The sequence below is a fragment of the Rhineura floridana genome, chromosome 1 (assembly GCF_030035675.1).
Source record: "Rhineura floridana isolate rRhiFlo1 chromosome 1, rRhiFlo1.hap2, whole genome shotgun sequence".
In the NCBI taxonomy this organism is placed as follows: Eukaryota; Metazoa; Chordata; class Lepidosauria; order Squamata; family Rhineuridae; genus Rhineura; species Rhineura floridana.
Window position 1 is genome coordinate 35528341 of NC_084480.1, and position 144179 is coordinate 35672519.

At 42.3% G+C, this 144179-nt stretch overlaps 5 protein-coding genes across 5 annotated transcripts in view; 2 read left to right on the forward strand and 3 right to left on the reverse strand.

Annotated features, from left to right (window-relative positions):
* ESM1 (endothelial cell specific molecule 1) overlaps positions 1-1383 on the reverse strand; it is a 12992-nt gene extending 11609 nt beyond the window's left edge. Inside the window, exon 1 of the mRNA XM_061607443.1 lies at positions 896-1383. Within this exon, the coding sequence (XP_061463427.1) occupies positions 896-1196 (301 nt within the window). The 5' untranslated portion in view covers positions 1197-1383. The remainder of the gene's footprint in view (positions 1-895) is intronic.
* A 15155-nt stretch (positions 1384-16538) lies between these two features.
* LOC133375676 (granzyme A-like) lies at positions 16539-27307 on the reverse strand. The gene is made up of 5 exons (XM_061607444.1): positions 27103-27307; positions 23729-23867; positions 23088-23229; positions 19726-19998; positions 16539-17526 (listed from the first exon to the last, which is right to left on the reverse strand). Exons 1-5 carry the CDS (start codon positions 27161-27163, stop codon positions 17365-17367), a joined length of 777 nt encoding a protein of 258 aa, XP_061463428.1. The 5' UTR covers positions 27164-27307; the 3' UTR covers positions 16539-17364.
* An 8915-nt stretch (positions 27308-36222) lies between these two features.
* On the forward strand, positions 36223-42600 carry LOC133376415 (granzyme A-like). The gene is made up of 5 exons (XM_061608507.1): positions 36223-36375; positions 37883-38046; positions 39971-40112; positions 40815-41078; positions 42445-42600. Exons 1-5 carry the CDS (start codon positions 36223-36225, stop codon positions 42598-42600), a joined length of 879 nt encoding a protein of 292 aa, XP_061464491.1.
* Positions 42601-54670: 12070 nt separating this feature from the next.
* On the reverse strand, positions 54671-106055 carry CDC20B (cell division cycle 20B). Its single transcript, XM_061608520.1, has 14 exons — positions 105993-106055; positions 105221-105292; positions 98125-98196; positions 97329-97403; positions 82938-83148; positions 80446-80534; positions 74581-74680; positions 69894-70013; positions 68266-68462; positions 65482-65576; positions 63832-64057; positions 63371-63496; positions 61323-61440; positions 54671-54774 (listed from the first exon to the last, which is right to left on the reverse strand). Exons 1-14 carry the CDS (start codon positions 106053-106055, stop codon positions 54671-54673), a joined length of 1668 nt encoding a protein of 555 aa, XP_061464504.1.
* Positions 89050-97117, forward strand: GPX8 (glutathione peroxidase 8 (putative)). Its single transcript, XM_061617929.1, has 3 exons — positions 89050-89356; positions 90424-90685; positions 93387-97117. Exons 1-3 carry the CDS (start codon positions 89144-89146, stop codon positions 93548-93550), a joined length of 639 nt encoding a protein of 212 aa, XP_061473913.1. The 5' UTR covers positions 89050-89143; the 3' UTR covers positions 93551-97117.
* Positions 106056-144179: the final 38124 nt, after the last annotated feature.

Sequence of the window (144179 nt, forward strand, 5' to 3'; positions counted from 1 at the left end):
AATATATATCTGACATCAGTTCCAAACATGTTAGGTGTTGGGAAAGGGAGAGGAGCAAGGAGGCACCAACAGGATATGAAGTCTCATAGCACTCATCTTGAGAGTATTGGGAAGGAATTTATTGATAATACATACCTGGTATAGCTTGCTTGGTGCAAGGACACAATGGATTGTGGCCAACTGATTTTTACTCAGAGTAGACCTATTGACATTAATAGACCTCAATCCATCATGCCCATTAATTTCAATGGACCTAATCTGAGCATGACTAACATTGGATGGGATCCCATATCTGCAATGCTGGACAAATCTTTTCCATAGCAGCTGTAGTTGTGGAGTGCAGATTGCATCCTCTTGATCAAAGTACATATCTATGGCAACATTATTATTCTCCGTTATGCTCCTGGTCAGAGATTATAGCCTAAGGCCATCCTGAACCTTCCAGTCAATAGCTAAATGTTATTTCTATACCAAATGCTCTTTTCCAAATGGATAAAGCCAAGGCAGTCTCCAGAAGATAAGGTGCAAGCATAAGGGTTTGTTAGATTTAAAACCTACCACAGCCATAGATTTGGCTGGCAGCCTCAGGCAACCCTATCTCAGCCTCCATTTGCAAAACAGAGAAATTACAACCTACTGTACCGAATTGTTTGAAATGAAGGCATTATGCATAAGAGTGGTTTCATAGAAATAACTATTTGTGCCTGTTTCCATCTCAGAGGTATTGTCATGCCTAGATTATTCATATGCTGAAGGATGGTGTTGTTGTTTTAAAAGTAAGTGTTCTAATTGTGTATTTCTGGAATCATTCCCCAACAATACTGAGCTAAATGGACCAACGGAGCATCATCACAATTGGCATGACAGGTAAATTTATCCAGTGACTGTTCTTTACCTTTGCAGATACCAAACTCATCACCAAAATCATCCTCTTCGGAAAAAAACTGGCACTTCAGTCCAGGGCCGCATTTCACACCGTCCATACCTGCAACAGTCCGGTAGCAAGTCTCCCCTAAGGCTGCAGCACAGACCCTGCAGCAGCCGCAGTCATCCAGCACCGTCCGCTTACAGTGCAGCGGGCTTTTGCATTCACTGCTGTCACAGGACTCTGGGCAATCTACTGCATATTTGGTGCTCCAAGTAGGTTCAGCATGTGTGGGTACCAGAAGTAGAGTGAAGACCAAAAAACAGTGCATGTCTTTCAGCAAGAAGTGCACAATGTCCACAGCAGAGCAGGTTAAAAAATTCTGTTCTGAGGTCTTCTGCTCTGGGATGTAGCAGTGAAGAACCAAAAGCAGTAGCTGAAGATCAGCTTGCAGATTTTTGAGCCTTTATACAGCCTACTACCCACCAGGCCTGCCGTCGTCAATTTCCTCAAGCTGTCCTCTTGCCAGCCTCCCTTGTTTTACTTTGCGAAATCCAGGATGAAGGTTGGATTAGCCCGCTGCTACCATCCAGGAATTGAAAAGCCTGAGCTGATGTAATCTGTTATGTTTAGTTGGGTTGTTGTTCCAATGAGAGCTGAAAATTCTCTCACATCCGTCTCAAATGCTCAAGGATGTCTGCCAGAAAAGTGCATGGGGGGTGGGGTGGGGGAGGAAGAGCAGCAGTAGGTTTCATACCTTCCTTCAGGACAACATTGGCTTGATCCCTTTACAAATCACCCTTTTCGCTCACAAAAGCAGCTCCTGAAGCCAAGAAGGGAGATCATATATCTAACTGTATAACTGCCATGATCAATCCCTTTTCTAAAGCCCTGCTAGCAACCTTGGCAATACTGCATTGCTCCTTTAAAGCAGCCTCCTCCAACCTAGTGCCCTCCAGATGTTTGGGACGACAACTTCCATCAATCCCTGCCAGCATCGTCAATGGTAAGGGATGATGGGAGTTGTCATCCAACACATCTGGGAGGCACTAGGTTGGGGAAGGCTGTTTTAAAGAAGCATGGAGGTACAACTGTTAAAAGTTAAAGGAAACTATTCTTTGAAACACAAAGAATAATCCTGCCAATATTTCGTTTAGGTAGATTACTAAGGTATTGCATTCAGAGGGAAATGCCAATGACAACAGAGTCAGATCGACATCAGGGCCTTGTGGTTTCGTCTTCAGATACCTCTGTCAGCTCAGTATCTTTCAGCTGATTTGGCGTTCCCAGAGGCAGAGGCCCAGTTCATGGATATTATTCCCTACCAAGGCTCGAAGATATTCCAAGGCTGCAGGGAAGGGCCATAGCTCAGTGACAAAGCAGAAGGTCCCAGGTTCAATCTCCAGCCTGTGGAGGGAGACACCCCAGTATGAAACTCTGGAGAGCCACTGCCAGTCAGTGTGAACAGTACTGAGCCAGATGGTCCAATAGTCTGACTCAGCATAAGAAAACTTCTTATGCTCCAAACGCAGGGGTAAGCAAAAAGTAGATCAGGATATACGGATAAATCTCTGGCTGATTTGCAGTAGATGGGCAAGGGTTTCTGGCTCCCAAGTGTTTAACAATGGTGAAAACAGCATTACTTTTGCTGTAACCGCCCAGAGAACTTCGGCTATGGGGTGGTATAACAACAACAACAACAACAACCTAAAATAGGCAACTGAAATGAAGAAAGATAACCAGGAGCGGACTTTTGTGTGTGATGACTGTGAACTTAGTTGACTTCTAGTACTGAAAACAAATTCCTAGACTCAAAATGTGCTCAGGGGTTTCCTGTCCTTTAATTCTAACTGCATGTCTTTTGAACCTTGCTCTCACTGATAGATGTTGGGGTTCTAGTAAAAGAATTAAGTAGATCCAACATGCCTGCAGTCTTCCCCTCCCTGTCCTAGGTGATCGCCTCACAACACAACTGACTGGGGCTGATGGGAGCTGTAGTCCAAACATTTAGAGGGTACCAAGTTGGGGAAAACTGCCTTAATAGCACAACCTTGCTGCTCTTCAGCTCCACTGACTCCAGTGAAGAAATTTCAAGCTCTCAAAGCCATTACACAGAAGAGCCAATAGAACAGCTGCTCAAACTCAACAGATAAGAAAGGGACAGAGATGTCCTATTCATGAGAACTGTTGCTTGGCAGAAATAAATCTCAGAAGGAGACGGACCTTTCTGACTTCCAATAAGGAATTTAAACCTTTTCATGTTCCTGATATTCAGTGCCACTCGCAGCAATTTTGAACATGACAACAGTGTGGAAAGAGCATGGAATGTAAGTGTGATGCACATCTTGCCTCCGTGATTCTCCCTTTCATTCCAGAGTTGACTTTTGCATGTCCCCATGCTGGGTGTTTGTGGATCTCCCCACAATTTTTATTCTTCTGCAATATGGGGAATTTCGCAAAAGGAAGCACAAGACCCTTAGAAATCTGCTTCTCCAGAGTCATCAGGCACCACCCTGAGGGCTCTCTTGGATGTTCTAGGAGAGGGACAAGAGAGGAGGTGCAATTGACGTCTTGTCCATGTCTTTCCAAATCTCATCCGAAGAGAGGCCACATATGTTTTCTCAGTGCGGAGACAGGATGGGGGGCCATGTGTCCTGCTTTACAGGGAACAGTCTTCTATGTAAAGGGCTGCCAGTCTTCTATTTTAAGGAACCCTCTGTTTGAAAGGCTGTTCAATCCAAGTCTTATCTGAAGATAAAGAACCATAAGAATGAAGGCCAGGAGCCTTGAAGTTGCTCATCAACAATCAGCACCCAGGCAGCAGACTGAGCAGGCACACTAGTCACCTGGCCATTCATTATGGTATGAGATATGTTGAACTTCTGTTTAAATTATAGTATTTCTAAATGTGCATGTAGATACATATAAATCAGAACATGCAAATTATATGCAAATCTTGTCTTCTTTTGATGATGCCCAAGAAGAAGCCACTCCAGGACCAAATGGGCCTTTTCCCAAAAGAAGTATTCCCACTTCTTGCTAGCTGCAGAGTAAATGGTAGATAATTTGGGTTAGCAAAGTCAATGTTATAGGATTCTGTTTAGATATATCATTTATATCATTTGTGGAAACATTGAATGGATGGTTATTCATATTTAGGGATGCTGAAAATTCCATCGGAACTGGGAAACTGAGCAGAAATTGCCACAAACCTCATGTTTGTCAGGCATAAAAATCATGAAAGAGTCAATGGGAGAGATTCTTCATTTTAAAATTCTGCATTGTAGAGGAATTTGGCAAAAGGAACAACTGGATTCTGGCATGATCCAGAGACACATCTGCAAAAATGACAGAAGGCTTAGGGGAGGAGGACCATTAAGAGTCAAAAACATATCCAAGGTTCTTTGGGGGGGCAAGATCAGGGCTGTGGGTATTTCAAGTGTCTGCAGTTTTGTTATGCACATTCAGGAGCTCGTAGCTCCTAAGAATGTGGCATACCCGGTGTGTTTTCTTTTCTTTAAAAAAGAAGTTATTGCTCAGTTATGGTTTCAAAGAAAGCACAAAGAAAGTTGGAAACATGTTGGAATGTTGGAATGTTGGTGATGATGACTCACAAAACACTAAGTCTCTTGTCACCTCCCTTTGCTACTTTCCCCTGGCAATCCTATTTGGCCACCCAGTCTCCACACCCTTCCTCTCCCTCTGTTCTTTTGGCCTTTCCTTGCCAAGAAATTCCAAAAATATTGAAAAACTGCAATCATGGAATAGATTGTGTCAACCCAAGCAACTATATAAAAAATAGCCTTTATTTCTCTTCTTTATTCTGATCCCAGAATGTGCATTTATGCAGGTCCTAGATTGTAGAGTCTGGCTTTCCTTGCTACAAAATGTATAAGGTTTGGAGTTTACTAGAATAATTCTTGAGTGTCAGAAAACTGATTTAAAGATCTCATATGAAAAGAGCATTTATAAGAACACTTCACATGGTAAAAATTGGTTCCACTTGATGCAGGACTATCCCAAGCCATAGGGAGATAGGAAGCTGCCCTTACTCAGACCATTGGTCCACCTAGCTCAGTAGAGGTTCTCCAGGGATTCAGACTATTGGAGTTTAGTATATATAGCAGTGGAGTACAGAAATGAGTAGTCGGGTGAGAATTATCATTGAAAGAATAACGAAGCTTAAGCTTTATTACTACTGGGAAAGTATGGACATGAATGTGGCCATTATGAGGTTAACACTAAGAACAAGAAAGGAAGGTAGGAAGGAATGAAGGCCTGAGAAAAACAATCTACATAACCACAAGAAGTTACTAAAGAAGGAATCAGCGAGGGAAGAATAGATTGCCTTTCTGTTTTGTGCTCTGCACTGGTTCAGATTACTTGTTACAAGTGTCTGTGCTTTACTCCCAACACAGAGAGAAGTCTCTCCCAGTCCTGCCTTGGGATGCTAGGGATTGAACCTGGGATCTTTTTCATGGAAAGCAGATGCTGTACCATTGAGCTACAGCCCTTCCCCATCTGTGGTCATGCATAATTTCACATCAAGTGAACAAAATGAGACAACATGGATACAGCCTCAGGGATTTCTGTGATCATGGTAGCAATTTTTAGCCATTATAGTTTGGTTTTCCATTCACTGTGACTATATCTGTGGACAGGCTGATTCGCTACCTACATTCTGAATGTGAATGATGTCCTTGGGACAGGCAGAACACTTTGTATGGAGGTGAGGGGGTTACAGTGCAGACCAGCCCTAAAGCAAGAGCAGAGGCGGAATACTACCAAGCATCCAATGCTTATTCCCCATTCAAAGGGCCTCCTGTCAAAAGGCTCTAAGTAGCACACATATTTTATCTATCTATCTATCTATCTATCTATCTATCTATCTATCTATCTATCTATCTATCTATCTATCTATCTATCTATCTATCTATCTATCTATCTATCCATCCATCCATGCATCCATGCATCCATGCATCCATGCATCCATCCATGCATCCATCCATCCATCCATCCATCCACCCACCCACCCACCCACCCACCCACACACACACACACACACACACACACCCATCCATCCATCCATCCATCCATCCATCCATCCATCCATCCATCCATCCATCCATCCATCTATCTATCTATCTATCTATCTATCTATCTATCTATCTATCTATCTATCTATCTATCTATCTATCTATCTATCTATCTATCTATCTATCTATCTATCTATCTATCTATCTATCTATCTATCTATCTATCTATCTATCTATATCCCACCCTTCCTCCCTGAAGGCACCCAGGGTGGCGAACAAAAACACTAAAAACACTCTAAAACATATTAAAAACATATTAAAACAAATCAGCTTTTAAAACATTTTTACAAAACAGCTTTTAAAAGATCTTAAAAATTAATTCCAACACAGACACAGACTGGGATAAGGTCTCTACTTGAAAGGCTTGTTGAAAGAGGAAGGTCTTCAGTAGGCGCCAAAAAGATAACAGAGATGGTGCCTGTCTAATATTGAAGGAGAAGGAATTCCAAAGGGTAGATGCCACTAGACTGAAGGTCCGCTTGCTATATTGTGTGGAACGGACCTACTGATAAGATGGTATCTGCAGGAGGCCCTCACCTGCAGAGCGTAGTGATATTTGTGGTGCCATTTTACAGATGTATGAATTATCTAGCAGCAAAGAACTGAGCATTGTATTCCTGTCCAGGGAAACCCTTAAACAATTTGACCAGGGAATCAATAAGCCATGTGGAAAAAGTCCATCAGACTGCGGCTTCTGAGACACTCCTTCTATTAGAGCCCACTAGTGAACAAAGCAGCATTCCTCTTTATCTCTGACACTGAAGGGAATACTTCTTCTAAGATGTTCCTGCTGCAAGTTTATCAGAGCCTTTTAAGTGGAATATTATTCATATAGGTCAAAAACAGAACCTTGTACTTGGCCTGGTAGCTAATGGGCAGCCAGTTTGGCACGTATTTGCTGGGGGCCTCAAGCACTTCAGGAATGAGAAGAACCATCACTTACAGTTGAGCGATGCTCACATGGGAAGTACCATTTGTGTGAACTATCACCTCCATGTCGGGTCTTTGTGCAAGTTGCTGTGAACGCAACCTCTTCATGGGGGCCATATGTAATGTGTGGCTGAAAAAAATGCCACCTAAATCAGGAAAATGGCAACTGATGCATTTACGGCCCCTGAGTGGAACATTGGAGGGTAGAAAGCTTCCTTACCCTGAGTCAGACCCATTGGTCCATCCAGCTCAGTATTGTCTAATACAGTATTGACTGGCAGCAGTTCTCCAGGGTTTCAGGCAGGATTCTCTTCCAGCCTTACCTGGAGATGCTGGAGATTGAACCTGGGACCTTCTGCATGCAAGGCAGATATTCTATTACTGAGCTATGGCCCTTCCCTAAGCACCAGTTTACCCAAATGTTGTGGTTGCTGTTACAAAATTTATTAATTGTTTGTTACCAGAAGATCTCCAAGCAACTTGTTGAAAACAAATGTAAATATACCATAAGAAATAATAAAACAACAACAACCCTCATGCAACCACAGAAACTTTGGCAGCACATTAATATAAACAACATCATCTCAGTCTATCAAATTTCTGGGGGGAAAGATAAGTCTTTACCTGGCACTGAAAAGACGTCAGTGAAGGAGTCAGGTGGACCGCACTGGAGAGTGTATTCCACAGATGGGGACCCACAACTGAAAAGGCTGTCTCCCTTCACCATACTCCAAGCCTCTCTCAGAGGAGAACCTGGTGAAGGGTCTCAGAAGAAGATCTAAGGGTCCTGGTATGTTGCCTCCATGAGGGCATGGCATGACTGCAAGGCCAGTGGAGCTCAAGGATGCTCCACTGGTGTTCACCTGAAGAGTGACAGCAACTACTGTAAACCAGCATTTAGAGAGAATAATGTATAGACAAAGAAGGGTATTAGGGCAGGATATAGAGTGGGATATAAATATATACACATATACATATTCATATATATGCAGGCACATCTTTCTGTTATGGACACACATGCTGCTCCGGGCATCTTCTGTAAATATATTTAGGAAGTACTCATTGTGCAAAATACCAAACAATATTGTGTAAAATACCAAACAATATCTGATGGGATGAAACAGATTGCTGGCACTTTTGAGTTTCCTTGAGGAAAATATCCTAATGAGGTGATAAAAATAGAAGTGTTAACACAGATGTGGCAAGACAAGAAAGAGGAGAAACACTTTTTTAAGAAAACAAATTCTGCCAAAAACTCTTTTCGGAACACATCCAACAGTATTTAAAAACTACCAATATTGCAGGCTTGCAGATCGACTGCAAAAGAAATATTATTATTCAGTACAAATGATGTTGATGAACAGCAGGGTAAAATAATGTAAGATGTCTAGTGAATTTTGCTAGGTGAAATAATAGGAGTGAGATAATAATAGTGAGATAGGAGGCACTAGTTAAAATATAAGGATGAGTGAATCTGTCAGTTTTGTTTTCTCTCAATTTCTCATTTTTCCAATCTTAAGTTCAGTTCTTCACATTTCCACATCAGTTTGCAATTATTATTTTTAAAAGCCCTCATGGAAAATCATCAGCATTTTAGTGTGAATTTCTCCTAATATATTTTTTTGTATGCAATTTTGCTTAAAATACACATTTTTGCAAATATAATATAATGCATTTTGTATGCACAATTGTACAAATTACTTGGCCAGAAAACTTCATTGCAAAATTCAGAGAAGTATGAATTTTGAAGGATGTCTGTGTTTTGGTTTGCTTTCAAAAGTGCAAATTAGGTGGGCTTGTCTTTAAATGCAAACTGCATTGAATTTCTCTCCATCTCTAATTGCAGCTCTGTTTTGCTTCAAACTTATATGATGTATTAACTTTCACCATTTTCATAATAGTCCAAATCTTAATGAAGTTCTGGAATTCTTGGCCTTATGTAGCCCTCTTCACACATGAATTGTGTGAAGGAGGCATCATGTGACTATCAAGAGCATGTTGCTAGTTTTGCCCTCAGGCATCCACTGTGTTGGTCTGGATTGCCTGCATAAAGAAAGCTTACACATGAACACACATAGCTTTTCCCTGTGCATGTCGCTCTGTGTCAATGCATAGACATTTGGGATCAGGGCCAGCAGTGTGCCCAGGCCAAGGTTAGCAGTTCAGTCCCACTCCCAGTAATCAAGTGATGCCCTCTTCATATGATTCGCATGTGAATGATGCCTTTGTAGCTTGGAAATCATGTATTCCTTATAAAGAGAGTCTCATATATTAGAATTATTTTTAAGGATGTACTGCTCACCTTGAAAATCAGTTGGGCTTTTCTGAGTGCTCATATTGAATATCTGAAAATCCTCAATGAGATTTGAAATAAACATCAAAGCACATAGTTTAGCCTCTCCACTTGTTGTCAAGCCCACAATCCCTGGCATCATTTGCAGCTAAGGAGAAGGTCTATGGAGATTCCCCTCTGTCCAAGAAATCCATCAGCTGCTACTCCAATGAACATTTCCTCGAAGTAAAGCTTTTTCTTATTATTTTGAGAGGGGGAAGGGGTGAAAAAAGTAAAGGCATGGCCAGAGTGAAGGTGGGATGTGAGTTGCAATTTGAGTCAAGCCCTGCTTGAGGGGGCTATGCCCGACTTGAACTAGAGCTACTCTAGTGGGTGAAAAGTCACTCCATCACACATGAGCATTGAAAGAAAGTTGATACAACCCATGGTCCTCCACATCTCCCAATCATACCTATTCTAGGAAAAGTAAAGATACACACCTTTTTTTAAGAAAGTGAATTCAGGTTCAGTTCATACCACTTTTTGGTGAGGTGGCAGTGATCATATAATCAGGCAAGTTTGAAATGAATTGTTTTGGCATGGAAAATAGTTACAAATGTGCTGATGTGTCTTAGACAAGTGTCATTACGAGCCCAGCTCAGCTACAAACACAGTGGAGACATAGTGCATGTCAAAAGCAATTACATGGGTAACTTTTTCATGTGCAATGTTCCTATATCACCGTACAAAAGACCACTTAAAACTGGAGTGAGGAACCTCTTTGAGCCTGAGGGCTGCAATCCCTTCTGGGCAACCTTCCATAAGGCCACATGCCAATGGTGGACAGGGCCTGAGGCAAAGGTTGGCAGAGCGATGACTGTAAATTTTCTAAATTTTACCTTTGTACACACACACGCACACACACAGAGAGAGAGAGAGAGAGAGAGCTCTATCATCCATCCAGTGAAGGAAAGGGCTTTATCAGAGTTCAAGGACATAATCCAGCCAGGCCAAAACACTCAAGGATGGTGTGAGGGATGTGGTCTGATGAGAGCGGGTGAGGTAGCTTGGGGAGAGTCCTAAGCGCTACATTCATCTCCCAGGCCTGAGGTTCTCCACCCCTGACTTAGCAGGTCCAGCTACTACAATATACAGCAGGTTACAACCTGAGATGGGAGGTTTTCAGTGTGTACACCAAATCCAATTCTATTGATGATGTTAAAACGTGTATAAAAACCAATGGGTCAGCAACCAAATTTTCTCTGCTTTCAGCAAAACTTTTGAAAGATTCTCAGTTTTGTTTATTTATTCAGTTTATATCCTGCACTTTCTCCCAAAGGAGCCCAGAACAGCAAAAAGAGGACCCATACTGATAAAGGACCTATCCCAAGATAAACTCTATTACCTTGGGCTAGATTAGACATCTGTATCATCCTGACAAATGGACAGGAGGATTTTACCCCACATCTGGTGCAGAGATGGTAGAATGTATGGAATGATGGTAGAATGTATTGGGAACAGCTGTCTGCATAGACTCACAGAAACATTTGGACAAGCTCCTTGGTCTGGAAAGGTACCCAACATGTTTGATAGTAGACCGTACCAAGATTTCAGTCGCTGAGGATCCATGAGTTTGAATAACCATGACTTTGAATAACCTATTTCAGCCCAAGGACTGCATTCCTCACGGGCAACCTTCCTGAGGCAGCACGCCAGTGGTGGACAGGGCCAGATGCAAAAGTGGGTAGAGCCACATATACAACACTTTCCTTTGTCAAGTAGGCTACATTCCAGCCATGCAAAAGTCTGATGTTTCTGCATGCATACACACATGCGCGCACACACACACACACACCTCTCCATCCAGACATCTAAAAGACAGTTCAAGGACACATTCCAGCTATGCAAAAGCACTCCAGGATGGTATGGAACAGGACTGGTGGAGGGTGGGACCTAGGAAGAAAGGGTGTGGCCTGGGGAAGGGCACTACCTGGGGAGAGTCCTGAGGGCCGAATACGAAGGCTTAGAGGCCCACATTTGGTTTCCCACCCCTGAGCTAACTGAATAAGCTCCACTCATTTCATCAAACCTGAAAAGATCACTTGTTATTTCTGATGCAATGAATTTCAAGTATGACTATATCACTGCTGTTTATTGTACAGTACCTGTTTAATATGCTCCCTGTGTGTTACGAGGAGTAAGACATCCATTTGGACATCTGAAAACTGTTATTAGCTGATTTCTAAGATATATTTGAAGAATCCATTCTTCACATTCCAGAACGAGCTGACCCTTCCTGTTGCTTTTTTTGCACAAAGCTATAAGTACAATACTACATGCAAGAAACAAGCGTCTGAGGAACACTGCAGTCGGAAGCCAAGCTGTGAATTCCAGAATAAGATGCCAGGAATAGAAAGCTTAAAAACCCAGGAAAGTTACAACAAACCCTCCCTCCTCTTTGGTATCATTTGTGTTCTTGTGACTTTTCAATGAGTTATTAATTGTGCTTTGTTTCATGTACATTGTGGCTCAAGATTATTCAGTGAAAACAGATGGAGGAGGTGAAGAGAGGTTTTAGATCTTAAAAGCCAACAGGACTTACTGATAATTGTGATTTATCAGTGGGACCATTTCAGGATGGGGGGGCTGGTGGGGAGGTGGAGAGAGAAGGAAGAGATTTCAGAAAAAAAGAATCCCGGGTGGATTCAAAGGCCTGGCTTCTGATATGCTCAAGATTAAATGCAAATATAGCTGTATTTTAAAGTTACTGTTGTCGCTGCTTCCAGACTGTTACTCTTTTTCAGGTGGGATTAAGCTGTACACTGGTAAATTCAGATTACGCTCTTGTGCAACAAATCCACTTCCAAATAAAAATCCAGACTTGTAGTACGGAAAATGTTGTGAAAAGGAACGGAAAACCGTGGGATATAACAGTTGTTTGATGTGATATCATATACCCTCCCCACAAACTTTACGGAAACAGATCAGAATGAATGCTCAATAAAGAGGTGATCTGGAAGCCACCTGGTTTACATTTTATGCCCCATAATAACCATATAGTTATAGATAGTCCTGAGGATAAATCACATGCTCTCTAGCAGTTCCTCTCCTGTGAAGCAATTGCACTTTTTGGCAGTATAATATACTGGTTTGTGTTATTAAAAGTATAGATTGGGTGAATAGGTTTGTTTGGGGATTATGGGGTTAACTTCTTGTAGTTTACCTGTCCAGGGCTCAAATTGGAAGGTGGGAAATTCATTGAAGATGTGGAGGTTGGCATGTAGGCACATGCGCTGTTGGGGGAAAGACCCCAGTACTTGCTTGAGGTTTTGTGTATTGGGAATTATGGCTGGGTCTCAGGATGGCAGAGTAACTGGACTGGAGAGCTTACAAACTGGCAAGCCTGATGTAGGTGTGCAACAGAAGAGATAGTGTTTTTCCCCCATCTCTCAACCCAATAAGTGCTGCAGCCTCCGTTCTCAGGATGTTTGCTGTGTCAGAACAAGATTTCTGTAGCCTACAAACGGAACGCAGACTACTCAAGAAAGGCCATCTCAGTAAGAATAGCTGGAGAAACAGATGCCCCATATTCCATCCATCTAAGGCAGGAGCAACTGGCCAACATATGCCCTCCAGATGATCTCCAGCTTCCATCAGCCCCAGCCAACATAGCCTATGGTCAGTGATAATAGGAGTTGCAGTTCAGTTCAGCAACATCTGGAGGACTCTAGGTTAGCCATCCCTGACAGACAATGACTTTATCCCTTAAACTTTCTAATTAAAGGCCTTTCAGGAATTTGTGAACTTAGGCAGCAGAAAAGAGAGTGAAAACTCAGCTAAACAGAAGATGATCTACTAGCAGTGACTGGAGGGAAAGACTGATGATGTCATAATCCTGGGAGAAGGAGAACTAAGCCTTATATTCCTCAAACATTCTGATATATGGGTGGAAGCATCTGCTTGTATCTGAAGCCTCTGCATGATTTTACATTTATCACAGAAATAAGATGCATTGGTTGTACTTGAGAAATCCTTGATATTTGCAGATGTTTATGTACTTTTAAATTATATTCCTATTAAGGGTAGGACAATGACAATGGATTTTGTGAGTCCTTATGGTTGCTATGAGACTTATCAAGCCTGGAAGGATAAATACCCACCATCTATGACACAATGGTCTGAGGACCTTACTGCCCTGGCAACATTTGACTATATTTCATAGAGAATCATACAATTGTACAATCATAGAGTTGGAAGGGGCCTATAAGGCCATTGAATACAACCCGCTGCAAGAATCCAAATTAAAAGTGGCTGTCCAGCTGCCTGTTGAATGCCTCCAGTGTTGGAGAGCCCACCACTTCCCTAGGTAATTGGCTCCACTGTCGTACATCTCTAACAGGAATTTTTTTCTGATATTCAGTCGAAATCTGGCTTCCTGCATAGGTGTCAATCACTGTGGATACCTATTTCGACATCTGGAAGGCTTATATTAAATGTTCAACTTCAGATGCATATACTGATGGTTACTGTATATGTAATGTAAACTGATGGTGGTTTATTGTTACTGTTAGTATTATTCACATATTATTTCTTTTTCTATATTTAATATTTGTTTGTTTTTCCCTTATTTTTCTCTCACTTTTTTTACATTTGCAAATAAAACATTAATTAAAAATATATTCAAGGCCACTTTATTTTCCTCTCAGTTTCACCTCTTTTCATTTTCTTGACCATAATGACAGATATAAAGATGCTTTCACAGAAAGGTAGTTCATTTTTGTCAAAGTAATGTCAATGACCATGATTCAAAGTACTATTGCATGACTGAGGCCCATCCTGTTTCCTGCTTTTTAAAAAAAAAAATCAGTATCAGTGAAAGCTGCTGATGTTTGTATGAAAGCCATCTATGCAAATGTGTAAATTGTGGCAGAATCCATGCTTTCTTTTGATTGGAATGGATTGAAAGGTTCTAGCTAAATCTAATGGGCAGCATGTTGTAGGGATTTTTGATGCACTGTAATGCGATCATAGCCATGCACAGAGCATGGAGAAGATTGTGGTTTTCTTGGGTTCTCTTTGTGGTTTTAATTCAAAGCAGGTAAAAAAAAAAAGAAGCTTTGATGATGAATTCAAAAATTACAAAGAAACCAATATCTATGAACAGGAAGTTCCTGATTTAGTTTCTGTTATGATCATGAAAGCTGCTGCTGCTGCTGTCTAAAGCCTTTTAAATGACCATTAAAATGCAGGTAGCGATCATGCCTCACACATGGCAGGGTTGGTCTGAGCACAAGATGAGGTCAGGCAACAGGTAGTAGATGGCTGGAGTGGAGGAGCCATGCAGCTTCTGCCCTCTCCGTGAGACAATTAGAGCTTCACTAGAAATCTAGGGTGGCCACCTATGCATTGCCAAAAAAGAGGAAATGTATCCCCCCCTCAAAAGGACAAAAGATTATACTGATTTGAATTAAAATACACACACACGAGCGCTAATGTCTATGTATAGATGTGGTTTTAGAAATGATTACTATAATTTAAACAGAAACGCAGTACACTTTGCTATAGTGGGGAAAGGCTGACCAGGTGACTGCTGTGTAGATGCTAACTATTGCTGGGCAATTTCAAGGCCCCTCATCTCCATTCTTATGGTTCTGTATCTTTAAACAGGGCTGGGAGAGAACAGCCCTTCAAACAGAGGGCTGTCCAAAGTAAGACACATGGTCACCCTACTAGAATCTTCTGCAGCCAAGTTCGCACACGCAGCCCAATGAGGTTGCATCTTGGAGTGGTAGATATACTCCTGAGATAGGTAAGAAGAGCGGGCGGTATCATTTCAAAACTGCAGGTGAGGAATACTATTTCTTTTAATGCTCCTCCATATAACACTCTTTCTTTCTCTCTGCAAGGAATCAAACACATCATGGAAGTTTCTAGCTAAACCTCTGATGTGCTAATTGTTCACTTGCAGGATATTTTTCATATAATTCTCCAGCTGCAGCCTGAAATGGTGTGATCTTCAGAATGCTACGGCCACACCCCCACCTCATTTGGTTGCATGTGCAGACTGGTCCTGTTAAATTCAGTAGAGAGAGGCAAGGTCTGATCCTCTCATGGAAAGAGTGTACACTGTAATCCCTTCCTTCCTTCCTTCCTTCCTTCCTTCCTTCCTTCCTTCCTTCTTAATTGGGTGGGCACTTTGAGAAGAAGTGTGAGTTCCCTTTCAGTCTCAGTTCTCACAAAGTGCTTGAGAAGAGGCTGGGCCACACCACTTCTCCTGTTCTATGGAGGACTGTATGGAGGGGAAAGATTGGATTTGCCAACCTCCCCCACTACGACAAGTTCACATATGCGTGTTTATCACTGAAGTGTAGCATCAGGAAATGATGTGTGTGTGTGTGTGTGTGTGTGTGTGTGTGTGTGTGAATGAGCCATCACAGATCAATAAACACAGATGGAATGTTGGTATTAGTTCACATCACACCGGACTAGGGCCCAGAGTGGTCAACTGGGTAATCAGATATGAGAGCTAGGGTGGGAACTGTGCTGTGATACTTGCAAGCTTCCATGACCAAAAGACATTTGATCCATAGCAATGCTTTAACTACTTTAGACGTCGCATTTCCGTTACCAGCAAAATTTTAGTAACATTGTCAAAGCTGGCCCAGCCATGCAGCAGGATGAAGTTAGCTGCTTCTGGTGGCATAGTGAAAGAGGATAGATGAAAGCAGAAACTGGTGTTTCAGTTGTGCAGACAGACTTTTCAAAGCATTGGCACTAGCACAGGACCATCATTGGGGCTCTGCTTCCATCAGCAAAAGGTCCTGGGCCATAATGAATGTTGTGTCCAATGAGAGAGTATTAACATCAGGGCTGGCCCAAGTCATTTTGCTGCCTGAGGTACATGACAACATGGTGCTCTCCTCCATGCCATGTAAAAGAGCCAATTGGAGTGACTGGCAACTGAATCTTTCAACACTGGTGATGGGATTCTCCACTGCACCTAAAGGCAAGAGGCTAGCTTAAGGGGTGGAGGGTAAGCTGTGTGGGACACAAAGTTCTGTCCTCCAACACTTTGCTACTTTTCCCCATCCCACAGCATCTGTCCTGAAGTGGCCACCTCACTCTGCCTGATGGTAGGGCCATCCCTGAAATCTGCCTAATATAAGCAATGGAAAGATCTTCAGTTGTCCATATTTATTAATTTAATTATTAAATTTATATCCTGTCCTTACTCCCAGTAGGAGCTCAGGGTGGCAAACAAAAACACTAAAAACACTCTAAAACATTATAAACAACTTTTAATGTTTTCACAAAACATCTTTAAAAACATATTTTTTTTTAAAAAAAAGCTTTAAAAACATCTTAAAAAGCAATTCCAACACAGACACAGACTGGGATACTTAAAAGGTTTGTTGAAAGAGGAAGGTCTTCAGTAGGCACCAAAAAGATAACGGAGATGGCACCTGTCTAATATTTAAAGGGAAGGAATAATGGACAACACTAAAGGCCTGCTTCCAATGTTGTGTGGAATGGACTTCCTAATAAGATGGCATCTGCAGGATAACAGAGATGGTGCCTGTCTAATATTTAAGGGGAGGGAATTCCAAAGGGTAGGTGCCACTAGACTAAAGGTCCGCTTGCTATATTGTGTGGAACGGACCTCCTGATAAGATGGTATCTGCAGGAGGCCCTCACCTGCAGAGCGTAGTGATATTTGTGGTGCCATTTTACAGACGTATGGATTATCTAGCAGCAAAGAATTGAGCATTGTATTCCTGTCCAGGGAAACCCTTAAACAATTTGACAAGGGAATCAATAAGCCATGTGGGAGAGTCCATCAGACTGGGGCTTCTGAGACTCTTCTCCTATAAGAGCCCACTAGTAAACAAAGGAGCATTCTATCTCTCACACTGGAGGAAATACCTCTTCTAAGATGATCCTGCTGCAAGTTTATAAGAGCCTTTTAATCGGAAGGTAATATTATTCATATACTAATCTACACACTTTAATTCATTAACTGATTAACATCCATCAAATTAATTGACATTTTGTTAATTGGGTGATAGTCTTGTACTAATTGATAGACCATTACAAGGTTGAATGACATAAGTATGAACTAAAGGAGCTAGCAAGTTATTTTATTTTATTAAAGCTAAATCACTGAGCATCTGGAGAGAGGATCACATAATCAAATGATCAGTCTATAAGTCACCCCGTATGGTTTCCTGTATCCAGGTCAAATGCTTCTTTGTGAGAAGAGTGTAGACACCAGGGTAGCGTTTATTGCCACATTCTGATTCTTTACCAAAGGAGACAATGGCTTTTTGTTTCCCATTGCACATCAGAGGACCACCAGAGTCACCCTGGTGAAAAAAGAGAGAGGGAGAAAGATGACATTGATCATTCACAGAAGCAAATTCATATCTTTCTTTGGTCACATTCTCAAAATGATAATATAAGGAGAATTTTGAAAAATTCAACACTTGCATTTGTTGATTTTTCTGTACTGCATGTTTACTCAGATGCAGAGGTTCGAAAAGTTACTTTTTTGAACTACAGCTCCCATCAGCCCAATCTAGTGGCCATGCTGGAAGGGGCTGATGGGAGCTCTAATTTTAAAAAGTAACTTTTCCAAGCTCTGCTCAGATGTCCCACTGTGTTCACTGGAGCTTTCAGTAAGTGTGCACGGGGTTTCAGCCTTAGGCTGCAATCCTTATACCGAACTACTTGGGAGTAAACTTCATTGAACTCAGTGGGACTTACTTCTGAGAAAACATGCACAGGGGTGCACTGTTATAGATTTTAAATATTTCAAAAGTCGCTTTTAGACATTTTGTAAAAAGCAATGAACAAAATTATTATTATTATTATTATTATAGAAACAGACCACAAATATATGCAATAAGCACACACATTTGGGTAGCCTGAAAAGAAGGCAGGAGATCCTATCTAAAATGGTTAAAAAGTCAGATTTTTAAAAATCTAGTAATAAATTCCAAGACTTCTATGTCAGTAGTAGGGAACAGTTTGAACTAAATGATTTCTGTTATTATAACACTGTTGGGACAATACGGGAAACAACAGAAATATAGTTAAGTATGAACATGGAATTTTTGAATTAATTTTTGAACATGGAAAAATGAAAAAGCTATGGATGGTATTCAGTGCTAAAGTAGACTCACTGAAGTTAATAGACATAACTAAATTAGGCCCATTAATTTCGGTGGGTCTACTCTGAGTAAGAGTCAACTACAACCCTACATATTTTGAAATCAGTAAGATAACGTACAGGATATCTGCCAGAGATGGTGTGTGAATTAGGCTGCAATCATATATGTCACAGGCAGGGAACTAGAATAGGCTCATAAATGGTACAGTGCAGAAGATCCTTTAAACCATGGATGGGGAACCTGTGGTCCTCCAGATAGTGCTGGACTACACTTCCCATCAGGCCTGACCATTAGCCAAGCTGGCTGAGGCTGATGGGAACTAGAGTTCAACAACATCTGGAGGGCCACAGGTTCTCCACCCCTGCTTTATTACTTAATCCTGCTGATTGCATAAATGAATGCTCATGCTGTCATAGTTACAGATGCATATGTACTGCGAGTGAGCCAGAGGGTGAGCTAAAGTTTAACTGGAAATCTTCCTGCTTATCAGTTTGTTTGTTTTTTCATAAAACCACTATGGAATATGCTGCAGATGTCAGACTGAAAGCCTATGTAATTCCAGACAGACAGGACATCTGATTCCAAAAAGTCTAGAGAGTCATAAATTCTGTAATGTCACCCTGTATGGCAGGGGTAGCCATTGTTGGACTACAACTGCCATCAGCCCCCACCAGCATGGCCAATGGTCAGAGATGATGAGAGTTGTAGTCCAACAACCATGTTGATGACCCCTGCTCTATGGTTTGGCAAAGGTAAATCTTTTGAGTCTGTAGATTTGTCTGAATCAAACACAACACCTTCTTGTCTTCCTATCACAGACTCTCACAGACTCATTCAAGAAATGAAAGTATGTAATATAAAGCAGTTCGTTCACAGCAGGTTTTTATTCAAGATGAGTTTTGTCCTTCATCTTATGTGGCAGACAAGCTGACTTTTTAAAAAGATGTACATGCGCGCATGCACATACAACACACACACACACACACAGAAATATACACATCCACTCATTCCTCACTTTGCCACACACCCCTCCCCAAATCAAAACATTGCTTCAAGGTTTGGTGTGTTTGTGTGTGATGATGATGTGATGATCCCTAGTCAGTAGATGCCTCATAGCCATAACACAGTCAGGTCAGAAGAAGAATCAGCTTTTCTTTAGTTTATATTGAAACTCTGCAGAACCATAAGGGCGGTAAAAACACTATCAAATAATTGTTCCTTCTCTCTAAAATGCTGTGTGTATTTTCACCCTCACTTTCATTGGGCTTTTGAATGCCCAATTAACTGTTGTAGGATTTCACCAAGGAAATGCCATATTTTAAAGTCTTAATAAAACAGAGTTACAAGGGTAGAACACATTTAAGGGTAGAACTGGTACATAAACAATCTTACCGTACACGAATCCTTCCCTCCTTTCTGGTCTCCAGCACACACCATATTCATTGTCACACGAGGCTGGCCATTATAGTGTGTCTTGTCATTGCAGATCTTTCTATCAATGATGGTGATGCCAACTTCACGCAGTGTATCAGATGGCTTCTTTGCTTGGTTCTGAGTAGTTCCCCAACCAGCGACTATACACCGGGTTCCTGCCTTGATATCAGTGAACTTCCGGGCAAGCTGCACGATGCCCACATTTTTATTAATCTTTGCTGTTCCATTAAGCTTAAGGAGAGGATTGAAGAGAGAGCGAGAGCAACAGTTATTAACAATTACGTAGTGTGGTGTAGTGGTTAGTGTGTCAGACTAGGACTATGGAGAGCCATGTCTAAAAGGACCATTCAGCCATGGAACTCTCTGAGTGGGCCAGTCACTATTTCTCAGCCTAACTTTCCTCACAGGGTTATTGTGAGCATAAATGTGGATGGAGAACCATAGATCATAGAATAGTAGAGTTGGACAGGGCTTATAAGGCCATCGAGTCTAACCCTCTGCTCAATGCAGGAATCCAACTTAAAGCATACCCGACATTTACACCACCTTGAGATCCTTGGAGGAAAGGTGGAATATACATTATAATGGGATAATAATAATAATAATAATAATGCAGATCTTCAGTTGGTTAGATTTTACACCACAGTATTAACTTCCTATAATGTTCCTTGTTATTTATCACTAAAAAACCCCAGGAAGATAGAGAAACTGGAGTTTATAACTGTAATGGTACAGTCTTCACCCACGTAAATCTCAAAGACTACCAAATGGTGTGTAAAACTGATATATTAACATTTTATCTTATAAAAATACCCATTTTTAAAGTTATTTTGGTGGTTAAATGATGTGTACCCTAACAGGCTTGCAATTCATGGACAATATTATGAGAAACAATGCCTTGCATCCAGAAGGGGATGGCCAGGGTCGGGGTGGCAGAACTGCTATGTTAGCTTCTTCTCAGCAGGTAGTTAGCTATTGCTTACCGAGAAGGAGAAGGGGCAGCAGTGTGGAGGTTGGAGTGTTGCAAATGCACTGTCAGGAGAGCCAACCTCCCAAATGGATCGCCCTTTCCCCTCTCCCTCCCGGTAGGCAGCAGCAGTGGAGTCTGGTGGCTCCAGTGTCAGTGGGGCAGGTAATCTGCTCTGGATTTTAGTCTAAACTTCCAAAGAGCTGTCCAAGGTGCTTACTGTCCAAGGTGAATTCACTGCCCCACTGACATCAGAGCCACCAGTCTTCATTAGGCAACAGCCAACCACCTGCTGGGGACTGAGTGCAGTGGTTCCATCTCACCCACCGAGCCACTTTGGGTTGGATCAGTTCAGTTTCATACATTTATAAGCCACTTTTAACAAAAACATTTCCCATTAAGTGGTGTTCAATAGCAAAAGCAACCAATCCAGAAACAATCATATGTCATTTTCGAAATAGTCCAGCCCAGGTTGGTTGGTTGTACTGCCTTCAAGTCGATCCTTACTTATGGGCAACCCTATGAATAGGGTTTTCATGGTAAGTGGTATTCAGAGGGGGTTTACCATTGCCTTCCTCTGAGGCTGAGAGGCAGTGACTGGCCCAAGGTCACCCAGTGAGCTTCATGGCTGTGTGGGGAGGACATAATCTCTGTAGCCCAATTTACATCAGGTACTGAAAGTTACAGAGAGAAGACAGTAAGTCTTCAAGGTCCACATAAAATATTGATTCTACTAAATCCCTGGCCCACAACAAATTTTATGGGAAGGCTACTTTGAAGGGGGAAAGGGAGGAGGAGGTGATAGTGGGCCAATTCCAACTCCCCCAAATTAGCCCTTAATCATACAGTCATAAATAAGCCACCACATCTTCCACATACCCTTCTCTCTTTTGCAATTGGAGAACCAGCTAATATTCCTCATTGGGGCAGATTTGTCTCCCAGTCTCCTATTACTGAATCCTACCATAAACCCTTCAGGGTCCTTCCAGATCCTCCTTCCCTTCCAAACACTCCTCTCCCTGGAGGCTAATTGGATCAGAGGAAAATAGCCATGCTTTAGCCCCATTAAATTCAATGGAATCCTCCCTAGCTTCTGCCTGCTGGGCATGCACAGAGATCTCAGTAGGCTTAGCAGCTCCCTCAAACCTCTCCCCATCTCTCAGGACATGTGTGCTTATGGCTGGGAGGGGGAGCATTTCCTGTCACCTTGACAATGGAGCTGCTATTCTTAATTCTTATTACTCTTTTTTCTACCCTGCTGACTCCTCTGCCTGTGTTGGCCCCATTCCCAAAGCAACTGGCATATTGCTGTCATAGAATTTCATAGAATTTAAGAAGGCCCTCAGAGGTCATCTAGTCCAACTCCTGGCTCAACACAGGAATCATGCTCAACCAAGTGTGCTCCTCTTATAGCAGCTGTGAGGAGTCCACTTGGGATGGTATCAGTGGAGTCTCCCGGGGTGTCACCATCAGCAAACTTCCGCACTCATAAAGGAAAAGAGAAAATGTAGTTGCTTCCCTTAAGTGCCTACATTTGTGGCGAGTTCGAAGAGGAGAAGGAAGAGGAGGAGGACGAAGAAGTGGACAACGAGTGGCTGGAGGTGAGGGAGAAGAAGTCTGCCACTGCCCCAGCTCTCTTCCTGGTGCCTGCCTCTGCTCTGCCTCTGGTGAACTTGGACAAGCAGCCCCCCAGGCCCTCGTCTGCCTTTCAGCTGGCCTGGACTAGCCACCCTACCGTCTCTTCCTCCTCCACCCCATCCTCCTCTCCCTTCACTCTGTCTGGCTTCAAGGTCTCCCTGTCCGAGGAGGAGTCCCTGCGCAGCGCCGCTGCTGCCCCCACTGGCACCTCAACACCAAGAGGAGCCCTGCACCTCCCCTGTCCCTCCGCCATCCCTCCCCACAGCTCCCCGCTGCTGCCCAAGAGAGAGGAGCCCGGATAGTCGGCCATTTGATGTTACTTGGCGCCACTGCCTGAGACTGGGCTGCCAGGAAGAACTAGGGTGGCGGCTGATGGAGACTGGTGGAGGCTAAGTTGAAGCTGCTTTAATTCTTTTTCTGCTTTTGCAGTACTGACTGGATGTGTCATGTGGCCTTCTATTATATGTTATATTATATTTATAGTGTGGTATTAATTGTTGTAATATTTGCTATTTATTATTATTATTATGGTTGCACTATTTTGTTTGAAATTGTTTTGCAATTGTTTGCTCTTGTTATGTTATTTCAATTATTGTGTTTTTTCTTGTTGTTAGTCGCTTTGAGTTCTACTGTTGGAAAAAAGCGACTAACAAATGCCAGTAAGAAATAATAATAATAATAATACATTAGACATATGCTCTGTTTAGAAATGTACCTGCAGAAGCATAAGATCGTTTTCGTGTGTCTTCTTATCATAGGATGGGTAATGAATGTATTTTGCAACTTCAAACTTCTGTTTTGTGTTCTCCTCTTTAGCAAATGAATGAGCTCCAAGAATAACTGTGCGGGGTTTCCCCCTACAAAGATAAAAAATACAGATAAGTTAGAAGATTACCAAAGTTTACTAGTTTGTATCAGTTTCACATATGTTCATTCCTAAATTTGTTCTGTTTCTGTATCAATTTGCATTATTTTAAAACCACATGAAAACTCATATGTATTTTTTCACAATGACACATTTTTGTATGCATTTGACCCCTATTTTTTCCTATGCATTTTATTCTAAAATATGCATTTTTGTTTTCCTTCAATACTCATTTTTAAAATATATTTTGGTAGTATGGGGGGGGAGAAGTTAGCCAAGTACTATCAGAGAAGTGCAAAATCTGAAGGACAGCTGTGCTCTGATCCGCATGTTAAGCCAGTAATTGCAAATCAAGTACTCAAAAGGGCACACCAAGCAACATCTTTGAGCATCCCCACGTGGGCAGAAGTAAGTTTGCAAAAAACAATGAAAAAGAAAAAGAAGAAAAAACCCACAACAAAACCAAACCAGAAATATTCCTCCCAACTTACCCTTCACAGTGCGCTGCTGTTAACACCCAGTTGGATTTGATCAATGTTCCTCCACAAAGTTTGGCCCCTTTGATTATGGCCATATAAGGTTTTGAGTGTGCAACTGATTCTTTCCCTCCAATTATATCTGCACATTGATCTAAAAAGACGAGGAGACAGTGGGTCATAGACACTGGGCTGTAGGTTAATCCATTAGTAATAGAGGAAAATAATGTAATTCTGTCCAGGAGGCCTGCACAACTTATGACCTCAAACTGAAAAGTGCTCCCTGGTTATCTTACTCTGGTGGCCCAGCCAGGTGCTTGACAGCAACTATTGTCTATTTTCCTGCATTTGCGTTCCAGGCAGTAGCGAAACAGGTTTTAGAGTCCCTCTGGAGTGCTGCTGTACATGTCTGTGGGTTTGATGGCTCACACATTGTGCAGACCTCCTGTAAAGGATACATCTAGTCACATACATAGAGGCAGAGATTACTGGATTTTCCCTTTGTGCTCAGCAGAAGCTCAATGTGGTCCTAGCAATTAGAACAAGGGTGGGGATGCTCAGGCCTGAGGGCCAAATGTGGCCCTCCACCCTCTCTATCTGGCCCCTGGGACTCTCTCCAGGCCGCATCCTCTACTCACTAGCTCTCCTTCACACCTGCCTAGAGTGTTTTGTGCCTGGCTGGAATGTGTCCCTGAACTCTGATCATGTATCTTGCTTCCCAGGATAGAGGATAGACAGGAGTGTCTGAAAAACTAGCCTACAGTACAAAAGTGAACTTAGTGAATGGACAGTAAAACGTACACTTTACATATGTAAAGTTATGTATACTGGAGCAAAAATTCTTAATTTCACATATACACTCATGAGGTCTGAACTGGTGGTGACTGACCAGGAATGAGGCCTTGGAGTTGTAGTGGATAATTCAATGAAGATGTCAACCCAGAGTACAGTGGCTGTGAAAAAGGGAAATGCTATGCTAGGGATCATTAGGAATAAAACTGCCAATATCATAATGCTATTATACAGATCTATGGTGTGGCTGCATTTGGAATACTGTGTACAGTTCTGGCTGCCTCTCCTCAAAAAGGATATTGTGGTGTAGTGGTTAAGGTGTTGGACTACAACCTGGGAGACCAGGGTTCGAATCCCCACACAGTCATAAAGCTCACTGGGTGACCTTGGGCCAGTCACTGCCTCTCAGCCTTAGAGGAAGGCAATGGTAAACCACCTCTGAATACTGCTTACCATGAAAACCCAATTCATAGGGTCACCATAAGTCGGAATCGACTTGAAGGCAGTCCATTTCCATTTTTCAGAGTGGGAAAAGGTTCAGAAAAGGGCAACCAAAATGATCAAGGGGATGAAGCAACTCCCCTATGAGGAAAGGTTTCAACATTTTGGGGCTTTTGGGTTTAGAGACAAGGAGAGTAAGAGGTGACATGACAGAAGTTTATAAAATTATGCATGGCATGGAGAAAGTGGATAGAGAAAGGTTTTTCTCCCTTTCTCATAACACTAGAATTCATGGACACCCAGTGAAGCTGAGTGTTGAAAGATTCAGGGCAGACAAAAGAAAGTACTTCTTCACATAGCGCATAGTTAAACTACAGAATTTGCTCCCACGAGAGGCAGTGATGGCCACCAACTTGGATGGCTTTAAGAGGATTAGATAAATTTACAGAGGATAAGGCTAACAATGGCTATTAGGCACCACCTAGCTGCAAGAGTGTTTTAAATGTGGAAATCACACAACGTTGTAACCAGGCCTGACAGTTCCATTTTAAAGTATTATAAATTCAAGGTGCCCTCCAGGGAAAGTTGGGCATGCTTGACTCCCACTGAAATTAAAGAAATTAAGCACCAGATAAGTGAGAAATGAGGTTTGTTTACTTGCTTATGCAATAAAATGTTTAGTAATAAATAAATAGATAAGATTTACGCATGTTTAATGTTACAAGAAGCTCACTTTTTTAAAAAAAATGAACTTGTGCTAAGGGAAGTGATGGGAAAATACACGAGAAAGTGTGAGATAACAATTGATTGACAGAAAGTTGATCAGCCACTAGCTGCCTTATTTTTTAAAAACCTACACATGCTCTTCCATTTGGGAGTTGTAATGCAAATGAGAATTCATGGAGGAGTTGGAGTGCTCAGCTAGGAAAAAAAGAAGAAGAAAGGAAAGGAAAAAAAGGGAGGAAGAGGAAAAGAATAAAGGATCCATAAATTTCCTGGTTGGAGTGAGGTGGATGGGGAGATGTGTTGCATTTCTGTTCATCATTCATGGGCAGTACAGTGGGAGCTGAATCCCTTTCCATAGCCATCATCCACTGTGCATTTGAAATGGGAGCTCCCTCTGGTAAAAGGATAGCATTTCCCAAGCAACTAAATATTGCCGACTGAATGCTGCTGTGATACAGCTCAGCTGACAAGTTATCAGGCTGTCTTTTGACTTCTTCTGGACCAGTCTCTTTCACTTTGCAAATACTAAGAGGAACCCATGTATCGATTGTAAACTGTTTTAAATGATTTTAACCTTGTATTTTATGTTGTTGTAACCTGCCATGAGACATTATGGTGAAGGGTGTATAAGAAATCAAATAAATAATATTATATGAATAATATTAATACTAAGACATTTGAAACAATTGAACAGACTAAAAACATAAGATTAAGATCCTAAGAAGAGCCTGCTGGATCAGGCCAATGGTCCATCTACTCTCACAGTGGCCAACCAGATGCCCCAATGGGAAGCCCACAAGGAGGACCTGAGTGCAAGAGCACCTGCGGTTTCCAGCAACTGGTATTCAGCAGAGCTTGGAAAAGTTACTTTTTTGAACTACAACTCCCATCAACCCAATCCAGTGGCCATGCTGGCTGGGGCTGATGGGAGTTGTAGTTCAAAAAAGTAACTTTTCCAAGCTCTGGTATTCAGAAGCATGCTGCCTCCAGCCATGGAGGCAGAGCATAACCATCCTGGCTAGTAGCCACTGATAGCCTTATCCTCCATGAATTTGTCTAATCTTCTTTTAAAGCCATCCAAGTTGGTGGCCATCACTGCCTCCTGTGGGAGTAAGTTCCATAGTTTTAACTACGCAATGCATGAAGAAGTACTTTCTTTTGTCTGTCCTGAATCTTCCAACATTCAGCTGCATTGAATGTCCACAAATTCTAGTGTTATGAGAGAGGGAGAAAACCTACTCTATCAACTTTCTCTGTGCCGTGCATAAATGTTATACATTTCTATCATGTTGCCTCTTGCTTGCTTTTTCTCTAAAGTAAAATGCCCCAAATGCTGCAACCTTTCCTCATAGGGGAGTTGGTTAACCATTTGATTGTGTAATGTTGCATTATCCTCTCTCACACACCCACAGATATACTGGAGCACTTACCTCTGGGGATCCCAAGAAGAAAAATGACCCAGCAGAACCACAAGCCAAAGAAAACACCCATCGCTGCTGCTTTGTGTTCCTCCACATCAAAGTATCTGGTATATATACCAATTGCAATAAAGGATGTGGGTTTTGCTTCCTTTCTCTCAGGGGCATTCTTTTAGAACCTGAAACACCCAGAAGATGACCTCAGAAAGGTATCTGTCATTTCTAGGCATGAAGGGTTTGTGCCATTTAATCAGCTAACTTGACCAATGAATTAAGGAGTGAAAGAGACAGAGGCTTGTCATGGGTTCCCAGGAGCGCTTCACCGAGTGTGTGGTCTGGTATACAGAAAATATTTCTTGTGGTATCTGAGGTTGTTGTGTAAAAAGTACGTGACAGCCACTATTATTGAGGCAAGTGGAACATTTTGGGTAGGTGATTGCTTCCTGCTGAGTCAGAAGGCGTGAGTTAACTTGAGAGATATGGTGAGGTAGATATAAGTCAATGGAAAGAACCCTAACCTTTATTAAAGAAATAAGTAGAACTGTTCATTCCATGCTTGTGAGAAATCAGTCTTTTAGTGAGGAAGCACCTATCCTCTGGAACTCGCTGCCTATGGATTTGGGGAGGGTTGCCTTAGTGTACCATTTGTGTTTTGTTTAGGTAAACCACTGAAGAAGTACTGAATTGTCAAAATGCGTTTTGTGTCTTGAAATGTTGTTCACAGCCTTTATACTTTAGACCATCATGGTGGGTTTATGGTGAATTATATGAAAGTTTGTTAGTAAAATGCCTGTAAATATTTAGAAATGGCTTTCATCTTTAAAACTCTGTGGTGTAACTTTTCACATAAAGCCTACTTTTTTTGTCCACTTGAGGACTCTCCAACTCACATATATGGTATATTCACTAACAGGCAAAAAAACCTTGCAGTTTAAGAACATACTTACAGCCAACAGATATTTCTATCAAACTTTAAAAAGCAGGGAAATTGGGCAGCTATAGTGAATGCACCAGGGGAGCAGAAGACCTGACCTCCTTTCTGCAGGGTTGCCAGGTTCATGGCCTGAGACTGATCCTGGATCTTTAGGAGAAGAAAAAATCAGCCAAGTGCAGGTGTTCTTGCAACCTTGTAATGGGAAAAACCACAAGGTGGAATTCTCCCTTCCCCCTGCACAACTTTTAAAGATACAGAAGACCTCTTGGTTGCCAGGCCCAGCCTCCAAGAGGTCTTCTGTATCTTTAAAAGTTGTGCAGAGGGAAGGGAGAATTCCATCTTGTAGTTAGTGAAGGGTGCTGAGAGTTGCTAGGAGATCCCTGTTCCCCTCATAGAGCTTCAGTCAGAGTGGCTGACTGTTAAACCACTCTGGCCACTGGAGCTCTATCAGGGAATAGGAGTCTCCTCTCAGCACCCTTCACCAACTACACTTCCCAGGATTCTTTGGGGGAAGCCATGACAGTCTAAAGTGAAATAAAGGTCTGGTGTGGGTGTGGTCCTCTGATTAGCCAAGCGGCTGTGACTCTGACTTTTAGAACACTGATAGTTGGTTCTTACTGAGCATGCCTGGCCTTATCATTGACTTTAATGCTAAATTTCTTAAATTAATTAAAAATTGGCCAGGCATTTTTTAAACATTTAAATTGCAGAAAATGAAGGTCAGAGTATGGGGCAAGGTCAGTAATAGGATTACAGGTACTCTGTGAACATGGAAGATTTTTAATGAATTTCAACAGTTTATGAGAATTCAGACAGAGAAAAGTCCAAAATGGGTCTGGTTTTTCTCTCCGTTTTTATACTTTTAACTCTCAGTTCTCTCTAACTGTTTTGTGTATTGCCATGGAAATTTAGAGGGTTTTTAAGCAAGCATTTCTGAGTTCAGGACTATAAGTTTTGGAAGGTTTCATTTTGAAATGAGCTTATGGGAAGCATCAGAATGGCATGGGGGTATTTTCAATTTAACATTGCGGAATGTGAAAAATCCATGCTGAATATAGTATACAGCCACTCTTGTAGCTGTATAGTATTTCATTATATTCAGTTCAGTAATTCATCTCTGGATGGATTTTCACTGTTTCTCTGTAGTAGGTCTCTAAAATCTGCATCTATGGTTATAATTAGGCTCCCAGTGAGTTCTGGTATTGCACCTACTGAAAACAGTTGCAGTTTTTATCCCCAGAATATGCATTATTGCCTGTAGCAACAAATGTTACCTTGGTAGTCTTTTCAATATGTAAGCCCTTTTAGGAGACTTTTTGGAGCTTGCAACAATGGATAATCTCTGAATAGGGAAGTCCGAGGGTTTAAGGATATGCAAAAGATAGGGTGGTCATGTGCCATTCTTTACAGAGGATGGTTTTCTGTCAGAGGACCCTCCTCTATTTGAAGGGCTTTCCCATCCATGTCTGGTTTAAAGATAAAGAACCGTAAGAAAGGAGAGCAGGAAGGGACCTTGAAGCTGCCCATCAGTAGTGAACTCCTGGAGAACTGACTGATGTCACCTAGTCATAGTCTTCCCCACTAGGGTGAGATGCAGTGTGTTTCCATTTTAAACATAGTAATTATTCTTAACACACACATATGCAAACATTAAGCAAATTTGTGTCCTCTTTTTGTCCTCTTTTATTGGCAATGAATAACGCAATTGTAGTGAAAGATCATGTCCTTTCCCTCTAAATCAGATGTGGGGAACCTTTGGCCCGCCAGATTTTGCTGAACTACAACTCCCATCAACCCTAGCAAGTGTAGGATGATGGGAATTGTGGTTCAGCAACATCTGGAAAGCCAAATGTTCCCCACACCTTCTCTAAATGCAGAGGTGTGGGGCCTGGCTATGGTAAGTCAGTATGAAAGGAACACACAATTATTATGAGTATGATTAGTAGTAGTAGTAGTAGTAGTAGATTCCAGGTTGAGTCCTATTGGGTATGAATTCTTTTGTCATTCTGAGCATTATTTGTGTAATATGTATGATATGTTCTTGCATAATAACAAAAAATGACAAAAATATCACATTTTATTTATTTATTTATTTTAAAGTGTTTCTAAACCACTTAATATTTAATATGAGTATGTCAAAGGAAATCCATCCCTTTATCCTTCTTTTACTCCCTTGGCTGCAAATCCTGCACAAGGCTGCTTAAATCCCATTAATTTCAGTGGGATTTAGGCAGCCTAATTGTACACTTTATTGAAGTTCCTTTTAAATAATCTTCTAATGACTTTACCAGTTCCAAGTAGAGTATGGGAATCAGGACACAAGACAGCTGACATTAAGTGTACAAGTACACATTATGTCCTGTACTTTATGAATAGGATGGTAATAAAATTCTTTTCTAACTCTCTGTCACTACATGAAAACCATTTCATTTCATGCAAGATTCACTTCCCTTTGTTGTTGACAAGTCCCTTCTGGCTCTCAACAGACAACGTAGAAATGACTGCAGATGTTATTTCCTGGAAGAGCAGAGCTTTGAGAATGGATCCTGTCCACTACAGCTGGAATCAGTTTTTGGTTTATCTTCTGAACAAAGGTCATTTATTCATGCAAAAGTGCTGTCAAAGGATGCTTCCTCTTTGTAACGTGATCTGATGGTAGTAAGAGATGTTTACAGAACAGAGATTCAAGAACAAACATTGCTGAGTTTTCTAGATAATTTTTCTAAAATTTACCAGAGGGAGTTTAAAAGACAGTTGCAAAGATCTTTTAACAGGCCAGAAAACAGACACAAATAAAACAGTAGAATTTTATTAGGACAGTTGTCTCTTTTCTATGTAAGATGACAACCCTATTTGATGGATTGTTTGGAAGTGTCCTCTGTTTGAAGGCTGTCTGGCCCAAGTCCAGTTGAAAAATAAATAGCACAGTAGGGAGGAGAGCCTAGCAGGGAGTCCAGAGTCTGTGAGTTCAAATCCCCGCTCATGTCTCCTGGGTGTCAAGGGCCAGCTAAAGATCACCCCCACAGTGAGTGGCTGAGGGTGTTACATGCCTTGCCACCTGTGCAGCTGTGGGAAAGCTGCATAGTCCCAAGGAGCCCAATTGCCCCCCAGCTGGCAGTTGCGGACAAGGAAGGGGCTGGCTTGTGCAGCTGTGGCAAGCTGAGCAGGCCCTAGCCAGCTGGGGAGGGCTAGCCTCAGAGGGAGGCAATAGTAAACCCCCTTTGAATATCACTTACCATGAAATCCCTATTCATAGGGTCGCCATAAGTTGGGATCGACTTGAAAGCAGTCCATTTCCATTTTCAAAATGGACAGCAGATGGAGCAGATGCATGAGTCACCTGGTCAGTCTTCCTCATTATGGTGAGATATTTAAATTGTATGAATATTTAAATTGTATGAATGATTTGCTTCTATGCATATAAGCATATGCAAATATGATGCAAATCTATGTTAACTTTTCTCCCTTTTTTTAAGTGATGCATTTCTTCTTTTTGGCAATGCATAAGTGGCTGTTCTGCGTCTTCCAGTTTGCTATGCTAGATCCAGGGCTAGCATAGGCCCATACTTGTTTTGGGGTGTGTGTCAGAGAAAAAAAGTGGTTTAGGGTCCTGTGGAGCTACATCTTTCCTGAAATGCTGTTGTGATCCTCTAAGATGCCCATTACTGAGTAGGGGTGATGGCCCAAGCAAGGGGCTGTTAGAAGTTTCTGGTTCCAAAGGCACAAGCACAGGCATCTTGGAAGGAGACCACTGTGCAGGTTCAGGACCATGGATAGTGCTCCTGCCATTGAAGCCAAACATCCAGGTTGTCTCAGCAAGGTTCTGGAGCAACCAGCTGAGATTTGTAGCAGGTCTATGTTCATTGACTGGAGGCCCCTCCCTCTGCGGGTGCCATCTGACTAGTTAAATGGCTAGTGCTGTCCTCTCCAGCTATTGGCACCTTTCAGGTAATGGGGTTTCCAGCAGTGGGGATCTCTCCTTTGATCTCCCTTGATCTCCCAAGGAGTCTATGGATTAGACAACAGAGTGAAAGAGAGGTTAGCAGCATCCTATGGCTTCTTAGGGTCCATACCAGGGAGGATAAGATTGCTACCTTATTTTTTTTAATTAAAGTTGAAAATTCCAAGATGGGCCTGGAATATCTCTGAGGATGCTAGGCTCTCACAGTTGCTTCTGTGGCTATAACTTTGTGCACTGTAAATTAATGATGTTGCCCAAACCCTTAAGTATATGGTTTAAATTAAAATATAAATTTGCATAGCTCATCATGCTCAGAAGTAACAAAAATCAAACATTATTTCTCTAAAATTTCTTCAACAGCTTAGAATGGAAAACCCAATTGTGCACACATACATAATGTTTAAACACACACACACACCTATTTTTAGTCTAAGTCTTGGATGACAACTGCTTCTCATACAGAACTAACCAAATGTCCTCAAGTGAAATGAAGGCTGCAATCTCACACACACCTATCTGAGGGTAAGGCCCATTGAATTCAATGGGGCTTAGTTCTGGCTAGACATGTATAGGATTGCACTGCTGGAATGTTAAGATTGTTATGTTCTACTTCAACTGTTCCTGGCAATCACAAGTGGGGAGAATGCTGTTGCACTCAGCTATTGCTTGCAGGCTTCCCATAGACATCTGTTTGGCCACTGTGAGAACAAAATGCTGGAATAGATGGCCCTTTGCTCGATCCAGCAGTGCTTTTTTTATGTAATCCTGTGCATGCTTACCTAGAAGTAAACCCTACTGACTTGCATCTGAATAAACATTCATAGGACTGCACTGTGAGAGACCCATTGCACAAGAAAAAACTTACACAGTTCACAAATTGCAACAATTTTATTGAGCAGTGAAACATCTAAGACAATGTCTTTTTCACTCTTTTTAATGTCTGAATGTAAGTTATAGAGGTCAAGAAAACATAGGTTGGGGGATAACTTGCAGTATCAGTAATAAAATCCTTTATGCTGTGGGCTAGGTTAGGAATTTCCCCAGAGCTTGGCTAAATAAACTTTGGGGTTACACAGCTTATTCCTCATCACTACCCACTGGCCCTGGCAATCACAAGTGGGGAGAATGCTGTTGCACTCAGCTATTGCTTGCAGGCTTCCCATAGACATCTGTTTGGCCACTGTGAGAACAAAATGCTGGAATAGATGGCCCTTTGCTCGATCCAGCAGTGCTTTTTTTATGTAATCCTGTGCATGCTTACCTAGAAGTAAACCCTACTGACTTGCATCTGAATAAACATTCATAGGACTGCACTGTGAGAGACCCATTGCAGAAGAAAAAACTTACACAGTTCACAAATTGCAACAATTTTATTGAGCAGTGAAACATCTAAGACACTGTCTTTTTCACTCTTTTTAATGTCTGAATGTAAGTTATAGAGGTCAAGAAAACATAGGTTGGGGTATAACTTGCAATATCAGTAATAAAATCCTTTATGCTGTGGGCTAGGTTAGGAATTTCCCCAGAGCTTGGCTAAATAAACTTTGGGGTTACACAGCTTATTCCTCATCACTACCCACTGGCCCTTAAAGCCTTAAAAAGTCCTCCTTGGCAATGTTTGCTTAGTGTGGGTGGCAATTTGGTATCTGGTGCATGAACTAAAAATAGATGAGATTTTAAGCCAATTCAATCTAGTGAGTACAACCAGCATTAAGTCAATTTAGAACTTATGGGGAAAGTGAGGTTTGCCTTCTGCATTCTCTAAAAATAGGCATAACTGGTGACCCATTCCAAATCAAACAGAGTATAGTTTGCCCATCCATGCCCAAGTAACTTCCCATTTAGATTACTGCAATGTGTGGTACATAGGCCTGCCTTTGAAGACAATCCAGAAACTTGTCTGCAGAATATGGCTGCAAGAATTTTAATTGGGACTGGATGTTGTGGACATATTAAATCAGTACTTATATTATGCTATTCTTTTTGGTTTCCAATCAGTTTCTAGACTCAGTTCAAAGGGAGGTCTTGACCTGAAAACCCTCCACAGCTTGGGACTTTGATATCTGGAGGAATGCCTCTTCCTTTATGTACCTACCTAAGCCCTGAGATCATCAACTGAAGCCCTTCTTCAAGTGCCGCTGCAATCAGAGATACAAAGGTTGGTTACTGGGAAGAGAGTCTTTTCAGTGGTGGCCTCCATCGCTCATTAATGCCTTCCCCAGAGAGACTTGCCTTGATGCCTGCTTACTGTCTTTTCATTACCATGCAAAGTCTTTAAAAAAAAAATACCCAGGTCTTTTAAAGTAATTGAATTTAGTTTTGTGATCTTGCCATTTCTCTACAGTTTTAGCATGGTGCTTTTTTTTTAGCCATGCAAAGATTATTCGTGTGGCTCATTGCATTATATGATCATTGCTGAAACTATAAGCTCATCCAAACGGAGCGGGATAATCCACTTTTTCCATATCTGGTTCGTCATCTGACAGTCCTCACTTTGCCTGTTTGTTCGCTCTTTCCCGATTAAAAAAAAATGCTTTTTTTGCGCCCGCACACGCAGCGGGAGGACTCATACCTCGCTTTTTCCCAGCTCCGCCCATAACACTCCCCCCTAGCAGCCGATTGGTCTGCAAAATGACATATGCTCCTCTCCCCCTTTGCAATGAAGCACAATAAGGCGCACAAGAGCGCGGAAGTTTGAATTTCCTGTGGCTGTAATGGAGGGAGACTATAAAATGTTCCTAGTCTGCTGTATGGGTTCTTGGTCTTGATAGTGTCTCCTCTTACAGAGGGAAAGCCCCTGGGAGTGGGCAAACAGTGGAGACTGGTGGCTCCAATGTCAGTGGGCCAGTGAATCTGCTCTGGATTTTAGTCTGAACTTTCAAGGAGCAGTCCAAGGTACTTTCAGCTCCTTGAAAATTTGGACTAAAACCTGGAGCGGATTCACTACCCTGCTGACACTGGAGCCATCAGTCTCCATTGGGCACAAAGGGAGAAGAGCAGGTTGTCTCTAAACTGTGGGAAGAGGTTGTAGTGGATGCACTGAAACATAACCAGGGTTCTAAATAGGATGTGGAATCTCCATGAGAAAAAGAGGCTCCCCACTCCAAACCTTCACCCTCCAACTAATGGAGTGCTGGAAACAGGATGACGGTGATTCCATAGGTAGGAAGAGGGCTTGGCAGTGCTCCCCAGTCTCCCCCACATGATTGTTTACACTTGAGTAATCTGAACACTAGGAAGGAGACAAAAATTCTCTTCAGACTGCATTTAAAGGTGAACCTGCTTCATTCACACTTTCCAAAACAATACAAGAACCAAAACAAAACAATCCTTTGACATTCACACTTCTTTGAATTTTGCAGTGCAATTCTCCAGCCAAGTCATACATACAAAAATGCATATACTGGGGTAAAGTGTCAAAAAAAATGTACATATTAGTGAAAATAATATATGTTATTTTAGGGGAAAACACATGAAGTTAAGGGAAATTGATTTGCAAAATAAAAGTTTATATTAGGCAAAATTGCATACAAACAGGGTAAGAAAAATTCACCTTTAAAATGCTGATGAATTTTCATGGGGACTTTTAATTTAAAAAAACCATAAACCCACAAACTAATGAGGATAAGTGGAAAACTGAGTTTTCTCAATGGAAAAAAAATAGAAATTCAGAAAAACCAAAATTGATAGATTCACCCTTCCTTGCTGAATACTCAAATAAGACTATGCACAGACATACCATACAATTATTATACTACAACTATTTCAGACTACCCTGCTAGAAATTAGCCATTTATTTTATTCATATGATATTCTAGAAGCCATTTGTCCCATTTTACAGCAAAGATCACTGAGGAGGATTAATTTTGGCTAGTTATCAGAGTATCTTTCTCCGAGAATGATGCACAATGATATCCCATCATACAACTCCAGCAGTCACTGAAGGAACAGAATGTTGATGTCACAATCATGCCAGCCAATAGTGGGTGTTCTCTTCCGTCTGTCCAGAATTGCAGTTTTCAGCCAATTTTAAAGTACATTTTTCTGAAAACTATAAGTATAGCAATGATTCTTTTCTCTTTTTCTGTACCTGTTAGCTGAATAACTGTTGATACACACTGAAATCTGAAAGTTAGGGGAAACCGGCAGACTTTCTTCAACGCGTATACATGATGCCTCTCTAGAAAGCCCAGGGGCCTCATTGTAGGTGTTTTATATTTCTGAGGACATAAAAGAAATGCCCTTAAAAGGACAAAATGAAATCCCACTTTTTTTATATGCTTCATATATATTAGGTAACTCATTGAGGGGGGACACAAAGCAGCAACAATGGGGGTTGTCTTTCTTTTGTGCTTTTCCACTGCCATTTTCCTCCTCAAAATTCAGAGAGGTAAGTGCTATGTTAAATCGGTAAACATTTCCTCAACCTCCTCCCTCCCACCCCATTTTGTCTCCTCTCCCCTATATACTGAGAATATTAGTTATACCTACAGAGATTTTTCCGTTTGGGGGGGGAATTCTTAGCCTTGGTAGAGGGCAGGGGAGGAGAGGCTGTGGTAATGGTTGGGAATTAAACCATTCTTACACCTGTGTAGACTCTGGACTGAAGGGCTGCAATGCCAAAGAAGCAGAACATATGAAGTATGACCAGGGAAGGGCGAATCTGTCCACTTTAGTGCCTCTCAGTTTCTCATTTTTCCGATCTTAGGCTGTAAACACACTAGTCGCCAGATCAAAGTGTTTCCATTAGTCACACCTGAAGGAGGAATGGGTTGATCTGCTGATCAGTTGTGAAATCTCCTTGAAGCTGTTTTTTTAATAAAAAAAATGCACTCAAGCTTCTCCCACTAGGTTTTACTGTAAAAAGGGGCGGGGTTTGACTAGCATCATGTGCCCCCATTTTCAGAAGAGGGTGGAGATGCACTGGAACCGGCAGAACAGTGAATGTGGGTCTATATGCGCATGTGTGCATTTTGATGCGTATTTCTCCTAATGTACAGTAGGGCCCCACTCATATGGCAGGTTATGTTCTGGACCCCCGACGAAAAGCGAAAACCGCTGAAAAGTGGAACATTGAATAGAATGGCGTGTGATGCCCGAAAACAGCCGTAAAAGCAGAACAAGCACCGTATGAGTGGGGCTTTAGTCTAATTGCGTCTAACTGAGACCGCCGCATTAGTGAAGCGCCGTAAAGCGGGGCCCTACTGTACACATTTTTGTATGCAATTGTGCCTAATATACACAAATTTGCGAGCAATTCCCCCCAATATGATGCATTTTTGGATGTTATTATCATTAATGTATGCAGTTTATGCACACTTTCCCCTAATGCACACATTTTTGTACACAATTTTTAATCGGAGAACTGCATTGCAACATTTGGGGAAGTGTGCATTTTGAAGAATAGCAGCATATGAGTTTGCATATTGTTTGGGGAAATGTGAAATAGGTAGGGCTGCATTACAATGCAAACCAAACTTAATTTCTTAATTTCTTTCCCATCCCTATGCAAGCCCTCATAAATATTCAATTTTTATTCAGCATTCCATTTAGCCAGAGAATATTAAAAATATTAAATGTTTACACAGCTGTACTATTCCCCCCCCCCGGAACACATGAACTGATGTGCAGCAGAGGCACACCACAAATTGAAAGCAAATTATTTCCCCAAGAATCTTGGGAAATATAGTTGTTGAGAGTTCCTGGGAATTGTAGCTCCATGAGTAGTAAATTCCCAGGATTCTCTGCAGGAAACTATTTCTTTCTTTCTTTAATACCTTTATATACCCATTAATTCTCATTTCTAAGCAGTGTACACAAAAACATCATCATCATACGATATGCTTTAAATGCATGGTGTACATACAACCACTGTATATATAAACCAGTCTGATTAGACTGACTTATGCCCTACAGGTCAACCTGCAAATGTAACTGGATGGATAGAAGAAGAACCATCTTTGGGATCATACATGGTTGCACTCATCAAAAGAAAACAAATGTCATGTGGCGGAACTTTGATCAAAGAGAACTGGGTGTTAACAGCAGCCCATTGTTTTCCGTAAGTTTTGGGAAATATTTGTGCTTTGTACAAAGGTTTTCCTGACATCAGTTCTCAAGGGCCCTTTTGGCAAGCCCATTAGGCATTCTTCAGTCAGGTAGCAGGATTTGCCTGTAATTGGATTCAAGAAGGTTAAGAGAATAAGGAAATCCCACTGTGGGTACTAAATGTAGGTAACAGCCAAATACTAGGTGTTGGAAATATATTTTGCCACCAGTAGCAAAAGATTTTCACTAACTTCCAGTTGGTTTCTAGCTACAATTCAGGTGCTGATTGTGACCTATAAAGCTCTTGGGTTGGGTTGGGATCAGAGTATCTGAATGAGTGACTACCTTCATACGAACCTCTCCAATCAGAGATCTCTGAGTGGTGGCTGAAATTAGCTGGGTGGTGACTACTGACATGGTGAAGAAGGTCATTAGTTATATCAGCACATGCAAAGTCAGGTTGTTGCTGTTCATATCCAATTAGGAGAGGTGATCACTAGTTCCACCATGGTTGTGTTCTCTCCAGTGATGCTCAGTTGGCATCAGTTCTGTTGTATATTTCCACAAACCTTTGACAGATAAATTTGGATGATTCCACACTAGGTGCTTAGTGTAGAATTACCACATTTTATTCACTCATTTCTCATTGGACAGCCAGACAACACTGTCCTCCAATCATGGGCAACATGTATTTCCCTTGCGATTCTTCCATCTTTTCTCAGATCACAGAAATTCAGTTTTTTTTCCAGAAGAATGAAATAGTGCAGTCTCCACAGGTCGTTAATGCTATTCTTCTGCCTTTTTGGAAGGATGGGGGTTTGATGTGGGCAGTGACCTGTTAAACAAGTGAACTTGTCACAGCTCAGCACACCTTTGCTAGTACCTGTGTGATAGGCGCCATTTTATAACCTGTTTATTATTTTTAAATCAGTCCTTTGAAACACTTTTCTGGCTATAAATGACTGTTCAAAAATAAGAATGAGCAGGGAAGGGGGATAAAATGGCACCCACTGCAAAGTCGAGCTTCAAATAACTGCTCACCTACAGCTAGAACTGGCCCAAGACATTTTGCTGTCTGAAGCAAAATGGGCCTGCCCCCAAGTCAAGGTGCATTGTATTCAAGGCTGGCCAAGTTATTTTGGCACCTGAGACAGAAACTCCCACAACTGTTTCTCTCTTGGAGTAAACAACAACAATAACAATTTACAATTTGCTGTCATTTCATGTTACTTAAAATCTCCTGCCTAAGGTAGCCACCTCACTCTGCTTAATGAAAGGGTAGGCCCTGCCCACAGCAGCTATATAGTATAGATGGAACATTGTGGAATGAACTTAGAAAGAAATGTGCAATATCCCTCTTAGTGCAGAACAATTGAATTTCTGCTTGTAGTTTACATTCAAAGAGCAATGTTTATTAGTGCTAGGAGCACAACAGTCTGAAAGCAGACTGTATTTTTGATGTTTAAGAACATAAGAAGAGCCTGCTGGATCAGGCCAGTGGCCCATCTAGTCCAGCATCCTGTTCTCACAGTGGCCAACCAGGTGCCTGGGGGAAGCCCACAAGCAGGAACCGAGTGCAAGAACATGTTTGTTCTTTGTGATGCTGGTTTTAACCTGCCTCAGTTAAAAGGTGACCTAAAGATCTTATAAATAAATAATAGTAAGATAAAGCAGCTCTTTTATTTAATAATATTTGAACTATTCAGTATCTGGAACTAGGAACTGGGCCAGCATGTCCGCACTTAATTGTGCAAGGTCCAACAAGAAAGAATGGAGTATCCATTCTAAAGTGTGGGTACAGTTCCAAATATATAACCAAAGATAATTGTATTTTTAAAAAACACAGGATGAAGAATGTGTAAAAATCCAAAAATTGCAAATGGTAGAAATGGTTGAAATATCAGTGTGACTAATTCATCAGTTGCTTATTGTTTCAGAGATGAAGAAACATCCATTATTTTTGGAGCTCATTCACGAACTAAAAAAGAGAAAGGAAAGCATATGGCTAGCATTACTAAAGCATTTCCTTACCCAGGATTTAATCTGAAGACATTTGAAAATGACATTATGCTTTTGCAGGTAATTTTTTTAAGTGGATTTTGGGAGCAAAATCTAATGTTGCAAGCAGCTCTCCAGGATTTCAGACAGAACTCTGAGGTGCTGGGGATTGAACCTGGGACCTTCTGCATGCAAAGAAGCTGCTCTGCCCCTGGGCTATGGCCCCTTCCCCAGTCTGGGAATCTGATCTGGTCCATTACATATGCAGTCCCTCGATGTGGGGCTGCCCTTGAGGGTGGTCCAAAAGCTGCAGCTGGTGCAAAATGCTGCGGCGCGACTGGTCACTGGGGCAGGATACTGGCCATTAGCTATGGGGCTAAATTCAATGTGCTGGTTTGGGTGTACAAAGCCCTATACAGCTTGGAACCAGAATACCTGAAAGATCATCTTACCACTTACAGTATATATCCAGAGGAGGCCCTCCTGCAGATACCATCTTATCAGGAGGTCCATTCTGCACAACTTAGGAAGCAGACCTTTAGGGTAGTGGCACCTGCCCTTTGGAATTCCCTCCCTTTAAATATTAGACAGGCACCATCTCTCTTATCTTTTCGGTGCCTATTGAAGACTTTCCTCTTTCAACAAGTCTTTTAAGTTGAGACCTTATCCCAGTCTGCGTCTGTGTTGGAATTGTTTTTTTAACGATGTCTTTATTCATCCGTGACTGCCTCTTGTTTATAAGTGCCAACTGTTTCTTTTTTTATCTTTTCCCCATTCCTTCAGTTTCAAACAGAGGAAAAGAAGGTTTCAGATGTAAAAACCATTCCACTTACCTCAACATCTGACGACATCAAGGCAGGAACCCCGTGTGTAGTATTTGGATGGGGAACTATTAATAAAAGAAAGGGATTTGATGCACTGCATGGAATTAACGTCACTGTCATTAACAGAAAGGTCTGCAATGACAAGCAACACTATAATTCTCAGCCTCCTGTGACAATGAATATGATGTGTGCTGGTGACAAGAAAGGAGCAGATATGTGTTTTGTAAGAGAGCTTTATTAAAAAAAGTAATTCTGCCCACATGCAAACTTAAAATTAGGACTGCTCGCTATCAAGTTAAAGAAATTTTAGCCGTTTAGCTGATTGACTGAGGAATCAATTACATTACAATATATTTGCTTTCCACCAAAAACTCAATAAGCATGTCCTTTTAACTTGAGAAGTGGAATGAAGAGTACAGTCACTTGCCATTTAACTAAGGCTGCAATCCTGTATCAATGGGAGTAAGCTCCATTGAACTCAATTGAATTTGCTTCTGGACTTGCTAGATGTAGGATTGCACCATACCTCTATGACTCATTGTTAGAAGGAACATTCACTTTCAAGACTTTATTTAAAAAATCTCTTTCATAGTAACATTCCAGAACCAAAACAACATTGAGAATCAAAAAGAATCAAAATGGCCTCAACTGGCAATTAAAACCAACTGATCGCCACTTAGAAACGTCAATAATTAAGCAATATATAAATAGCTTAAATAAAATGACCTTCACTTATTAAGAATTGAGCCTCTATTGATTTATGAACTAAAACCTTAGCTGGTTAATCAACTGATTACACTGATTAAGGCATGAAGAAGCCTTGGAAAATACGTTAGACCATAATCTGGACTGTCATGCTTTGGCATCTTATCCGGTACAACCAGTGCCAGTGCCAGGCTATTTTGTGCCCTAGGCAAGGCTAACTAATTGCGCACACACACCCCAAAAATTGCTAACTTCAATTTTCAAAAACAGATGTCTTGCATCTTGCAAAACTTGAAACTGCTACATTTATTTTAGTTGTATTTTTTCCAAGGGTTAAAAAAACAAATCTGTATAAAACTGTGCCCCTCAAAGGTCAGTGCTGCGCCCCTCTGAGGTCTGCACCCTAGGCAGCTGCCTAGTTGGCCTAATGATAGCACCGTCCCTGGTACAACTGAGAATTTAAGCTGTACCTGTGTAGCTTTGTTTCATTAATCCTGATTTGCTAGGCAAGATCCCTTCTCCATTAAAGTCTTCATTAATGTCTAGTGTAATGGCTAAGAGACTGAGGGCCAAATGGGATTAATGCTGCCTTGCCTAGCCCTTTCCCTGAAACCACAAGGCCCTGGGCTTAAAAATAATGGGGAGGAGGCTGGCATCAGTAGCAGTGGACCCTCTGGGGCCCATGGACTCTGCCTTCTGCCCCACCATGCCAGAGACTTTGTTGTGCAGGTTATGTTGTATTGCATTCATTGTTTTAATTTAAATGTTTTGCTAAAATCAGTAATTGCGGAACTGAATATGTGTTGCAACACTAAGACCACAGAGAGGCATGGATCAGCTTCTATGAACAGTAACATCCAGTCTCTTCCTTCCTTTTTTCCCAGGGTGATGCTGGTAGTCCTTTGATATGTCATGGGGAACAAAGTGGGATCCTCTCGCTTGTTAAAAAATGCAGTTATCACCAATTCCCTGGGATCTATACTCGACTCACGAAGGACCATCTCTCCTGGATAATGACAATCACAAATGACACTAATTGATCATTTGATTTTATGATACTCACTTTTTATACTCGTTGATGAAGCTTTTCTTTTTTAGCTTATGATTGAGTTTATGCTCATCTTATTCATCTCTGTAACTGCATTATGACATCCATTTGCACAAGACAGTGAGCTGGGACCTGAACACCAGTCTCTGAAATCTAGTTCTAACATACAGCCTGTTGGGTGTATAATTACTGTTTTGCCTCTGGCATAGAGGATTTTGTCATCTGTGGTAAGTTTATGTCCTTGGGCTTGGAGTGGATTTTCCAGCCTAAATTTTCTCTAACCCAACCCTAGCATTCATAAGCCTGGTTGCAAGGCAAATTTGTTCAGCCACACCTATGGGAAGCAAACTTGTTGCCTGGTTTGAACAGATGAGAGTTGTCCCTTTGATGTCATTCACATGTTCAATTTGCAGAGTCAAAATGAGGGTTTCCTTTTACTCCACCTCCCACTGCAGCTCTCCTAACTTCACTGCCTGAAGCATATGAAATACATAGGGTGCAAATCAGAGAAAGCGATACACACCTAAGTTCTGCTTATATCAATGCAACATCAGTGCTTAACTGTGTTTAAAAGCACATTGTTATTCCATGGAACAGGTACACCTCTGGTTTGGGCCCACAGGTATTACGCTACACTTTAGCTTGGCTAGCACCTCAAGCTAAACATCAGGTCTCTCTCAAGATCCTTTTGAGATCATACCCAGGCACCTCTGTATATTTATACCTGGACCCTACATACATGCTGTTGCTCCTGCAATTTCCTCTTCCAACTGCAACCCTCATAGTGCCTTGAAAACCATTCCAAGTGGTCCCTTGAATTTGGGGACAGCTTTTTGAGGAGCACAAGACAAGTAAGAAGGGGGGGGCACAAAACGCACAATGTGAAGTGGAATTTTCCTTTGTGGCCCATTAGATGGATTTTGGCCAATTGGTTCCATAGCTGCTCCTACACAGAATTAGGTGAACTGACTCAGCCCACTGATTTCAATGGACTTTGGTGTCTTAGCTCCTCAGAGGGTCATGATTCAAGTATATTCTTGGATTAGAATGAAATGCCTCTAGATCAGGTATGGAGAACCTTTGGTCCTCTGGATATTTGCTGAACTACAAGTTCCATCAGCCCTAGCAAGGATGGCCAATGGCCAGGGATGATGGGAGTTGTAGTTCAGCAACATCTGGAGGGCCAAAGGTTTCCCACACTTCCTCCAGATAATCCAAAATCCATATTCCTAGTAAATTGTACCACAATTTTGAAAGACTACCTGAGGAAGAGTCTTAGCTCAGTGGCAGAGAACAAGTTCTGCATGCAATAGATCCCAAATCCAGCCTACAGTCTCTAGTTGAAAGTCTCTTAAGTAGCAGGTGCTCGGAAAGAGTTACTGCTAGTCAGAGTGGACAAGACTGATCAATGGTCTGATTCAGTATAATGTAGCTCAGGGATAGTCAAAGTGATGTTGAACTCCAGATGTTGAACTCCAACTCCCATCAGCCCTAGGCCTGCATAGCCAATGGTCAGGGATGATGGTAATCCAATAACACCTGGAGGGCAAAACATTGGCTACCCCTGGCATAGCTTTATCAAACATGTTATATATTTTGCTTTGCTTATATTTGGTAAATGTTAGAATATTGATACTATGTTTAGGGGGGAAAACAGCTGAAATGCTCTTGGAGACAGGCAATATCCCCCCCTCGCCAAATGATGTAAAGGTGGTTTGAATGAGAGATCACTGCTTGGGATATGCATATGCTTTACTTTTCACTTCTGATAAACAGGTTTGTCAGCCTGCAAAAGCTGTTTGACCAAATATGACAGCAGAACAGACAAGAACTACATATTATACCTTGGGAAGGGGATAGTCTCTCAGCTTGCATCTCCCTTAAAAACTATTGTCTGTCTCTAATAGTAAAAAGCATTACATTGAATCAACTTCTCTTGGTAACAGCAACACAGCATCTAAGCTTTTCAATATCTCTCAGACATTAAGCTACACCCACTGTCTTAAGACACTTTTAAGTATAATCATATACTTCAAGTACCACCAAATTCCTTTTTCTCAAAAAGAGTCCTGTGAGGCATACAAGATGCTAAATGTAACAAGTTACCGGTAAATTCTTAGTGCTCTGCTGAACATTTGCCTGCATGATGGAGTAGCTTGGAGATTCCTACTCTATCCTACTGTTTTGTGCCTCTAAAATCTCAGCTGTTTTGTTGCATTGGTCTATTTTGGTTGAACCATTAAATGGGAATAAAACTTACAGATTTGAAGTAGTCTAGGAAAGTGATCTTTTGTATTTAAAAAAAACCTTCTGAATGTATTGCTTTTGATTGTGAGAAAACAATGTGCTACACAAAGTTTTAAAAATAACCCTCTTCTACAGCTTCTTTGCTGTTAAGCCTCCATGCAGGAGGGGGACAGGAATGAGCACACAAACTCTGCCTCCCATTGCTGTCACCATCACCCTCCATGGGTTGGAGGGCAAATTTCTGAAGTGGGGAGTAGCTGTGGCATCTGCCACATGTTTTAGAATCCTGGAAAATCCTTTGTGAGCTATATTTTTTATAAAAAGAAGATGACATCTATGTGAAATACCACAGAGGTGCCATGTTGGAGGAGGAAACAAAACGATACCATTTTCAAATCCGCCATCCATAATAGAGTCTAACTTGCTAAAAGTACAATGCATCTATTGTTATGGGATTGCTATCATGATTAATAGCTGTATCTCAGTCCTGTGATATCACCTGATTAAGTGTGCCTAATACTGAACACTGTTGCCCTGGACATGCTTTCTTGGATTAAGATGGAATGCTCAGTATTTTCCTTCTAGATAATTCATACCCCTGCAACTGTGGAAAACTAACAAATCATAGGTTTTTGCCATTGTTAAATAAGTAAGTTTTTAACAGTTAAGTAAGTTTTTTTCTATTGCTGTTCATAAAATTTCATAGTGGTTTACAAAAATAAACAAGAATCCAATAAAATTAATAAAGCAATCTCAATAAAGAGCAGCAGAATCAGAACAAACAGAACAAAGGCAAGCCACATCAAAACATCAAAGGCCCTCTAGGAAGAAGAACAGTCTTTAGTTCAACTGTCTCTGCAAAGGCAGATTGGGAGAGTCTTCCAGAATATCGAGGCTGTCACAGAAAAGTCCCTGCTTCTTGACAAGTCTAATCTACTTCTGCCCTTGCTCCTTATAGGGCTAACTTAAACTAGTATTATTTTAGTAGCTTTTGAGTGCATTTAAAATATTTAAGACTTTTTTATTTAATAAAAACTGTTGAAATGCTCATGGAAGCAGGAGACAAATGATAGTTTTGTGTATGTCTTTTCAGACCAGTGAAGGTTACTTGAAATCAGTGCTTTTTGCTATTCCTACTTTTTATGTTGGTAAACAGATTTCTCAGGTTGTTGAATTCTGTTTTTTTTTAAAAACGGCCAAATCTATTTGGGCAGAGATCACGCTGGGATGAAAAAGATATGTGTGTATAAACATGGGAACCAAAGTCTTTCTCTAATTACTTTAGAGAAGTAATACTTTAGAAATCCTTGTCTGTCTCCAATCACTTAAGATCAGTTTCTGTTGGCAAGAGTGTATAAACGTTTAAGTGTATCTTAGCCATTAAGCTACACCAGCTCTTTCAAGACTTTAACAATCAACAAATTATTCTTTCTGAAATATAGTCACTTGATGCACAGAATATGCCAGCTTTGACTTTTCTATGCATATCAATGCTCTCCAGAACATTTGTCTGAGTGGTATATACACAGCTCTAAATACCTTAATTTTGATGCATTAAACCTTGGCCTTTGTATTGCTTTGGCCTATTTTGCTTCAATAATTAAAAGACAATAAAGCTTTGAGTAATCTGTAAACCTCTTGTCTTTTGCATTAAAGACATTGCTTTCTTATCAACACCAATAGAAACAATGTTCAACAATAAAAACAATGTTCTAATTAAAGTCTAAATAATCACGTATTCTAAATGTTGCCCTAGAATCTTATGTCCAGATGAAAATTATTTTACTATGTTGTCCTTAGAAGCACAATAAAATCAACACACGCAAACACTTTTGGTATAGCATGCTTTCAGACTGTGCACTTGGCCTTGGCTTGTGGCATATTCTGACCTATATCATGGCACCTGAAGTTCTTTAGTGGGTTACATGTTTCACTGGATGACCTTACAGCAGAAGGTTGGACTGCCTAGCCTTGTTGTACATTCCAGTTTTATTATCCTAAAAATATGCTGCAAATGGTGGCCTAGCATGAACTGATTTGGATTGTGTAGGCAACAGTTCAGCCAAAACTAAGACCATCTACTCAGCTCATATCAAACTGTAGGGCTTTGTACTTGAACTAAGGATTGATTCACCCTAGGGTTGTATACATGCAAAATTCCAAATTATGCAAACTCAACAATTAAAACATCCATCAAGAGATGAACATGAATGATGAATGAAACTTTATTTTTACCCCGCCCTTTTTCCAAACTGGAACTCAGGGCAGCTTACAAATAAAACTACATGTAGTTAAAAACATAGAAAAACATACAATTAAAATACGATTAAACCATGCACATCCTTAAAACCTTAAAAGGCACTTAAAAATCTAAAAACAATTTAAAATAATACAAATAATAATATAAAACAATAAAACAAGCCTTGTAAAGCCCAGTCCTAAACACCTTCTATCCCAAAAGCCTGTCGGAATAAAAAAGTCTTTACTTGCCAACGGAAGGATGGCAAGGAGGGGCCATTCGTGCCTCCCTAGGAAGGGAGTTCCAGAACCTAGGAGCAGCCACTGAGAAGGCCTTATCTCGCGTTCCCACCAATCGCACTTGCGAGGGTGTTGGGACTGAGAGAAGGGCCTCTCCTGAAGATTTCAGGGCCCGGGCAGGCTCATACAGAGAGATACGGTCTGACAAATAGCCTGGACCTGGGCCGTATAGGGCTTTAAAGGTCAAAACCAGCACTTTGAATTGTGACCGGAAACAAACTGGCAGCCAGTGGAGCTGTTGTAACAAGGGAGTTGTATGGTCCCTGTAACCAGCCCCTGTTAACACTCTGGCTGCAGCTCTTTGTACCAGTTTAAGTTTCCGAACAGTTTTCAAAGGCAGCCCCACGTAGAGTGCATTACAGTAGTCTAAACAGGATGTAACTAAGGTATGCATCACCATAGTCAAATCAGGCATTTCCAGGAACGGGCGCAGCTGGCGCACCAGTCTTAAATGGGCAAAGGCACTCCTGGCCACAGCCGAGACCTGGGCTTCCAAGTTCAGAGCTGAGTCCAGGAGCATACCCAAACTGCGAACCTGTGTCTTCAGGGGGAGTGTAACCCCATCCAGCACAGGCTGAATCCCTATTCCCTGATCTGCCCTTCGACTGACCAGGAGCACCTCTGTCTTGTCTGGATTTAGTTTCAATTTGTTTGCCCTCATCCAGTCCATCACTGATGCCAGGCACTGGTTCAGGACCAGGACAGCTTCCTTGGCTTTAGGTGGAAAGGAGAAAGAGAGTTGGGTGTCATCCACATACTGATGGCACCGAAACCAAACCCCCGGACAACCTCTCCCAGCGGTTTCATATAGATGTTGAATAACATGGGGGACAAAATTGAACCCTGAGGGACCCCATAGGTCAACGGCCAAGGAGTCGAACAGGAGTCCCCCAGCACCACTTTCTGAGTTCGTTCCTCCAGAAAGGAATGGAGCCATCGTAACATGGTGCCCCCAAGTCCCATCCCAGCAAGGCGGTCCAGAAGGATACCATGGTCGATGGTATCGAAAGCCGCTGAGAGGTCCAGTAGAACTAACAGGGACACACTCCCCCTGTCCAGCTCTCTGCGAAGGTCATCCACCAAGGCGACCAAAGCTGTCTCTGTCCCGTAACCAGGCCTGAAACCAGACTGAAATGTAGTGTGTGACTATGTAGCTGATGGAAGAGGATGAACCAGATCCTTTTACTCTGTGCAGGAATTCCAAGGAAGGAAGGAAGGAAGGAAGGAAGGAAGGAAGGAAGGAAGGAAGGAAGGAAGGAAGGAAGGAAGGAAGGAAGGAAGGAAGTGGTGGGATCTCTCATCTAGCACATTTCTACAACAAGTTGGACACTCTCCACACGACCTCTACTGGCTGTAAGAGGAGGGGGTGACAGGGGGCAGGCAGCATCAAATTAAAGGGAAACACATTCATCATCTCATGGCACCCACTGCCTGGTTAGGAAGGACTGATATTCTCCAACAAAGAGCATTTGACTCCTCCAGGGCACTTCACAGAGGATGCTAACAGAAGGATGCTAGCAGAGGAAGGAAAAGTCTGATCCTTTCACTGAGACTACATTTTATGTACCTTCCTTCCATCTCAGTTCACTGCAAGAACATCACACCACCTTACTGTCAGGCTGACCCTGCCACAGCTAAGAAATAGTTACTATTCTGCATTTTAATACCCAGTTTAACAGCAACGGCCATTATCAAAATGGAAACTGAGTTTGTACATTCCTGTTCTTAGACATCAGTTGGCAATAGATTTGCATTCTTTCTCATCAATGCAATTTCATTTCTCCCCTCCCTTCCTCTTTCAACTACAACCACAAAGGAAGCCCAGGAAACCAACTCCTCTCTGCGATGATCTGGGCATGGCAGTGATCACATCACAGGGCAGGAAAAATGCCCTCTATCATGCAATCCAAAAATGAAGACTCAACGGAAAGGGGAATAACATGTCAAAGCACATTGTGATGTTCCTATATATTAGTGTATATATGGTAAGTGCTGGTTGTTTAGAGTATACATGGTAAGTAGTGAAAGAGGAGGGGGAGTGAATGGGCAATAGAATGCTTGATGATTGGCTGAATGTTTAAAATGGCTGACAGTATAAATGAAAGGATGACAGGTAAATCTGGGTGAATGTGAGGTGGTGAATTGTGGAATCTGGGGGGAGAAGAGAAAGAGTGGATTGCTTGGTGGGGTTTAGAGAGTTGTTTACCAGGAGGGAGGTGGAGTTCGGATTAGTATTGAGTAAAACCATATGCTTATGTGCCTTAAGAAGAAATCTTGTTAATCTTGTTAGCTTTGTTATCTGTAATAAATACTTAATTTGGTTTACCAAAGGCCTGATCCTTGGCTGGGGTTTCACAGACCAGAAGGGAGGGTAAGGTAATGACCAAGGCTGAAGGGGAACTGTAACAAATGGTGGCAGCGGTGAAGAGAATAACAATACCAGTATTCAGAGTCTCTGGGAATACTAGTATTAGGACGTGACTGGTGGTTGCCTAGCAGGGGAATCTGTTGAGATCTGTGCTAGAGCGGGGAGAGAAACAATAAAAAAGGACAGTCCGGACTGGTGGAGTCCCTGGTGGTGCCTAGTGACAGGCAGTAGCCACGCGCAGGTAGGAACCTGACAGGGAGAGCCAGGGAAGGGCGTCACAGTCCCCCACCCGTGCAGAGGGAAAAGGCTGCTGTAAGTCTAAACTTCAGCAAGCAGTGATCTGCCCATGACAAAGGGACTGATGCAAGGCCCCCCACATTCAGATCACCAACTCCATGTCCAGTTGCAAAAACCAAGTCTAGAGTATGCCCTGCCACATGCATTGGGCCAATGGCATATTGGGACAGTCCCATGGTAGTCATGGAGACCATGAAATCCTGAGCTGCCCCAGATAAGGTGGCCTCGGCATGGATGTTGACATCCCTCAGAACCAACAGTCTGGGGGATCCCAACAGTACACGCAAGACCACCTCCGTCAGCTGAGCTAGGGAGTCTGTTGGCAGCGGGGTGGGCGGTACACCAACAGAATCCCTAATCTGTTCTGCTGACCCAAAATAAGGTGCAAACACTCCAGACCAGTAGTCACATGGGCAGGGTGCTTGTAGAGGGAGATGGAGCTCCTATAGACCACAGCAAAAAAAAAACACCGACCCTCAGGTCTACCCTGATGCTGAATGGCAAAACAAAAGTGTGAAGCATTCACTGGAGAGAGAAAAGTAAGAGGTCAAAAAACCAGAATGTTCAAGGGATGAAACTTTATTCTGTGCACCAAGGCACTATAGTAAAAAAATTCCTTTATAAAAAAAGTTCCTTTTGGAAATGCAAGAGCCCAATGCGTTTCAGCTTGTGGATTCAAGCCTTCATCAGGGGCTAAAATACATAAAAGATTTTTTGAACTTGCTTTAAAAATATTCAGACATTTTAAACACACAGTCAAAATTATAATTATATAGTCAAAATTATATGTACATCTTATTTAAATGATTTTTAGCGTCAGAAAAACAGTTACAGAGATGCTTCTACAACAATATTGCTTTCAACTTAAAATAATCTCAAAATATACTTACAGAAATTCACTCTTCAACAACATATAGAGACCAACTTTCACTGTTGTTTTCCTTATAGCTGTTAGCATGTAAAGAACCAAAACCAAACCCAGAAATATAAAGCTCAGAAACATACAATAAATTGAACCAGCTTGATAATTAGTTCATCACACCTGATTTGAGTTGACTATTCTTTCTTTAAATCAAAGTAAAGGCAGGAGGTTGAATTCCTCATTTAACCCATTAGGAATCATGGTATCCAATTCTAAAATCCAATGTAGTTCTCTACGCAGTAAATTGTCTATATTTTTACCATAAACCTTTTCCAAAACCCAAAATTTATATTCTGTTATAGGGTAAGGGCACTGATTGTGATGTTCTACAAGCAGTGCCCCTCTTCTATTATTCCTTAAATTACTCCAATGCTCCCCTATTCTTATTTTTACCATTCTTGTGGTCTGTCCTATATACATTTTTTTACATCCACATTGTATAATGTAGATAACTCTATCTGTACTACAAGTGGAAAAGTGCCTCAGATGATATTTCTTCTGATTAATTGGATTAACAAAATCTGTCATTTTGCTGGTATTTTTACAAAAAATGCAATGGCCACAAGGATGATGGCCCAGGGGAGAAGTTATGCCTGGGAGTAAACTTTGTCTAGATTGGATGACATCTTTTAAGTCACTATGTATCAGGATGTCCTTGAGATTCTTAGTTCTTTTATAAGAAATCTGTGGAGGGTCCTGACAGCCCTTAAGATGTTCTACTATATGCCAATGTTTCCTTACACTATTCTTTAACTTGTTGATGATATGGTCAAATGTTAATACACAGTTTAAACGAGTGGAATCTTTTTGTGATGATTTTTTTAGGAGTTCCTCCCGTTTCTTTTTAGTTGCTTTTTTGAAATTATTCTCGATAAGATTTCTTGACACAATCTTCATCCTTAAAAAAACAACTATGGGATAGAGGATACCCATCTCCGATTATCGAGAATAATTTCACCCACCCAGGTCTCAGTTATACACGCCAGATCGGCTGCCTCATCCACAATTAAATCGTGAATGAGGGAGATCTTATAATGCACTGATCTGGTGTTTAGGAGCAGCATCGGGAGGCAGGAGAGCTGGCTGATAGGGCAACCAACAAACCTGCGGGTGTGGGGAGGACTGGAACAAGGCACAGTCATTAACTGCTTGGGCCGCATTCCCCTTACCTGGCAAGTCCTCCTCACAATGCCATATCTCCCTCTAGCCATCACTACACTAATTGGGGGGCCCTTAAGTCCCCCCCTTGGCTCTGAGTCCTCTCTCCCAGGCACATGACTCAAGACCCACAGGTCCCACAAAAAGCCAGGCAGTGTGCAGAGCAGAAGTCCTGGGTACCTAGGGGCCTAGTTCTGCAGGGCGTGACAGCCTGCAGAGGAGAAGTCCAACAGGGAGAGGATGGTGGTGGTAGCCAAGTAGCGGCAACAAGCAGGCCGGCGGTGATGGTAGCGGCAGTGGTGGCGGTGGCGGCGGCAGTAGCGGCAGCGGCGGCAGCAGCAGCAGACTGCTCTCCTTCTTCCCTGGACGATGGTGGTCCCCTTCTTCCTGCAGGCACTGGGTCTCCCAAGACACTTCAGCCAGCCAGCTTATGTATCCCCTTCAGGGAAGTGACAGGTAGACGATATCAGCAACAGCTGGCTGAGTACCTGGGGGCCTGGTCCTGCAGGGCATGACAACCTGCAAAGCAGAAGTCCAACAGGGAGAGGGCACTGGTGGTAGCTGAGCAGCAGCAACAAGCCAGCCAGCAAGCAAACTAGTAGGCGGGCCGGCAGCAGCAGCAGACAGCTGTCCTTCCCTGGGTGGTAGTAGTCCCCTTCCTCCTGCATATTATATTTTTATCTCAACCTTCCTCTGAGGAGCACCATGCATGCTTCTGCCTTGCTTCCCCCACCCCCACATTTATTATTATTATTATTATTGTTAGTTTATTTATACCCCACCTTATGGCCAAAAGGCCCTCAAGGCGGCTTACAAGAAAAACACAAATATAGAAATACATCAATAAAACAACACAATTTACAAAAATTTAACTAACAAATAACATTATTTAAAAAACAGCAATTACAACTTCCAGTGAAAATACAGGGTGGTGCAGGCGCTTGGAGCGGCAGAAACATCTCAGGTTGCCCTCAACAAAGCTGTGAGTTGTTTCTCTCTTTCCTTCTATGCTTGCAAGTCTGACACCTTCAGTTGAACATCTGATCAGCTTCTCTGATGGCAAAATACGAGTAAGCTTTCCCCGGCACCAGCCGGTCCCGCAGAAGCAGGGTGGGTCATGGCCTGGATTTTATGCTCACAACTGCGTGTAGGTTAGGCTATGAGATGGTTGATTGTCCTTACTGTCCTAAAGTCACCCAATGAGGCTCATGGCTGAGTGGGAATTTAGTTCTCCCCAGTCCCAGGGGAGGTACAGGTGCCTACAGGTGGAGTGCATGTTTAATAGGATGCATTATTTGAGCAATAGCAGGATTGTGACAGTGGGCTATAACAAGCTTTCCCAACCTGGTACCCTCCAGATGCTTTGGATTACAGTTTCCTTCATCCCCAGCCACAATGACTGAAGCTCAGGAATAATAGGAACTGCAGTCCAAAACATCTGGAGGCCACCAGGCTGGCCTAGAAGTGCATCCGATAGAGTTTAGGAGAAGGATCGGGGGGGGGCACAGAACCTTTCTGTATTGGCTTACCTTTGAGGAAAGGTACAGCCTGACTTTTCAATTACTTCATCTCCCTCTTTTCTGTTCATTTACAGGAACCTGTGACCCTCCAGATATCCATCAGATTCAGCCAGCATTGCCAATGGTCAGAGATGATGATCAAGGTTCACTTTGAATGGCAATCACTTTCAGGTGCGCAGCATTCACCCAGGGTTCCATTTCCTTTGGAAGATGGTCACAGGAGGCTTGTGCCATTCTTTTATATTTGCATTTATTTACAAATATACATACTAGCATAAGATAGAGAGCCACGGTATTAACACTCCTACAACCTGACCCTAGGCTTCTACAGGGGCTGCCAGTGCCATCGGATTCTTCCAGAGAGCGGCTCAGCTCTCTGGGTTTTATGCCAGTTGCAGCCTGCAAAACCTGCAGCTTCTTCACAAGGAGCTTGATGATGTCACTCCCTGCAGAGAGGGGGAATCTGGGCAAAGGAAGGCATGTCCCCTTCCAGAAGGAATCTCTATGGTCATTTCTTTAGTTATGCAAAGGCAAACCATTCAGGCCCATCCTCCTAACAAAAGGGAATCTGCCTGGCGAAGCTTACTGACTTTAGCAGACTCTTCTCACAACTGAATCACAGAGGTTGAGAGATCATTCAGAGCAACCCACCAACTCATTACTCCCCAAGTCTTGTTGCGGCTGTTTCAACTGCTGCTCTTCCAAGATTCCATGGAGTTTCCTACCTGAAGAATCTATGCTGCCTTTTCCAGTCTACCGAAGAGTGAACTGCATTTTTTCCCCATTTGTCCAGGACATTTCTTTATTCTTTCTTTAGCTCAGAGAGAGTGTAACCTGAAAATGGCAGCTTCATAGCTGATAGGAATTCAGAACCTGTATTTCCTACATCTAGTCATAATCCTCTCAACATCATACTGGATTACATTATGAATGTATGGATTACTTAAAGTCGCCACACATAATATACAACATTAACTGGAGCAATTTCCTTCCAAAGGTGCACCAGTCTTGCTTACATCCTGTGTTTCCAAATGTAAGCTGTTTCATCAGCTGCAGCAGAAAAGATCCTATTTCCTTCCGGACTCAGTGCCATGTGCAAAACTCTTCCTTTGTGGCCTACAACAACAACACATATACATATCACACACACACACACACGGCTCCACAAGGGCAGGATATAAATTTAATAATAATAATAATAATAATAATAATAATAATAATAATAAAGTAAAAAAGCACATACACACTTTGGCAACTATTTTTTTTTTTTCAATAATTTTTATTCAGATTTTCATAAAACATACAAGACGAAATCATAAAACATTCAAAGACAAAAAACAAAATCAAAAATAGTTAAACAAAAAGAAAAAAAGAAAAAGAAAAAACAAAAATAAAAAATAAAGAGTAAAATATTGACTTCCCATTTGTCAAAGATCAAATCAGTTATAAGTCTATAATATATAACAATCCTGTCTCTTAAGTCATATTATAAAATCACTTTCCTCCAGTAGTTATCTTACTTAATCATCAAATCTCATAAACATTACTTTATTCTTTCCACAAAAAGTCAAAGAGAGGTTTCAATTCTTTAAGAAATATATCTATCAATTTTTTTTTCCAGATAAGCATATCAATTAATCCATCTCATTACTAATTATGATAATCTTATTGTCATAACCATAGTCAAAATAAACATTTCAATTAATCCATCACATCAGAATCTGTTAGGTTCAGTAATTTCAGTAGCCATTGTTCTATTATCCCTATTAGTTCCATTTTCCATCTTCCATCTTCAGTAGTCTTGTTAAGTCCAGTAATTTCAGTATCCAATCTTCCATTATCAGTATTCCATAATAATCTTGCTGTCAAAGCCATAGTCATATAGTAAGAGTCTGATGGGAATTACCTCTATCCCAAATATTTTCTTGCCATCCATTCTGAATAGGTTGCTGAAATACTGCTGTAAAATCATATCTCTGTTCTTTTTTTCAAAATACACTGGGTCATCTCTTGAAAGTTTTTCCATTGTCACATGGCTGCAGTTAATTCCATAGATTTTCTCTATATTGGGCTCCATCACATCATTCCAGTCCAGAAGATTATCCATGCCATTGATAACTTTATCTCTAGAATCTTCATTAATTTCTTCAGAGATAACATTGAGTTCCAAACAATAGATTTTATTTCTAAAGTCCATAGACTCCAAATCTTGTTCCTGTTCCACGTTTGTTCCAATCTCCGGGATCTCCTCTCTCACAGGGACCCCTGTTCCAGTCTCCAGGGTCTCCTCTCTCACAGGGACCCCTGTTCCAGTCTCCAGGGTCTCCTCTCTCACAAGGACCCCTATGTCTTTAATCTCCTGTGTCTCCAAACAATAGATTTTATTTCTAAAGTCCATAGACTCCAAATCTTTTTCCTGTTCCACGTTTGTTCCAATCTCCGGGGTCTCCTCTCTCACAGGGACCCCTTCCAGGGTCACCTCTCTCACAGGGACCCCTATATCTTTAATCTCCTGCTTCATTTTACTCAATTCAATTTTCAGCTCCTTACAGCCCTGTCGCAGGTTTTGTTTCGTTATCTCAATCTCATCCATTATTTTCTGAAACATAGTTATTTCCAGATTCTCAGCCACTTTCTTAATTGCCATTTTAAAAGAAAAATATAGGAAAACCACTTCTTATTTCAGCAACAATTGGGTTAATACTCCAAACTTGGTGACATCACAGTATAAACAGAGCAGACAGCCTTATCTCTCCATGCTTAAGTAAACAAAATGCAGTTCCCAGGATCGAAACAATTAATGGCGGTCGTCAGGAAACAGATTCGTCAAAATAAAATAGACCAAAAAGAGAGTAGTCTCAGACAATATAATATTCTTCAAAATAAAAATCTGGAATAGAAATCCCTCTTCTGTGTATATCTTTAGAATGCAAATCCAGGACAGCTTTTTGCAACAAAAACAGAGATAAGCTATTAATTAGTGAGTAGCAGAGAGAAGTTATGGCTCCCCAGTGAGATGTCAAAAACCGATCAATCTGGCAAATCTCTTTTAAACAGCAACAATTTAAGTCAAGTAAAAGAAAAATATAGAAAGAAGGGTGCTTGCCTGTTAGTGCGTTCTCTCTTAGAAGATAAGATGAACGTTCGCTTTATCAGATAGAGCTTGTTGTTGAAAATCCGTCCCACCTTCGTCGGCTGGACCTCGTCCCATAAATTAATGAGATCTGGTCGTCCCAACAAAAATAGGCTTTGAGGTTAATCTCTTCGTTTCTCCCTACCCGGGAGAAGTTTAATCAGTCAAAAAAAAAAAAAAAATCTGACTGATATATCTGAATAAGCTTCTTTTGAGGCAGGAGCCCGTCTCAAAAGCAGGCACAGGCTAAGTCACCCTTCCCGGAAGTCCACACTTTGGCAACTATTGAAGACATTTCTCTTTCAACAAACCATTTAGGTGGATATTTTTATCCGAATCTGTATCTATATTGGATTGGTTTAGATTTATATATGAAATTGTTTTTACATGTGAAATTGTTTTACATGTTTATATTGCTGATGTTATTATTGTTAATCACTTCAAGATGTTTCATAGGAAGTGATTCATAAATGGAAATAAATATATCAGTGGAACAGAATGTAAGTTGAGTCATTAATGAGCATAATAACTGGCCATTATGCACATTCACCAGGCCTCATGGAGAATGTATACATAATCCATCCATGGAGAGGGAATTGTGCACATTTCCCGGTCAATGCACATAATCTCCAACAGGCCTTGGGGAATATGCATGTGTCAACTGAATTCAGTACGTTCTCAGAGTGGTTTAACTTCCCAGGGAGCTCTGGGAATTGTAGCTCTGTGAGAAGAATAGGGGTCTCCTAACAACACTCAATACTCTTAACAGTTCCCAGGATTCTTTGAGGGAAGCCATGACTGCTTAAAGTGATATAATATTGCTTTAAATGTATGGTGTAGAAGTGGCCCTGGTCTCATTTTTGTAGTCTTTTCAAGGCTCTAGAACTGCATTTGGCAGGTTAGAAACACTGGCATAGTCCAAGCTACCGCTAGGGAACATCATAGCTTAACAGAGCAGTACGGCCATGGCTGCATCCACAGCCAGGGAAGAAGGCAGGGGAGCAGGCAATTCACTTCACCAGCCTGCAGACCTAGTACAGCCTGATGCCATTATGTGACATTAGTGAGGCTAGCTCAGCCTTGCCCCAAAACAATCTGACTGCCCTCCCCCTGCCACCGCTGCCTTTTTCCCTGGCCAGCATGAGTACCAGGGCTACAGATGCAATGGTAGCCCTGCTGCTCTGTTAGGCTCAGCCGTTCCACAGCCAGAGTTTGGACAGTAGTGTCAAGAAATGACACAGGCTACATGCATAGGGTTGCCATATTCCAGTCCCACAAATCTGGGCAGGCTAATTTGCATATTATGCAAATTATTTGTTAATTATGCAAAATAAGCATATTAATAGTTGCATTATCCAGTTGTTTTGTTTTTGTACTTAGTAATTACCAAAAAAACTGAAGGAATATGTAAGAAATCTTTTTTTTAATGTACATTTTCAGCATTAAATGTCTAGGCTGTAGTTTCCAACACTGGAATATTTATTTATGTATTAAGATTTATATCCTGCCCTTCCACTGTTAAAAAAAAGAGCTCAGGGCAGCTTACAAATGTAATAAAAACAATAAAAGTGTAACTTTTCAAGAAAAGTTTGGGAACCCCTGGTGTAAGGTATCTGCCTGTGTCCCTATGCTGCTTTTTCCATGAATAGTAAGCACTCACATCTGCAACACCCACCAACCCCTAGACTGATCTAGTACATTCCCAGAAAATATTTACCACAGATGTGCATTTGGCACGTTCATTATATAGTCTGTTATATGCTGATGACTCAACTCTTTACGCTGACCTTTGACACTCGAGAGAGATATTTTGACAACCCATCCTATTCTTGTGACTGTTATTTTGTTTTAAACTGCTTTTAATATTGTATTTTTAAATTGCTGTGACCTGCTCTGGGACCTTATGGTGAAGCATGAGTATGAGTATCAGTATTAGTATTACATTACCCTAAGTATTATTATGAGCCAGTGTGGTGTAGTGGTTAAGGTGCTGGAAAACGACCTGGGTGACCAGGGTTTGATTCCCCACATAGCCATGAAGCTCACTGGGTGACCTTGGGCCAGTCACTGCCTCTCAGCCTCAGAGGAAGGCAATGGGAAACCCCCTCTGAATACCGCTTATCATGAAAACCCTATTCATAGGGTCACCGTAAGTCGGGATCGACTTGAAGGCAGTACACACACACAACTATTATTATAGAATGCATCAATAGGCACTCAGAATAAAAGATTTTCTTTTAAATGGGGGGGTGAGAAATGTGAACTTCTGGTACCACAAAGGTAATAATGCAATCACAATAATCTTAAACCCGTATTCATAAGATGGTGCTGAAATCAGCAAAGTATAAAACAGCAGAATGTTATAAAGAATGAAATAAAGAAAACTGATACAGTTAATCCAGGTTCTATACATCTTTCCAGATGTATGTAAAGCAAGTCAGAGCTGACCTAGGAAATGAAATTTGCATGCAACACCAACAAGTAGGACTGCAGGATTTAAGTGGTTTAACTGATGAGTTGATAAAACTACAGGTTTAGCTGCATTTGGTTACAGTGTGTAAAACCCCACATCTACCCAACAATCAACAGAGCTAAGATGGCCAGTCAAACCATCATGCAGGCTGGGCTTTGTCCTCCCTGTGTCAAATGTTTTGGAAAAGTTTTAAAAAATAGCTTGATTTCCACACTGTAACCATCTGTTTGTTTAGGATATTTATATACTGTCCTTTAGTAAAATTGTCAGTGTTTTACAATAAAATTCAGTTTAAAAAACTACAACTTAACTAAAACAACCGTAAAACATTGTAAAGCCAATTAAACTTATAGCCATAAGAACCAGAAGCAACTAAACCTGCCAGTGTTCAGTAGAAATGTCAATACTGGAGAGAGCATGGAATCTGAATTGGGCCTGTTTGGACGTCAGATTTCAAGAGACTTTCCATTCTAGATCTATTTCAGATCTGGCCCAGAAACAATCTGGACTGGTTCAAAAGGGAGGTTTCCGCCTATAACCTGCCCTCTGCCCTCTCCTCATACTATCCCTTACCTTTTCCTAACATTCAGGCAGGAGGGCACTGAAAAGAGCTCATGGACTGACATCACAGCAGACCTGAGGTTCTTGGCCATAGATGATGCTATAAGCATCATCCAGGGATGGTGAGAATTATGCAAACTACATTCCCCATGGCTCTCAGAAGCCCTGCATGCTATTATGCACCTCTGGCCTGAAGCCTGAGGCCCTTCCAGGTACCACAGTAATTGTATTATTGAAATCTATTGGTGGAGGAGGAAGTGGCTGGCAGGCACTAGCTTAAGTCAGTATAGGCTTAGAATGGCCACTTACAAATTGCCAGAAAAGAGAAAATGCATCACCAAAAAAAGAGAACAAAAGATGACACAAATGTGCGTATTATATGCAGAGATGCAGATTTAGAAATAATTACTATAATTGAAATAGAAATACAATACATTTGTAGCGTTCTGTTTTATGTTTGTATGTTTTATAAAAGCAAATAAAATTAATTATTAAAATAATAATAAAAAAGAAAGACATCACACCATAGTGGGTGGGGAAGACTGCGACTAAGTCATCTGTGCGTTTCTTCCCTGTCTGCTGAGAAGGTGTTAACTATTGATGGGCAACTGTAAGGCCCCTCATCTCCCTCCGAATGGTTCCTTATCTTTAAACCAGACTTGGACTGAACAACTCTTCCAACAGAGGAGTTTTTCAAGTAGAGGACTATCCTCTGGCAGCCCTTCACACAGAGGACTGTCCTCGGTAAAATAGAACACATGGCCATCCTATAGGTTTGATCTAAAACCAGATTAATTCTGAATGCCCAGTGGATATTCTTCAAATTAATCTGATATGGTTTCTGGATCACATGGGGGGAGCTTGGGGGGTAATTAGTCAAAGCTTCTTTACATTTGGATCTTTCACAGAATTAATGATATTTCAAATTGTTTATTTTTAAAGTCATTTTGGTTCCAGCATCCAGCTGCAATAGGAAATATTCTATTTTTCCAAATTCCCAACTCCATGGAATTATTAAAGATTCAGTTTCTTTCTAGTGAACTGGTAGCTTGAGTGGTACCTTTCTCTTAGCTGCGTTCAGGAAAATATTAGCAATTCCACTGCTGTGTTTGCCACACAAGAGCTATTATTCTCAAAAATTCAGGTTTGTACTCAGCGTAGTGCTGAGGAGATCATTCTGCCAATGCAAGCATTTCTGCTTGCCTGAGGGAACAGTCTTCCCTCTCCTTCCATCTGCTGTTCTAAGGTTCTCCTGACCCTCTAGACCAGATTTAGGGAGGGCAAGGGGGAGGGAATTGGAGAAGGTCCCATTGCACTAGCTGAAATCCTTGCACTGGCTTCCACTAGTGAAACTAATTAGTTGAATACAGCTCTTAATCTTCACTGTATCTGTGACCACACCCTGGAATATTCAGTGCAAAACTGAAAATAGGCTCTCTGGTCATATGCAAGGATATCTGGCAAATGTGTAAGCAGACAAATTACCTGCATGCTTACCGTAAAGCTCTGCTGTATTTGAAAGGATGGGATACTTCCAGACATTCATCTTATTCCAAGGATAGCCTTGACCAGTCACTAATTCTTTGGTTTTTGGTAACCAGAGTAAAGAGCATACCTGGAACAATTTTTTCAAAAGCTCGTTTAGTTTTTCTAGAATGACAGACATATATTTCAGCTGCTTTTAGACGTAACTGAAATCTGCACTTAAATTCTGGGCACTCATACTGCAATACATAATGGAATGGCTAAAAATGATTTTACATTGTACATCCTGGTACCAATCCACACCAGGAGTGCCAACATGGTGCCCTCTAGATGTAGTTAGACTACAATTCCCATCATCCCTGACCACCGGCCATTGGCTGGGGCTGATGGGAGTTGTAATCCAACAGCATCTGAAAGGCACCACATCGGCTACCCCAACCTACACCCTACATGCAAATGTATGTAAGAGAGTCCCAACACCTTCCCATTAAAAAAAAGAAAAGAAGCTTTGGGAGAGCAATTGCTCTCTCATCCAATTAGTTCCCAGTGGCTCCCTCCTTCACTTGCAATTAAATCCCAAATAAATGCTGACCCATGTTTTGATCCCTGCAGGAAGGGGGAAAGCCACTGAGAATGCAATTTGGCCATGGTCTGAAGGCACATAAGGCCAGCTCCCTGCTGGAGCAGGATTAGGTCTGGTCAGTGCCTGAATGGGAGACCACCTGGGAACCATATGTAAGCCACCTTGGGTTTCTATCATGAAAAGAAAGGTGGGGTATAAACAGGGCTGGCCCCAGGCATGTCAGGGCCCTTGGGCATCAGCTTGCCCCAGGCCCCCGCATGTGCACATATGTGCATGCACTCGGGGGGGCCCATGCCCCTCACCTACCTGTCTCTGCTCCCCTTCCCCCCACGTCCCCCACCTACCTGTCTCCTCTTCCCCTTCCCCTGGAGCTACAGGGGCCCCTGAGGGGCCCCTCCACTCCACTTCCGTGATCCACGGTTTCCCTAAGGGGATGAAGCCTCCGCCACCATCTTGGTTGATGGCATGCGTGTGTGCTACGTACGCACATCTCTGGCATCAACCAAGATGGCAGCAGGGGCTTCAGCACCTTAGGGAAACCTTGGCCGCCATCTTCATTAAGGGCAATAAATAAATCATAGAAACAAGAGGAGGGGAAAGGGTTAAGCACTCTACTGCTGCAACATCGCTGCTCAACACTGCTCCATCCAGAATCCACTTTAAAAAAAAAAAGGCTTCATTATACATATTTATATGTCAATTGCTCTTTGAAGCAAAAACGGTGGTACATAATATTGGCATGGCCAATGCCATGGGAGGCAAGAAATTGTCAGGCAATAGACAAAACGTCATGATGAAAATGGGAGAAAGTGGAGAATTTATTTATTTATTATTAAATTTATTTATTATTAAATTATTTATTATTAGAATGGACCTATTCAACTCAGAAAATGGATGGGTGAGCTGTAGCTCTACACTTGGACCAAGGTACCCAGGCTCATTAAAGTGTACAAAAGGAGAGAAGCCAACAGCATCTGACCAGTTCAGTGTGAGAATAACTTGGAGTGCAAAGGGCTTTGACCACCTATGGAACTAGGAAGGATGGGTGAGGAAGGGGCTATCAGACCAGACAATCCAGAATCAGGGGCAAGGGTTGAGGAGGTAAAGCATTTTGACAATTTGCCCTGTGGAATTAAAAGTATAAGACTGGCAATCCGATCTGTATCTGGTATTCTTACAAACCGAGCAAGCCAGGTGCATTGTGATCAAGACTGATGAGTATGAAGTTGTGCCAGTCACAAGAACAGGCTCCATATGTACCTCCATTGCACAGTATCTAACAACTTTAATCATAGTTCCATATAAACAAAGTGAGAGCAATTCTTCAGTTGTCGTTTATTTCATCTGGGGCTTGAAGTTACAAGCAGCTTTTGTTCTTCTGGTGTACAGAAATCGTAGTAAATGAGGTTGGAAATACTACTAAAGGTAAGCTCAGAAAAGCTGAAGCAAAGCAGAGCAGACACAATTACAACTTCACCTGAGACTTTGTATTTGCAGCTTCAAGGCATTCCATGTTGCTTACATTCCAGATGTGCAAAAACTGGTCCTTCATTCCACCTCCTGTGGCAATTACTGCAGATTGCCAGGGACACCACATTATTGCCTAATGGAGAAGAAAAGCAGCAGTAGAATGACTCTTAAATGACTTTGTAAACTGCTTAGAGGTCTTTACATTCAGGTGGTATCTATATACGTTGTTAAATAAAATAAAATTAAATAAAGTGATGGTCCTCTGGTGCTTGTCCACTGCACCAGGCAACTGACAAATCAAGTTGACTATTACAGAAAAGTTCCAGAGAAGCTTTTCCAGAGCACACAAGTAAATATCAGGTATATTTTCTGCTTAGGACAAGAAGCAATTTGCAATACTAACAGGGTATACATTCTGACAGAGCTCTACATGTCATATTAAATTTTAAGACTTTTTCTTCATCCTACCTTCACTGCTGAGGACTGGAGAATGGAGGTCAGTGTCCTACACTGCATTGTCACACCTAGATCATTAGTCCAAACATTCAGTAAACCATCACTAGAACCACATGCCAGCAGTTTGCTGTCTGGGGACCACAGCAGGCTACAAACACTCTGCTTGCTTTGCCGAACCATCCCGACGTGATCCTGAACTCGAACATCATGATGATAAATATATCCTAGCCTTGAACCACTAAGGGCAACAAGAGACAAGCAATATTTAAATGTGAAATGATGTAATTTCAGACATGAGAAATGTACATGCCTTCGATAGTTACATCAAATAGAATAAACAGAACATTAAAAACAGACGTCCCTTAAAAATGAAAAGTACAAGCTAATCCAAACACATTCATTATATAAAATGCAAATTTAAGTGCTAATGAGTTCAGGGGGAGGAAAATCCATAGATGCAGGGCTATGAGTGAAAAGGCTCTGCCCTGGTATCTGTCAGTCTGAAGACAACTCTCATCGACATGCCAGGGCAGGATATTCAATCCTGCTCAGCAACAGCATAAGGAAGAGGGATAATATAGAAGGCCTAATGCTGTTGGGAGCCAAGAAAGAGTTAGCGAAGGTCCCCAGTGGCCACAGCATGAGCTGGCCTATGAAGAAGTTCAACCAGAATGGAAAAGATAACATCACGATTTTCAATTCACACAGATCTTTAGGTGACAACTTTCAACTGCATCTGAGTTCACATACAAACTAGAAACCAAACTAGAAAACAAAACTAACGTAAAGAGTCACTGTATGAGTTTAACGGTATGTGGATTCAAATAACCACAAGTGGAAATTTAAGTCTTTCTTAACAGCAAATGCTGTGATTAAGGCACCATTTTTTTCCAGGCATCCTAACATTAGGGATCATCACTGCTCTGTAATTGTCCAGTTCATATGTTAGGTTTCTACAAGCTAATGTGAAACCTGGACAATGTCAGAACGGTGTGAATGAAAATTCTATATGAGGACCCAACTTTCATCTTAAGAGGCATTACAACAATGTCACATACTCCTCACTGTTATGCTGTCTTTCAGGAATCCCTCCACCTCAGTCCTGCTCTGTCTCAAAAAATGTAAACTCACCAAAAGCTGTCTGATTCCCCATGTTGGATCTAGCCTCCCTGAAGCCCTTGAAAGAGGTATCAAGAAGAGGCTGCTGCCTTCCTGCCTGCTCCTAGCAAGCGAGCAAAGGCTCCTTGTGCTTACTCTACAGCCCTCCATGTCCTTGCTTCCCCTTATCTCTCTCCCTTGTATCTTTATAATCCCTTCCAATGACCTTTGGTCCTCCAGTTTCACCATCCTCCAAAGTTCTCCAGCTGCCTCCAAAGACTCTGCCCTTTCTCCCTTCCTTCCCCACGTGCTCGGAACTGCCTCCCACAAAACCTTGGATAGCTCCCTGAGGGTTCTGACTAAGACTCAGAGTGGATTCCATTGCCCCACTGACATCGAGCCACCAGCCGTCACTGCTGACAACTTTACATCAAATAAGCATGTGTGTTCCACAAGCGTCCCCAGAGACAGGGCAACCTGCTGAATATAATGAGGATCTAACCTGAATAAAAACTTTAATAAGACCTTAATATATCTGGTACACAAATATGTGTCTTTGTTTACCTGCTCAGCATGCATCCATTCCAGCTCATGGCTCCCACTACAGATATGTGGCCAAACATATTTCTCAGCCTCTTTTGGGTTTCAATATCCCATAACTGACAGGGGGGGGCAGAAAAAAAAATCAAAGAATTCAATAAGCCACCCCTTATGGGCACAACTTGCTCATTTAATTTCAAGCTGATTATTTATAATGTTATTATTTATAATGTCAAGTCATTTGTTTGTTCAGGTAAAATACTGCATAAAAGACCTGAAAGGTGGGTGGAAGAATTAAAAACATTAGCCTAAGGTGCTCATTCAACTTGAATAACAGAAGAGTCAAAACAAGTATCAATTAAACAGTAATACTCACCGTAATAGATCGCAAGACTATGCCACATGCACAAAACAACACCCTTTGTATTTCAGACTGTTTATTCTAGAAGAGATGGCAACAGCTATTTCTATGCTTACAGGCATGAACGCTACTTAAAATATTCATTCTATTCGGATTTTCATTATAGGGCACTGCAATGGCAGACACTGTGATTTAGTAAGGGAGATCCTTATGTTCAATCAGGCTTCCATTTGTGGCTTCCTTGCTATATAATGGTAGTCACGCTGGGAACTCCCTGGATCTTATTGTGCTGCTGATGAATGCAAGGTCACGTTAGTTCACGACATTGCCCTGGATGAGTGGTCTGACCTTGCTGGTATTACCGAAACCTGGCTAAATGACCAGAGCAGAGTGGGACTTTCCCAGCTCTGCCCAACAGATTTTGTGGTATTCCAGCAGTCTAGATCCAGGGGGCAGGGAGGTGGGGTTGCAATTGTCTGCAGGGAATCCATCTCCCCTGTCAGGTACCCTGTCACTAACACCTCTGGTTTTGATTGTGTGTGCCTGGTGGGTCTGGGAGACAAAGTGGGAACTCTGTTGGTGTACTGTCCACCCCGCTGCCCAAAAGCTTCCCTCCCTGAGCTGGTGGAGCTAGTCTCGGTGTTGGTCTTGAGATTCCTCAGGCTGATTGTTCTGGGTGATTTCAACATACATGCCAAGGTCAGGCTCATAGGTCCACCTCAGGACTTCATTGCTGCCATGACAACCATGGGCTGTCTCTAATATCATTTGGACCAACTCATGTGGCAGGACACACACTTGATCTTCTGTTTTGTTGGGGACAGGAAGATGGTGATTTGAGGGTGGAAGGGTTCTTAGTGACTCTGTTCTCATGGACATATCACCACCTGATCAGGTTTAGACTTTGTGCCCCTGGTATCCTCTGCAGGGGTGAAGGGCCAATTAAGATAGTCTGCCCCCAGAGACTCATGGATCCTAATGGTTTCCTGAATGCTCTGGGGGATGTTCCCAGCATGGCTGGTGATACTGCCGAAGCCCTGGTCAATCTCTTGAATATGGAGATGCCTCAGGCGGTGGACACTATTACCCCAAAACACCCTCTCCCACCATTGATTCACTTAGATCAGTACTGTACAACAGGAGAGGAGATATTTTTTCCATTGTGAATATGGATGGGGAGTAATCCAATCTGTTCACACTGAAAGCCAAATTTATCAAATTTGTACTTTCCAAAATAATATGAGAACTGAAACAGAACCATCTTTTGAAATTTGCACACATCCAGGTTTTGTGATGCAGTTCTCCAACCAAGCAAAATTTAAAAATGCAAAGTTTGCCCAAAAAATAAATATGTGAAAATAACACAGAGAAATGCATTATATTTGGAGAAATTGTTTGCAAAAATGTGTACATCAGTCAAAACTGCATGCAAAAATGTATTTATTAGGAGAAACTCACACTAAAATGCTGAGGAATTTTCATGAGAATTTTTTTAAAAATGCTGCAGAAATGTGGAGAACCAAATTTAAGATTGGAAAAATGACAAACGGAGAGACCCAAAACAGACGGATTCTTCCATCCTACTTGTGAGGACCTTTCTTCTGTGGGCCACATGCCAGCAGATGAGGCCAGAGGCAAAGGTAGAGGATCAATGATTATGACTCTTACCAATACCTTTGTATAAAAGGCTACATTCCAGCTATGCAAAAGTCAGAGGTTTCTGCACAGACATACACCGTTCTCTGTCTAGGCAAACAAGAGACATTATCACAGTTCAAGGACAGATTCCAGTCAAGCAAAAGCATTCAAGGTGGGCATGCAGCAGGGCCAGTGAGGACCTGGAGAGGTGGATGGCCCAGGGAGAGTCATGGAGAGGCTGGATGGCTACTTTGACACTTGGGTCATTATCTATCCCTGGTTTACAACTCTGAGTGGTAGCAGTTCTTCAGGGTTTCAGATGAGGGTCTTTTAGGGATTGAACCTTTCACATGCAAACATGTGCTGTACCACTAAACTATGGCCGTTCTCCAAAGGTGTGGCCTCTCCTCTCATTGCAAGATCTCATCTGGGAATTTATCCCCTGACTTCTCACACCCCAAACAAGAATTTTCCCACTAGACAAAAGAAGCCAGACACAGCTAGAGTGCAACTATGGTCCCAGGCTATGGTCTGAAGGCGCATGTGGCCAGCTTCCTGCTGAAGGGTCAGGTCTGGTCAGTGCCTGGATGGGAGACTGCCTGGGAACCATATGTAAGCCACTTTGGGTTTCAATCATGAAAAAGAAAGGCGGGGTAGAAATGTAATAAATATATAAATAATAATAAACTATAGCTGGGATCCAAGCCATACTCTCTGATGATATTCTGATTTCTTCATTTTATCAACTGAAGTACAGGACATGAAGACAATGGTGCCATATTTGCTTTATGAAAGTAAGTACCCAATACCTGCATGTCTCCATCACTAGTGCCAACTGCAAGGTAAGCTTTTTCTCTCATCCATGCTACAGAAGCAATATATTTGGAACTGGAACACATATCTATGTTATCCACATGTTGATTTCTTTCTCCATTCCAAATGTGCACAGCAGATTCGAGAGCAAGAGCAATGAGATTCCTATTGCTCCAGTCCAGTATGTTTAGATCTGGAGGGAGGGGGAAATCTATTTTAAATTAGCAGTTGCGCCAAAGGTGCAAGAAATAGTTTTAACTTAAGTTATTTCTTCATACTCCTATTAGCTGACTGGAACACACCAAAAATTGCTACTACAAAAGCAGGATACTTAAATAAGATTAGAAAATATTATATTATAATTGTGAAGAGGTGTGAAAGGACTCATGTACTGACTACTCTAGTTGACTTTCAGTGTACTGAAAAAAATTTAAAGCTCTGGGGGAAAAGAGTTATTTATTTCACTTAAACTCCACCCTTCTTCAGAGAATGTCAGAGTGATTTACATATGATATATTTATTTATTTATTTATTACATTCATATCCTTCCCTTCCTCTAAGGAGCTCAGGGTCTGTGTATGTGGTTCTTTTCTCTTCCTCCCCCCTCCTTTTATCATCACAGCAACCCCATGAGGTAGGTCAGGCTGAGAGGGCCTAACTGACCAAAAGTCACTCACATAGCCATCATGACTAAGTGTCATTGATAGACATAACTATCATGAACTTATTCAATTCCCTTTTGAAGTTATTTAAACTGGCGGCCATTACCTCATCTTGTGGCAGTGAGTTCCATAAATCTACCTTCTTGCACAGATCTCAAAGGATATCAAAACTTGACTCTTGTGCATTCAGAATTAGATGGATTCTTTTGACTTGAGATCAAGCACAGAGAATGTTCTGAAGGTACAGGGTTTGCCTGGTTGGTGGTGACCTGGGATAGTCCCTTCTTGGTGGTGGTTCCCCACTTGTGAAATGCCCTCACTAGTAATATGTGTCTATCTCCCTCATTAACTTTTAAGAAGAACTGAAAAACATTCCCACTTACCCATGCATTTGATGGCTAAGAGGCTACCTGGCAACCCTGAGATCACTGTTTGAGAGAATGTTTTTAACTGTTTTTAGAATGATTAAAAAAAATGTTTATTATTCTCCTTCGGGAGTAAGGGCAGGATATTAAATGTAATAAATAATACTAGTTCCAGTCATTCCTTCTCTGTGTAAAAACCAAACCCCCCAACAGAAAAATCTCATTTCAGCAACATAAATCTCAAAATAAAATCATCAACATAAATCATTATTATTAATTTATTATCCACCCTTCACCCTGAGATCCCAGGGCGAATTTACAAAAAAATTAAATATATCCTTAAAAACATTTTAAAAACAACTTATAATCACAAATACAGGGTGGGTCCTAAATTGTTGCATATTAAGTAATCATATGAACGTCCCTAATTTGTTTGATTCATTTCAATTTTAGAATAGTCTGTGATTTCCCCAAATCTATTACTCGATGGCTATGATAGATATACATGAGCTCTACATTAACTGTGCTTGACTTAAGACACAGGTTTAAAAGTTCTTGCCTTCAACTACAAAAAGAGGAAATTAAATAGAAGCTTACAGTAGTCATTACGTAAACCTGTGATGTGAAACATAGTATCTGGCTCCAGTGGTGGACAGCCTTTAGCATGAGCAGAAATGTCACGAACATCACATTCACTCTTTCTTCCATCCTTGCAACCTGTGGGTTTCAGTTCAGGGTATAGCAATTAATCTGGTAAAGCTGCACAGCCATTTTTCTTAGGCATTATTACATCCGATTAAGATGCCTATTAACAGCCCCAGGAAAGATCCAAGAGAAGCTCAGGCATAAAGCAGAGCTGGCCTAGTTTACAACCGTATCTGAAATGTAAAACAAAAACAAAAAACAGAAAGAGGAAACACGGAAGAGGAAAGGATACAGCATTTGGGGCTTTTTAGTTTGTAGAAAACGCAAGCAAGAGGCAACATGATAGAAGTGTATCAAATCATGTATGGCATGGAGAAAATGGATGGAGAAATGTTTTTCTCCCTCTCTCCTATCGCTAGGACTCATGGATATCCAACAAAGCTGAACGCTGGAAGATTCAGGACAGACAAAAGAAAGTGCTTCTTCCCACAGCAGTGGAATTCGCTCCCAAGAGGCAGTGATGGTCACCAACTTGGATAGTTTTAAAAGAGGAGTAGGACAAATTATGGAGGATAAGGCTGTCAATGGCTACTAACCCGGATGGATATGTTTTAGCTCCACTGAATACCAGTTGCTGAAAACAGCAGGAGGAGAGAGTGCTGTTGCACTCAAATCCTGCTTGTGGATTTCCCAAAGGCATCTGGCTGGCCACTATTAGAACAGAATGCTGCACTAGATGGGCCACTGGCTAGGGCCAGAAAGCTCTTTTTATGTTCTCCCGAATCAATAGCTGCTCCATTCAAAAGAATGGAGGGGACATACCCAAATAAAAAAATCTGCCATACTTCTGGTGTGGCATTCCATAGAGTGGGAGGAGATGCTGCTGGAAGGGACTATTGGCAAAGTCACATGCATGCGCAAAATCACTTCACTTGTGTGTGTGTGTGTGTGTGTACATCTAGCCCCTCAACCAAAATGAACAGAGAGGTCATTCTTAGTGGGGAAATCCTTACAGGGATTATTCTTCATCCTACTATAGCAAGGAAATCACAGCTTTTCCTGCAATATTTCAAAACAGCAATGACAGCACGCATAATTCAAAATTTGAATGTCAATATGAAAATTAATGTTTTCAGCACGAAAATAAATGTACGTTTGACATGGGCTAGACTCTTATGCATCAACGTTAAGTTTTTCAAAGTAAAGCAGGAGAAAGAAGAGTGTCCTACACAGAAGAAGAATGGGCCACCTGGACAAGGAGAACCAGGAATTACAGGCAGGAGTGAGCCAACCAACAATACCAAATGGCTACAATAGTTAAGACTTGCCCAAAGACTGGATATAAGAAAGACAAGAAGAAAATGTCCCACCAGGAGAATGACCCCAAAGGAGTCCACAGTAGAAATTACTGAACTCATTTCAGCATATTAGGAGTCATTTTTTGGCAGAAACAAATTCACATAGATTACACACTCAAGCCATTGTGGAAGAAGAAAAGACAGCCTGAACTGTGAAACCAACAGAGGGAGGTCTTGTCTACAGAGATGCAAATCTATGGGTCATTTGAACATCAACTGTATATCAAAGTGCAACCAACTCAGGTGATCGACATTGGACAGCAGTGATGGCTCAGCTGTGGCCCTCCAAATGTTGTTGGACTACATTTCCCATTATCCTTGGCTACTGGCCATGCTGGCTAGTGCTGGTGGGAGGTGAAGTCCAAGAACACCTGGAGAGCTGCAGGTTCCCCATTCCTACTGGATAGAGATCAGTTTTGCATCAGATCCATGCCAGCATTGCTTCTGAAAGTGAAGCTTCCATACAGCCATCATAACCAGTAGCCATTGATAAACCCGCCTTCCATGCATTTGTGTAATCCTCCTTTAAGGCCATCTAAGCTAATGGCTGCTACCACATCTTGTGACAGCAAAAAGCATGCATTGGGCAATATTCAGTGTAGCCCCATTGAAATCAATGGGCTAAGGAACTCAGTCTACTCTGGGTATTACTAACGCTGGATATCACACGTTCATTATGTCTTGTATGGAGAAGATAAATAAATAAGAAAAGCATGGGGTGGGGTGGGGCTAAACTGAGACGGATATATAATGTTTGCCATGTCATCATTTACACCAGAGCTTAATTTTTAATTGAAGTTCTGGTTTTCATGTTTAGTTCAGTAAACAGCAGTTCTCCCTTTCCTCAGCATGTATTATTCAGAAAGAAAATCTGTCCATCAAATTGTGTTTTTGCAATGTCATGGGCTGACAGGTTTTTGAAAGTGTGCTTCTCCGTGCAAAGACTTTCTGTACCTGTCAAACCACCTTATGTTCTCTAGACGTTTTGTTCAGATGCTCTCTGACCTCAAAACCCCATGCGAAGCGAAACAGATGCTGATATTGGTTTAAGTTCCCATTGAAGAGACCCTCGAAATGCAAAACCACTTTTCTCACCTGTCATCTACACAGTCTCATCCTATGACGAAAGTGACCCTGACTAACTGAAAAGGGAAGGCAAAGGAGCAAATAGCACAGCCAGTCTTGTGGGGGATTTCATTGGCACTTTGCTGCTAAAATACTATGACTAAGACCTTACCAAGTCTTGAGGGAGGAGCTAGATTATATTGACTATGGCAGGGAAGCCAAATAGGATGTTCTCCAGATGCTGCGGACTACAACTCCCATCAGCCCTAGCCAGCATGACCAACCGTCAGGGATGACAGGAGTTGTAGCCCAACAACTTCGGGAGAGCACAACTTTGGTTACCTCTGCATTATGACATTGTGTAAAGAGGGCATTAAAGTGACAGTATACATTTTTGTGCAGGGTCTTTTTTTCACATAGGCTGCCACTGAGCTGCTTTAGAAGGAAAAATTAAACATGGAGAGCCTGGTTCTGTGGAATAAAAATTAAGAGCTAAAACTTGTTGCACCAAAACATACAAGCTTAGAATGGAGCGCACCAGCAGCATAATGTCACATGCTACAACAGGGTTGCAAATAGATTGCTGATACATGGAGAAAACCATGTGTGGTAGAGTATATTGGATAGGAAGACGCCTTATGCCAGATCAGACTATTTGTCCAACTAGTTCAGTATTGTCTACTCTGTTAGTAGTTCTCCGGCCAGAGGATCTTTCAGATCACCTACCACATTTAACTGGAGATACCAAGGTCTAGATCTGGATCTTCTGCATGCCATGCAAGTGCTGAGTCCATCACCCAATTCCTTGCATGCAAAAGTCCCCAGGTTCCTTTCACTGACATCTCCACCCAAAGGACCTCAGGGCTGTGGAAACTCTCCCATTGAGACCCAGGGGAGCTATGCAGCACAAGAACCACTGAGCAAATCCTATTTATTTCATTGAGGTTTCCACACCGCAATTTCCTATGGGCTTAACCTCATTTCAGCATGAAAGATGAACCGTGGGCAAGAAAGGCAACCCTTGATTATTGAAACTGCAGATTAGGTGCTGGAAAGATTGGCATCCACAGAGTCAGGGAATGAGAGGGGACAAGAAAGGGTTAAAGCTGAGAGTAACAGGTATACAAGAGACTCATGGGTAATTATGTTGGAGGTTTGGAACAGGAACCAGATTATTTATTTTTCTGGGATGGGGAACCTGTGGCCCTCCAGGTGTTGCTGGACTACAACTCCCATACTTCCTGACCATTGGCCATGCTGGTTGGGACTGATGAGAGTTTAGCCCAACTTCTGGAAGACCACAGTTTCCCACCCCTGATTTATTAGATACTTTTTTACTCAGGGATCCTCTGCCCACCCAAGTTAGATTACAACAAATACACAGTGCTGACAAAAAAATCAGATTTAAACAGAACAATTAAAATGAACAAAAAACCCACCCAAGGCTAAACACTAATTCCAACAATTACATTTTTGCCACTTGACAGAAAGCAAGGGGTGATGGAGTTAAGTAAGCTATACTCTGGAGGGCCTGCTACAGTTTAGGTGCCACAAATGAAAAGGCCCTGCCTGCAGTGCTCACCCACTGTATTTCTGCTATTAGGTAACATAGAGGAGGACAAGATCTTGGTACATAGGTAAATTCATACTGCTGAAGGCAGAATTTATGTTTGTTTATTTATGAAAGTATGTCTGTACCACCATACCAAAAAATAATAATAATAAAAAAATAGCTGTCGGCATAAAAAAATCTTTGAGATTCCTAAAACTCAAAAGTGAGGCTGCCTGGTGCATCTCTGCTGGGACAGCTTTCCACAGATTGGACCGGTGACACTAAATGCCTCAGATGAAGCCAGTTGGGTCTCTGTAATGCAGGGGACAACTAACAGCACTCCTCTGGATGACGTCAGTGATCAAGCTGGGATGTAAGGGCCCAAGTGGCCCTTAACATATCCTGGGCCCAACTTGTTCAGGGCTTTGTAGATCAAACACAAGAACCTTGAGCTAAGTCTGATGGGCAGCCAGTGCAGATGTTTTAGCAGAGGTGTCACATGCTGTCACATGTAACATGAGAAGCTACTGGAAAAGGTCTTTCTGGCAGGTGGGAAAGGCCCTCTTTTTTGTGGAGCTGACATGGGATAAAAATTAATCTTATGCAGCTACCCTTACTGCCAAAGGCAGGCATATCACTAACATTAATGGGATCTGTGCCATACCTTTCCAAAGGCACTTGCGTTTTTCGCAGATCCTGATGCCTTCCTTTTCAGGATTGCCATGCTGATTCCCTTCAGTGATTAACATCTGATGCAGACATTTCTGTAAGAAAGCAAATAGGAAAGAAAAAAAGCTAAAGTCTTTATCTTCCAGGTATCTAGCCATATCTTCCATGTATCTAGGCCATTGCTTCCCAAACCTTTTTCCCCATGGACCACTTGAAAATTGGTGAGGGTCTTGGCAGACCACTTAATGATTCTGCCGGTTGTAGCAGTTGTATGCACTGTGCTAGATGCTATGAGATTGCTGTTGAATCAAGATTTAACCTTCTTAATTCTAGCCTCCCATTAACTTTGCTGCAAGTCCTCTCCACTCCTTTCAAATGCCTCCTTCCCCCGTCACTTCCGGTCTGTCCTGCTCACCTTCTGAGTGGACCGCCAGGTTCTAAGAATGATGGAGCAGCAGCTGTGCCTGCTGTGCCCACTGCTTTTTCCAGACCTGCTGTGGGCCACCTTAAAGGAAGCCTATAGACCACAGTTTGAGAACCCCCAATCTAGGTCATAGTTCCGTGGCAGAACATGTGCTTTGCATGCAGAAGGTTCCAGCTGAAACGATTAGCTAGCAGGTGATGGGACAGCATCTCCAGTTGAAAGGATCAGGGCAACACAGGTGCAGGGAAACTTTTCCAGCCTAAGGGCCACATTCCCTTGTCTGCAACCTTCCGGGGGGCACATTCCAGTGGCGGGTGGGGCCATAGGCAAAAGTAGACAGAGCAATGGATGTGTCGCCACCCTTTGTTCAGTAGGCTACATTGTAGCCACACAGGTTTCTGCACACACAAACATCTCACACATCTCTCCATCCAGGCAAGCAACGGGCATTATTACAGTTCAAGGACACAATCCAGCCAGGCAAAAGCACTTAAGGAAGGCATGGAGCAGGGATAGTGAGAGGTGTGGCTTGGAGAGAGGAGGTGTGGCTTGGAGAGAGGAGGTGTGGCTTGGAGAGAGGAGGTGTGGCTTGGAGAGAGGAGGTGTGGCCTGGAGAGAGGAGGTGTGGCTTGGAGAGAGGAGGTGTGGCCTGGAGAGGAGTCATGGCCTGGACAGAATTCTGAGGGCCAGAGGTTTGGAGGGCCACATTTGCCCCACCCCAGGCCTGTAGTTCCCCACCCCTGAGGTAGCAGGTAATAGAAAAGACCTTTGTCCGGGACCCTCAAGAGCCACTGTCAGTCAAAGTAGGCAATATTGGGATAAATAATCTGACCTGGTATAAGTCAACTTCCTATGTTGCTTTCAGAATTCAATTTATTTATTATTATTTTTGTTTTCAGAATATAGAAACCTCACCTTCCGTTAAAATGGATTTCAGGGTGGCATACAAAAGACTTTAAAATCCACAACACAATATTAAAAGAACATAGATCAATTAAGCAAAAATGCAATAAAATTGAGAGGAATAAAACAATTAAACCAGTTAAGATATAATAATTTTTAATGGATTTAACAAGGCACTAGAAATAATACAGTGTCGGCACCAGATGTACCTCTCTAATGAGGGCATTCCAAAGTGAAGGCACCACCACCAAGAAGGTCCTCTCTTGTGTACATGCACAGTGGCCTTCTTCTACAGATCAGTGTTTCCCAAACTTTTTTCACCATGGACCACTTGAAAATTCCTGAGGGTCTTGGTGGACGAGTTAATGATTTCTCTGCCTCTTAAAGCAATTGTAATGTGCTGTGCTTGATGCTGTATGATTTTTAACTGTATTTTTACAGACAAGCCACAGACCACCTGAATGAAGCTCATGGTCCACAGACCACAGTTTGGGAAGCCCTGCTGCAGATGGAACCTGAGAAAGGCCTCCTCTGCTAGACTTAATGCATAAGAAGGCTTTGATGGAAGGAGGTGTTCCTTTAGATATTTGGGCTCCAAGCCATATAGGGTTTTATAGGTAAGCACCAGCATATTGAACTAGGCTTAAAAACACAGGAAAGTGCTTCATACTGAGTCAGACAATTGGTTCATCTAGCTCAGAATGACCTGCACTGACTGGCAGCTGCTCTCTAGGGTTTCAAATGGGACATTCCCAGCCCTACTTGGAGATGGCAGGGACTGAACCTGGGACCTTCTGCATGCAAAGCCACTGAGCTGTAGCCCTTCTCCTAGCAAATAGCAAGCCAGCATAGCTCCTTCTGAGTGGATGCAATGTGGCTCCATCCATATCAGGATTTCTCAGAGTGGTTGATATTGATCCTCTGGGTTCAGTGGGACCATGCAGGGGATGAATAAAGACCTAGGGGTTGAAAGGGCCTAGGGATGGAAAAGAAATTTACCCGGTGTAGTGCAAAATAATTAATGAGGAACTATGAAGCTCAGAAATAAAGGGCATGGGCATGTACAGAGTGCACCTCCCTTGCCAATGAGGAACCTTCTTATTTAATAAGATGATTACACAATTCAACTGTTAAAACCCATCAGGCCCATCCATCTCATTAGTGAAGATAAAAAGTATGGTATCATTATCATTTTCACTTGTTGTATTCCTTATTATTTACATTTTATGATTCCTAGCAATAATGATTGATGACTAATAAATGGGGATTATCTACTGATATTCCTTGATTTGTTTTTCATTTACATTCCTAAGAACTTGGGCTGGGGTCGATGACAACTTTACAAACTCAATGAATGCAGAAGTTTGGGAAACGCTGATCTAGATAAATCAGTCCAAATTCTATCAGCCGAGTTCTGCACTAGCCGAAACTTCACCTGTTGTACTGCAGTAACACAGGGGTGGGGAACATTTTTCAGACTAAAGGGCCCTATTCCCATCTGGGAAAACTTCCAGGGGCCACATGCCAGTGGTGGGCAGGGCCAGAGGCAAAAGTGAGCAAAGCAAGTAATGTACATTTGACCTTTGCACACTAGGCTAGTTTCTTCACACACCCCACTCTATCCTCCATCCAGGCAACCATTAGGCATTATCAGAGTTCATGGGTGCCTTCCAGCCAGGCAACACATTGAAGGAGAGCATGAAATAGTGCAGGTGAGGGTTGTGGCTTAGGACAAGATGATGTAGCTGAGGAGGGCATGTGGCCTGCAGCCAAACATAAAGGCCTAGAGGATTTGACCCTGGGTCTCAAAATCCCCACCCCTGGTGGCTGGTGTGCTCCTTCAGAGCTGCTCACCCAGAAACTACACATTTCTGGAGGGAAGGGAGAAATCAAATGCACATTCAAACTGCTATCTGTCACCCAGATGTGCAGGACTAATGTTGCACATAAGCAGCAACGGGTCCTCAAAGCCCATGCAACAGGAAGTTTCTCTTTTGAGGGTAGATACACACTTACTGTTCAGCCAGTTCCATTGCATCTCCACCTCTCTTTTCTGAAAACAAGACACTAGTCAATCCTCACCCCCTTTTTACTGTAAAACCTGGAAGGAGCAGCTTGAATGCTTTTCTTCAAAATTCAGCGTCAAACAGATTTCAAAACTGATCAACCCACTGCCCCTCCAGATGCGGCCAATGGAAATGCTTTGCTGTAGGCAGCTAGTGTGCTCATAGCCTTAAATGTGCTTTTGGTTTCAAAGGATGTTTTCCTGCTGATGCTCCAAGCAGTGACAGCTGGAAGACTCGTAGGCGTCTAGTTCAAATGCTTCTGGGAATAGTGGTTGAGAATACATACTTATTTTTTTTTATCATTAATTTTTATTCAAATTTTCAAAGACAAGAAACAAAACAAAACAAAAACAACCAAACAATAAAATAAAATGTTGACTTCCGATTTGTCGCAGATCAGTTATAGGTCTACAATATATAACAATCCTATCTCTAAAATTATATTATAAAATCACTTTCCTCCAGTAGTTATCTTAATCAATCATCAAATCTCATAAACATTATTTTATTCTTTCCACAAAAAGTCCAAGAGAGGTTTCAATTCCTTGAGAGATATATCTTTCAATTTTTCTCCAAATAAACATATCGCTTAATCCATCTAATTCGAATCTGTTAGGCCCAATAATTTCAATAGCCATTCTTCCATTATCTATATTAATTCCATCTTCCATCTTCAATAATCCTGTTAAGTCCAGTAATTTCAGTAGCCATTCTTCCGTTATCAGTATCCCATAATAATCTTGTTGTCATAGCCATAGTCCAAGTAAACATATCAATTAATCCATCTCGTCAAATCTGTTAAGTCCAATAATTTCCATAACCATTCTTCCATTATCAATATTAATTCCATCTTCCATCTTCAATAGTCCTGTTAAATCCAGTGGTTTCAGTATCCATTCGTCCATTATCAGTATCCCATGATGATCTTGCTGTCATAGCCATAGTCATATAACAAGAGTCTGATGGGAATTTCCCCCATCACAAATATGTCCTTGCCATCAATTCTGAATATGTTGTTGAAATATTGTTGTAAAGTCACATCTCTGCTCTGGGTGCATCTCTGCTCTGTCACATATTTGTAGTTAATTCCATAACTTTTTTCTATGTCAAGCCCCATCACATCATTCCAGTCAAGAATTCTGAATATGTTGCTGAAATATTGCTGCAAGGTCATATCTCTGTTCTTCTTTTTTACAAAATGCACTGGCTCATTTCTTAAGAGTTTCTCCACTGTCACATATCTGTAGCCAACTCCATAGATTTTTTCTATGTCAAGCTCCATCACATCATTCCAGTCCAGAAAATTATCCAAGACATTGATAACTTTACAACCAAAATCTTCATTAATTTCTTCAGAGACAACGTTGAATTCCAAACAGTAAACTTTATTTCTAACATCCATAAACTCCAAATCTTTTTCCAATTTCACATTTGTTCCAATCTCCAGGGCTTGTAGCTTCCCTATCCCATCAAACTCCTCTCTCACAAAATCCATTGTTTCTTTAAGCTCCTGCGTCATTTTGTTAAATTCAATTTTCATCTCCTGTCTACCCTGTCTCAGGGTTTGTTTCGTTATCTCAATCTCACCCATTATTTTCTGAAACATAATTTCTTCCATGGTCTCAATCACTTTCCTGGTTGTCTTTCTTAAAACCACAGAAACAAAAATTATTTCAGCCACAATTGGGTTAATGTTCCAGGCTTGCTTATATCAGTGTAGACAATACAGCCTGCCTTATCTCTATGTATTCAGGAATACAAAAACAAACTTAGTTCCCAACATCAAAACAATTAGTGGCGTTGTGAATAAGCAGATTCGTCAAAATGAAATAGACCAAAAAAAAAGTTTTTGTTCCCCCCTCCTCGAAATAGAAATCCCTCTTCCGTTGGTATCTTTAGAATGCACCTCCAGGACAGCTTTTTGCGATAAAAACAAAGATAAGCTTTTTCGATTTCTTTCCTTCTTAATTTTGTTAGTGAAAGAGAAAAGCCATAATCTCACCTAGAAGTTCTTCACAGCTGATTCATTGACAAATCTCTTTTTTGCTACACCAATTTAAACCAAGTAAAAAAAGAAAATAGAAAGAAGGATGCTTATCTGCCTGTTGAAGTCCGTTTTTCTTTAAAGAAAAGATAAACGTGTCGCTGTAATCAGCAAGAGCTTGATGAAAGTCCGTCCGGCATTGCAGTTTGAACCTTCTCTCATAAATAAATGAAATCCAGTCCTCCCCACAAAAACAGGCTTTATGGTTAATCTCTACGTTTCTCCCTGACCGGGAGAAAATCTTTATCAGTCAAAAAGAGCGTTGTGACTGATTTTAAAGCTGAAAAAGCTTCTTCTGAGACAAGAGCTTGTCTCAGAGGCAGCACAGGCAAAGCAACCCTTCCCGGAAGTCCAAGAGAATACATGCTTATGAAAACCATTTGAGAATGGGTTTAATATGATCAGGAAAATTTTGTTACATACCTGTTTCTTTGTTTTGCATCTTTCATGCAAATTATTGGCACCAGTAAATGTTGTGGGTTCGTTGATAGGGGCTTCAATCTTAGAAGACACTGAAATACAAAAGACACTGGATGATATATACACTATGGGCTGCATACACACTGTACATTTAAAGCACGTTCAAAGCACATTCCTACCACCAGCACCCAAAAAATCCTGAGAACTATAGTTTACTCCACACAGAGCTACAATTCTCAGCACTCTTAAACTACAGTTTTCATGATTCTTTGCGGGGTGTGTGTGTGCATTAAATGTATGATGCATACACAGCGTATGACAAAAATTGGTAAATAATCCCCATCTATTAATAGCGAACTCACTTCCCAAATGTGCATCATTATTTAGCCAAAACAAAACCACCTATACACTAAGAAGAAGGTATTAGCAGGCTCAGAGAAACCCCAAGGTTTATAAGGGTCACAAAAAAGCTTTGGGGGGGGACCCAAACCAGCCCAATGAGGATGCTTAGTGGTTGTGATATGCTGAACAACTGTTGAGGAGGAAAAAAACACCCAGAAAGCAGTGGAGGGGAAATGGAATAGAGTATCCTTGAAAAGGGTATGGCAGGCTGACTAGTATCCTGAACAAGAACATTCCATAGTGCAACATTTTGTTGCAATTCCCTTGAGGAAAACAATACAGATTTGCTTAATGCTTGTACATTCTGTATGAACTGCAGCCTACCCTAACATCCCACTCCTAAATACAAGTGCCATAATCCTGGAGCTGAGCTATTGCAAGCACAGCTGAGGGCTATGGAAAGGCTTTCGATCATGGATTCTGGTCTCTTAACCAACACAAGAAAGTTTTACACATGCCAAACTTTGTTGATTCATCAAAAAAAACCCCACCAAAATCCTGAATGGGTATTTGTCAGGTCATCCCTACTCTCACAGTGCCTCTGAGCTTTAGAAGGAACAGGTGTCATCTTTAGAAGAAGACCCAGTAAGTGTTCAGGCAATTTGTCATGTATTAGCGTAGGGGTGGTGAACATCAGACCTGGGGGCTGAATGCAGCTCTCCAGCCCTCTCCATCCAGCCCCTGGGGCACTCCCTAGGCCACACCCTCTCTCCTCAGGCCACACCCCTCACCGGCACTGCTTCATGCCCTCCTCGAGTCCTTTTGCCTGACTGGAATGTATCCCAGCACTCTGATAGTGCCTGCCTGGACAAAGAGATGTGGGTGTAGGTGGGTGTTTAGAAACCTCTGACACTTGCTTGGCTGGAATGTAGCCAACTATTCAAAGGTACCAGTCACCTCCATTGTGCTGCCCACTTTTGCATCTGGCCCTGCCCACCATTGGTTGCGCACAAGAGAATGTGGTCCTCAAGCTGAAATATTTTTCCCACCCATGTCTTAGAGCATCCCAGCTCATGCCCAAATCACAGCTCCATACCCATTTATTTCAACCAGAGCTTGGAAAAGTTACTTTTTTGAACTACAACTCCCATCAGCTCCAGCCAGCATGGCCACTGGATTGGGCTGATGGGAGTTGCAGTTCAAAAAAGTAACTTTTCCAAGCTCTGATTTCAACACTTGGTGATGTACTTTCAGTGGCTTTGTGGTTCATCTTGCAAAATGTGTGAATTCTTCAGAAATCCACCCAGCCTCTCTTTTGTACGTACCAATTTAGTTTGTTCCAGCTATGACAGTGAATTGAAAGTAACGGTTTGCTTCCTGGTACAGATTCACTGAAGAAGTGCTTCTAATTGTTGTTGTTGTTATTATTATTATTATTTAGTGTCTTTCTTACCCACTCTGCACCATAACATTCCAGGGTGGGTTACAGCGATTTAAAATTCAGTATTAAAAAACATTTAATACAAATTACAATCACAGGAACAGGGTGGGTGCTGAAAATATCACTCTCAGGTGTCAAAGGCCAGGGTAAAATGGTGTGTCTTTTTATACAATGGAAACTATATAATGAAGGTGCCAGGTGCATCTCTGTGGGGAGGGAATTCCACAACTTAGGGGCTGCCACAGAGAAGTGCCTCTCCTGGGCCTTCTCCCCACCCCCGAGCTTGTGAGGGCAGCATAACTACCAAGAGTACCCCCTCTGCTGATCGTAACACCCAAGAGGGTCTGTAGGGAAGAGGGCAGTCTTTCAAATATTTTTGAAATAATAATGTTTTAAGAATGTATGTGCAAGTTTCAAAGCACGATCACAGGACTGGGGAGGCAAGTTTTAAGGAACCTGGTCTATTAAGCCTTATCATGTGCAATTGCCTTTTGGGGTTTTACTTGTTCACTTAAACCAAAACAATGTCCAACTTGAATCACCTATTTTGCTTACTTTAGTTGCATTGTTGAACAGAGGTAATCGACCTCAACTTAAAGAAACAGGAAGGAGAGATCTGGCATGCTTTTTGCATTTATTAGTCTGAAGTTATGGAGTGGCGATTAGCAGAACTCCTTTCCTTCGAGAACTTCATCCATCACGGTACACTAACCTGGAATCGTCATGATTTTCCCAGCTGGCATTGTCAGATCATGCCCATCATCTGAGGTAGGAAGACTCTCTGCAAAAGTTTGCTCTGCTTGGTTTCTGGTGCATGGCTGCTGCCACCTTCTGGAAATTGGGCTACTAGCAAATGGAATTTGAGATGCCAGCTTCTTCACAATGCAACTTTTAAACTGTGAATAGGAAGTCTTGCCTGGAGTCTGTTTAAAACAAAAACCAGCAAAGCAGCAATAACAGTGATATTTAAGAGTTTACTGTCACCTATGTGCATTAAACACACTATAAATTAATGGATGACGTTTGTGGGGTCAAATATGGTTTCAGTGACTTAATAACAACAATTAATACTTCTTTCTGGGTTGGATCCAGACTAAGTCTGCAATTCAATACACACTTACCTGGCGATAAGACTGATTTACCGCAGTGGGTGTGTTACTTGTAAGTAGGCATGTATAAAATTGTGCTGTGAGTTAGTTGCACTTAGATCCCACTGAAATAAATGTGAAAAGTCAGTCTGGGTTCAAGTCCCATTGATCTCAGTGGGAATTAAGTGCAACTGACTTTGGCTGTAATCCTATACCCACTTACCTGGGCATAAGTCTCTTTGAACTTAATGAGCCTTACTTCTAAGCAGACATACACAGATAGTAGGTTGGATCCAGGGTAACCAAACAAGCCTGTTTTGAACTGCTCAAGATGCTTCACATACATACTCAGTATAAGAACACTATAATGAATGCAAATATTATTACCTCCGACAAGACAGTTATGGCAGGCTGAGATACAGTGGCCTGAAGTCATCCAGTAACAACACTGAGTAGAAATCTTAACTTCTAAATTCAGAGCTCTTTATTCCATAGTACTGCTCTTAGAGGAGTCAGAATTCTGGAGCTGGAAAGGATCTGAAAGGTGACCTACCATGAGCCACAAGCCTGTACACCAGGAATGAGGAACCTGTGACCCTCTGTATGCCCCCTTCCTGGGCATTCAGGTTTTCAAGGTACCAGAGAGATGAAGAAGGCAGACGGAGTCGCAGGTTTACTTAAAAGGAGACAAAGGGTTTACTGAGTAGCTTTCAACCCACAGGTGTACCCAATACACAATGGGACAGGCTGCCAGACTCTGCACGAACATGGACCAGGCTGAACACTGAACCAAGCAGCCCAGACCCCTTTTTATAGCATACATGTTTACCAGCTCAGTAATAAGGTTACATAAGCATTAATTAATATGAAGCATTAAATCATTGCATCTATTCTATTAATCTTTAGATTAACAAGGCAACTTCAAACAAGCATTAATTACTGGGAAAGGCTACATCATACAACATAACAAGAACTGATAAGCTGCATGCCCCTAATTGCCTAGCAGGGCATTAACTGCTCTAAAATCTATGCTATCTACTTCATGAGGCACCTTCCCAGCATCCCACAGCACTCTTTGGGAGAGCATCACACCGAATGCTTGTTAGGAACCCCAGATTAGACTCCAGGTGACTCTGAGCTAATTCATTGACTGTTCCTTGAACCATCTTCCCCATGCTTAGATACTGAATGCTAAACTAGAGAACTAAGGCTGGGGGGGGAAACAATCCCCCCCTTGCCTACAGGCAGCTATTCTGCTAATATAGCTGCTGAACTTGCCCACGGGCCAATACATCCTCCAAATGTTGTTGGACTCCAGCTTGTACAGGCCTAGCCAGCATGGCCAACGGTCAGGGGTAGGGATGGAAAGTTCTGTCCATTTATCTTCTTTCACTTTTTCATTTTTACAAACTCAAATTTGGTTCTCCACATTTCTGCAGCAATTTGCTCATTCAAAAAAAAAACCCCTCATGAACAGACTTCAGCATTTCAGTACAAATTTCTCCTAATAAACACATCTTTGTATGCAGTTTTGATGACCACAGATCTTTGCAATTTCTCTTAATATAATGCATTTTTGTCTGATATTTTCACTCTTATATTCATTTTAATGCACACTTTTACGCAATACTGTATATACAGTATTGTAAACATTGTACAGTTTGTAAACATTGTTTTAGCTGGACACATGAGAATTTCAAAGGATAGCTGTGTTTTGCTTCTCATATTGTTTCAGAAAATGTGAATTTGATAGATTCAGCTTTAAATGAGAACAGAATCGAATCTCTTCTCCATCGCTAGTTGGGATGATGGGAGTATTATCCGACATATGGAGGGCCATAGATTCCCCACTCCTGTTCTAGATCCCTATCATTAGGATTGAGCGGGCAGGTTCGCATGACATCATAGCAAGCATCTCTGCAGAGGCTAGCCCCTAATATAGGGGGCTGAAGACAGCTGGTACCTCAAATTTACCATTCTTGGGCAAGGCAGTGGAACGGGTGGCAGTGAAGCAGTTGCAAGTGCGCTTGGAGGAAGTGGATTATCTGGATCCATTTCAGTCTGGCTTCAGGCCTGGACATGGGACTGAAACAGCCTTGGTCGCCTTGGTGGATGATATAAGGAGAGCGTTGGATAAGGATGAATGCACCTTCCTTGTCCTCCTGGATCTCTCAGAGGCTTTTGATACCGTTGACCACGGTATCCTTTCGGATCGCCTAGAGGGGTTAGGCATAGGAGGCACTGTACTGCAGTGGTTCCGTTCCTTCCTCTCTGATAGGCACCAAAGAGTAGCATTGGGGGATGAGGTTTCGGACCCTTGGCCTCTCACTTGTGGGGTGCTGCAGGGTTCCATCCTCTCCCCCATGCTATTCAACATCTATATAAAGCCTATATAAAGCTGGGGGCTATCATCAGGAGATTTGGGCTGCAGTGTCACCAATATGCAGATGACATGCAGCTCTATCTCTCATTTAAATCTTCACCAAGGTCGACTGTAGAAACCCTATCCAAGTGCCTGGAGTCAGTGAGTGGCTGGATGGGAAGGAATAAGCTGAAATTGAACCCTGGCAAAACCGAAGTACTGTTTGTGGAAGACAAGGGGAGGTTAGGGGATCTCAACCTGGTGCTTAATGGGGTACGATTGCCCCTGAAAGACCAGGTCCGCAGCCTCGGGGTCATTCTTGACTCCCAACTGTCCATGGAAGCTCAGGTCTCAGGTCAAGTCTTGTGAGCTCTCTGTGTTTTTGCTGTCTTTAATGTCCACAGTAAAGGACTCTTACTCAAGTTCTCGGCTTGTGTTTGGATTTTATACGCTTCTCACTGTTCACCTGTAAGGAGCCGGACACGCAATTCCTTCACACACCAACAGGCAGCACTGTATCAACTTCATCTGATACGGAGGCTGCGCCCCTACCTCCCCAATCATCTGCTCCCATCGGTGGTACATGCCTTGGTCTCCTCTCGCTTAGACTACTTTAATGCGCTCTACATGGGGCTACCCTTGAAAACGGTCCGGAAATTGCAACTGGTACAGAATGCGGCGGCACTCCTGATCAAATGCAGCCGCCGGCGGGATCACATAACTCCAGTGTTAAAAGAACTACACTGGCTACCAGTGGCTTGCCAGGCCCAATTCAAGGTGTTGGTTTTGACCTTTAAATCCCTATACAGTCTCGGCCCAGTCTATCTGAAGGAGCGCTTCCAGCATCATCAGAATTGCCGCTTAACAAGATCAGCCTCAGAAAGCCTTTTCTCTATCCCATCAGTGAAAACAGCCAGACTGGTGAGGACTAGAGAGAGGGCTTTTTCAATTGTGGCCTCCATGCTGTGGATCTCCCTCCCTAATGATCTCCGCCTTGCCCCCTCTATAATGTGTTTCGGCCGGGCCGTGAAGACCTGGCTCTTCAGGCAGGCCTTTGGGGAGGATTAGATTTTATTATTATTATTGGTGTAGATTTTAATGTTTACTGGATTGCTATGTTATTAGATGTGTAGATAGATTTTATTATTATTATTGGCTCAGATTCTAATGTTTCTTGCACTGATATGCTAATTTGTACGTCGCCCAGAGTGGCTGGAGAACCAGCCAGATGGGTGACTAAGAAATTAAATAAATAAATAAATAAATAAATAAAATACCTGGGCAGCTGCAAGCCATCTGCATAGTCTCCAGTTTCCCCTTTTTACCTAGGTAGTACACTCAACTGGTATAAGGGTGTGGAACCCGAAGCCCTCCAGATGTTGCTGGATTACAACTCCCATTGTCCCTCACCATTGGCCATACTGGCTGGGGCTGATTGGAGTTGGAGTCCAACAACATCTGGATGGCCACAGATTCTCCACCACTGATCAGTTAGCCTTGATAAATCTCTGTCCCAGTTTTGCCTCTTGGGCAGATCTTTGAGATTGTCTCATTTTTTGATGCCGTTAGTATCCACTGTGCATGCCCTTAAGTGCTCCAGGTTTCTGCTCCTTCCCCTAGAAAGTGTGGTGAGGAGCGCCATCTCTTACATATGTCTGTGCCAGGCTATTGGTAAAGGCTGAGGAAGAGCGTCAGTAACACAACAATGGGAACTCTAGTCCAGTGCCTAATTGGGTCAGTAAGGACCAGCCCTGACACAGAGCAGGGTGAGATGGAAGAGAAGGCAGCAAAAATGGTTGCATGTTGCCACAAGGCTTTTTAAAAGGCTTGCTCAAACATTACATCGAACACATAGGAATGTAGGAAGCTGCCGCTGGAGCAGAGCCGCTATGGCAACATCCCAGCAGGTAGGTCACTGTCATTTACCAGGAGGGAGAGGGGGGAGGCGGCAAGGTGGTTTATGTGGTACAGACATACTAATGGAGCCAATCTAGTGCTTCTGATGGTGTGTTTGCCCCCATGCTGACCTCCCCACCACTTTGGCCCTCCTGGTAAGCAACTGCAACCCACCTATCGGGAAGCTAGCATAGCAGCTCTGCACCGCAAGCTGTTTCTTGTATCCAGCTCAGCTATTTGTGTACACGGGCACACAAATTGTACACTCAATGTATGAACGCCCCTCGTGTGTTGGCCCAGGCACTGGAGGGGTGTCATATGGGCTCCGCTTCAGGCAACAAAATGTCTTGGTCCAGCGCTAGAGTCAGCGTGATATACAGCATTATCACAGGGCGTTCTGTATGCTTTGGGCCTTGGCATTTGGACATGCTATTCTTGAGACCGTGTTCAGTTTCATAGGGCGACCAGATGCAAAAAGAATGGAACTGCTGCTGCAAGGAAGAAGGAATTTCAGGAGGTGCAATTTCTCATATTATAGCATTGCAGGGGAGCAAAAAGCAAGTGCACGCAATAGGGGTGGGGTTCTTCCAAATGTTTCTAGTTAATTATTTTGAATTGTTTACTGGGCGGGTCTATTTAAGATGTTGTTGTTGTTGTTATGTGCCTTCAAGTCGATTATTACTTATGGCGACCCTATGAATCAGTGACCTTCAATAGCATCTGTCATGAACCACCCTGTTCAGATCTTGTAAGTTCAGGTCTGTGGCTTTCTTTATGGAATCAATCCATCTCTTGTTTGGTCTTCCTCTTTTTCTACTCCCTTCTGTTTTTCCCAGCATTATTGTCTTTTCTAGTGAATCATGTCTTCTCATGATGTGTCCAAAGTATGATAACCTGAGTTTCATCTATTTATGATAGGTATATTAGGTAAATGCTGTTACCTCAAGATCAGCAAAATAATAATAATTTTGTGAGTTTCACTGTGTATGATAGAACTGAATGGATGGTGGGGGCTGGGCTGGCTTATTATCCCTTGATGAATTATGATATTTTTGTTTTCTGTCGATGAAGGGTTTTTTTGCTGCTGTTTAGTTGGGTTTGTTTTACAGGTTCTTGTACGGCTTTTATTATTATGCATTCTTTTTTCTGATTTTAGTCCATGCCTTGTGCTTTTCAATGTTGTAACTCACTTGAAGACTCCTTATGTGTCAAACAACTTTATTATTATTAACAATAATGTATTTATTTTTTAACTGGACCTGACACAAATTTGTATTTGTTGTTGCAACAAATTGGTGCATTATAGACCAGGCTTTGATCTATGATGCACCAAGTCAGATTCCGGAAGATGTTGCAGAGCAACTTATACAACTTTGTGTGATAAGCTGATGATAAACTTACCAGTTCCAGTCCCTGTGGCCTAGAACGTTTAGCAGTCTAGGCGGGAAAAAACACAGCCTGTATTCTGCTCTCTCTCTCTCCCCCACGCCCCCCCCCAGCTACTGAGAGTTTTGTATTTCAGCTCCTCCTTACATTCCAGGCCTGCTGAGACTTCCCCTAAAATCCTCCAAAATGGAGCTGCCCCTGCCTCTGACCACGTATTCTTTGAAAAGCTCAAAGCTGAAAATCAGGATTTTAATTGTTTTCTTCTCTATGGTTTTATTCACCGCCATGCTGGGCCTCCTACAACTTAAGTACTTTAAGCCCAAAGTCAAAGACTTCTATTCCTTTGAAGTGAAGGACTCAAAAGGGAGGGCCATTTCCTTGGAGAAGTACAGAGGCAAAGTAAGTGACATCTTTTGTTTCTGAAATCTTTTAACTAGCATGGAGCAATTGAATGCTTTATGCATAATAAAAACATTTTGTGTCCTTTGCAGCGGGGGGGGGGTGTTTGTAAAAGAAAAGTGGATATAGACTTATTTATACTGGTTAGAGAAAGGGGGGTGGAATTCCAAGCCTTTGAAGTAAAACAATCAGTGTACTGCAATTTTTTCATTGGTTGTGTTCCTCTAAGTGCCAGACACTATGAGCATCTAGCACAGGGATGGGGCATCTGTAGCCCTCTGGATGTTGCTGGACTTGAATTCCCACCCACCCAGTCAGCATGTAAAATGCTCAGGGAAGATGGGAGATGTAGTTCAGCAACACCTGGGGGGCTGCAGGTTCCCCATCTCTGTCCCAACATCTACAACAGGGGAGAGGTAATGCCTTCATACGTTGCCTGTAAGCTTCCCAGAATCATCTGACCATTGGCAACAGAGGATCTGATCCAACTGGCCAGTTCTTACATAATTCATCAAAATAATTCTCTGTTTTATTACAGAAACTGCAAACATCTGCAGGATCCAATGGCTAACTATTGTGAAATGCAAACTATTGGGGAATTGGATTCTTGGATTTTTTGCTTAGTAGTCCTTACCTTTTTTTTTTTTTAGTGTATGTTACTGACAACAACTGGAGATTTTATTCCCAATATTGACAATGTTAAGTAATTTTAAGTCTCATTTATTTCAGTGAAATAAATTTAAAAGTGAAAAGTGCTTCCTTTTTGCGGAGTTGTGGAGATAATTCCTGCGATTTTTTACTTGAGGGAGCAGTGTTAAAGCTGTGATTGCTGGTACCAATATTTTTCCTTCCTGCAATGGAAGCAGTTTATCTTGTAACAGCCAGTGGCTAAAACAATACTGAATAGATGGGCTGTTGTTTTTCTGAACTGACACCAAGCTATTACAGAAACTTTCCTACATTTAAATAGTTGAGATGATCAAGATGTAAAGTTTTTTGTTAACCTCAACATAAGCAGCCACTCATCCTCTTTCTTTCTAATCGTCCTGCTTTCCATCTCTCTGAAGGCATCTCTGGTTGTAAACGTGGCTAGTCACTGCCAGCACACAGAAAAAAATTACATCATGCTGCAGGAACTGCACAGAGAGTTTGGACCATCCCACTTCACAGTGCTGGCCTTCCCCTGTAATCAATATGGGGAAATGGAGCCAGGCACGAGTCAGGAGATCGAATATTTTGCAAAATCAAATTATGGAGTAACTTTCCCCATTTTCAACAAAATAAAGATCCTAGGAACTGAAGCATCACCAGCGTTTAAATTTCTAATGGGTAAGCATGTGTCTCTCTTATGCTCATGCTGTGCACAGCATTACCTTGGGGTGGGAGAAGTGGACAAGAAAATACACAGAATTTGGTATTAGACGTAGAATTCAGCTTCCTAAGAATCTCAGCTTTTGTTTTTTTAAAAACCCAGGAAAAATTCTAGTCCTTAAGCTGCAATCCTAACCCTCCTTAACTGGAAGCAAGCCCCATTGAATTCAATAGGACGTACTTCTGAAGAGACATAATTAGGATTGTACTGTAAGGCTCCAAAAATGTGCTTGAAAAGTGCAAAGCCTGTTCAAATCCCAGAAACTAAAGGATGTCTAAGTAAGTTTCCAGCATTGGGAGTGGAACTTCAGCGCTCTATGTACATCTTTGCTCCTTCCCATGATGAAAAACAATATTAATAATGCAGTATAGTACACATTGCAGAAGAATGATACTCTGTGCATATCTTGTTAAATTTGCATAATTTATGCAGGTTGCAAAATTCAGGTTTTTTAGTGCAGAACTTTGATTTCCTAGACACAGAATTTTTTTAAATCTGTTAGTCTGCTACACTTGATCTCAGCCAAAAGGCCAAGAATTCTGTTAGTTAGGAATGTAATCAGCCCTAAAGGTGGGCAAGAGAGAGCACTTCCTCTAGGAACTTCCATGTAGCTTCCACAGAATTTTCAAAACTCTAGCTTTCCTCTTTTTAAATAAACTAAATGTTTTGTATGCATGCATGCATGCGGAGATACTCGATGTGCACAGTGATAAATGTGAAGTAAATAGGTAAACACTCTATATGTTCATCAGAGCACCAGAATGCAAAAGAGATTCTGGACCAAGAGGGTTATGTTTTCCCATCTCATAAATGCTTCATCCATACCTCAATATTTTAAACATTTTTTCAGTGATTGATTGAGGTTTGATCAGAAGAATTTCAAAAATAAGAGAAAAGAGCAACAGGAGCACCAACTTGAGTTGAGTTTTACATTTCTTACACTTGCAGTAATGTGCAAATAATTGTGTGCATTACCTGTAACAAAATAATACACACATTAAATATTACATCTTAGATTGCAATATGGTATCCTACAGGTTGCTGGGCACCATACAGTTACTTTCCCATATATTGATCTATGCACATATCTGCTCGTGTAAATACTGCCTTTCAGAGTTTCTTTAAAATGTCAGTGGTAGTTTTTTTCCCCCACAGGAAGCTGTGCTTTTCCTCCCAGAACTGCAACATTTCCAGAAATTTTACATCTCTAGATCACTATTTAATACCCATTAACAATCAAAGAATCATAGAATCCCATTCTCTGAATTATGGATAGAATAGTTATATTACAGTAGATTAGCAATTGTGACTATAAAACCAGGGTGATAATTTATAATATTATGCACTCTGGAATGTTATGGCAGCAGTGAAGGTTGTGGATTGGCTGAGCTGCCTTAATGTCACAGAGGTTAGGGGAGGCAGAAGAGCTTGCTTCAACAAGAAGTTTAGCCCGAACCTACATATAAGGCAGCAGTTCTGTTTTAATTGCAAGCTGTGACTTCACTGAACAGTGCCTCCTCAGTTTAAGGGTCCCAGCATACTCCAGCAGTCTTACTTAGTGGATGAGACCAGGTGTGTAGTTGTCTAGGGTCTCGGGGGGATGGGCTTAGACACCTTACTTTTTTGGGAGCAGGGTCCCAGCAAAGTCCCTGTGTCTTCAGCATGCTATGAGCCAATCAACATGAAAGGGGTGTGTGATAGCCACTGATAAGAGTCTTCTAACATGCTTCCTTGTCCTTTCCTGCTGATTGGAGCCAATCAGAGCGAAAGGACACTTCCTCTTTTCAGTAGGTAACACTCTCCGCTTTCATGCTTATTGGGCTCCTAGGGATGTCTGTTGTGTGTGGTAGAAGGCAATAGCAAGGATCTCATTCTCAACCCAGCAGCAAAAAAAAAAGTAGAGGGGGGGGCTGCGACCATCATGAAGAGTCCCTTCACTTCTGAATTTGCCATTACACAACTGGGTGAGACTCTGGTTGTAGTGAGGCTTCTGTGATGGAATCAGAGTCAGATGGAGTCAGAGCAAAGGAATATGAAATTCTTGGGCCAGAGGGGCACTGGAACCATCTTTTAGTTCCCATCAATGTCTGGTGGACATGCTTTTGGGGCTGGCTCTTCTGACCATGAGTCCTCTATCTCACACTGTGAAGAAGGGGAGTCCAATCCCATGGTCATGACATCCATCCGCTTTTGGCAGAATTTCTTAGATCCAAGAAAAAGGTATGGAAGGAGGGGCATAAGGAGGAAAATGAAGAAGAATCCAGGTCTTAAGAAAGGAGGAGGAAACAGGTCAAAAGAAGAAAGGTAGAACTCAGAAAGCAGGGTAGAAAGAGGGAGCGATTTCTAGAAATGAAGGGGAATGAAAAGGGCAAAAGATATCACATAGAGAAAGGAATACTGAGAAAACGAGCAAAGAGGAGAGGTGAACACAAGCAGTAGCTGTAAAGATAGGGAAGACACACATTGATCAGAAATGATCATTAGCTGCCAGCCTCTAGTTTCGTATTCATTTAGCTGGAGGAAGAGTGTAGCAATGGATGCAATCTCAGCACATCCTTTCTATTGATCCCAATTGCACTTTGATGCGTTTTTTAAAATCCTGAATGGTTCCCCTTCTGCTTGTAGTCCAAATGTGTCTTGTGTTGTCTGTTCTGACAGATTCCTCCAAGAAAGAGCCTCGGTGGAACTTCTGCAAGTATCTTGTCAGCCCTGAAGGCAAAGTCGTGAAGTTCTGGAGACCTGAAGAGCCCTTAGAAAGCATAAAGCCAGATGTAGCTGCTCTAATTAGGCAGATCATTGTGAAAAAGAGAGAAGACCTCTGAGGAAGCCACAGTGCTGTGTGAATGCTATAAGGAAGCATCTCTGCACAGCCTGAGTACATTCCTGCTCAATATTGGTAAAAGCTGGACAATCAGTGGGTTTTTCTTAGTGCTGGTTAGATTCATGGTATCCTTTCACAGAAAACTCTTCCATTTAGGACCAGCTATTAAACCTTCTGAGCACAGGTGAAGCAAAGAGAAGGATTTATGTTCTATGCACTTTACCCAACTGAGCCCTGGATATGTTCCCTGTAAGAGTGTGTGGTTGGCATCAGGTTAATGATATCTTATTTTAAGACTGGCATTATCTGGTTAATGCATACTGAAAGAGAAGGGAGAGGTCTGCAAGAAGCGTGATTCTGTTTACCCACAAAAATTAAATACATTAGGGATCAGCAAAGGGACCTTTCAGAAATCTGGTTTGTTTCCTTGCTCAAAATTATCTGTGTTCAGCATAGTTAACTTGCTTCCCTGAAGATCCATTTCCTTGGTGCTCTGACAGCAGATTACTACACTATTTCCAATGGCTTTATTGGACTTTTGCTGACTTTGAATATTCCTGGGTCTGGGGTAGCCACTGGGAATAATGCAAGTAACATACTAGGAGAAGTCTTTGAAAATAGTTTCTCAGCATTTATAAGTGTTTGCGATATAGCTCATGGTTTCAATCAAGGCAACAAACAGTACATCTGAAAATCTTCAGGGTGTGTGCTAACTGCACTTAAGCACTGACTGTTTAGAAACAACCAAAGGTTAGTATTCTTTACAACATGATCGTGAGGTGTTGTCATATAAAGAGAGAGAATATGATGATAATGGCATTCATTCATAATTGACACACATACAGCCTTTTTCCAAGGAAGAGGTTCTTTTCTAATTTAGGACAGACACTGGAAATACACAGCGCTGATTGGCTGGCCATTGTGTCTATCATGAAGCATCTCTTCTCTCAGAGCCAGCTGTGCACAGCACTGATTGGCTAGATCAAAGCTAATCAGAGTAGATTTCAACCATTAAATAAACAATAAAAATGCTTATTAAAAAGAAAAAGCACTGATTAAATGTAACAGCAGATTGAAACGCTGGTGCTTTGTGGGGAAGTGGACAGCATACTTGAAGCATAATAGAATGTTTTCAGTTTGGAGGCTGTGGTCCATCTGGCACATTAACACTAAACCATGGTTGAGCACTATAGGAATGAGAAGCAGTGAGCCTCAGATTTAAGGACTCAGCCCTCTCTCTCTTCCTCTGGTGTGGCTGTGAGGAGATTGGTCAGTTTAAAGTGGGGGGAAAAGGTTCCACAATTTCTTGGTACATCAAACTTGAGGGAACTCTGGTTAGCTTAAACTGGCCTTCCCCAGCCTGGTACCCTCCAAATGTTTCGGATTACAACTCCCACCAGTATGGCCAATGGTCAGGGATGAAGGGAGTTGCAGTCCAACATCATCTGGAGGGCACCAGATTGGGGAAGCCTGGCTTAAACTATGGTTTATTGAAAACAAGCTGAGATCAAACTGTGGCTTACAATCCTGTCTTGTAAAAAACTATAGTTTAAAGTAGCCTGACTTCTACCCAGCTTAAATGCAACAATAAACTCCAGTTAGTTTAAATCAGGAAGCAGATGCTTCCAAGTATCTCCTCACACCTGCACCGAAGGAGGAGAGGGGAGCACTCAACCTCAGATGCTTTCTCATTGTGCTTAATTACAGTTCAGCATTACATTGAGATTGGCCTCTCTGGTTGCCAATTGAAAAGGATACCTGTAAATGACGTTAAACTCTTTGGCTGCTTTTTTTAATGAGCTGGCAAAAAACACAGGAGGAAAGGGCTCTGCTAAGCATCTGTTGCTTTTCATAATAGGGAGTTAAGGATTAAAGAGCTTTTTGCCTATATCTTGGCTTAAACCAGAGGTTCTCAAACTGTTGTCCATAGACCACTGGTGTTTATGAATATAATTCAGGTGGCCCATGAAAAGATTGCAGAACAGTTAAGAGTATATGTAGCAGGCCCTGCACTTCATTTATATATCTTTTCCTGACAATGGAGATCAAGGCCATTTTGACTGGGCCCAGATTACTGAACAGGCTAACAAGGCCCTGGCATAAGGCCTGTGATTTTCATCACATGGTGCTGACTCAAAATGGGATTTTTTTCATCACTTGCCACTCTCAAGTCCAAATACAGAAGCAAGACAAATGCTGAACATGACCTTAGGCTAAAGCTGACAAAGATTACACCCAGCTTCACAGAATCTTGCTCACAAAAATAGGTGCATTCATCACATTAAAAGGCAGGGCTATGATTATTAAAATATGAGTTATGTGCTTTGATTTACAAAACAAAAATAGTTTAAGTGGTCCACCGAGGCCCTCATAAATGTTCAAGTGGTCCATGTATCAAGATGTTTGAGAACTGTTGGCTTACACCACTGGTTCCCAAACTTTTTTTTCCACATGGACCACTTAAAAATTGCTGAGAGCCTTAGCAGACCACTTTATGAATTTTCTACCTGTTGTAGCAATTGTAATGCACTGTGCTAGATTCTTTATTATTTTAAATTGTATTTTTATTGCTTCTTTTATTTCTTATATTGCATATAAAATAACAATATAAGAAATAAAAGCAGCAATAAAAATACAATTAAAAATCAATGTGAGTATTTAATGCAGACATGGCATGGACCACCAGAATGAAGCTCGTGGACCACTGGTGGTCCATGGATCACAGTTTGGGAAACCCTGGCTTAAACAATAGAAAGCAGCTGAGATATGCAACAGATGACTCTTTAGGCCTGGAAGCTACATTGCAGGCCAGGTAAGCCTTGGAGGACGATTTAAGGCTTGTTTCCAGTTGCCTATCCCTAAACCACAAATGGGGAACCCGAGGCCCTCCAGATATTGGACTACACCTCCCATTAGCTCCAGCCAGCATAGCCAATGGTTTGGGATGATGGGAGTTGTAGTCTCATCTGCAGAGCCACATGTTCCCCATCTCTGCCCTAAACTAATTCATACGGTATCCTTTAATTCCCATCAAGTTACTTCAAACACCATTTGCCAAATAATGAAAGTTCAGTGAGAAATCGCCCTGCCATTGAATCATTCTGTTTAAAACTGAAAAAGGCTGAATAAGTCTAGCTTTGCATCAACAACAGCAGGCAATGCATGCTCCATTGTATGTGTGGGAAGAACAACAAAAAATGTGAATAGTTTTTATGAAGATGTTTTATTTTTAAAAAGAGAAAGAATAAGCCAAATCTGTTTGGTGGTGTTATTTTTAATACAATGATTTGCCCCCCAAAAAAGTTCTATTACACTGCACATATACTACAATACAGATTATGCACGATTGAGCATACCAAGAGCATTCTGGGAGATTACTATTGAAGTTAAAAGGGCAAAAGTTATACCTCTCCTACATCCTGTGTTATTTATTTATTTATTCGATTTATATCCCACCTTTCCTCCCAGTAGGAGCCCAGAGTGGCCTTAGAGGGACGCATCAACACGCTTGGGGGAATTCCAAGGTTGTACTTACAGAAGTACAAAAAAAATTCAGGGGAAAAATGGGATGGGTGATGAGGTCAAAGCATGCTCAGTGGGCATGGAATGGGGAGGATGGAAAACAGATGGGGGTTGAGGATGAAATATTCTTTAAAAAGGCATGGCTGCCTACTGGATCTCTGAACAAGAGCACTCCACACTTCAATATCTTCTTGTATGTCTCACTTGTATACAATATAAGTCAGTTCCCAACATTGTGTCACATTCTAGTGCAGGGCCAGGGAATCTTTTTCAGACTGGGAGCCACATTCCGTTCTAGGCAACACTTCTGGGCCACATGTCAGTGGTGGGGACTGCAAAAGTGGGTGGAGCAATGAACAGTCATTTTACATTTGTACAGTAGACTTGTTTCTATACGCACTCAGCTGGGGAGAGTCCCAAGGGCCAGACAGATAGGTCTAAAGGGCCACATTTGGCCGCAGACCTGAGGTTCCAAATTCCTGCTCCAGTGTGCCCATGAAACAGAATTCTGGATGAAAACCACACAGGAGCTGATTTGATTCTTAATGGTTGAGGGCCCCAAGTACAGAGAACTGGTTTAGTTTCCATTCTAGCGATATCCCCAGAGGCATCCTTTACTATATATCCCATACAAGTGAATAGATACCATTTATTTCTAAAGGGCAAGTAAGAAGTGCTGCCTTTGATGAAGCTGTTGCAATGAGCTCAATAGCTTCCTCAACGCTCTGCAGGCCTCAACTCCACTTTCACACATTTAATTCAATGGGTTCTGTCCAATTAAGCTTTACTCTGAGTAGGCCTATTGAAAAAATGGAACTAAGTTAGTCATGACTATTCATTTCAGTGGGTCTACTCTGAGTAGGAGTTGCATTGGATACAACCCATAAATACTGGTGCAAGACTATGAAAAGTTTGACCATTGGTAAATTCTCTTCTCTACATACTCAGAAAAAGGAAGATATTGTCTCTTTACTTTGTTTTATATAGAAAATGGGACATGACCAACACATCATATTGTGGGGCCCATACAAAATAACCACCCCTCATCTGTACCTCAGTTATTGGAAATCCTTGATTCTCCACCTGCGACGTGTTTCCCCCAAGCAGCTCCGTGTCAGAGTTGCCCTGCATAGGTAAGAATTATTTGGAATTATGTTAAACTCGGGGGGGTTGAAGATTCATTTCCACCCCATACTGTCTGAGCAGATGAAGTCGCAATTGCTCAATGTCACATCATAATACAGCTAGGACAAAGTTGTAAAGCTTGTCTCACATTTGCATTCACAGAACCTGCTTGCTGAAATAGTCTGTTTCGAGGAAGGTTCATACGACAACACACCCACACCCAAATGAGCTGAAATAAATCGAATAAATAAATAATATGTAGAACTCCTTCACATGAGAAAGAACCCAGATTTTGGGGAGGTCCTCCTTGTAAGGAGGGTCACTATGTGCATGGCCTGACTTGTGAGTAGAGCTCTTTCTGGAGTAGTTTGAGCATGCAAGTGTCAAGGGAGCATGGCAGTAGGGCTTGCCCTCCACAGGTTCTTTCAATGCAAGGAGAAGATCATCTGAACCTCCCTTTGGGTGCTTCAGCATGCCATTGCATTGAGTCTCTCTTACACGGTTTGTGCATGTGTGAAGTGTTCACACAGGCTAGAATGCAGAAGAGAAACAATGTATATTGTAACCAAGACCGGTTCTAGATATTCCCATTGCAGACTGATAGTGGATTAAAGCTTTATGTGTCAAAATGGTCCTTATAAAGCCCTGTGCTCCACAGATGAGACAATGGAAAGGACAAGACAAGGAAGCCTCCTCCCAAAATTCCAGTGATTACACTGGGGTATCAGTGCTTGCCCTGCTCAGAGTAGACCCATTAAAGTTAATGGACATGATTAACTTAGGTTCATTTCAGTGAATCTACTCTGAGTAAGACTTAGTTGATGATAACCCACTGGAATACACATGGCATTATGATGAAGTGATGCAACTGGTTCACATCCAGGCTTTAGCATTATAAAGCAAAGCTGCAGGAACCAGACTGAGAACAAATGCAGAAGAAGCAGATTTTTCACAACAGCAAGGACTGAGCCCCTGCTTCTAATGCAGGTGTGCAAACCTCTTATTTATCTTATTTTTTTATTTATTAGATTTATATCCCGCCCTTCCTACAGTAGGAACCCAGGGCAGCAAACAAAAGCACTAAAAACATTCTAAAACTTCATAAAAAACACACTTTAAAATATATTACATCTTTAAAAACGTATTAAAACATCTTTTTAAAAGCTTTAAAAACATATTAGAAAGCAACTCCAACACAGATGCAGACTGGGAAAGGTCTCTACTTAAAAGGCTTGTTGAAAGAGGGAGGTCTTCAGTTGGTGCTGAAAAGATAACAGAAATGGTGCCTGTCTAATATTTAAGGAGAGGGAATTCCAAAGGGTAGGTGCCATTATACTAAAGGTCCATTAAAGGACAACCCCACACAGAGGGCATTACAGTTATCCAGCCTGGAGGTTACCAGTGCATAGACAACAGTGGTCAGGCTATCCAGAAATGGCCACAGATGGTACCCTCTGGCACAGCCTTTTTTCAGCACTTGCACTCTAGCCATTGTCCAGCCTGTTTCATTGCCCTTAGTTCACTGGTGTACAAAGGTGCAAACCGGGCTCAGCCCAAGGTCCACATTCCCTTCCAAGGGCCACATGCCAATGGAGAGTGGGGACCAGATGAAAAAATAGGTGGAGCAACTAATATACAAGTTGCCTTTGTATGGTAAGTTAGTTTCACACAGCATCATCTAACCGCCATTCAGGAAAGCAAGAGGTATTATCAGAGCTCAAGGATACGTTCTAGCCCAGCAAAAACACTCGGGGTGCAAAAGAGGGGCAGTGAGGGCTGGGGAAAGGGATGTGGCCCATAGAGGGAGCATTGCCTCTTGAGAACCTCAAGGGCCAGACAGAGAGGCCTAGAGGGCCACATATGTTCCCCACCCCTGCCACAGCTGAAGGTACTGCCATTCCTTTCTTCCTTTTTACCATCCAGCAATAAATTCCCTTCTGCAGACAAGTCAGTCTGAAAGAGATGAGTCAAGCAACTAGGGAAAGTTGGAAAGGGTGACAGCAAATGCCTAAAAGCCACCAGCTTGAACAGAAATACAATTACCATCTAGGGCACATTTTGACAGCAACTTTCACAGATACGCTGGTGGGCTTACACAGCGATGGCTGTTATGGTCCTCTCCCATAGAGACAAATGTACAGCATTTCGTAAACGACGACGCACGGTCATGTGATAATATGGAAGTGTCTTTAGTTACTGGAAGATGAACAACAGCTAACTAACAGTACACTGCCAAACTATCACGCACAGAGGACACTGATACCATTGCCGAGTCAAATGGGTATACTAGAATGAGAGACATTATGTGAAAAAACATCTTTTGTTGAAATAAACAGTCGATCATAAACATTACAAGCTTTTAGACCAGGCTTTGCAAGCTTTTAGACCAGGAACATTACAAGCTGTAGACCAGCCACACGGCAGCTGGGGCTGATGGGAGTTGTAGTTTGAAACACCTGGAGGGCACCACATTGGCAAAAGCTACTTAAAAGATCTTTCCTGTGGATGTCCAGTGTGAAAGCAAAACAAAATAGGATAATTAAAGGAATAATATGGGGACATCAACATTAGGAGGTATCTAAATATATGGCAGTGGATTTACTTTTAATGCAACCATTGATATTAGATACGATGCATTTATTAATAACAAAGATTCGATACATCCTAGTTCTCCAAACCTTTCAAGTATTTCAAGGTGACCAAACCCAGGCATAAAATTGACTTTATTCCTTAATTTTATTGTTGTGAACAACTATGCCTGAAGAAGAATGGTGTGAGGTTCAGAAGTCTGCAAAACAGCAGAACATTTTCAAAGCTCTTGTCATACAAATCCCTGCAACGGTCTGATGATCAAAATATGTGCCGTAGGCTGGCAGCTGAATGTCAACTGGTGCCTTTCAGATATTCATCCAGCTAACAATACACTGCCATTCCACCACACACACACACACACAGCCACAAGGCATTGTCACTCCAGCAACAGACAATCCTTGCAGTAGGTAATAATGCAATAGTACAGACTGCTGGGGATGTCGTGCAAAGCAGCAAGCTAACACTACTTACCTAGGTAGCAAAAAGCCAACGGGTGGTGACATTTTATTTATTTATCTTACAGACTTATGAACTGCTTCATAGCCGGAAGCTATTGAAGTGATGTACAATACTTCTACAAATGTAGAATTAATATTTCATAAAACGACTGAGTCACACTTCAAGGAAAACCTTCTTAAACAAAAATACCTTCAGTAGCCACTGAAACATCAAGGCATTAGGCATCTGTCTAGTTTCAGCTGGTAACTGATTCCAGGGGGCTGGAGCTGCAAGACTAAAAGCCTAGTTTCTAGTACAAACTAAGTGCAGATCTGGGGCATTTGACACTCCCAGCAGTGCCCCATCTGAGGACCACAGAGATAAGGGACGAGCCAGCCCCTACTCCAGCTGCAGCTTCTAGGTTAAGGCTGAGGGCAGCCCTACATACAGCTCATTGCAGTTATCCATTCTTGAGGTTACCAATACCATGAGCACAGCGATCAAGCTACCTCAGTACAGGAAGGGTCATAATTATCTTACCAACCAAATCATAAATAGCCAGGCAGACTCAAGGCTTATGGTGCAGTCATAAAAGATGTGACGCTTGCTTTTATTTACCAAAACTCTGATTCAGTAATTCCAATTAGTTCCAAATTATCATGAGGTTCACAATAATTGCTGCCCTGGGCTCCTATTGGGAGGATGGGTGGGATATAAGTCTAATAAATAAATAATTGCTAGAAGTAGAAATATTGTAACATCAACCTTACAAAGCGATGAGTTGGGGAAAATATAAAGAAATAGTTCAAAATACACACTTTCCCTCCATTCTGATTAATTTAAGCTGCTTCAATTTAACTGAAATCAGTGAATTTTAAGCAGCCTAAATATGTGGAGAGTTGCAGCCTTGACCTCCTGAATCTTCAAAGGTGTTTTGTAGCACAAAATGTAAGGTGTATTAAATATAATTTAGAGCTTCATAAATGAATGGATGAATGCAAAGTAGCGTAGAATATTAAGGGAAGTATACAAAATTAAAATAACGTCTACAAATTGTCATCAGAATACTTTGGAATGTGTTAGCAAAAGCTAACTTTGGATAATATTTACTGTGCAATCATCCTGGACATGTCCACTCAGAGGTAAATCTCATTGAGGTCAATGGGACTTACACTCACATAACTGAATATAGGACTGTAGCCTTATTTTAAAATGTTATATTCTGCAATTGATGCCATGCTAGCTGGGGCTGATGGGAACTACAGTCCAAAACATTTGAAGCCCAATAGGTCACCAAAGACTGACATACTTCAGTAAGAATACATAAAACCAGTAACTAATTTTACATAATCCAATTCATGGTGGTAGGTTTAGCCAGATTGCAACTCGTATTTTTGGGAATGGGGGTGAAACTAGCCGCTTAAAAGGAATTTTCAAACTCTAAGCAACTAGGATTACATATACAAAGACCCACATCTTTCAGTGTGGTTTGGTTACTTCTTATGATCATTTTGCACCCTAAGCAGTGGAACCTTCTCCCCTCAGAAGTGCAGCTTACACCTTCATTGTATAGCTTTCTTCATATGCAGGCAACACATTTATTTACCCCAGCCTTTGACAACTGATATATTTTAAAACCCACCCTATTCTTCTGAGAGTAAATTATTTTAACTATTTTTTACTATTTTTATAGTGTTGCAACCTGCCTTGGGAGCTTATAGTAAAGGATATATGTTAATGGAAGAAGGTAATAAATATGGCAATTTAAAACAACCAATAGTCACTGGATGAGCATCCCAGTAGCGTTCACAAGGGGGTGCACTTCCGTTGTGTTTGCAGTGCTTTGGAATGCAACAGTGTGGAGTGCAGCCAGCAGCTGTAAACACATGCAGCCAAACAGCCAGCTAGTACTGCACTGCCAAAGCGACACATTCCTGTGCTCACATTCAGTGCCTGGTCCTGCTCATTTTCAACACAAAATTACTTCTACCACCAAACCTTCCCAATAATAAGTAATCATAATCAACATCCAAGCAATTAAATTTTTATGCCGTTAACACAATCAGTTTCATGTCTCATCCTCCAACAATGCCAGCCCAGAGTGTTCCTTTATGTTGACTCCATAGCTTATAATGTCTAGATCCATTAAATAATCTGAGTAAATTGTTTTGAAATTGGTTGACGTGAAAGTGAATTTGAAAAAGAATTTAATCTTCATCAAGAAACACTCAAAAATGCCTATTATATTAAAATACATATTGTTTTGTTCTGTTTATTATATGTATAGTACTTTTACTGCATTTGCAGAGCTCAAGGTGGCACACACAGTTCTTCTACCCTCTATTCTATTCTGTCCTCACAATAACCCTGCAAGGTGGGTTAGGCTGAGCAAGTGTAACGGGTTCAAGGTCATCAAGTGAGCTCCTTGGCTGAGTGGGAATTTGAACCTGAGGGTCCCTGGTCCTAGTCCAACTCTGACCCACAGATAGCCAATGTGGCGCCCTCCAAATGTTATTGGACTACAACTCCCATCAGCCTCAGCCAGCAAGACCAATGGTCAGGGATGAAGAGAGTTGAAGTCCAACAACATCTGAAGGGCATCAGATTGGTTGACTCTGCTCAAACCACTACACCACACTGGCTTTCTTGCATGTGACAAGAAACATTGTGAGCCCCTTTCAAGTAATTCATTCATCTAAAGCAGAGGTGGGGAACCTGTGGTCCTCCAGATGTTGCTGGACTCCACCTCCCATCAGCCCCTACCAGCATGGCCAGTGGGCACTTGTGGACAGCCAATGACGCTGAATGTTGGGAGATTCAGGACAAAAGAAAGTACTTCTTCACACAGTGCATAGTTAAACTGTCAAATTCACTCCCACAAAAGGCAGTGATGCCCACCACCTGGGATGGATTTAAAAGAGGATTAGACAAACTTATGGAGAAAAAGGCTATCAGTAGCTACCAGCCATGCTTTGCCTCCACAGGCGGAGGCAGTATGCTTGCAAACACCCATTTAGGGTTGCCAGGTTCAGAGCCTGAGACTGATCCTGTATCTTTAGGAGAAGAGAAAGTCAGCCAAGTGCAGGTGTTCTTGCAACACTGTAATGGGAAAAACCACAAGGTGGAATTCTCCTGTTTCCCTGCACAAATTGTAAAGATACAGAAGACCTCTTGGAGGCTGGGCCTGGCAACCAAGAGGTCTTCTGTATCTTTAAAAGTTGTGCAGGGGGAAGGAAGAATTCCACCTTGTGGTTTTTCCCATTACAGAGTTGCAAGAACACCTGCACTTGGCTGACTTTCTCTTCTCCTAAAGATACAAGATCAGTCTCAGGCCCTGAACTTGGCAACCCTACACCCGTTACTGGAAACCACAGGAGGAGAGAGTGCTCTTGCACTCAGATCCTGCTTGCAGGCTTCCCATAGGCATCTGGTTGGCCACTGTGAGAACAGGATGCTGGATTAGATGGGCCACTGGCCTGATCGAGCAGGGCACTTCTTATGTTCCGATATGGTGTAGTTCAACAACAAGTTGGAGTCCAGCAGCATCTGCAGGAGCACTGTTAGCCCTCCACTGAAAAATATACAGGCCATAGCTTAGTGGCAGAGCATCTGCTTTTCAGGCAGAAGGTCCCAGATTCAATCCCTGGCCTCTCCAACTAAAAAAACAAAAGAACAAAAAGTCAAATAACAGGCTATGAAGAATATAGCTGCCTTAGGATCCCCCTACTGTTCCTAGTAGACAACACTGAAATAAGTGAATTAATAATCTGACCTGGTGTAAGGTGACTTGCTTGGTAAACCTGGATCTCCAACATGCCATCTGTTTTGGCCTCCAGGACAGCAAGTAAGTTTGCACCCAAGTAAAGAGCGGCTATGGCACACCAGCTCCATTTCCCCATTATTTTCATTCTCCAAACTGTCTTCATAAGAGCATAAAGCATTGCAGAGAAAGAAAAACTTGCAGAGTCATTCCCGCAGTTTCATAAACACTCACCTTAGTCAGCGTCTGGAAACTTTGCTTTCTGATCTGCCTGAGGTCTGTCCCAAGAGCTTTCATTATTTTCTCCTTTAAAGCAAACGTGCAGAGAGTTGTCACAATAATGCTGTTCAGCTTTCAGGTATCAGATCTGAACCGCACAAATTTAAGTCCACATTCTTAGTAACTTGTTATAGCAAACCAGTTGTTGTATTTGTCCACGTCCACCATCACCTCCCTCCATCTCAGGAGGAAAAAAAATACTTTTTTGCAATTTTACACAAATAAATGTCCTAACTAACTTGGAGGTGCACCATATGCCTTGATTAGGAAAGAAAAAGAATTTATTCTGCATGGCAGTGTAACCTGCAGTAGGGTTGAGAAATGCAACTTAATGGTGTTTACTTTTAAGGAATGCCACATACACCATCACAATAATGATTGGCACTGACTTTTATTTTTCTCAGTCCCATCTCCAAAGGTTTTTTTTATCACTGTGATATAATGTGTGTTTACTCAGAAGCAAGTCCCACTATACTGAGTAGAGACTACTCACCAGGTCAAATGTGCTTAAGATTGCACCCTTAATGGTTGAAGTTTTAGTGAAGGCTACAAACCAAACCAAAAAACCCCAAAACCTTATGTGGGGGTAAATTCAAAAGGACTTACTTCTGAGTAGACATGGGGAGGATTAGCCACTTTAAACTTCTGACCCTCTGAGATCACTCTACTGAGTGAGCATCTATTAAATAAAAAGACAGGGGAGGGAGACTGAAGGACGCAAATTTACCCACAACACATCTTCATCTGTCTTGACCTTCCGGGCTGCACATCTTTCTAACTTCCACTCCATCTCTGAAAAGGGGCTGCTGGCTTCTTACTCAGCTGGCTTCGCTGGAGCTGAACAATCACTTCTCTATCCTGATCTGCCTCCACTAGATGGAATCCATCCTTTTAGGCAAGAGAAACAGATGTTTCCAAACAACCGGTGGAATCTCTGATTTTGCCTGCTCCTCCTCAACAAGCCTCCTTAGACTTATTTCCCCTCCCAAGACCTACTTCCACCTGCTCGCTCTCTCCCCCCCCCCCCGACTCCATAGAGAATCCCCCTGAGGCTCCACTGAAGTCTCTCCTCTGTGGAATCATTTAAAGAGACAGAACAAGCGGCAAGCGGAGCGGGAATCCCTTGCCCCGACGCCTGATTGGCTGCCTGATCCTCTGACGCAAGGAGGTTCCCTTCGTTGGTACGTTGCGGCGCGCAACGTTCGCACAGACGGCGGGATCTCCTCCTTCTCCCCCTCCCAGTTTTGCTCTTGGGAGGCTGCTAATCCCGGGCAAAACCCCGCTTCGGCTATGAGTCTTGGGGACAGTCCTCCATGGTCCGCGGCGGGGCAGCGCGGGTACAGCAGGCAACAACAGCGCCAAAGAGCGCGATGGCGGGCGAAGAAGCGCGGAAGGGACTGGCTCGCATTCTTCCCTACCGGATCTGGTACTAGAAATTCCTCTGCAGGCCGTAGACCCCGGGGGGGGGCGTCGTTATTTGAGTTTGAATGTGGGTGTGGAGAGGTATCCAAAAAGGCCTCGACCGTTAGTTAAAATAAGGAGGCTGATTTGGGCGACAAATTAGTTATTTTAATTTCCCCCCAATTTGTATTGGTTATAGTAAAAGATACAAGGACTGAACTTAAATATATAGAGGAACTTAAACATATCGCTGTAGATTTATAGTATTTAAAAAAAGGGAGAAGAAGTACATAAGTAGTCAATTGAGAGGGCAAAAAGGAGACCAAGGCTGCAATCCAATACACACTTACCTGGGAGTAAGTCCCATTGAACTCAGTGGAGCTTAATTCTGAGTAGACATGAATTGGATTGCACTGTAAATTAGTACAGAAAAATGTGTGGTTGAACATTGTTCACCATCTCATTGCACCAATACATTGATAAAATTGTTCCCTTTTATAATAAATAAATAAATAGGTTGGTTGGGTACCTTCTCTCACCTTTATAATGTTAGTCAACTTAGTGTTCTGTACTGATTTTTATGCTTTTTATGTTTTTATATTGTTGTACACCACCCTGATACTTTATGAGTGGTATATAAATACTTTGATAAGCAAATTAAAATAAACGTAACTGTCTTGGGCTAATCCCCACACCTTTATAATCCAGTATTCCAGCGAGGGAGTGAATTTAATGATTTGATTTATTATCCTTGTCTTTTTACTGTCAGGAAGTGGGGAGATGCTTGCAAAGCTTTCTGCCTCAGGTGCCAAAATAACTTGGTGGGCTTGGGTACTATACCCCTTGATTTGGGGGCAAGGGGAGTGCCATTTGCTACTCTGCCTCGGGCAACAAAATGTGTTGGGCTGGCCCTGAAAAAACATGGGAAAAGATCATTGTCTTTTAAGAGCATTTGTTGTGGCTAGGTTCTTTCTTTTCATTATTTCCTATAATTCCATCAAGGCCATCAGCAGCGAATGAAGTGGCTCATTTATTTGGACAAGTGGGCCTGAAACAAAACATTGCAGTGTGAAGTACTTCTATTCAGAGTTTGAGTGACCTAGCCATACAATTTTTCCAGGATACTCCATTCCATCCCCTTCCACGTTTTCCATTCCACACATGCGCACACACCTGTCAATCAGCATTCTGTGCCCATTGAGCAGTTTTGGGTGTTTCCCCACCCATAGGCTTTTTTTTGTAAATCTGAACACCCTGGATTTTCCCAAGCCTACTGATCAGTCTCAAGTGGTACAGCCCGAATATAGGTGTCCTTACTGAGAACTAGTCCCTTAGCGCAGTGTCCTTCAAACTTGGGTCCCCAGGTGTTGCTGGACTACAACTCCCATCATCCTTGACTATTGCCTAAGCTGGCTAGAGGTGATGGAAGTTAGAGTCCAGCAACATCTGGGGACACAAGGTTGAAGAACACTGCCTTAGTTAATATCCATATACTGGAGGAGAATTGCACTTCGCTCTTTATTTTATTTTCAAGGAGCATAAAAGGTGATGATGATTTCTATGCTGCTCTTATGGGATTCCTAGCTGTTTTCCCATCCAAGGGTACTGATTCTTGTCCACACCTGCTTAACACCAGCAGTGCATCAGATGCTTCTACTGGGCACCTTTGTCTGAAACAAGATGGAAGACTGGATCTACCCCAGGGGGAGATAGAATGCGGCTCTCAAGGCTTCTCTATCAAGCCCTTGAAACTCTTCCCAGGCTGGACCCTTCACTGGCCCCGTTTCTTTTCCTGGGTGTTTTTGGCTGGCTAGAATGTATCCTTGAACTCTTGACAATGCCTTTTAGGCATTCTAGCTATAGAAAGGGGTGTGTGCATGTGTATACCTTTGTGTGTGTTTGTTGTTGTTATGTGCCTTCAGGTCGATTACAACTTATGGTGACCCTATGAATCAGTGACCTCCAAGAGCATCTGTCATGAACCACCGTGTTCAGATCTTTTGAGTTCAGGTCTGTGGCTTCCTTTATGGAATCATCTGTGAATGTACAAAGGTAAAATTTACATTTGTTGTTCTGTCCACTTTTGCCTCTATCCCCACTCACCACTGGCATGTGGCCCTCGAAACATATCCCAGAAGGGAATGTAGCCCTCAAGCTGAAAAAGTTTCCCTGCTCCTGGTCTACCTAGTCTAAAGGTATGGCTTGTGCTTCTGATCCCACTGCTACTATCAGCTAAAAGCTAGAAGTTGCAGCCCTCATGACCGCTTCAGTTCCCAAATCGGCTGCTTGTTCCCAAATCGACAGGAAAGCATCAATGGGTCTCACGGGAGTTATCAACATATATTTTCTCAGAAACATTTTTTTTTTAACCCGAGACTCTCTGGTTTGTATTAGTTTAACAATAAGCTCATAGATACATATTACATACATATTTGTAACTCACCCTGAGCTCTAGGAATATGGTTGGGTACAAGGCCAAGACAACAAGAGGGAAATTGACAAGAAGGCACACTTGTAAGGACAAGCTCCTTACATGCTCATTATTTCAATGTCGAAGGTTATCTTGGTCACAATAGGGGGCCTTCAAGTTCCACGGATTAGTCCATGACCAATGACTCACCGTTGTTGCCAAATAATGATATAAAGACAAGAATGGAAATGTCAGGTGTCTTGCACTGTGATGAAATATACATTGCTTTGTCCTTAAAAGAATGAAGATTGTTTATTATGTGGGTAGTGTACAGTTGATTATGCCCCTAGGCTCTTTTTTCCACATTTTAAGTGCTTGGCTTTTTGTAAATGGTGTGTGACATCTAACTATAGGAACCTTAACCGGTTTTTGGAACAAAGTGGTGACAGTTTGAGGTTTTTGGGGAATAGGGGTGTGTGGTTATACAACAGCAGCTAAGAGCCTCTACACAATAGAACTGCATATAACCCTGGCTGTTGCTAACAAAGACCCACAGGGTGGCTGCTCTTTTCAGCATATCTTTTTCCTCTAGGTGTTTCCATGTGTATAAAGGGTGACCTGAGGGCAGACTGTGGTACCTCTGCATGCTTCTTTTCTGCCTTCATACTCCATTTACTGTTCCAGGTAAGTCACTCTAATTCTACCCGGATTCTCCCCCCCCCCCGAAGAGATAAGAGGAAAAGTTCTGATTGGACAACAACTATTACCAGCCAGACTTTTACTTACAAAAAACCAAACAAACCTAGAGGGGCTTCAGGACAGGCAAAAGGAAGTCCTTCTTCATAAAACGCATCGGTAAACCATGGAATTTTCTGCTACAAGGTGTTGTGATGGACATCAGCTTGGACATCTTTACAAGGAAAGTAGACAAATTCATAGAGGATAACGCTATAAATGTCTACTAATCATGATGACTATATTACCTCCAGTATCAGAGGCTTTGTCCTATGGTTTACATACAGCTCATGGTTCATTCAGGATAGCTAAACCATGAACATGGAATTGAACAAACCGCTAGCCAAACTGTGGCTTGGCTCAGCTCTGTGCAGCAGCAGGACAACCAGAGAGAGGAGTAAAGCAGACATCATCTCCTCTCTGGAAACCCATGCATTTACACTAATCCATGGTTTGGCTTAGCATGACGTGCTAACCAGGTCATCGGAGAAGCTCCTTTAGAGCCTTCATGCCCATGCCAAATTTCTGGATCTCAGGCACAAGGGCTAAACATGTTATGCACAAGCAGATGCATTTAATCTCTGGCAGTTGTTTCTTGTAATGAATAAGGATGTGTAAGTAAGGGAATGTTTCACCCTTTTTCTATCCAATCCTTTTCCATTGCACTTCCTCTTTCGCCAGTCTCTCCCCCTTACTTCCAAAGACTCAACATACATGTGTGCAACATTGTAGTTTCTGTGTCCCACTCCTGAAACTAATTTTCACTACTAGAAGCAACTGTCCAGGTTTTAATATATAGTATAGAATGTATAGTTTGGCATTCAGTGTAACCCCAATTTTTGCCTTTTTGCTACAATGTTCTGGAACTGTATGTGGGACACTCTACTGGCACTAGGTGGTGCTGATTCTTTGTGTTTGACAGAAGCACTAAATGAAAAGTGAACTTGGTGTAAGATTCATCCCCACCCCATCCAGCAAATGACAATACATAGAACAGCTGAAACACATGGTTGCTATCCCTGAAAAAAGTGCAATTGACGAATGTACTTGAAATTTGGCAAGATTCCACAGCACTGAACTTTGACCGTATCTGCAGTCAGATTCACTTATTTCCTTCCATAACTATTCTGCACAATAAAGCTCCTCTGAAAACATTGGTCTCAGGTGTAGAAAAACAGTAGGTATTGAAAGAACAATAGGCACTGGTTGAATTAAATACATATGAGCTACTGCTGCTGGTAAGACTCTTGGTGGGGGAAAGCAAAAATGAATCTATTTTATTGTTCTAATAAAAGTTGTTTGTTGTTGTTGTTTGATTAATTTATTTAATTAAATGGGTTCCTAAGTGTTTCACAAGTATAAAAACCAGTAACACAAATAGTAAAATATAAGCATCCATATTTAAAGTACACAATAAAACAATTGAATTAAAACATTAAAATATTATGTGCCTTCAACTTATGGTGACCCTGTGAATCAGTGACCTCCAATAGCATCTGTTATACACCACCCTGTTCAGATCTTATAAGTTCAGATCTTGTGGCTGCCTTTATGGAATCCATCTCCACTCTGGGCTCCTGCTGGAAGGAAGGGTGGGATATAAATCAAATAATAATAATCTCTTGTTTGGTCTTCCTCTTTTTCTACTCCCTTCTGTTTTTCCCAGCATTGTCTTTTCTAGTGAATCATGTCTTCTCATTATGTGTCCAAAGTATGATAACCTCAGTTTCATCATTTTAGCTTCTAATGATAGTTCTAGTTTAATTTGTTCTACAGTTCCCAGCACCCTTAACAAATTACAGTTCCAGGATTCCTTACGGGAAGCTATGGCTGTTAAAGTGGTATAAGAATGATTTACATGTATGGTGGATATATTTCCATGCTGGCTGCTACTCTATGGCCAGCACAGAAAAGCAACCTACTAGCCTGTTTGGAGGCTAATAAAACAAACAAACTCAGGCTTATTTAAAAGGCTGCTTTAAATATAGCTGACTCTTATTTAACCATATTTGACCAGTCACACCATTCATTAATTCCATTATTATTCCACTTTAAACAGTCATGGCTTCCTCCAAAGAATCCCAGGTAGCATAGTTTGTGAAGGGTGCTGAGAATTGCTAGGAGACCCCTCACAGAGCTACAATTCTCAGAGTTCTCTGGAAAGAGGGACTGGATGTTAAACTACTCTGGCAGTTGTAGCTCTGTGAGGACAAAAGAAGTCTAACAACTCTCAGCACCCTTCACAAACTACACTTCCCAGGATTCTTTGGGGGAAGCCGTGACTGTTAAAGTGGAATAAATGAATGGCGTGAATGTGGCCCATATCTTTTTTTGAGCAGTCAAAGATTTCCAACCTTCTAGATATGTTTATCCTGTTCTAGCTAAAACCCCATAAACTACCCATGTGGTTTTCTGATGAACTGATCCAGCTGCAAACCAGCAAGACACATTTGCTGCAGATGTGAGCACAGAATTCCCTGAGCAAATTAGCACAGTTTTTCCCATGGAAGTAAATGACCTGCATTTATAGCCTAAGTGGCTGGCAGCCAGGACATGCAGCGATGAGCCTGGAACTCTGTTCTGCACGTGCTCTTGTGCTATTTTAGGAAACTTCTCTCTTAAGTACATATGTTACATTAACTAGGTACAAATAGACACATGAAAGGAGCACTGCTTCACCCTTAATTTTTTTAGGCTTTCGTCATTGTTTTGGGAAACACTCATAACGTTACTCGGTAGCTCTCTTTTTTTATCTGTTACAATAATGTGTTTGGGGAATAAAGCAGAGGCAGTTTAATTGACAGTGTGACTCCTACATGGACTTTGTCCAAAATATTTGTCCAAAATAGCAATAAAAGGAAAGGCAAAGCAACAGGTTGAAAAAATGGCTAAAGGAAGTTGGTTCAGCATTTACCTACCAGATAATTACCTGGAGGAGGAATGTTAAATAAACACTCCACACACTGCAGGTGTGTTTGGTTCCTGCTTTTTGGAATGGTCAGGCAGGAATGAACCAAATCTTTATCGCATTTGTATCCTGCCATCCTGGCACAGAGCTCGGGGCTGCATACATGGGGTTATCCCTTCTTAACAGGGATGGGGAACCTGTGGCCCTCCATGCTTCTGGACTACAACTCCCATTGCCCCTGATCATTCCCATGCTGGCTGGGCTTGATGGGAGTGGAAGCCCAACAACATCTGGAGGGCTCCAGGTTCTCTATCCATGCTTTTTAGCTTTGTAAGAATCCTTTGAGGTCAGGATGAGCAGGGGCATCACTAGGGCTGTATGGGAGGTGCAGGCCACACTGGGTGACACCACCAGACAGGGGTGATACCCAGAGCCGCCGCCCCCAGGCACCGCCTAGGCACCAACGAGAGTCTTCGTGTGGCACGCTGGCTGCCTTCCTCGGCTGTTAGAAGGTGGAAGTGGCGGCAGACAACGAGGTGGTGGTGCGCTCCCGGGCCCTGTCGTTCGGCTGTGTGCTCCCAGAGGCCGTGCGTGTGATCACTCAGAGTCTGAGAAAGAAGGTGCTACGGGCTGCACCGGGTGACACCAACCCTAGTGACGCCACTGAAGATGAGAGCTGCAAAGTCAACCTCCCAACATTGGTGTCGTTACCACTTACCTGGGGTGAGGCAGGGCAGTGGAAAGGCCAAGGCTGCACTGGCAGCACCAATCCAGCACTACTGCTGGTGTGCCCATGCAGTCCTGGCCTTGCTGCCCCCTTGCCCACCCCTGCACCATTCTGGTAAGCAGCAATGAAAGTTGCGCTCCTTGCTGTCTCATCAATCAGGCCATGGCACATATACATTCAACCTGAAGGATAGCTCACAACTTTGCTTCAGAGCCAGTATTGATATACTATAATATATATGCCGGCCTAATATGGATGATTATAGTTAGCCTAATTGGGTGGTGTTACTTTTGATTTATGCAGTGATTTTAAATATCTTAGTCTGATTGTTGGAAATATTGTTGTGTTCATTATTTGTGCATATGCCAAACAGAATATATATGTACACGCCTATACTTTAGTGACCACGGAAGAAGACCTTCCGATCGAAACATATTTGGTTTTGTATATTTAGGCTGTAGACAAACTAGTTGCTTCAAAAGCAGCCAGACCATTTTCTCTGGCTTTGGTTTAAAGTATATTTAAAACATGTTTGCCCATGGCTGGACATATCTCTCTTCCCGATTGGAGACCTCAGACCTTTTAGGACCTCCCACAGCAAACATTGGGCCAATTACTGTTTCTGCCCAACCTACAGCAAAATGTTTTCACTGGACACACCACAGAGTAGCAAGGAGTTGATCTACCAACCAGTTTTGATTTCAGCTTCAAGCTGATTTCATGGAGAAACACACTGCCGCTGCATTTCCCCAGGTTTTGGAGTAAAAGGGAGCAGAGTTTGACTGAAGCCAGCACAAGCACAAGCGTGTCTGAACCCTTGTATTTGTGTTACATATTTGGTTTAGAGTCAAATGTGTGGGAGATCTGTGATTGGGTCTCCCAATTTTTCTTTTTTTAAAACTTGCTGAAATACCAGTCTGTCTGTTTCTTTGGAGCAGCAGCAAGGGAAAAGGACTGGGCCTTTTTACACTGTTCCATTTTACCATCTTCCTGATCAGAATAGCCCCTTCCAGATTGCTGTTTGGCTCACTCAATTAAAAATGCAGGTAGCTGTCTTCCGCCATCCCCACAGGCCAACAGTAGTTAGGGCAATTTTGACTGGGAAAAGAACATGGGATGAAGTGTGAACCTTCCCTTCCCAAAGAAATTGGCAGTTTTTCTCTTTAGTTGCATCACAGTTTTTTTTAAAAAAATCAAGAAATCCAATGAGGATACAAATATACAGTGTAGTACGTCCCTATTCAATATTTAAACAAGTATGTGTACTACAGGAGAATGCCTGCTGATTTACAATCTTTTTTGAAAAATTTACCTGGATAAAAGGTTTGATTGTCACCTCCATGTCCTTCCAGTTGCAGTGCTATGCTGCCAAATTCTTTAGTGTATGTAGTAAGTGTGTTGAAGCAATACTGTACCAAGTGATTATCATCCCTGGTTATTTATTTGTCCATTTTGTTAATGCACACGTGTGTGTGTTATGTGCCTTATGTCGATTACGACTTATGGCGACCCTATGAATCAGTGACCTCCAATAGCATCTGTTGTAAACCACCCTGTTCAGATTGTGTAATTTCAGGTCTGTGGCTTCCTTTACAGAATCAATCCATCTCATGTTTGGCCTTCATCTTTTTCTACTCCCTTCTGTTTTTCCCAGCATTATTGTCTTTTCTAGTGAATCCTGTCTTCTCATTACATCTCCGAAGTATGATAACCTCAGTTTCATCATTTTAGCTTCTAGTGATAGTTCTGGTTTAATTTGTTCTAACACCCAATTATTTGTCTTTTTCACGGTCCATGGCATCTGCAAAGTTCTCCTCCAACACCTCATTTAAATGAGTTGATTTTTCTCTTATCTGCTTTGTTCTCTGTCCAACTTTCACATCCATACATAGAGATCAGGAATACCATGGTCTGAATGATCCTGACTTTGGTGTTTAGTGATACATCTTTGCATTTGAGGATCTTTTCTAGTTCTCTCCTAGCTGCCCTCTCCAGTCCTAGCCTTCTTCTGATTTCTTGACTATTATCTCCATGATTGTTAATGACTGTGCTGAGGTATTAATAATCCTTGACAAGTTCGATGTCCTCATTGTCAACTTTAAAGTTACATAAATCTCTGTTGTCATTACTTTAGTCTTCTTGACGTTCAGCTGAAGTCCTGCTTTTGTGCTTTCCCCTTTAACTTTCATCAGCATTTGTTTCAAATCATTACTGGTTTCTGCTAGTAGTATGGTATCATCTGCATATCTTAAATTATTGATATTTCTTGTTAATGCACAACAACAGGTTTTTGTTTAAAAAAGAAAAAAGTTATGGAATTTGGCCCCCTCGTTTCATAAGCATCAAACTTCAGGCTGTAATTCTAGCCATATTTCCCAGGGAAGTCATAGGGATGCTGCAAAGAGCTAATTTGATATTATTGTGCTGGTCAGTTCTACTTTAACTGAGCCCTTGGTGGCAAAGCCATCAGTGTTGATGGCTGTTAAATGTTCCTTAGCCAGCTGCCACTGATGTGCCTTTTCCTGCCAAGAACAGCTTTCTGAGGGACTCGTGACATCATGTGATTAGAATGTATTAGATCTGTGTAAGTGGGAAGGAGAGCCTGGCTGGGAGTCCAGAGTCTGTGAGTTCAAATCCCTGCTCGTGTCTCCTGGGTGTCAAGGGCCAGCTAAAGATCAACCCCACAGTGAGTGGCTCAGGGGTTAGGTGCCCTGCCACCTGTGCAGCCGTGGGCAAGTTGCATAGTCCCAAGGAGCCCAGTTGCTCCCCAGCTGGCGGTTGCGGACAAAGAAGGGGCTGGCTTGTGCAGCTGTGGCAAACTGAGCAGGCCCTAGCCAGCTGGGGAGGACTAGCCTCAGAGGGAGGCAGTGGTAAACCTCTGAATACCGCTTACCGTGAAAACCCTATTCATAGGGTTGCCATAAGTTGGAATCGACTTGAAGGTAATTCCATTAGAATGTAGGTTACTGTATTCTTTAAAAATAAAATAAAAAAGAAGGCTTCACACACACACACACAAATGCAAGTTACTGTCAAATTCCTTTAGGGCGGAGCATTTGAAAACATAGAAGGTACAGGTGGGAGGGGATGTTCGAACCCTTACCCCTCCATGATTTGGTTCCTGAGCCTGCCTTCTGACACACACACACCCCATTTTCTCCTGATGGACCCCATCCAGGAGAATAATGACTGGAGGGAGGCAGTTTCATGAAGAACGTATGGGCAGGGGAAAATTTCAGCTGTCTTCCACCTGCCATTTGGTGTTTTAAATGCACACAAACACACTGACTCGCCCATCATTTTAGCTGTGACTGCGGCAAGCACATATATGAATCCCATGGAATAGGGTTGCCAGGTTCAGGGCCTGAGACTGATCCTGTATCTTTAGGAGAAGAGAAAGTCAACCAAGTGCAGGTGTCCTTGCAACACTGTAATGGGAAAAACTACAAGGTGGAATTCTCTCTTCCCCCTGCACAACTTTTAAAGATACAGAAGACCTCTTGGTTGCCAGGCCCTTGGCTGACTTTCTCTTCTCCTAAAGATACAGGATCAGTCTCAGGCCCTGAGCCTGGCAACCCTACCATGGAAATGGGGAAACTGCTGGGGGGGGGGAGCTTTTTGGAACGGAGAAGTGGTGGGTGGGGAAATGTGTTAAGCCCTCTTCCTTTCCCTACTGTTTCTGCACTCTAAATTCTCCATTCCTGAAGCACCTTTCCTTTAAAAAAAAAAAAGTTGGGGTGCTGACATGCCTACTCATGTTATAGGTAGTTAGCTCCATTGCATGCAGCCCAAAAAAGGTTTCTCTGACTTTAAGGAGAACCAGTCTCACTGCAACTTGCTATACACTTCCTGTTTCCAACTGAACATGGCCAGTGGAGAGCGGATGATAAATATCAGGGTCATCTTTGGTCTTGGCCCATTGAAATGTGGGTGTAGAGCAAGGAAGAAGGGCCTCAGGCCCAGGGCCTAAAAGCAGAGCTTGGAAAAGTTACTTTTTGAACTACAACTCCCATCAGCCCCAGCCAGCATGGCCACTGGATTGGGCTGATGGGAGTTGTAGTTTAAAAAAGTAACTTTTCCAAGCTCTGCCTAAAAGTGGCCCTCCAGGCATCTCAGGAAAGGCACCAGCCCTGCCTTGCACTCTCCTTGTTTTGTTTTGTTTGGGTGTATATGAATTTTTGCCTGAGTGAAACATATTGTTGAACAGTAATAATGCTTGCTTGCTTGCCTTGCTAGAGAGGAGCCGTGTATGTGCAGAAACTGGCTTACTGTACCAAGCTAGAATTCACAGTTGTTGCTCTGCCCACTTCTGCCTCTGGCCCTGCCCATGTGGCTCCTGGAAGATTGCCCAGAAGGGAACGTGGTCCTTGGGCTGAGAAAGGTTCCCTGCTCCCTGGTGTAGAGTGATACTTCCACCACCCGTCCACCCAACTGGCAGCTTTTGAATCAGACGTGAGAAACCTGTATGTTCCTCTTGTATTTATTTTTTAAAATCTTTACACGCTTTATATAGGGAGCCCTTAGGAACATAAGAAGTTGTCCTATACTGAGTCAGACCCTTCATCCATCTAGTAATTCTGTCTATACTGACTGGCAGCAGCTTCCCAGGGTTTCAGACAGGATATTCCCAGTCCTACCTGGAGATGCCAGGGATTAAGCTTGGAACCTTCTGCATGCAAGGCAGATGCTGTACTGTGCTGAAACTGCTGAGCTACAATTGTAGTTCTTTACCGTCCTCTTGTTAATGTAGTGAACCTTCCTTGTCTTGCATGTGAAACGCATCTAGCAGGTTGGGATTAGTTTCCCTGTAAATCCACAAGACTTGCTATATATCACAAAATATTAGGCCTATGTACCACAATGCACACCTTAACGTGGTGAGGGGGTTTGAGAGTGTTGAAGAAGCCGAGAGCAATGCTGTCAGGAGTCTAGACCAAGAGGCTAGACTCCTAGCAGGGGCATCCAAGGCAGAATGGTCAAAGCTGAGACACCAGACTAAGATGCATCCAAACTCAGAGGAAGGCAATGGTAAACCACCCCTGAATGCCTCTTACCATGAACAGAGTATCCAAAATGCAACATGAGATAGTGCTGGAAGATGTAACCCCCAGGTCAGAAGGCACTCACTGAGCTACTGGGGAAGAACAAAGGACAAGTACGAGTAGCACTGTGACTAATGACGCAGCTGGGTCAAAGCCGACAGGAAGCCCAGAGGCTGATGTGCACAGATGTGAAAGGAGAGTCTGGAGTTGTACAACAGGAACATGGAATGTGAGAAGCAGGACCCAGGGAAAATTAGAAATTGTCAAGCAAGAAATGGAACGCATCAACATTACAATACTTGGCGTGAGTAAATTAAAATGGATGGGAATGGGACATTTTCAGTCAGGCAACTACCAAATATTTTATGCAGGAAATGAGAAATTAAGAAGAAATGGGTTTGCTTTAATAGTGAGAAGTGATGTAGCAAAAACAAATAAGAGGTATAACGCAAGGTCTGAGCGAGTGGTATCAATGAGATTAAATGGAAAACCTATCAACCAAGCCATCATCCAAGTCTATGCTCCAATGGCAAATGCAGAAGAAGAGGAATTGGAGAGATTTTACGCAGAAGTACAGGAAGAAACTGATCACACACCAAAACAAGATGTGCTGATAATCATGGGGGACTGGAATGCAAAAGTAGGGAACAGAGAAGAACTAGGAGACAGAAATGAAGCAGGAGAAAGACTTACTGAATTCTGTGAAGCCAATAATTTGTTTCTTGCAAACACATTTTTTGAGCAACCTAAAAGATGACTGTACACGTGGACATCACCAAATGGTCAATATAGGAATCAAATTGATTATATAATTGGTAGCAGAAGATGGAGAAGTTCCATACTTTCTTGAAAACAAGACCAGGAGCAGACTGTGGTACAGATCATGAACTGGTCATATCAAAAATCATAGTAAAGCTAAAGAAGAACAAAGCAATCATAATGCCAAAATACAATTTAAATAACATCCCAGAAGACTATAAAGATCAAATAAGGAACAGGTTTGAGGTTTTAAACTTAGTTGACAGAGAACCAGAAGAACTATGGAATGAAGTCGGAGACATTATCAGGGAAGAATGCAAAAAGACAATTAAAAAGAGAGAAAGACCTTAGTGGATGACTGAAAAAAATCTTAAAATGGTTAAAGAGAGAAGGAAAGCAAAAGCAAAAGGAGATAGAAACATGGTTAGAACCTTAAATGCAACAATACAGCAACTAGTACGTAGGGACAAAGAGAACTATTACAATAGTTATTGTATAGAAATAGAAGAGGACAACAAAAAGGGTAGAACAAGAGCCCTATTCCAAAAGATTTGAGAAATGAAAGGAAATTTAAACCAAGGGTAGGGATGTTGAATAATCAACAGGGGAACACACTGACTAACCAAGATGAAATAAAAGGAAGATGGAAGCAGTACACTGAAGAACTCTATAAAAGAGATGCAAGGATGACAGATTCATTCACAGAGGAACTGTATGATGAAGAACCAGAAATTTTAGAATGTGAGGTGAAAGCTGCTCTTAAAATACTTGGAAGAAACAAATCACCAGGAACAGACGGCATACCAGTACTGAGACTGAATCTGTCCAAATTTTGACAAAAATTTGTCAACAAATATGGAAAACTAAACAATGACCCACAGATGAAGTGTTCAATATACATCCCAATTCCAAAGAAAGGAGATCCCAGGGCGTGCAGGCTCTTACCATATATGGAGTGAGAAATGCCAGACGCGCAAGCTGGATTCAGAAAGGGAAAAGGTACCAGAGATCATATCGCAAACATACGTTGGATAATAGAAAGGACCAAGGAATATCAGAAGAAAATCACCCTGTGCTTTATAGATTACAGCAAAGCCTTTGATTGTGTAGATCATGAAAAACTATGGAATGCTTTAAAAGCAGTGGGGGTGCCACAGCATCTGATTGTCCTGATGCGCAACCTATACTCCGGACAAGAGGCTACTGTAAGGACAGAACATGAAGAAACCGATCGGTTCCCAATCAGAAAGGGTGTGAGACGGGTGTATTTTATCACCCTGTTTGTTTAATCTAGATGAAGAACATATCATGGAAAGCGGGACTGGACCAAGATGAAGGAGGTGTGAAAATTGGAGGCAGAAATATCAATAATTTAAGATATGCAGACGATACCATACTACTAGCAGAAACCAGTAATGATTTGAAACGAATGCTGATGAAAGTTAAAGGAAAGCACAAAAGCAGGACTACAGCTGAACGTCAAGAGGACTACAGTAATGACAACAGAAGATTTATGTAACTTTATTTATTTATTTATTATTTATTTATTTATTTATCTATCTATTATATTTATATACCGCCCCATAGCCGAAGCTCTCTGGGCGGTTTACTTTAAAGTTGACAGCGAGGACATTGAACTTGTCAAGGAATATCAATACCTTAGTACAGTCATTAACCAAAATGGAGACAATAGTCAAGAAATCAGAAGAAGGCTAGGACTGGGTAGCGCAGCTATGAGAGAACTAGAAAAGATCCTCAAATGCAAAGATGTATCACTGAACACTAAAGTCAGGATCATTCAGACCATTGTATTCCCAATCTCTATGTATGGATGTGAAAGTTGGAAAGTGAAAAAAGACGATAAGAGAAAAATCAACTCATTCGAAATATGGTGTTAGAGGAGAGCTTTGTGCATACCATGGACTGCAAAAAAGACAAATGAAGCTGAAATGATGAAACTGAGGTTATACTTTGGACACATAATGAGAAGGCATGATTCACTAGAAAAGACAATAATGCTGGGAAAAACAAGGGAGTAAAAAAAGAGGAACACTAAACAAGAGATGGGTTGATTCCATAAAGGAAGCTTACAAGATCTGAACTTACAAGATCTGAACAGGGTGATTCATGACAGATGCTATTGGAGGTCGCTGATTCATAAGGTCACCATAAGTCGTGATCAACTTGAAGGCGCATAAGAACAACAAAATGTACCACATGTGGATGTGATTTTTCCTTTTGCCCCCTATTCTTGAAACCAGAAATGGGCAATTGCTTTAAGGCAGTGGGAGTTGGTATGATGGTATCATCATTGTTCCTCTATTTCCAGGGTTCAGGCTCTGAGTGCTGTTGTTTATGTAGGCAAAACAACGCCATCCATGCACAAGAGGGAGGTATCAGCAGGTTTGGGGAAATTCCAAGCTTTACAGAAATATAAGAAATCTTTAGAAAGGAAGCCTAAGGGGGAGGGGAGAGCAAGCTCAAAAAATAGGACTGTGTGTATTTAGTGGCCACAGAATGTGGACTGACTATGTATGTGTGTGTGGGAAACCGGGTGGGTGGAGGAATGGAATGGAGTATCATGGGGTAGGGTATGCTTGGCTGATTGGAACAGGAGCACTCCACACTACAACATTTTGGGGCAGATCTCACTTGTTTTCACTTGCTTCAAAGCAAGATTTAACCTGTATACCATAGTCCCTTACATCTATTGTTCTAGATTCTACAAAAGTTAATATATTCACAAAAGGATAAACTTACATACTTGTAGGACTACTTAAATATAACTTCTGGTTATAGCCATCCAAATCAGCTAGGCTGTAATCTAATAAGGAACCCCTCCTGACAGGTGTAACTGATATTTGCCTAATATTTCTGCACTGCATAAAGGGAATGAGCAAATGGTAAATAAAGCTGTGGAGAAATGAATGCAAACTAAACCAGTGGTTTAGGCAGGAATGATTTCTGTGGTCATAGAGCCAATTGTCATTTTTTAAAATTCTTCTGGGTCTTGCGAATAGCAGTGATGCATACACATCGTTCCTAACAGAAGCTTTTTAGAATTATTAAAGGAATACTTAACCCTGAATATCAAACTTTCTGTTCGTTATACTTGAATGCCCTTTGTCTCACATGCCAATGGGAGTGTGCTGTTCTTCACCAGGTCTGTCCATATGCAAACAGAAACTTGTACTGCAGTTAACAAATTTTGTGCTTTTATGACAAGCTTGCCTCACATTTCTTTTTAGAGCGTTCCAAGTTTCGACTTCTTATGGATTTGCCTCCCCCCGCCCCCCACATCACCTTATTGAATTGTCATACGGGTGCTGTTTTGAATTTATTCTGTCATACTAGGCTTTTACTTTTATCTCATTTAATGTTGTTATATATATATTAACATTTATAAATAATATTTCTGCAAATGTACACAAGATATTATTCAATAAAGCATCCATGTGAGCAGCTCTGCACAAGCCAAATTGAACCCCTTACCTTCAAGACATTGTTTATCCAAAACCTACTATTTGTCATGAAACTCAATTCTATCCACTATTTTAAATCAGCAAAATCTGGATTTTACCACTCAAAATAGGGTGGGCATTTCTGCATTGCCAAGAAAGAGGAAAATGCACTACCAAAAGAAGACTAAGAGGATACAGATTTGCATAAAACATGCATATTCTAATTTTTATTTATTTCATATATTTATATACCACTTAATACTTAAGACAGTCTCTAGCAGTTTACAAAATAACAAATACAGTATGTATAACTAACAATGAAACTGAGAAACTACAGTAGAACACAATGCAAAGTAATATTAAACAAAACTACAATACAATAAAACAATAAAATCCCCCAAAACATGTATGTATAGATGCAGGTCTAGAAATAATTACTATAATTTAAATAGAAATACATCTCATCGAAGTGGAGAAGACTCTGACCAGATGACCTGTGTACCTGCTCAACCTATGGTCCAGGTGTTCACTATTGATGAGCAACTTCAAGGCCATTGCTGTTCATTTTTATAGTTCTTTATCTTTAAACCGGAATTGGACCAGACAAACAAAGAATGCCTTCAAAGAGGACTATCCTTTTTAAAGTAGGACCCATGACCATCCAAACTCAAATCCAGATTTCAATGCCCAGATTTTACATCTTTAGAATATCAAGACAATTTGGAAAATTAACAGAATCATACAGAGTTAGAAAGACCTCTTTGAGATAATTTAGTCCTCCCATGTCTGAAATATTTGTTCAAATTGAAGATGAAAAAATCAGTACTTTAGCAGTAGCTGAACCAAATTTGAGGGTCAATATAGGGGATACAGTGTTGACCTGAGAGACCAGAATTCACATCCTTATTTTGCCATGAAGCTTCCTGGGCAGATCTTGGACCAGTCATTATTTCTCTCTCTAACCTACCTCACAGGGTTGTTGTGGGAATAAAATAAGATAACCCCATATACACTCCCCTGACCGTCTCTACAATAGATAGAGATGCACTTTTAAAGTATTCCCAAATTATCATTGAGCCTAGATGATTATTAGTACAAAAACAAGACCCAAGATGATTATCCAGTTTAGTAGTTAGCATACAATAGACTGAGCACTTGCAACGGAATTAGTTTCCCAGTTTTCCACCCTCCCCATAAGATGAATATGCATATTTTCTCACACTGTATACAATATACAAAATTACAGTAACTTTGATAAAAGCAACTGTAAGAGCATAAATGCATCAATAAATCTGGTGGGGGAGTAAAGTAAGCATGTTGCAAAGGCCTGCCTAAATAACACAGTTTTCAATAGACATATGAAAAATAGGGATGATTCCTGCTGAGCTATTGACAGTAGGGATGGAAAGATCTGTCTGTTTCAGTTTTCTGTTTCTCGTTTTTCCAATGTTAAATTCAGTTCTCTACCTTTCTATAGCGATCTGTGAATTTTTTTAAAGTAAAAATTTTAAATGAAAATTCTCTACCATTTTAGTGTGAATTTCTCCAAATAAACACTTTTTGTAGTCAGTTTTGACAACGGTACACATTTTTGCAAGCCATTTCTCATCATTTCATGCCTTTTTGCATGTTATTTTCACTCATGTATTCATTTGTATGCACACTTTCCCCTAATACATGCATTTTTGTAAGTGTTGTTTAGTTGGCAAACTGCATCCCAAAATTCTAGTGAATGTGAATTTCGAAGGATGGCTGTGCTTCGGTTCTCCTATTGTTTCAGAAATTGCAAATTTGATAAATTCTGCTTGAAATGCAAACTGAATCAAAAGTCTTCCCTATCCCTAATTGACAGGGAGTTTTACTTTTATCATGTTATGTTTGTGAGCCATCCAGAGAACAATCTTATTTGGTGGCCTTATATAAAAAGCAACAGAACCCCTGAATGAATAAACTGGACAAATGGCTTGGAAGAAATTGGAAATGGTGTCCCATCCATTTAATCATCCAAAGTTATAAAGAGTCTGGTTTTGTGTTCACTGTAACCAAGGGCAGTTAAGCAGGTTCCATTGTATTTCTTTGTGCATTAAAGAAATACCTGGGAATCTGGCAGTACTGAAAAGTGGATTTAAAACACACACCCAAATCTGCCGTGATCCAAATCTAGGAGATGATCAAGTTGGAGAGGGGGGAAAGCCAGAGGGCAATGTGGTTTATTACAGATTAACAGTATTAACATTACTCTTTCACCTCTGAAGGGAGTATTTATATATATATATATAATTGACTGTTCTTACTGCTGAGACATTCATGTGTGCCCAGGTATTTTCAATTGAAGTTTGGTCCTTTGGTATTTTATGCCACTTTAAGAGCTGCCTGACGATTAAAAAAAGCAATGCCATTAAAATAATCTTGTTTTAATTGTTCGTTCACTTTAACAACCAGGGGAGGGCAATAACTAGAATATAACAGCACAGCTTCAGCGCACACACAATTAATTAATTAATGGCATTTAACATTCTTGAATTCATAAAATGATATTCCTTTGTTGGGATAATGCACATTTCCCAGCCTTGCGAAAAATGACCCAGTGTTCAGATATGGGCAAACTAAAATGGCTTTGGTACTCTGTGTTCATACTGTTTTTTCCATATTGCAACAAATCCCACTAGAAAGTAGCACCATCCAGGGTTCCTATACCATTGCAACTCATGTGTGCGTCAGAACACCATTGTGTTCCAGCTCCATTGCATGCTGCTTAAATCAGTGTGTCCTTCAATGGAGCTTGTGTGTCTATCAGCTGATGGAATTGCCCTCGCATACACCTTATGTAGGTATGTGGTGGGAGGGGTCAATGTAAGGCTAAATGGAACCTTCTTCCCTTCCTCTCCTTCCCTGCAAGCCATCTATCATGCATATATGTGCATGGCAGGGATGGGAAGCCTATAGCCCTTGAGATGTTGTTGGACTCCAGTTCCTATCAGACCCAATCAGCAGGGCCAGTGGTCAGGAATGACGGGATATGTAGTTCAACAACTTCTGAAGGGCCACAGGATCCCAACCCCTGCACTACAGCATGCCATCTTTACATCCATCAGGTGTACTGTTGTCCTGCCCAGAGCTGAGGAACACAGGCACACACAGTTCAGTAAGGTTTACTCTTTTTATTAAAGTTACAGTTATATCAAAAGCTTTTCGATTCATTCACCTATGCTTTCTAATAACTATTTCCCTGACTAGCAAGCCTCCAGTTACAGTCGTTGACTCAGTACCCCCTCCTTGTTAATGCCCCCCTTAAATAGGTTTCACTTTTGTGCGCAAACGACAGCTCCTCTTAACCCCCACCAGCTGTTGTTCTTCACGCCTCTGAATTCTGCAAGAGCGGGGGGGGGAAGGGGCTGGACCTTAACTTCTCCCTCCAAATGAGGGGGGCTAGCAGACTAGGGAGGCGTGGGAAACTGCTGAGCGCCTGGCTGGGAATCAGCAAGTGGATCAAGTGGCTCCTCAGGCACAGGAGAAAGGGGCATGTCCTCAGAAGCAACCTCTGACAGCTTTCCCTGCACTTCCACATCCTCTTCCTGACCATCCACCATCACTGGGGGAGGTGGCACTTCCACTGTGCAATGGGGATCTGGCGGCTGCTCTAGAGTTAGCAAAGAGCAATGAAAGACAGAATGAACCTTCAAAGTGGGGGGAAGACCTAGACGAAACTCCACCGGGTTGATCTGAGCCTCCATTCAAAGGGTCCCAATCTTCAGGATTGCAGCTTCTGGCTAGGAACCCGTGTGGGCAAATAGCGTGTGGACAGCCACACCTTGTCCCTGACTTGAATTTCTGGACCAGGCTGGCAGTGTTGATCTGCCTGTTGCTTATAGTCAGCTTTCGCCCGCGTTAGTTGTTCTTGTAGCAACTGTTGCATAGCCTGCAGCTCTTGCACAAACTCGGCTGTCACTGGTACAATTGGGGTGGCCCTGGGATGACCAAATGAACGTGGGTGATACTCCACATTAGCAAAAAAGGGAGTCTGTTGCGTCAAGGCATGTACAGAGTTGCTGTATGCAAACTCCACCAAAGAAAGCATCCAATTGTCCTGCTGATAGTTTACATAGCAACGGAGATACTGCTCTAAAGTGGCATTCACCCTCTCTGTCTGCCCATCCATCTGAGGGTGATCCGCAGACAACAGTCTTAACTCATTTCCCAACAAATGCCACAATGCTTGCCAAAGCCAGGCTGTAAACTGAGATCCCTGATCAGAAACCAAACTGGAGGGGAGCCCATGAAGCAGGAAATTGTGCTCTACAAGTAGTTGGGCAGTCTCCCAAGCAGTTGCCAACCCAGCACAGGGAATAAAATAAGCCATTTTACTGAAGGCATCTACAACCACAAAAACTGTCATCTTCCCTTAAGAAGCAGAAATATCCGTAATGAAATTGAGAGTCACCATTTGCCGTGGTCCCTCAGGCATGGGAAGAGGCTCCAGCAAGCCAGCAGGTCGCCCCAGTGTGTGCTTAGCCCTCATGCAAGTCAGACAAGACTGGATGTATCACTCTACGTCATGCTTGACTTTCAGCTACCAAAAGGCTCATGTGACAGTCTGCAAGGTTTTAAAAAACCCAAAATGTCCAGCAGTTGGAGTGTCATGACACTGACGGAGAACTTTAGATCGCTACTCTCCAGGAGGCACATACAAAGCCTTATAGTGATAGAGAAGACATCCCCTTCTGGAGTAACCTAGTGGGCAATTCTGCACAGCCTGCTCCAGTTCTCTCATGCACTCCTGAGTGAATTGGTCCTTCTCCTGAGCGCTGCGCAATTCCTCCACCCAAGAGTCTGGGCAACCAGCAATCACCATTTTCTCCAGTGGAATAATGTAACATAATGAGACAACAGGTTGATCCTCCTGGTACTCAGGCTTGCGAGACAAGGCATCCACTCAGTGGTTTTGTGCCTGCAGAATATAGTTAATACGAAAGTGGAATCTGGCAAAGAACTGTGCCCAACACACTTGATGGTGGTTCAGCTTCCAGGCCGTCTGAAGGCTCTCCAAGTTCTGATGATCTGTGCAAACTTCCACTTCATGATGCGGTCCCTCCAACAGGTGCGCCAAGTCTCAAAAGCATCCTGAATAGCTAGGAGCTCTTTCTCCCACACAGTATAATTGCACTCAGCGGCTGACAGCTTTCTAGAGAAGTACACACAGGGTCGTAGAGCCTTCTCCTGCTCTGAGCTGGCTGCAACAACACCACTCCAATAGCTACATCTGACACGTCACTTTCCACCACAAAAGGCTGTTGAGGATCGGTGTGCTGGAGTACAGGCTCTGAGGTGAACAACTGTTTCAGTTCCTCAAACACGCTTTGCGCTGCCTCAGTTCAGTGAAAGGGCTCCGAACCTTTTAGGCAGTCCGTAAGGGGGGCTGTCTTGTTGGAAAAGGCTGTGATAAAACATCAGTTGTAGTTGGCAAGCCCCAAAAACTGCTGCAGGTCCTTCTTGGTTTTAGGTGGGTGCCAGGGGAGTACACAACACACCTTCTCTGGATCCATCTCAACTCCAGTGGGGGAGATGCGATAACCCAAAAAATCCAAAATGGTCAAGTCAAACCCACACTTCTCCAGCTTGGCATACAGGTGATACTCTCTGAGTCTCTGTAGCACCCTTTATGTGCACCTTGTGCTTCTCTCAGGAGTCCAAGTAAATGAGGATATTGTCTAAATAAACTATCATGAAACGGTCCAAGTAGTCCCAAAATATATCATTCATTAAATTCTGGAAGATAGAAGGAGCATTGGACAATCCGAACGGCATTACTAACTACTCGAAGTGTCCATAACATGTCTTGAAGGCCGTCTTCCACTCATCCTCTTCCTTAATAAATTGTAAGCTCCACGTAAATCCAGTTTTGTGTAAATCTTTGCAGAGCACAGGTGTTCCAGCATCTCCCCAATCAAAGCACCAGTTGGGAATGGTGATTTTATTGAGTTCACAGTAGTCCTGACACGGATGTAATTCCCCACTTTATTTTCTTGACAAACAACAATGGCGCCCCCCCCCCCCGGATTTGGAGGGCCGGACAAAGCCTCTCTGTAGGTTAGTGTCCAGGAGTTCCTGCAGTGCTGCTAACTCTGGTTCTGACAGGGAGTAAAGACACCCTGACGGAATGCACACCCCTGGCAGCAGGTCTATGGCACAGTCATAGGGGCAATAAGGGGGCAGTTGGTCAGTTTCTTTCTTGTCAAACACATCCCGAAACTACTGATACTTCGCCTGTCGTTTAGATAGTTTGGTAGACAGTGCTGGGGAGGAGTCAGTGGTCGTGGTGCACGTTGGCACCAAAGACATGGGGAAATGCAGCCGTGAGGTCCTGGAAGCAAAATTTAGGTTGCTAGGTAGGATGCTGAAAGCCAGGACCTCCAAGGTGGCTTTCTCTGAAATGCTACCAGTTCCACGCGCAGGCCCAGCCAGACAGGCCCAGCTTTGCAGTCTCAATGCATGGATGAGACGATGGTGTCGGGTGGAAGGGTTTGGATTTGTTAGGCACTGGGGAACATTTTGGGACAAGCCATGCCTGTACAAAAGGGATGGGCTCCACTTGAACCAGAATGGAACCAGACTGCTGGCACTTAAAATTAAAAAGGTGGCAGAGCAGCTTTTAAACTGACTGAGGGGGGAAACCCGACAGGAGCTGAGGAAGGTCCGGTTCGGAATAAACCTCCCCCCTGGGATAAAAACCAAAGAAATGATGAAATTTTAAAAGGGGTAGGCATTGTGAGAGCAGGGGCACAGGATATACATTCAGAAGAGCAAAATTACCACAGGCCAAACCACAAGTGCCAAAGTCACTTGAAGAGAGACACTGCTTACAAGTGCCTGTACGCTAATGCTAGGAGCCTCCAAACCAAGATGGGAGAACTGGAGTGCTTGGTCTTAGAGGAGAGCATTGATATAGTGAGCATAACGGAGACCTGGTGGAATGGAGAAAACCAGTGGGATACGGTTATCCCTGGATATAAACTATATCGGAAGGACAGGGAAGGACGTATTGGTGGCGGAGTCGCTCTATACGTGAAAGAAGGCATTGAATCCAGCAAGCTCGAAACCCCAAAAGAGGCAGACTCCTCCACAGAATCGTTGTGGGTGGTGATACCATGCCCCAGGAGGGACTTAATACTGGGAACGATCTATCGTCCCCCTGATCAAAATGCTCAGGGAGACCTTGAGATGAGATATGAAATTGAGGAAGCATCCAAACTAGGAAATGTGGTAGTAATGGGTGACTTCAACTACCCGGACATAGACTGGCCGCATATGTGTTCCAGTCATGACAAAGAAGCAAAGTTTCTAGATATTCTAAATGACTATTCCCTAGACCAGTTGGTCATGGAACCGACCAGAGGGACGGCAACCCTGGACTTAATCCTCAGTGGGGACCGGGACCTAGTGCGAGATGTAAGTGTTGTTGAACCGATTGGGAGCAGTGACCACAGTGCTATTAAATTAAACATACATGTAAATGGCCAATTGCCAAGAAAATCCAGCACAGTCACATTTGACTTCAAAAGAGGAAACTTCACAAAAATGAGGGGATTGGTAAAAAGAAAGCTGAAAAACAAAGTCCAGAGGGTCACATCACTCGAAAATGCTTGGAAGTTGTTTAAAAACACTATATTAGAAGCTCAACTGGAGTGCATACCGCAGATCAGAAAAGGTACCGCCAGGGCCAAGAAGATGCCAGCATGGTTAACGAGCAAAGTCAAGGAAGCTCTTAGAGGCAAAAAGTCTTCCTTCAGAAAATGGAAGTCTTGTCCAAATGAAGAAAATAAAAAAGAACACAAACTCTGGCAAAAGAAATGCAAGAAGACAATAAGGGATGCTAAAAAAGAATTTGAGGAGCACATTGCTAAGAACATAAAAACCAACAACAACAAAATTCTATAAATACATTCAAAGCATGAGACCATCTAGGGAGGCGACTGGCCCTTTGGATGATAAGGGAGTCAAAGGTGTACTAAAGAACGATAAGGAGATCGCAGAGAAGCTAAATGAATTGTTTGCATCTGTCTTCACAGTGGAAGATATAGGGCAGATCCCTGAACCTGAACTAACATTTGCAGGAAGGGATTCTGAGGAACTGAGACAAATAGTGGTAACAAGAGAGGAAGTTCTAGGCTTAATGGACAATATAAAAACGGACAAATCACCAGGCCCAGATGGCATCCACCCGAGAGTTCTATAAAGAGTTCTATTCTATAAATACATTCAAAGCATTCAAAGCAGGAGACCATCTAGGGAGACAATTGGACCCTTGGATGATAAGGGAGTCAAAGGTGTACTAAAGAACGATAAGGAGATTGCAGAGAAGCTAAATGAATTCTTTGCATCTGTCTTCACAGTGGAAGATATAGGTCAGATCCCTGAACCTGAACTAACATTTGCAGGAAGGGATTCTGAGGAACTGAGACAAATAGTGGTAACGAGAGAGGAAGTTCTAAGCTTAATGGACAATATAAAAACTGACAAATCACCGGGCCCGGATGGCATCCACCCGAGAGTTCTCAAAGAACTCAAATGTGAAATTGCTGATCTGCTAACTAAAATATGTAACTTGTCCCTTGGGTCCTCCTCCGTGCCTGAGGACTGGAAAGTGGCAAATGTAACGCCAATCTTCAAAAAGGGATCCAGAGGGGATCCCGGAAATTACAGGCCAGTTAGCTTAACTTCTGTCCCTGGAAAACTGGTAGAAAGTATTATTAAAGCTAGATTAACTAAGCACATAGAAGAACAAGCCTTGCTGAAGCAGAGCCAGCATGGCTTCTGCAAGGGAAAGTCCTGTCTCAGTAACCTATTAGAATTCTTTGAGAGTGTCAACAAGCATATAGATAGAGGTGATCCAGTGGACATAGTGTACTTAGACTTAGTGTACTTAGTGTACTATGTCCAGTGGACATAGTGTACTTAGACTTTCAAAAAGCGTTTGACAAGGTACCTCACCAAAGGCTGCTGAGGAAGCTTAGCAGTCATGGAATAAGAGGAGAGGTCCTCTTGTGGATAAGAAATTGGTTAAGAAGCAGAAAGCAGAGAGTAGGAATAAATGGACAGTTCTCCCAATGGAGGGCTGTAGAAAGTGGAGTCCCTCAAGGATCGGTATTGGGACCTGTACTTTTCAACTTGTTCATTAATGACCTAGAATTAGGAGTGAGCAGTGAAGTGGCCAAGTTTGCTGATGACACTAAATTGTTCAGGGTTGTTAAAACAAAAAGGGATTGCGAAGAGCTCCAAAAAGACCTCTCCAAACTGAGTGAATGGGCAGAAAAATGGCAAATGCAATTCAATATAAACAAGTGTAAAATTATGCATATTGGAGCAAAAAATCTGAATTTCACATATACGCTCATGGGGTCTGAACTGGCGGTGACTGACCAGGAGAGAGACCTTGGGGTTGTAGTGGACAGCACAATGAAAATGTCGACCCAGTGTGCGGCAGCTGTGAAAAAGGCAAATTCCATGCTAGGGATAATTAGGAAAGGTATTGAAAATAAAACAGCCGATATCATAATGCCGTTGTATAAACCTATGGTGCGGCCGCATTTGGAATACTGTGTACAGTTCTGGTCGCCTCATCTCAAAAAGGATATTCTAGAGTTGGAAAAGGTTCAGAAGAGGGCAACCAGAATGATCAAGGGGATGGAGCGACTCCCTTACGAGGAAAGGTTGCAGCATTTGGGGCTTTTTAGTTTAGAGAAAAGGCGGGTCAGAGGAGACATGATAGAAGTGTATAAAATTATGCATGGCATTGAGAAAGTGGATAGAGAAAAGTTCTTCTCCCTCTCTCATAATACTAGAACTCGTGGACATTCAAAGAAGCTGAATGTTGGAAGATTCAGGACAGACAAAAGGAAGTACTTCTTTACTCAGCGCATAGTTAAACTATGGAATTTGCTCCCACAAGATGCAGTAATGGCCACCAGCTTGGACGGCTTTAAAAGAAGATTAGACAAATTCATGGAGGACAGGGCTATCAATGGCTACTAGTCGTGATGGCTGTGCTCTGCCACCCTAGTCAGAGGCAGCATGCTTCTGAAAACCAGTTGCCGGAAGCCTCAGGAGGGGAGAGTGTTCTTGCACTCGGGTCCTGTTTGCGGGCTTCCCCCAGGCACCTGGTTGGCCACTGTGAGAACAGGATGCTGGACTAGATGGGCCACTGGCCTGATCCAGCAGGCTCTTCTTATGTTCTTATGAGAGTTCTCAAAGAACTCAAATGTGAAATTGCTGATCTGCTAACTAAAATATGTAACTTGTCCCTCAGGTCCTCCTCCATGCCTGAGGACTGGAAAGTGGCAAATGTAACGCCAATCTTCAAAAAGGGATCCAGAGGGGATCCCAGAAATTACAGGCCAGTTAGCTTAACTTCTGTCCCTGGAAAACTGGTAGAAAGTATTATTAAAGCTAGATTAACTAAGCACATAGAAGAACAAGCCTTGCTGAAGCAGAGCCAGCATGGCTTCTGCAAGGGAAAGTCCTGTCTCAGTAACCTATTAGAATTCTTTGAGAGTGTCAACAAGCATATAGATAGAGGTGATCCAGTGGACATAGTGTACTTAGACTTTCAAAAAGTGTTTGACAAGGTACATCACCAAAGACTTCTGAGGAAGCTTAGCAGTCATGGAATAAGAGGAGAGGTCCTCTTGTGGATAAGAAATTGGTTAAGAAGCAGAAAGCAGAGAGTAGGAATAAATGGACAGTTCTCCCAATGGAGGGCTGTAGAAAGTGGAGTCCCTCAAGGATAGGTATTGGGACCTGTACTTTTCAACTTGTTCATTAATGACCTAGAATTAGGAGTGAGCAGTGAAGTGGCCAAGTTTGCTGACGACACTAAATTGTTCAGGGTTGTTAAAACAAAAAGGGATTGCGAAGAGCTCCAAAAAGACCTCTCCAAACTGAGTGAATGGGCAGAAAGATGGCAAATGCAATTCAATATAAACAAGTGTAAAATTATGCATATTGGAGCAAAAAATCTGAATTTCACATATACGCTCATGGGGTCTGAACTGGCGGTGACCGACCAGGAGAGAGACCTCGGGGTTGTAGTGGACAGCATGATGAAAATGTCGACCCAGTGTGCAGCAGCTGTGAAAAAGGCAAATTCCGTGCTAGGGATAATTAGGAAAGGTATTGAAAATAAAACAGCCGATATCATAATGCCGTTGTATAAATCTATGGTGCGGCCGCATTTGGAATACTGTGTACAGTTCTGGTCGCCACATGTCAAAAAGGATATTATAGAGTTGGAAAAGGTTCAGAAGAGGGCAACCAGAATGATCAAGGGGATGGAGCGACTCTCTTACGAGGAAAGGTTGCAGCATTTGGGGCTTTTTAGTTTAGAGAACAGACGGGTCAGAGGAGACATGATAGAAGTGTATAAAATTATGCATGGCATTGAGAAAGTGGATAGAGAAAAGCTCTTCTCCCTCTCTCATAATACTAGAACTCGTGGACATTCAAAGAAGCTGAATGTTGGAAGATTCAGGACAGACAAAAGGAAGTACTTCTTTACTCAGTGCATAAACTATGGAATTTGCTCCCACAAGATGCAGTAATGGCCACCAGCTTGGATGGCTTTAAAAGAAGATTAGACAAGTTCATGGAGGACAGGGCTATCAATGGCTACTAGCCGTGATGGCTGTGCTCTGCCACCCTAGTTGCTGGAAGCCTCAGGAGGGGAGAGTGTTCTTGCACTCGGGTCCTGCTTGCGGGCTTCCCCCAGGCACCTGTTTGGCCACTGTGAGAACAGGATGCTGGACTAGATGGGCCACTGGCCTGATCCAGCAGGCTCTTCTAATGTTCTTATGCAAGTAGGGGCATCTCTTCCAATGTGGTTGTAGCTGCCAGAGTCCAGGGAATAGACCTCTTGGGGGGCTGGCACTGCTGCTTACAGTAATCCGACTGAAACGTCTGAGTCGCCTCCTTCCAGGAAATGACAGGGTTGTGTTGTGCCAGCCAGGTCATACCCAGCACCACTGGGAAATGGGGTAGGGCAGCTAAATAAAAGGCTATCCATTCCACATGCCCCAGCAGTTCCATCCTCAGTGGTTCAGTAGCCTTGGCGACCACTCCTGACTTCAGTGGTCATCCGTCAGTGGTTTCCACTGTGAGGGGTGTCTGGAGTTCAGTAGTAGGCACTTTGTGCTTACAAGCAAAGTTTAAGTCCATAAAATTGGAGGAAGCCTCCGAATCCTACATGGCAAACACTTGAACTTTCTCCCCTGCAGGCAAGCTCAAGCGGTCAGGTAAATGTAAAGCAGATCTCGGCAGGAGTGGCTCAACTTGAGGCCTTTGACTGACAGTCAATCCCAGCTCTTGGACCTCTACAAGGGACGGGATTTGTAGTTTTCCTGCACTTGCATCTTTTCCATTTTGGAGGGGTAGGACCTGGCCACATGTCCTGCTTTCCTTCAGTACAAGCATAAGCCCTCCTTGTGTCTCTTCTCCTTCTCCTCCTCTGACAAACGTGGCTGCGCTCCTCCAATTTGCATGGGCTCTCCCCTTCCCAACTGCAAGGGGGTTCCCACACTAGGTGGACTGAGGATGCAGGGAAGTGGTAAAAGGGTCAAGAATTGAGCTGCCTCCACGCTATGTTCCTGGCAGCGACCCTCTAGCCAGCTGTTGATCTGGAGATAAAGCTGCACAAGTTCTGCAAAAGTGCTTGGCGGAGAGGCTTGAGCCAACTCATCCAAAACCTCTTGAGTTTAGTCCCTGGCGGTATAAGAATATCAGTCCAAAGTCATTGAAATCCATCTCCTGAGCGAGGATGCGAAAAGAGTTGGTGTAAGTTCCAACCAAATTTTTCCCTTGTCTCAAGCACCCCAGCTGCCTGAACACTGAGGGTCCCGGAAAATCTCAGCCATGGCATTAACAAAGGCAGTATACTGGGTCAGGACAGGATCATTTCGAAGCAGCAGTGGGGTGGCTCACTGAGCAGCCTGCCCCTCTGGAAGACTGATAATGAATGCCACCTTCACATCGTCATTGGGAAATTCCAACTGTCGCACACTCATGTACAGTTCACACTGGGCAAGGAACATGGAAAATTGCTTTACTTTGCCCCATAGTGGGCTGGCGTTCCTACTGGGGGTTTACTCCTGGGTGCCTGCTGGGGCTGGGCACCTCCCTGCCCCTGTTGCACAGGGAGTCCCTGAGTGACCATGTAATAACAGAGACCAAGTTGAAGTTTCAGAGAAGGCTGGAAGCAATTTGGGATGCAAACAGGGCACCTCATTCTGAAGTTCTCATATAGGGCTTCAGTTCTGCTGCCTTGCAAGGGTCCTTCCCCTGTCGTTTTTCTTCATATTTGCTCCACCAGCATACAGTAGGGCCCCACTCATACGGGGGGTTACGTTCCAGACTCCCACCTAAAAGCAAAACCCGCCAAAAAGCAGAACTCCTTCAATAAAATGGTGCCCGATGCCCAAAAGTGCCATAAAAGCGGAACAAGCGCCGTATGAGTGGGGCCTTACTCTAATTATTGTAACTGAAAGCCATCGTATTAGCAGAATGCCAAAAAGCAGGCCGCCAAAAAGCGAGGTCCTACTGTATTTGTAAAGAAAGTCAAATAGTACAAAAGCATTGTAAGTTGGAAACCCACCTCAGCATAGTTCTTCTGGAACTTCTTCCCATGCAGGGAAGTGTGGGGGAAGAGGGCACCATGCAGCATTGCAATGGATGGCTGCCACTTGTTTGCAAATTGTAGCATGCAGATCTCTTAACATGGTTTGCACCTTCCTGCCTAGAAATAAAATGATTACAGTGTGTTAACAGCACTTCATATCCAATTTGATGGGGTACTTCTCATTTTTAACAAGGGACTGCAGTGATAATGAGTTTGTTTTAAGCATGACTCTATTTGCACACCGTTCATATGCGTTTAGGGTCAAACAACACTAGACATCATGGGCAGCAGAGCCAACTCAGCTGAACCTGTACAAAGCAGGGGGGATTATTGAAAGTGTGACATGAGGGGAGAATATTTTGGAACAGGAGATGAGCCCCATTTTGCAAGCAAAAAGGTCCCAGGTTCAATCCCTGGCATCTCCATGGAGGATGGGAGTGTCTCATCTGAAACATTGAAGAGCTGCTGCCAATCAGTGTAGACAATACTGAACTAGATGGACCAATGGTATGACTCAGGTTCCTATGTCCCTCCCTGTCCACATTTCTTACCCTAAAACTGCTGTTCCTCTTCTTTTTTTCACTCCTGACAGGATTAGTTGCAGTTGTGAAGCCCCACTATGCTGAGGCACAGCGCTTATGGGGAAGAAGTGGAGTGGGAAGAAGTCAGCAGTCAGCATTCTCCTTCCAACTACCTGTCCTGTGCTAGAGATGTGAAGGCTCAGAAAAAAAAACTGGAAAAATTGGGAGGGAAGGTTTTCCTAAAAAATGATGGAGATGGGGGGGAATTAATTTTTCCGGATTTTTTTTCCTGGCCTTCACATCTTTATGCTGTGCTTCAAATCCCACTCCTCCACACATACTTCATATGAATTCAAATTTAACACACAGGGGTCACATACAGTTACGTTTACTTGAATTTTATGGGGCAGAGCCATTGTGATGCTGCTGAACATTATCCAAACACATTTTTAATGTATTTTCCTTATTCCGTTGTGTTCAGTAGGAGGAAAATGTCTCAAGCTATTATAATAGTCAATGTAAAGTTCCATTATTGACTGGGATATGGTTATGGTCCAAAGGGCTACAGCAGCCATCACCAATCAGGCGACCTCACAAACTTCTGGACTACTACTCCCATCAGCTGGCCAGCAGGACTTTGTTGTTGTTATGTGCTTTCAAGTCTATTATGACATATGGTAACCCTGCTAGGAGTCTAGCCTCTCAGTCTACACTTCTGATGACATTGCTCTCAGCTTCTTCAACACTTTCAAACCCCCTCACCACATTAAGGTGTGCATCCTAGAGGAGACAGCTAGGACTAATGAAAGCTAATGTCTGTGCCAGCTGGGGCAAAGGGAAGTTATAGTCCAAAGCATCTGGAGGGCATGAGATTGGGGAAGGCTGGGCTGTAGGATATGATGTAAGTGTGCTCCTCTGCAGGGCCAGCCCCAGGCATGCCAGGGCCCTCAGACACCAGCCTGCCCTGGGCCCCTCCGCTCCCTTCCCACCATCTGCGGAAGCAGCCACGGCTCACCGGAGCTTCTGAGCCTCCCACCATCCCCCGCTTCACCTACCTTTCTCTCCGCTGTTTTTTGCGGATGCGCGCACTGCACGCACAGGTTTGCCATCAATCAAGATGGTGGCCGAGGTTTCCCTAAGGGGCTGAAGCCTCGGCCTCCATCTTGGTTGATGGCAGCAATGTGCGCATGTAGCACACATGCGTGCCATCAATCAAGATGGCGGCCGAGGCTTCAGCCCCTTAGGGAAACCTTGGCCGCCATCTTGATTGATGGCAAACCGCAAAAAACAGCGGAGAGAAAGGTAGGTGAACCAGGGGAATGGCGGGCGGCTCGGAAGCTCCTGTCTGGGGAGCGGAGGGGCCCTGTAGCTCCAGGGGCCCTTGGGCCAGTGCCCCACCTGGCCGCCCTTAAAACTGGCCCTGCTCCTCTGCTGTGCTGCCCTCATACCACATATATACCACCCTTGTTTTAGCCATTCCACCTGCACAACTTCACCAGAGTAGCAGGTGCACTGGTGGGGTGTTCCACTAGCAAATCCAAAGGGAAGCAGAAGCTTGCGGGAGGGAGAGGCATAGATCATGTTAGCATTTGGAGTTAAATGCTGGCAGGAGCTGAACTGTCCCTGTTGAAGGAGCACACTTTACCTTGTATATAATCTCACTGAGACTCTGGCTTTAGCAAACAAGAAAGCTTACATTTATGGTAGGAAATACATACTAGAGAGATCCTAGTTCTAGCTAACTAAGGCTACAGACACATGAGTTGCTTCAAAAGCAGCCAGAGCATTTTCCCTGGCTGCATTTTGAAATTACTCTGCTTGCCCACAGTAGGACACATCTACCTTCCCCACTGCTGATTAGGACTGCCCACAGCAAAGCATTGGGCCAATCACTTTGTCTGCCTGAGCCTACAGCAAAGCATTTTCATTAGACACACCTGGAGTGGTAACAGGGTTGATGGCCAATCAGTTTTGAAGTCTGTGAGAAGCTGACTTCAAGGTAAAATGCGCTTGAGCTGCAACTTCTGAAGTTTTGGAGTAAAAAGGGGGCAGAGTTTTACTAGCATCGTGTGTCCATTCAGAGAACGGAGCTGGAGATACACTGAAAGCAGCACTACAAGTGTCTACCCAGAGTTAGAGATGCAAAGAGCGATGTGTCCTCTTTGATCTCCGCAGGAGAAAGAGAGAGAGAAAGGAAAGAGATCTCCTCTTCCAAGGTGGGATGAAGAAGGGGAGGAGCAGGAAATGAAGTCAGCAATCCTAAGAATATCAGTCTAGCACCTGATGGAAAGTCAGCACAGGTTAGGTTAGAAAGGCAGTCTAGGAAGCACAGAGGTACTCCTCTCTATTTACTCTTTCCCCATGCAAACCCCATCAAGCTGAATTGCATCCCAACACTTTCAACAAATCAGTGGTAGAGCCAGCCAGTTCAATGATTGTTTTTATTGTTTTTCATGGTGTTTTCTAATTGTTCATCACCCTGGTTATTTTATGATATGGTGGTACAAAAATATTTTAAAAAATAAATATAGAAAACTGTAGGAAGGTCCCAGGTTCCATCCCTAGTGTCTCCACTTAGAGCCAGGAAACGCTCCTGCCTGAAACTGAAGAGCCACTGCTGTCAGAGTAAACAAAATTGATCAACGGTGTGGCTCAGGATAAGGCAGCTTCCTGTGTAAGGGGTGTAGCTCAGGGATAGAGCATCTGCTCTGCATGCAGAAAGTCAGGTTCAGTTCAGGTAGGGCTAGGAGAGAAGCCGACCTGAAACTGTGGAGAGCCGCTGCCAGTAAGCAGGACTGAGCTAGATGGACCAGTGGTCTGAGTATAAGGCAGTTTCCTGTGTTCATATATCTGTCATGGCGGCAGTGTATCTGGCATTGGGCCAATGCAGTGGGGCTTCTGCTGTTGGAATGAATGAGGTTCAACTCCAACTTGTGGGTTGAGGCAACATGGGGTTAAAAAGGGTAGCTAGAGAGGAGACCTCTTGGTTGCTAGGCTATACCTATCCCTTTGATCTCCTGCTGTCTCTCCCTTCCTGCTAGACTGATATGTAAAGGATGTTGATCCCAGTTCCTTCCCGCCTTCCCAGTCTTTTTCTTTCTCGAGAGGGGAGCAGACATCTTTCCTTTCTCTCTCCCACTCCACCAGCATGAGGGCGAGTACTGGGTGCAGTGCTCGTTGCTCCAACTTAGCTAGATATAGGACTTTTTCCTATCAAACATGTACTTCCAGAATAAAGTAGTTCTTTCTTATTTTAAAGCTTAAAGTCTCTGTCTGACTAATTTGCAGGGAAGGTAGAATCTTAACAAAGATTCAAACACACACACACGCTCGCTCAATACTTTCCGTTCCGCTACACAACTCTCTGCAGGGTCCTATAGGTTATTGGGCCCAGCCTCCTATATCTGCCACATCCTATAGCCCCTCAGCTGGCATATCTTCAGTATAGGATTATGCGCTTAAAGGTCAACAGGCCACATCATTCTTCTTTTTCCAGAACTGCCACTTCTGCAATATGAAGCAAGCCAAAATAGCCGTCACAGGAGAGCATACGATAAGAACTTACAGGTGTTGCAATAAATAGCAAAGAAAGCAGGGCTGGTGCCAGGCATGCCAGGGCCCTTGGGCACCAGCCTGCATCGGGGCCCCACACCTGCCGCATGCATGCAAAACATGCCCCACCTACCTCTCCCTGAAGGGCCCCTCCTTAGGGTGGGGTGGGTAGTGCTCCGTCCTGTGATATGTGGTGCACATTGTGCAAGGGAGCTCCCAGGCACCCCTCTTCTGCCGTACAGACCCATGATGCACGCACGCACAACCTACCTACCTCTCCCTTGATGTAAATGCTGGCTGTGCTGTGGGCGCAAGCCTGCCATCAACCAAGATGGCAGCTGAGGCTTCCCTAAGCAACTGATGTCTCCATCAGTATCTTGGTTGATGGGATCCAATGCCCTTGTTTTTTTATTTTAGATGTGCTCTAAAGAGCTTAATTCCAGTATAATGAAGGACTCTGGGAAGTGAGTGATATAATAATGATAACATATTGCCATAAAAAAGCATTTGAATGTTTTTACTTGCAAAATAATATCCTCAGGCAGCCCAAAATATATATTGTGTTGTTAAAAGAATTTTACCCTGCTCTTCAGTGAGAAAGGCTCCCAGACCCTGGAGGCCAGTGGCTCTGATGTCAGTGGGGCAGTGACTCCACTCTGGGTTTTAGTCCAAACATTCAAGGAGCTGCCCACGGTCCTTTGGACAGCTCCTTGAAATTTCAGACTAAAACCTGGAGCGGATTCACTGCCCCACTGACATCAGAGCCACCAGTCTCCGCTGCTCCCAGAGCAGCATACAGATCAACAAAAATAATACAGTCTCTGCTCTCAGATTCAGAGTAAGACAAAATGCAAAAGGAAATTTCAAAATGTCCAACATGGAACGACCATCTTAACTCCACTTTTCAGCTGACAGCAGAAAATCAGTGGCTCAGAAAACTGAAGGGCCCTAGTATGGAAGCAACCAAAGTCAACAAAATGAACAGCCTCATCATGATCCCTGGTTGTATAAATCATTCTTCCCGAGAAGTTCTGGGCTGCAATGAATTTGAAAAATTGAGGTCTTCCTCCAGCAAAGAGCTATTTTGCATGATGTAACTTATCCAAAATACAAGTATTTTCTCCTCGATTCCACCAACCATTGAGAATACCACTTACGGCACAATGTTCCTACAAGCAGAAAGAATACCATTTTCCTGATGGCATTGAAAAGTGCAATCCAGTTCCGCTACTAAGATCCAATTCTATTATCCCTTTGTATTTTTATAGGTGTTTCTATTTCATCCAGGAAGAAAAGTAAACCAAAAAATGAAATGACCTTGGCTTTTTGTTCAGTAACTGCATGCATACCAGAGGTTGCAATTTAAACGTCAGTGCTTTGATTAAGCATGCAGTCATTGTTAAAACTGCATTCATTTGTATTCATAAAACTTCTGGGCTTATGTGGTAACCATGAACTGAAAACAGTGTAACAACCCAGTGTAGGTGAGTCTCGGGTACAGCAAACAAGATAATAATCTTGGCTGAATCTCTGTTTTAGGGTCGTAACCTGAGGTGTTTTTTATTCTTTATTTAAACAGCTGTATATTGTTCAATAAACTGAAAAGAATATGTATTTATTTTTGTCAAAACCCTTTCTAATAGTGGGCTAAATTACAATGACCGCAAAGGATTATGTTTTATATAACCACTTAGTGACTGGGGCAGCCTAGAATTTCAGTTACCGTTTTATCACATACAGGGTGCTCCCAGACAAACTGTTTATTGAGCATTCATCCTGATTTGTTTGCAGGGAGATTAGACAGTGTTGACTAATTAGCATTCATTTTTATTTGTTTGCAGGGAGGTTAGATAACATTGAATCAAACAAGTGTTACCCCACACTTTCCAGTGCATTTTTCCCATCACTGTTCTTGTCACATAAAGTCTGCTCTTTTGGGGAAGTGGGTTTGTTGCACAAGACATCCCAAACAACTATAATTGCCTGACCTGAACTTGTCAGCATGCGATGGGCTCCCACCCCAGAATAGCAACAGTCTGAAAGTGCCAACAGTCGCTGCAATGCAGAATATTGTCTGCATCTATATCTCTTTCTTTGTGAGGGAAAAAGCAGCTTGGGGGAGGCGCTTATTAGTGGGAAACCTGCCCAAGGGGAAATAGTTAAAACAACCCTCTCTTCCACTCAACCCTTCTCTCAGGTCTTCCACTGCAGCTTGCATGGCTCCATTTCGTTAATAAGGGGAGAATTTGTTTATTTATTCAATTTATATCCCACCCTTCCTACTGAAAGAGTTCAGGGCAGCAAACACATAAATGATAAAACATTTTTTTAAAAAAAATCTAAAAACATCTGTATTGGAAGAACAGCTCTGTCCCAGCAGCGCATACACACCTATTGCAAACGTTAATAATAACTACCAGTTTTAGATGTAGACAAAACTGGAGGGCACAATCCAGTTACACATTTCAGTGCATGTTTAAATCTCCCACTGAAATCAATGGGACAACCCAAGTCCCAGAGTTTGTCTCATATGCCCAGCCCAGTTGTTTAAAACCACATGGTTGTTTGGGGTGCTGTACTCCCCTGCTCAAAAGAGTTAATATTTAGAAATAACTTCTTCTCCACCTCCACCATTCTTGCTGCCGGGGGTTTACTTTGGCTTGGACCCAGAACCCCAGATTATGTAAAACGTTGCATTTTCAAAGACCTTTAGGTCCACTGTTTAAGGGAGAATCTACTTATTAACAAATATTTAATGTAAAATAAATACTCAGCTGCTGACCTTGATTTTGAGAACCCACCTGCTGTGTGATATATCTATGACTTCAAAGGGATTTGTGTATGTCTGTTGTGTGAGGAACTTTAAATGCTGTCCTACTCAGTCATTGCAGGAGACGGCAAAGTACTTTAGTACTTAAATTAATATAGTATTATCATAAGACATTTTGATGGTGCTTTTGAACATCACATTTAGTCAAATGTTAAGGCAAGGGCAAAGCTCAACATAGGGATCCAATGATGACACTGAAGGTGTCAGAATTCTGTTGAGTTGTGTAGCGGAACGGAGAGTATTGAGCGAGCTTATGTGTGTGTGTTTGAATCTTTGCTAAGATTCTACCTTCCCTGCAAATTAGTCAGAAAGAGACTTTAAGCTGTAAAATAAGAAAGAACTACTTTATTCTGGAAGTACATGCTTGATAGGAAAGAGTTCTATATCTAGCTAACTGGCTATGCTGGAGCAGCCTGCGCTGGTCCCAGTGCTGGCCCTCATCCTGGTTGAGAGGAGAGACAAAGAGAAGATGTCTGCTCCCCTCTCGAGAGAAAGAGAACACTGAGAAAGGTGGGAAGGAACTGGGATCAACATTCCTTTGCTTATCAGCCTAGCAGGAAGGGGAGAGATGGGAGAGGATCAAAGGGATAGGTATAGCCTCAACCAGCAAGAGGTCTAGCTCTCTAGCTACCCTTATTAACCCCATGCAGCCTCAACCCACCAAGTTGAAGTTGAACCTCATACATTCCAACAGAAGGCTCCTCTAGATTGTTGCTACTTTATGGGTAAGATTCGATGACATGGCAACTGGAGGGCCCTGAGGCTACTACAGAAAAATAATAACATGGGAGATCCTAATGGATCATCTGCCTCATGTCTGATTTGGTCCTCAGTGAAGAGGGTTAAAAAAAATCCTTCAGTTCTTACATCGTGGGTTCTATTATGGCCATTCTCAGACGCCAAAC

What these genes read in the sequence shown, in the direction of transcription:
- GPX8 (XM_061617929.1), top strand. Translation starts at nt 89,144, where the DNA reads ATGGAGCTGCCCCTGCCTCTGACCACGTATTCTTTGAAAAGCTCAAAG. An exon ending in TGGAGAAGTACAGAGGCAAA is followed by an intron (nt 89,357 to 90,423) that starts GTAAGTGACATC and finishes ATCTCTCTGAAG; the next exon opens with GCATCTCTGGTTGTAAACGT. An exon ending in AGCGTTTAAATTTCTAATGG is followed by an intron (nt 90,686 to 93,386) that starts GTAAGCATGTGT and finishes CTGTTCTGACAG; the next exon opens with ATTCCTCCAAGAAAGAGCCT.
- LOC133375676 (XM_061607444.1), bottom strand. Translation starts at nt 27,163, where the DNA reads ATGGGTGTTTTCTTTGGCTTGTGGTTCTGCTGGGTCATTTTTCTTCTT. An exon ending in TCTTCTTGGGATCCCCAGAG is followed by an intron (nt 23,868 to 27,102) that starts GTAAGTGCTCCA and finishes TCGTCTTTTTAG; the next exon opens with ATCAATGTGCAGATATAATT. An exon ending in ACGATCTTATGCTTCTGCAG is followed by an intron (nt 19,999 to 23,087) that starts GTACATTTCTAA and finishes CCTCTCCTTAAG; the next exon opens with CTTAATGGAACAGCAAAGAT.
- LOC133376415 (XM_061608507.1), top strand. Translation starts at nt 36,223, where the DNA reads ATGCCCTTAAAAGGACAAAATGAAATCCCACTTTTTTTATATGCTTCA. An exon ending in ATGACATTATGCTTTTGCAG is followed by an intron (nt 40,113 to 40,814) that starts GTAATTTTTTTA and finishes CCATTCCTTCAG; the next exon opens with TTTCAAACAGAGGAAAAGAA. An exon ending in AAGGAGCAGATATGTGTTTT is followed by an intron (nt 41,079 to 42,444) that starts GTAAGAGAGCTT and finishes CTTTTTTCCCAG; the next exon opens with GGTGATGCTGGTAGTCCTTT.
- CDC20B (XM_061608520.1), bottom strand. Translation starts at nt 106,055, where the DNA reads ATGGAGTGGAAGTTAGAAAGATGTGCAGCCCGGAAGGTCAAGACAGAT. An exon ending in GATGCAAAACAAAGAAACAG is followed by an intron (nt 74,681 to 80,445) that starts GTATGTAACAAA and finishes GCTTTCTTACAG; the next exon opens with AAATGTCTGCATCAGATGTT. An exon ending in AATGGATGCATGCTGAGCAG is followed by an intron (nt 64,058 to 65,481) that starts GTAAACAAAGAC and finishes TGTTGCCCTTAG; the next exon opens with TGGTTCAAGGCTAGGATATA.